General features: G+C 48.1%; 1 long non-coding RNA gene across 1 annotated transcript; it reads left to right on the top strand.

Annotated features, from left to right (window-relative positions):
- Window positions 1-89,105: 89,105 nt before the first annotated feature.
- On the top strand, window positions 89,106-122,280 carry LOC121598119. The gene is made up of 3 exons (XR_006005519.1): window positions 89,106-89,380; window positions 90,859-91,362; window positions 122,230-122,280. It is a non-coding gene; the product is annotated as an uncharacterized LOC121598119 (long non-coding RNA).
- Window positions 122,281-144,179: the final 21,899 nt, after the last annotated feature.

Genomic DNA, 144,179 nt, shown 5'->3' with positions numbered 1-144,179 from the left:
GTTGCCATGCCATGCCGTTAAAACAATGCGCCACCATCGCCGGTGAACGATGGCGAGAGTGTAATAAACTATACGTGAAGCACCTTCAAGTGTCTCGGCAATGGACGGGCATATGCAGAAGAAAGGGGAAGAAAAAAAAACAAAAGACACACACACGAAACAAAATGCCATTCTGTGGAGGGTTGAGACGAAGCAAAAGACAGAACAGCAACAAGAAGAAAAAAAACATGAAGGAAATTAAGCACATTGTGGGAGTTTGTCAGCGACGGTTTCGGTAACGTTGTGAGGGAAATAAAAGGGAATTAAAACAACAACAACTACAAAAAAAAAAACGGTCCGGCTACGAGACAACGATCGATCGCACCGAGTCACATACACACGCATACAGAGACGGAGAGATGCAAACGGGAAATGGATACTTTTATTTACAGCGAAACAATAAAAGGAGAAAATCGAGACCTGATGCAAAAAAAAGTCAGTCAATGCTTTGTGCGAGGTGTATCGCTCGAGAGGAGCCAAGACAACGGCAACAGTAATGCCGAAGAAAAAAAAAAAACGCCCTCCCTTCCTTGCTCTCAAACGAAACGAAAAACTTATACGTTAAGACACACATTGGCCACACAAAAACAAAAAAAACAAAAACGCCAAAACGGCAACACACTCAACCGAACCCGTCAGCGACCACGGAAAGGAAACGGAGCACACGCTGTCACGTGGGGTCGCATTTTATTGTCGCTCTAAAAATGAAATACGATCGATATTTTTCGGGGTGGAGTTGTTTGGGGAGGATAACATTTTGTTGTAATGCGTGGGTCTAATGTGTCCGGCGTATGTGTGTGTGTGTGTGTGTATTTGAATGTGCCAAAATCCCCCAATGCGACCCTTACGATTACGCATGGGGGGGGGGGGGGGGGGGCGCGGATGGCTCGGGAGACAGAACAAACCCCATTTGAGATGAAAGATCTTGTTTATGAAAAAATAAATAAAGCTTCCCCCGTACACTTTATGGTTCGGCGTGATTTAATGGGGCTTCCTGGGGGCTGAAGGTGGTGTAGGCTGGAAGGGGAAGAGGAGAAGGGAAAAGGAAGAGCAGAAAATCGAAAGCATGTAGGTGGCGGTGTAAGTGAAACAGGGACGTGGTCCGTTTTGTTGTTGCACTTTTTTTAAACTCCATTACGCCCAACTAACTGTAGTAAGGACTTGCGAAGTGGGAGGGGGTGCTGAATGATAATGGTAGGAGTGATAGTTCGGAAAATACCTTACAAACTGTAGTGAACTGAGTATTGAGTTGAGTTGAGAAGACATCTGATCACAGTCCGCAGTAGTTGGAATATTCAGCCGATTGTAAAATTACTTATTTACAAGAACTTATTGAGCTCTGTCAGTACCATTGGTTCATCCAGTACCTTAGATCATCTGTCAGGAGTCATCATTGACCATTTTAACCAAGAATGTCCGGGATAAGATAAATGCACAGAGGAAATGTTTTGCAAATAAGGAAAGGGATACGCCTAAAGCCAGGCACGCCGGGTAAGTACGAGTTTGGAGGGAAAAAAATAAGGTTAGCTAGACAGAAAAGCCGAGCTAGCAAACCTGGACATTGATTTTGACAATCTACTGAAATTCTATTTACAACGAAACAAGCAACAGCTTAATTCATTGATTGCCGTAATTATTTACAGTATCAGCTGTCAGAATTATGAAAATAATTCATGAATGTCAAAAACAGGCTGAATCGCATTCGTTGGATTTTAGATTGTTGTCAGAGACTATCGGATCCAGTACTCACATGAATCTTGCATACCTCATTCATCTTCTACCTTATCCAGTTGTGTCCCTGCTTGCAGGAGTATTTCTTATCCAGAATTCATTCTGTCATTCTTCAGAATCGGTCAATAGTTGACTCATCTTTCCTTTTGCAGTCTTATCTTCAACGATCAAGCCAACAATCGTGGAGAAGAATCGAGAGCTTCCCAAATTCCCAGTCGACCCCAACAAGACTTCATGCAGATTCTGATCGAACACCTTCCTCTTATGCACAGACACACACGCTCAGGGAACCCTTCTTGGGACATTAAGTCTTTAGGACGTAACCTCGGCGTAAATTCCAAAGTCTGCAAATAACGTCTGCAACCTTTGCGACATTGCGAGACACACCGTTTTCTGTGGGAGTCCACGGGGCAGAGCAGTGCTTGGGTTCTTATTTACAGCGTAATAAATCTCAATCACGCTCCGCCACGTTTCGGTACAAAACGTAGGGTCGTCCTCGGATTGTGTGTGTGTGTGTTTTTTTTTTTGTTGTTGTTAATTTTTACGCCACCTCAATGTACTTTATAGCCCCCAAACCCCTCACATTACCGTTGATGAGTTTCTTGTTTCAGCACACATTACGCTTCACTTTGACGGCCACAATTCGCCCCAAGTCCTTTCTCTTTGGGTGCCTTGGCACGATAGAGGCTTATTTATCCGCCGTTTTATTATCGCGTTGGATGAGTGGGATGGAGTAGAGTGCAGTTTAACGTTTTGGCTGGGCTTTGACCGATGACTTTTGGCACCTGATTGCTTGCGCCCATTCAGGCTGGGTGCATGTACAGCCCCCTGGATTGGATAGGATCCGGCTCAGGCTCGCAACGGCAATGAAGATTTCAGCTAGAAATCAAATGTCCCGAAGGCATTCACAGCGCAGCGCTTTGAAGTCTAAATCCGCTCGGTACAGAAGCGCCAGCCAGAAGGCTGCCCTTTGCTGGCTCGGGCTCCGGAGAGCCACGGGAAGAAGATAAATGCGCCCCAGATCGGGACTTCCGATTACGGCTGGGGACCGCTTGTTAGCCTGCACCGAGGCCCACGCCCTTATACCCTCCCAGCCGAAGCGCGTCTTGGGACACAGAAGGAAGGCTGTTAATTACGCGTGATTGGTGACGACAAAATCGCTCTAATCCAATAATCTTCCTTCTTCTCGCTCCTCCAACCACCCCCTTGCTCTGTGCAGGGCACTGTTTCTAATCATGAAATATGGCTTTCGCCGTCGGTCAGCATAAATCAGCTGGTCGCAGAGTCGCGCGAACACCGAGACCTTCGGACCGGGCATGCTTGGAAGCTGCCCGGCTGGCACATAATTTCCTTCTGGTTGGAGGTTCGGGGGCAACGCGCTCGAAATCTCAAGTGATGATTTATCGCTCATTAGTATGCGCATCGCAATGCCAAGACGCGAAATCGGGGACCCCTGCCAAGGTTGAGCTTTCTTTCCTTTTTTTTAACTCTCTATCTCTCTTTCGCCCGTTCTTTCTGTCGTTGGTTTGCTCACTCCTTCCCAATGCTCGATCCACATCCCGTTTCGCAGGAACTGGATCATTCTTGGGTGTTTTGTTGTTGTTGTTGTTGTTGCTCCAAGTCGCTCTCTTTCTCTGTTGCTCCTGAATTTCTGATTCTTTCCTGCAGCACTTTTCTGTCCTGGTTGTACAGCTTTCGTTGAAGGTGGATAGCTGTTACGGGGTTTTGTGATTCTTTTTTCGTCGTGTTTCTTGTTCAACAGGATGATAACATTAGAAAACAAAGCCAAAAAACAGTGTGAAAAAAGATGCTCTCCCCGGTTGGCACGGTGGACTCTGAAATTGGAGCAACAATGTCGTTGATAGCGTGCGTAGGCAGACCAAGAGGAGGAACTGTACAGGCGAGTCGACGGGATGTACAGCCATGCATAACTTAAACGCTAACGGGGCCGATGAAAATTACAACAAACAGCCAAACAAATGGAAAAACAAACCAACGCGCCAATAACGCAGCGGGTTTCCACACGGATCAAGCAGTTACCGAAACCGAATCATGGGACGCAGTTGACCATGATTTATCTGCCAGTGCGGAACGCACTAAACAACAGGAACAGCGGGGGAGAGCAAAACAGCAATAAAAAAAAACACACACACACACATTCATTCGCTTGCTTAGAAGCGACTTGCTTGCCTCACAGGTGTGCTTACGGTGAAATTTATGGATGCAGCCGCGGCGAAGGAAATTGGAGCTGTTTGCCGAAACGGTACGGAACGGTCGCGAGAGCAGATTGGTGCCGTGACCGGGAGCAGACCAGTGCGGACCGGTGACGCGCGGCGTTCGTGATCGTGCTTGCGCGGAATCTAAACCGGTAATGGCTGTCTGTAATAAAATGCTCGTTGAAGGATGTCCCTTTTTCTGCCTGGATGGTGACCATGGTACAAGGAGCTAGCGGGATGCCTTGCCGCGGCAAAACAAGTGCAAAGCTCTTACATCGCGCTGAAAACGTTCAACCCCGCGGGGATGGGAAACAGTGCAAACACAAAATAAAAAACAAACACAACAAAACTTTGGTTGCTGGATCATTTGGACAGGCTTGGTCAATCTGGGCCAGACCCGGGACGGCTCAAGAGAGTGATGATAAATAACACATCCATCCGTAGCGCTTCAGCGTTTGCAAACTGTCCGGACGTTTTGTTCCGGAACCGGCGGGCCGGCGAATGTCGTGCTTTCATTAATTAAGCGTCTGGGTAACATTTATCACAGAGCTGCTCCCCCTGGCCCGCTCCCAGGATGGTCCGATGCAACGCTGAGCTGGCTAATTATTCACAACAATTGAAACGAATGTCTGGACATCTCGCAAGGGCTCGTATTGCTCGTGAAATGTATACTTTTAAAATTATTCTACCAGAACCAAGCGGCGAACGTTGGGCGTCAGGTCAAGTAAAAGAGGTTTGTCTGGCTGTGTGTGTGTTTTGTTCTTCTACCTATCAGAAGTCGTGGTAATACGAGTCCGAATGGATGTCACAGTGCACAAGGTGTATTGTTGTTTTTTTTTTTGCTGATAAACCTTCCGAGTCGTAGAGTATTGTTTAGTATTTCTTCGAGCTGAAAGTAATGGTTTCATGGCCTTTGCATTCAATTGTGACAGGAAAAAAGTACAACATTTCCTGCAGTTCTTGAAGAGATTTATATATTCAATTGCATTCAGTGGGATGCCTGTCTGGCTCTGCCAGATGCATACAGGTCTTTTTAGATACTTTGAAGTCTCTGTTATCCTTAAAGAATATTTTTTTCATTAAAAGTAAGGTTGCTTAGAAACAAAGAACTTGAAGATTCAAATTACAAACACTATCTACAGTTCGTTTGCTATTTCTACCAAGGGGTGTAAACACTTTCAATCGTTAGCCATAAAAGGGCAGATCTTAATGTTTCTTCGTTGATTGGTGCTCCCACGCGACGAAACTCCACCGCCGCCGCTCTGCTTTCACACTAGCAGCGCACAGGGCCACAAGCCAGAAAATAGCAGAGTGCGAAATAAAACCGAATAACAACCGGCGATCATGTAAACGGAACCGCTTTCACCATCAAACACATACCTTGCCGGGCCGCCCTGCCTGCGCAGCTCCGGACGCGCGCGCCGAGCAATAAAGATAGCTCCAATCGGGAAAACGTTGACCGCATGCGGAAACAGTGATGTGCAAAATCGAAGCGTCGCCACTCTCCGCAGTCGCGCCGCTAGAACGAACACGCAGCACGCGAAAGAACAAAAACGGGGGCACACGGACACAGCCACAGACACACAATGAGTAGTCGCACACGGCACGAAACCATTAGGACCGGTAATTCCCGTGATAATTGAGGCGAACGGCAGGGCATACACGAGCGCCCGCAACGAGCGCGCGGGAAGGGGTACCCAACACGGGTACTAAGGGGCGGTGTACACTGTGTACAGGTCCGGCAGTAGTACTCGTAAATTCATTTATCGGCTGTACGTGAGCCGAATATGCGTATCGATTGCCTTTGGTATTGGTGGTTTGGGGAAGAAAATCTCGTTCCCGCTCATGGTAGCGGAATGGTGCGCGTGTGGCGAAGCGACATCATGTTTCGTGTTCTGTGTCACCCGCACCGATCCCTCACCGGCGATTGTGCTAGCAGTCGTTTGCGGAGATTCGGCGAGTGTAAGTGCTGGTACCAACAACACGGCACTACCTGTGGCAGCTGACAGTAATGGACGGAAGCTTCCATGCCGGTGCTAGTGCTAGTCCGGTGCAATTAGTTGAGGTTATTTCCTGGCATGGAAGGCGTGCGGGCGAGTTTCGGGGATCCTAACCTCTTAATGAATTGGAAGTTAAGGCGAGTCAGAACGATAAGTAGTTTATTGTAGCATTAGACCAGTCTGGACAGGCATTGAAGTTGATTTTTGTTTCATTCTGAAATTACGTTGGAATTTACAACTGTATCTGAGCTTAAGGATATCTGTAGAAAATGATAATCAGGCGGAATGTAATAATAGCCTAGACAGTATTTGTAGCTCTATAATGTCTGAGGCTATCAAAGTGTTGGCTGGCTCTAACAGCTCTGAGAAATGGTTGATGAGCTTTATTATACTTTTTGCTTGTTCTTGCGAGTCGTATGAAAGAACTATGTCCCTCCAGGAATGCTAATAGCTTCCTTCCGTCTTTCAGCTTAAGCCGCCATTTCTGGGAAGAACCCAACCTAGCGCTCTATAAAAGTATCATCTCCTAGAAAGGTGTGAATCCCTATTCACTGGTACGCCTGACCATCGTGTACGTAAAAAAATAAATATATTGACAAAAACGTTTAGTCTGCTCAATCGACCGATTACCTTCCCGAACGACGCGCGGAACAATACCGTACACTCGGCGGTCCGTCTCCGGCTACCTGGCTACCAAACTCGCTTGCCTCTCGCTGTAATCCCCACGACGTGACGAACCGTCGATAAAATCCGGAGACAAACTGTCTACGGGGTGCAAATCATTGCTGCGCACTGTCCCGCTGGGTGCCATTGTTTGGTGCGTCGGTCCCTCTGCACGATTTGTCACTCGGGGTTTTAGGTGCGTTGGTATTTCCTTGTAAGTGTGTATTTTTTTTGTTTCCTCTCATTCAACACACACACACACACACACACACAACCCGGAGTCATCCCATGGTGGTTGGAATTAGAAGCACAAGCACAAAACAAAGCAGCAGCAAACAGAGTCTTCCGTCCGCTACGTCACTGGACAATGGAGGTACTGTGCTAGGCGCTGGAATTGAAACTAGTTGCGCTGGTATGGTGCTTCATTCATTGCCGGGGCCAGAAGTACGCTTTGACCGGGTTGCCGAAACTGTCTCGATTAGATTCGTCTTTTGGTGCGTATTACGGACAGATTGATGCGGACATGGTGTGAGTGTCTAGGGTATTCCTGGGCGATTTGCACAAAGGATCGCTCACTCCATTGCCAGCTATTGGGATGTTTATGACAAAGCCGACGCAGAATGGGAATGTTTGATGTTGGAATGTTTTGTTGGATAGTGTGAGGGTCTTTCAAAGATGTTGGACGCAACAAAAAAGAATCTGAATGCAACCAGTACCCCACAGCCTGAATTATCTACGATCCTACAATAAGGCTTTGATAAATTGGTTATGTTATTGTAGCCTGTCTTAGGCGTACTGAATTTCTGAACACACAGCGGTTCAGAACGCAGGCTGCCCCCGTATGGGCTTAGATAGTGTCTAGATATTTTTTAATGTCAAGACCTACCGCAAACACGGTGACTTTCATCTGTTGGCGTTCCCAGAGTCACGCTGTACACGACGCGAGATCTTCTGGATAGGTTCCGTGCACGTGTCGTGTAGCAGAAATCCTCCTTTGTCTTAAGCTGGTTCACCATTACCGTTTCATCCAGTCATCCCGTTGCCGTCGAGTTACGCTGGCACCTGCCGGGTGAAAGAATCAGCTCCTATCAGCCACGGTTTCGGGCACTGAAGACGATATTTTGAACGGGTCACGGTCAGGGTCGTGCTAGATGAGGGCAGATTTTCCGCACCATTAGCGATCGTACCAGGGGCACGGTCGGGCAGCTCGGGCACGCTAAAACCCTTATTACATTCCGGGGAGAGGGGGGAGGATAACATAGGACGTTGGTTGTCGTTGTTAGTCGCTGCCGGATCGAAAAGCGGATCAAGCATTCCTTGCAACAAGGAGCGCTTGTCTGCGATGTCCTCGTGCAGCTGCACTGTTAGGGTGAGCTCTGTATTCTAGCTTTGCTACCTTTGTTGTTTACTGCGTTCTTTCAGGGACGCGTTCCGATGCTTTGTAAGCGCTTCGTTCAAATTGTCCGCACCCAGAGGATTTGCCACTACATAATAGTATTTTTTTTTATTACTTTCGGGATCGGGATCGTACACAATGCGCCGGCACAGACACTGTGACAAATGAGTTTGCCGACGAAAGCGGACGGACGGAAAACGAAACCGTGCTGTTTATCCGGGCGCGTTCGCTTTCTTCACGCACCGAAATGGTCACCAGGCACAGCAGCTACGCGCTCCTCGCTTGCAGCTTTGCTTGCAGCTCGTTTGACAAATCTGAAAGCCATCCGAAAGGCGCACAAAGCGTGATGAGGGCAATAATTGTGAGGTTCTTTTAGGGGCGATCTAGCAACCAGCACGCCAGCGTTGGAAACGGCTGCTTGCGGACCGGTGCGCTCAGCGGTAACGAGCCGGAAAAGCAAGGCCCAAAGCGGGAAGCCGAGGGAGCGCCCGCCGGTCGCGGTCGGCCAGGCCGACAATTTCCAAGCCAAGGGAGGTGTTGACTATTCGCGCAACATATCATTTTCACGCCTTGAAAAACGGGATAATCTCGGTATGCGTTTCAGCGCTGCGGTGGTATGCTCCGGCAAAGGGAGCGGGGACGCGAGAGGCTCCGCTAATGGATAGGAATCATATTTCCTCTCCGTCCCTGCGCGTCCTGCGTTGTGTTGTGTGCGTGTTTTCTCGCGTCTTTTCTCTCACAGTTACCATTTTGTTGCCATTTTCAAATGAAAGAATGAAAATAACAATAACAACCCCTACGTTTTCCCCCTTCTGTAACCTCATCACACTGCACTGACGGGCGCCGTGCAAGGGAGAATGAAAGAATGGCTCACACGCTAATAGCTCGGATCGGCACAGGGCGGCCCCGGTGGTGTGAAATGCCGACACAGGGCTGCACTGATGCGAGTTCGAAGGTCACGCGGCCCGTTTTCCCGATCGGCGAACGATTAATGCAACTTTCCAGAGACGAAAGGTAACGTTTTCACCAACTGGGTACACACCAGATTTGCGAAGGGTGCTAATGGGAAGGTGTTTGCCGAGGCGAGCTCTTCTGGGTTAAGCCGCTTAGAGCTAGATCAAGCGGGTACGATCGAGACGGGCCCGGGACCGGGGAAGCTAACCCGACGGGACGGGCAAATTTCTCGGATGACAAATATTCTAAGGCGACGATATTGCACTGCCATTGTGTGGAAGAAACGCACTCCGCTGGATAGAACGTGGGATAATGTGAGAAACGCTTAATCCGGGTGGATAAGACAAATTCTAGGATTTCTTTTTGCAGGGCTTCAAAGTGCATCGTCTGGTTTTTTTTGGGAGAATAATGCGACAATTACAGATGTTGGAAACAAAACTCTGCCATTTTAGGAATTTGTTCTCGGTATCTGCTTATAGGTTCTGGGAATGGATGACATTTTTGGTGATGATATTTTGGAGGGGCCAGTGCTCATTGCTGTCGTGTTTTGGTTTGATCTAGTGTAGTGCGTCATAAATTCTTTCACGTGATTGATTCTTATTGATGTCGAAAAAAGAATCAAGAACAGAATCTTAAATCTGAACCATACGACCATAAGATAAAAGATATCACAAAGCTGCTTAAATACGTAATGAATTAATAGAGATTTCTTTTTAAGGCGCACATTTCAGACTTATCATCAAAAATAGATGCTTTGGAGGCAAACATGAATGTACATTGCAAGAATTGTCAGAACCAAATATTCAAGGACAGTTGCAAACCTGTGCTTCAGAGCCCGAATTTAGCAGCCAACTTTACAACTGTAAAATGTAGAAATCTCGAACGAATCTTGAATTATCCAAGATTTTAGATACACTGAAAGAGGTGGGCGATTAATCCAGATTCTTGAGCCTTTATCAGATACACTCAACAACAATTTGGAAACTATTTGATCTCCAAACAGATATCCCCGATAAGATATTTCGCCTAGAAGATAACCCGATGGGTTGGGATCGTTCAAGTGCTCTACTACCCTCAGCAGCCCAGAGTTGGATTCTGTGATGTATTCTTCCAGAGCTTAGATTCTAAATTAATTTTCGGCAAGCGCACCGTCGACTTATCTCAGGCGTAGTCTATGGACTAGATAGATTTCGACCAATCGACCTTTAAATCTCCCTGCAATCTTAAAGCTCATCCAGCTCGTTAGATCTCCATCCCGTCTCCACAGTTGGCAAGAATGCTGTTGAAGCACTTTGTGATATTTACATAATCTACCAGGTGTCTGTCTCCTTGGGGACCGAGCTCATCATATTCGGCAACAGTTTTTCTTTTTGTTTCATTTCACTCTCGCAGACCAGAGCATCATCCTCAGCCACGTGCTTCTGCAGCTCGGCTTCGCCGAAAGACGTTTCGCAGCTATTTAGCTGAAAGCTTTCTTGCGTCAGACAGATCCTCCCCACCATGCCATCTGGTGTGGAGCGGGTGTAGAGTTTTTTTTAGCTGGTGGTCGTGGCGTACCTGTCGGTTGGAATTCCTTTGCCGAAAATTGTTCCCTCACCCCAGACGCGCGCTCAATCCCCGCGGCAAACTGTCGAAAAGCTGGCGCTCCGGTAGGGAAAATAATTTTCCCATCCTGCCCGGTTCCTCGGAGTTCGGAACCAATTTCCACGCCGGTAGCGATGGTGGCAGCAGACACACACACACGCGCGCGCAATCGTTTTAATGTTGGCGCTTTTACCGTGCGGAGGCTTCGTTTTCGGGGCGTTCTGTTTGATCTTCGGCATGCCCGCCAGGTAGCGGCCTGGCAGTCGCGTGCAGGAGCGTGTATTGTGCCGCGATTGAAGTCACACGTGCGTGCGTGCTTGCGTGTGTTTGTGTGTGTGTGTGGCTGCTCACGAATCAAATCGCGCCCCCGGGACGAGCTTTTCGGGGCTCCGGTGCGCGGTGCTCCGCTTACCATTTTAGCGGAGTCGATTAACGTTTGAACGGTGGGTCGGCGTGCTCGCCGGGGCAGGATTTGTGTAGACTTAATCTGGAACCACCTTTCCCACCAGCCTGCGACTGTCTGCCTGCGGGACGATTAAACTTTATTTGGCATCCGAACGGCTTCGGAAGGCTCCCGCGCGCATTCAATTTGCGACCAATCACGCGCACACATACACACACACACACACACACACGTGTGATGGCGAATCGATGCCGATGTATTTCTTGACTCCCCAGTAAAGCCAGTGGACCCATGCAGGCGTGGAGCGAGGGGCTGGGGCATTCAAAATTTCCCAGTCAGTGTGAAAATTAGTATCCTCCCCCGGCTGCGCTGCGGTCGTTCCATTAATCTAACGAACTTATTAGCTTGAGTGCATGTCCTGTGGGTCTCAGTCCCATCCCCCCCCACCCCCCCCTCTTCTCCCAAATCAAGCTCAGTCCGGTCGGTAACCCGTTGACTTCAAAGCTTAGTGCGCCCCGAAACAGTACGGCAGCACGGCCCAACCGAGCCCAGCAAACGGAAGGGGAAGCAAAACGGGGCTGTGCTACCGTGTTGTGTCGTCCATACCGACACCCCCCCCTCCCCCTCTCCATTAGCTATGTGCGAAGGGAAGGGAAGAGATTTAAATTAAACGCTCCAGGCGGTGGCGGTGGCCTTAGCATTCCCAGTTGCCTAATCAGCTGCTGCCATATGGTACGATACGGGGGCCGCGCGGCATCGATAGCGTAGCGTCGGACGAAATCGATTAGTGATTGAATGAGCTTTCCTTTTCAAGACAGCTGCCCCCGGGAGGGGCAGCGGGGGAGAGGAAATCTACCCCTAACAAACAGCCCGAACCTCACAAAACGCAGCCTTTTGTGCAGCGCGCTCCTGAGCACGTTGTGTGTGAGTGGGTCTCTATCTATAACGCGCCGGTTCACACGTACAGTCTGTTGGCTAGCCCAAAAAGAAGAAGAAGAAGAAAAAACGAACCCACGGCAATAGATTCGACGACCGTGACTTTGGGAAAAAAGCACAAGAAACAAGAACACGGTTCGAGCGAGTTTGTTCACTTCGATCGGGCGGCCAGCAGGAAGTAGCTAAAGTCAGAGGGACGCACACACACAGACACACACATACATGATACGGCTCGCTTGTCATGCTTTGCTAATCAGAATGTTTTAATTACTTTTTTAGACATCAAGTGACCAAACAGTTTGGTTAATCGCAAAAAAACAGGCCACACGAAGAAACTCATTTCATGTCCGCCGGCTGTCCGGTGCTGGGATGAGATTTGAGGGTCAGAGGAGGTTTTAATTTTGGCTCCGGTCAATGCAGCTGTCATGTGTTGTGCCTGCGTTGCGCTTTGGCGCTAATGTGTGTAGACGGGACCGAGCGGGTAGTTTAAAGTTGAAAGATGTCATATAATTTTGAATGATCTGGAATGTGGAACGAAATCAGAATTATGCTTGTTGACAGGTAGCAATATACGTGAAACTGACTATATTCACTTTCACATCCGATAAGATGTAAGGAGGTTCTTAGTATCGGGCAGTTGTATAGGCAAATCCTTACCACCTTCCATCGTTGTCCAGTCTTGGTAGAAGTCAACACATCATCGAGCTTGGTAAAACCAGCGACATTCCACGGCCTAAAGTATTTCCGGAGATGCATTTCTTGGCAGTGTACTATTATAATGATGAAGCCGGTGTAGTTGAAGTCTACCAAAAGATATCGAGAAGGTAGGACATTGATATAAGTCTCGAAAGTCTGGACATCGAGCAGTTATTGATGTTTTGCAAAAGATTATAGGCGCAAGTTATGCGGCGTTGAAGATGCCCTGGTGATTTCCCACGACTCAAGAATCAGTTGAAATGCCTTCAAAATTCAATCTTTATAAGCTGTTTCTAGACTAACATTGTTTTTGCATACCCCTCCACTACTGGCAGTAACAGTTCGTTATCTATTAACAGCATACCCAGAACCCAGCACACTAGTTGCATCATGTTCGGGCAAACTGTCACTGGCAAACTCCGCAGAAAGAACAAACAGTATCGCTCGTGCAACACGTACCCGCGGGCCACGCGGGCAGGCTCTAAATCGTAATGGATAAAGCTGTTGCTTGTGAAGCAACGAAACAGTCGGAAGGCAAGGTAGGATAGAAAAAAATAGCTACCAAAAACTCAGCATCATCGCTCGGAGCGTTCAAAGCTACCGGAAAAGAGGAATGTAATTGCTCAGCAGTACCCAGGCCAGGTGTGAATAGGTAGTGCAGGAATGAAAAAAGGTTTTTTTTTCCACCGTGAAACTAGGACAGGCATTTCGTAGCCGAAGGAATGCGCATTCCGGACAGAGGTACGACGAGCGAAGGTTAGGGCGAACAGGCGAATCGGATGTATCGGTAGCCGAAAGGGAAGATTTTCATTAGCCCGAGAGGACACACTGTTTCTGGCCTGTATTTGGCCTGCGGGCATGGAACGAGGAGAGGAGGATTATATTTGAGTTCATTTCCGTCATTTCCGGTGCGGGTTTTTACAGCCTGTTTTTTGTTACAAGATTACGAAAAAAAAAACTGCGTGTGTGTGACATTGAATTGAAATGCTGGAGATTTACCGAGAATGCCAGCGGAGCACACATTTGAAGGATTTTAGATGGTTTACGAGGAGGCGAGGGAAAATGGATAGTCAAAAATCATTAAATTGTCAAGCCTGACCCTTGACATCATCATCCGAACAGTTTATGAATGCTGAAGGCACCTAAGCTCTTCCTTTTTGTCCAGTATGTTTGAATTGCAGAGTTCCAGTACAGTTTATAGGCCGATAGTTGATGTTCACAGTAATTACAAACGCAATAAGTCTTTAATTAAACATCCCCCATAATGTGTGCATGTTTTCCCCATCATCTGCATCTCCAATACAGTCTCCCCGTCGCCTTCTTCAAAGGCAGGCTGGCTGGAAACCATTTTATGCCTGCGAACTCTACATGCACTCGATCGTTCGCTAGCGCTAGCCCGATCTCTTGGCGCGAAACTATTAAGAATCCAGAACGTGCGTAAACACGTCAGCACCAGACAACCCGCACTGGTCGGCTCTGGAGCGTACGGAGAGTGAACGCGTGCGACGCGGACCGCCGACTGGCGGGTGTTTTAACGTAAACTCAATAAAATGTTAATTACACTCGAGTGAGCGGGCGCGCGCGCGCTCGCTCTTGTACGCGATCTCGACCCCCGGATTAACGACCTGTACGGTAAATCTAGCGGGGAAAACGACATGGCGATGGCAGACGGTGGTAAAACGCGCCAAATTAAACTATAAACTACCCGAGAAATCAAAGGCAAACGATGCCGATGCTGATGCGCCACCATTACCGCGCGCGCGGCGGGACCTGCCGTCTTGTCGGTGGAGGATCTGTTGCGAGGATGAGCGAGTGCAGAAGGGCACTTAGAAAGCGGGTGGACAGATTTGGTGATTGTCGCCATGTCGCGTTGAAAGAAGTTCTTTTTTTTGCGTCATTTGCAGAGGTTAAAGGTGATTGTCTGTGGGGCGGCAAGATTTACAAGCCATGAAATGGATATTCAAGTTTGTGGGATAATTACGAGGGCCTGTTTTGGCCGGGATGGCTGGCCAAGTGGATGGACCTGACCGGAGACCCGTTTTTGGGAGGTATTTATTCGCGAGAGTTTATTGCGGTGGACAACTGTCACGTACCTTTTTGCCAGCGATTCGCGGGGAACGCATGTCGCAGTTAATGAGACGTCATTTAGTATTTTTATTTGCAAATCTGTCAAAAGTGTATAGGATCTGCGTTGGGTGTTCTGCGGTTTATTGTCCCGTTTCAATTGGCATCTCTTTCCCGTCGTGACTGTTTATGACCCCATTTTGGCCTGCGGATTTATGGCTCACTGGCGGGATAGCTGGTTGAGTGTTTTTAGGCTCTTGGTCGTCTTCAACTTCACTACAAATTATTGCTGACGTTCAATGCTACTCAAACACACTGCCACATGGAGGGGAATAAAATCGGAAGATGCACCAAACGCCGTTGAATTGGAACCCCCCACTCATTAACACCCTTTTTTCATTTGTGCTCTCGTGTCCACGAAAACAAAACCAAAACAAACAAACACTAACCTCATACGGTACGGGTTTCAATCACTCACCGGAAGGCCGGGCTGCTCCCGGGAAAAGAAGCGCCGATGAAAGACGCGAGCAATTAACGACAGACCAAGATGATTGGCTTTGCGGTAAGCCGATAATCAACTGTACGCCAGCAGAAAGCATGCAGGCTGGGCTGGGCCCGTGTTGAAAAGACGACGAGGCGTTTGAGATGCTCGGGAAGCCCGTGAGGGTGAGTCATTATCCGCGGATTAGGGTCTGCTCGATGGCACTCAGTAGCGCCGCCGCCGCCACCGGGGCGAGAGATGCTGTCCATGTGGCTGATGGCTAATCGATAATGGGACGCACGCCGCCGGTGGTCGGCGGAGACCGCGCGACAGCGACCGTGGTCATCGATATGCACCGCCCGGCATGCAAGTGGTGCAGCATGGCGCCACCATGTCTCGGTGGGAGGTGTCGGTGGTGCCGCTGCACACGCGCGCTCGCTCGTGTCATAAAGCGGGGAGGCTTAAAAATTGAATTAATTATTTGTCTCTTTTTCTGCACGCGCGCCCGGCTCGGCCCCTGGATGGTGGCGGCCTTCCTACACACCACGCTGAATGTGGAACGGTTTTCAAGCACCGTACGGTTTCCGTGCTGCTGCTGCTGTTTAGAGGCAGTAAAGCGCCGTGGTTGTGTTGCCGATCGGTTAATTAACGGCTGTTGAGCGAAGTGCAAGAAGCAATCCTTCGCAAAAGGGACTGATTGACCGTGCCTACAGACGGTGCTGGAAATGGTAAGGGTTTGATTGGCTGGCCGGGATTACGGGCACAGCTAGCCGCTCACGATCCGCTACTGTGTGCGAGAGGATGTACCAGCAGCATCATCATTTCCGCGTCCGGCACGATTGCCGAGGATGCAGCGGAGAACCAATCTACTGGGCTGAGGATAATCACCATTCCCCGGTTCTTGCTTTGCCCGCTGGGCGGGCGGAGGCAACCATTCCTTGGGGAGTGTTTGCCTTTTAAAAGAGTTTAGTGAAGCGATGATGTTAATCTTGACATTTACAATCTCTGCTGGGCGCCAGCACGACGCTACGGACTTTCTGTGGCGGTCGGTTTTGTTGCTAAACAACGCTATCTGCTTGCTGGCACTGCTGTAGCCGTGCGGTGTGATGGCCGTAACCGGTTCACCGAGTGTTGAGTTCGAATCTCCTTTACCACCGAGTGAGGTTGTGTCTGATTTTTCAATTTCCTCCACACAATGGAGAGACATGAAAATAAAAACCAAATCGGAGCCGGTTGCGTGTTGTTGTGCGTATGTTTTGGTATAAGGTTATGTTGTTGAGGGACAGCGCGTTTTTATTTCCATATCGATGACACCTTCTCACGGGGATATGGGGGTGCTTCGCGGGGCCGGTGATTTGATTTGACAAATATCTTTACCAACTGTCGTGCGAAAGAAGGGACAAGCAAGTTGGCGGCTGCAAGCTGGAACTCTTCTCTACTTAACACCCTTGCACCCCCCTACCTACCTACTGCTGCTTCCCTCGGTGTGACCTAAAGTGGGGTGATAAAAGTGTAGGCTGGGTGTGTTTTTTGCCTTTTTCCTCTTGGGAGGCATAAAACGCACGCTGTTCCTTCGCCCCGTCTGCCCCACCGTCGTTTGACATATTTATAGCTGACAATTCGTAACAGCTGCAAAATATGACTGCAGAGTCCCGGGTACACTTTTTGCTCATCGCTTTCATCAATTTTTATACCCAACCACGTTGCTGTGTGTGTGTGTGTGTGTGTGTGTGTGTGTGTGTGTGTGTGTGTGTTACATTGGTGTGTCGTTACCACGCCAGCCGCTTGATATTGTCGAATGCTTGGCGTTTGTTTTGTCGCGTGATTAAAACCACGTTACAAGCAGATTTGGCATGCGGTGCCGTGATGTTACTCTTATCATTCTTCTGTAGTTTGTAGCAGCTCTAGACGAAGTTAAAATGGATCCAGCAACGGTTAGCAAACAGCCAAATGCCATGTGAAAGAAAATAAAATCGTTTAAACTGACTTCAAATTGAAATACACTTTGCGATGAGCGCTTAAAGCTCATGGAGAACGGACCCAAGCTCAAGGGAAGAAGCGTTTTTATCCAATCAGATCCGTTATCTGCTCAATTGGAATCTGCTGAACAAACACCGATTCCAATGAAAGGACCTGAAGCAGGCTCATACGAACGGATCGAGTTTTTAGTGGCCAATCTTAAGAGCTATGGCATTCTTTCTCTCTCTCTCTTTCTCTTTCTCTCTCTTGTGAATATCCCCCCCCTCCTCTCCCCCTAACACACCGTTCCAGCCAGGGTTTTGTAAATTAATCTAACGGCTCTCAGGGCACCGGGATCGTCCCAGCGATGTCCTTGCGGCTTTTGCTGCCTAATCCTTCCCTTACCTACGCTCACCGCACGCCACTAATAGATTCGCTTTAATAATACATTTCGAAATGCGTACGGTAGCGGTGCCGGTGGAGCGAGCTGAATCCGCTTCTGGAAGCTACTGACCCCTCTCCTCCAGCGCTGCAACGAGCGGGTGGAAATGCATTGTTGCAGCTAGAGCCGGAGCGATGGCAGCGGAGCCTCTGGGTGTGCTTCTGGAAAATAATTTATTTCTAATCCCAAAGCAATCGAGCCCCGAGCCCGGCTTGCACCCGATCCCGGGGGGGGGGGGGGCGCACCCGGGAGTAGTGGCAAAAAGGGGGGAACAGGCACGGAAATTGCACCAGCTTACATTGGCCCAGCGATTCGATTCGATTTTATTTGCGCACTGATATTATTATCCGTTTTGCAGCAGGATTTTGATTGGTTGCCGGGAGCTGATTAGTCCCGGGGTTTCGGGATTGCATCAAGCAGGGCAGCGCTTTTAATGCTTTCGCTTTCGGTGGCACGGTACACGAAGCACTGACAGGCAGGCACTGTCCGGCTGAATCGAAAGTTTCATTTAATTAAGCCCCGGTATGGGTTAGCATGCTGTGTGTGATTCTTGCGTGGTGCACGCCACTGTATTGTTTTATAATTAAATCTATGCTTTCCGCTTTCCTTCGGCTGTGTTCGTTTGGCACTGTTCTATTGGCCTTATGGTGCAAGTTTTATCCATTTATTGTGGTACCATTTTATTTATTGTTATAGTTTTATTTCCCCATTTTCTTTTTCGGGGTAGGGCTAGCTTTAGAGAAGAACTGCAAGGACACGGCAAGACCATTTTATAGCAAAGAAAAATGTAGATCAGCACTCCCTTTCTCTCTCTCTCTCTCTCTCTCTCTCTCTCTCTCTCTCTCTCTCTCTCATACACTCTTTCTCAGCATCCTTTGCGATTCCCTTCTCGTCGATCGGACCCGAGCCGACAAAGGCATTTGAATTTAATTACTGGCAAACAAAATGAATTTTAATGAGTCTTCGGAGCAACGTTTTTTCCTTCTTCTCCTCTGCACTCACTTTCTTTGTTCTGTTGCTTTCTCCTTCTGTTGGTTGTTGTTTTTTCCTTTACTTCCTTTCTTATTTGTTCTTTTCTTTTGCTTTACTTTCGAGACTGAATGGAAAAGCTTCTTCAAGGACGGCAGAGGACAAGGTTTTCCTTTTTTTTATATTCCATTTGTTTTTCCGTTCCCTTCCGTTCGTTCGGCACTTTTCTTGAACAGGGGGGAAAAGTTCACCATATTCCATAAACACTTCATTTAAGAAGCCAAAAAAAAAACAAATAAGGTTCACTACATGAAAATGCATTGTTCTTTCACTACCTTTGTATAGCGCTTTTTTTGTGCTCTCCCGGCGAGCACTCAAGCTTCGACTTTTCGCCGTCGGGCGGTTGGGGCTTTCTTTTTCTGCAATCCCTTACCTTCTTATCGCTTAACTGCTGCCCCACCACATGCGTGATCCGGATCCGGAGATCCGGGGGAGGGGGGGGGGGGGAGTTTTTCCAAATTTTCGGTGCGTCTTTTGAGTCCGAAAAACCGGACACCGTCCGTACCGGTGATGGATTGCTGATGGATGTTTAATTAAACTTCAACCGACTGGATCCCTCCCCATGTGCTGTGGTGCCTTTTCGTTCGCGTTCCCTTGCCTTTCTTTTTGTTGTTTTTGCCCGCTGCTGGTTGGGGGGGGGGAAAGGATGGGAGCCTTTTTCCCCATTACCAGTGGGGAGTTTGGAGCCCAGTTTTCCGTTTCCATCTCTGGTTTGCATCTGGCTTAGGACAAGGGAAAGCATTTTTCCCATCCAAAGTGTTGAGTGTGGGGCAAGTTTCGGGCCGGCTCGTTCCAACTGCTTAATGACGGCCCAGTTCGATATTTGAACAGTTTGCAAATAAACAATCTCCTAGGAGACGAAGGAAAAAAAACAGGAAAATCGTTTGAGATCCGGTCGGAAATCGACCTTCAAGTTCAGCAAATGGTTTTACGCTGAGACGACGGGTTAAATGGAAGTTTATCAAACATTTACTAGCTGTGGAGTTTCTTACTTTGTATTATCGAAAACACACCTCGAAATTGTAGCCAAAAATGGAATGGATTCTTTGCTTTTGCTACATTCAACGCAAACAGTTTAATGACTATTTTTTAAGCAAAAATTCACACGCCCCGTTCTCACGACTCTGCTGCTCTAGTAATGTATGGGTTGACATAATAGGAGTCCTTTTCGGAACAAAGGATGCAAGTGATTGTCATCAATGAATTCTGTGGGCTTTATCCGGCATTTTTTTGTGTTTTCCTTTCCCAAACCGAACATGACCGGGTTCGCTGTCTGTTTGCGATTGCAAAATCTTAGAATCCAACCTAGCCTGGAGTGCAAAACGTAGGTCCTGCTTGGTCTACTCTGCTGCCTACCTGTCCGACTGCATAGGGTGTTGTCATTGTTCCTAAAACATTTTCCTTCCCGTTAAAAAAGAAACAAAACAAAAATACATCGAAACAAACGCATCACAAGGCAGCGAACGATTGCCGCCACCGGAGACACGCTGTCTGGTGCAGGACAGTCGCAACCAGATAATCGGCGACGTTGTGTTGGGCTGTGCATAACGAGCTGTGCATGTGTTCGTTCGGGACCGTCGCATTGTTTGGTGCGGGTTGGCACACCTTCCCGGGAATGTCCTTTTCTGTTGCTTCTTCTGCTGCTGCTCGCCGTGCCTTCCGCAAGGTGTGAAAGTTTGGGAAAGACTTCCTTGCCCAAAGAAACGCCGCTAGATGTGCATACACCCGCACTGTTTTCGGCGATAGATGAAGCATCGGTTCTCGATTCTTTCCGCCTCTCCCCGGTACTACCTGCACTCCGTTGGACGTTGTATTTGCTTGATTTTGCATCAGAATAACGGTGAGATAGCTTTTATTTTTTTGGTGCCCCGTTTGCGGCAGCCCATTGCTTCGATCTTCTGCCTGGACCGCCCTTGGTAACGGCCAGCTTCTTTGCGGGGTGTGCCAGTGTTTTTTTGTTCCGCCAAGAAAGACTTCAGAGCGAGCGCATGATTACGTGTGAAACTGGGCACTGGAGTCGGGGAGGGTTTTTTTTTGTTATTATTTGAGCGTGAGAAATTCACCTTTTTCAGCAGAGAAAGCATTGTCTTGCTGCAAGCGTATGATGGAATGGTTTTGCGATCCTTTTTTTTTGTCTGTGTACACAACTGTTATGATTGTTTGCGTTGTGGCCCCTGAGGGTTGAAATGCATTAATTTTCACTTTGGTAGTGACTTTTCTGGAATCAGTGTGGATAGACAGTCGCCCATCTTGCTGCATGTGCTGATCAGCATACGCAACTTCTGGCCAACAATAGTGACATGTAAGCAAATTCTTTGGAAGTTATCAGTAAACCATCTCCAATCGAACTATGTAGATCGAACTGTTTCATTTCCAAACTGTCAAAACGCACATGAAGACTTTATCCAATGAAATCCAAATCCAAAGCAATGATGCCGGATTGAAGATTCTATTATTTTTAAAGCTTGGAACGCTTAACATACGTCCATGAGTGAAATGACTCAGAAAATGACATGTTACGACCTACTTCAGGTTTCAAGAAGAGCTCTCCAACAATTCAGGTTCCAACGATGCACCGCCTACCGTATCTATATGGACAGTCGTTTTTCGAGATTTGCGGTGTATTAGCTACGTATCTTTTTCGTCTTAACATTGCGTTGCTTATGGGAGAGTTTCAAATTGGTATTTTCCCAGAATTCAAAAACTCGATAAAAGTCCTCTACAAACTCTCCTCAGTTTCTAGGAATGCCGTCGGAATTGACGTTTCACCAAGAGTTTGCTCTGGTTTTGAATGTTATAAAGCAGCGGTCGGCAAACTTTTTAGGCAAAGGGCCAACTTTAGTAAATAATCGAATGCCGCGGGCCAGGTGAATGTGGTTTTTGTTATTGTTATATTATTATATAACAATATAAAATTATTATATTTTAAACTTTTAGAAAAAGTTTAGGTATTATTGTTGTTTTTCCTGTAATTATATCATCCAAGTATGGTTCAAAATTGATGATACCTACTTTAAAAACTAATTATAATCTTTAACCATTTGAGAATCAGCAATAGATGGCTAAAAATGTGATCAGTCAAAGAATAACAAAATGGGATCAATATCGCTTCTTGAAGATCCCATCCTCTCACGCCGCAATACATATTGAATATATTCCGGAGATGATACAAAAGTCTGAAGGGTTGAAAAATTATCGAAACAAACATAGATTCAGTAATTATAAAAATGCTTTATGGACAAGTCAGATGTCATGCCATGTCAGATCAATTGATAAGTTACCTTACCTTGACACATCTGTCAGTCGAACTCTAAACATGATGACCAAAAAAGTGAACCAATCAACTTATAAGCGTGCGCGATCAACGAATGACACCCCGTAGCGTCTTAAATGGACTGCGTAGAGAAGTCTGACGTCGCATAAGAACATTTCTGCGTATTGATCACCAACATCTTGGCACTGTTAGGCAACAATCAAAGCATCGCTGGAGATCCCAGGTTCATTTTTGAGGTTCCTAAAAAGCTAAAAATGAAGACAGAGGCACAAGTGGCTACATTACTGGGTTATCTGGGCCGGATAAAAGGCTTTGCCGACCGCTGTTATAAAGTATTGTCGAACATTCAACAATTCGACGTATCATTTAACATTTCTTAATAGTATGTGTGCACTCTGATACAATTGGCTCTTGTCTGGAATGCTGGGACCTCAGCTAGAATCAAGAGTATACAATCAACCAGTAAAGAAAAGTTCTATAAAACTACTGAATTTGAGGAAACTGTCTGGAATCAATATCGAACAAAAAAGAAAATCAAACCGAGAAAATAATTCCCCTATTATTCTCCTATAAAACAACTTCACTAGGTGCTTGACATTTGGAGCCTTCGAGCGGTTTAGCTTAACAGGCCGTCTTGCCGGAGAGTGAGGGCTGTGGGAGGAGCACAAAGTATGCCAAAAAACCCGTCTCCCGTCAGCACATTCGCCGAGCAAGACTGCACGCTTCGCGAGTGAAAATTGTGTAATTCAATCTGTGCCCGGGAAGGACACAAATGGGAAAGCGAGCGTGGAGGGTCGCAAACACACTCGCCCCGACGGTCGCACTGCGGGTTGGAAAATTCTGCACGGCAAGCAACAAAACCTAAAACGCAAAACAACAAAAAAAAAACATCCACCCAACACAAGGATGTACGGGGCGGACGCGATGGCGGCCGATGCTAAGGTGCGACGAATGGGAAACACGCTCGAAAACGTCTATTTTCATGTCACAAAATCTGTTGCCAGTCGTCTTCCACCCCGGCTCCCACCGTCCCTCGGTCCACCCGTTTGGTCGCGAACATGAGGAGAAATATGAAAAGTGCACACAGCCCACAAGAAGATGGCCGAGCGATACACGGGGGGAGGGCGCGTTAAAAATGCTCGACGGTGAGCGGGGATGGCACACCGGATGGCACTTTGTGCGAGCTGCAGATCGCGGCTAGCGCCCGCCCGGCCTTTGTGCACCTTTTGCCCCGCCGTGCCAGCCGTGTGCGAGATTTTCCACGCAACACATTCACAATCGTCACTTTTTCGGAACGATTTTATTTCACTTTGTCGTTTCGCACCTCGTTACCGGCCGACGAGGGGAAGGGAAAGGGGTTGGGCGCAAGAACGCGCCCGCTTTGTCTAATATGTATCCCACCCGCACCATACTCCCTGCCGGCCCGGACGGTGAACGATTTTCCGTGGCGACGCACGCGGCAACATCTTGAAACATGGCACACCGGGGTGGGTGGAAAACTTTGCCCTGCACGTCTTGGTGTTTCCGTGAGTTTTTTTTTGTCATCTTGTTCGTTACACATCGGGCGCCTCTGTTTTAGAGAGATTACATCGGAAGTTTGCCACCTCTTGCTGGCAGATACTTTCACGCGAGGTGGTGAAAATAGGGTTCCGAGCTAAACAGCAGCGAACGCAAGCGACGGTGGACGCGGAATATGCTGCGACATGTGCGAAAGCAAAGATAAATTAAAAATAAGAAAACGCAACTTTGATTTATCAGCAACATAATTGGAAAAAAAACAACAACAACAACAGAGCGGAACGAGCAGCGCAGTAACAGCGCGGTGAATGTGTTGCATGTGTTGAATTAACTGCTTACAAGACGGATAGTATGTTTTTGCTTTTTCTTGTATATCATGTTGCACTAAGAAAAAGCATTTACCAACAATCAATTACGCATTATTGGTTTCATTTATTGAAAATGTTTGTACTACGGGTACGAAACTTGCATAAAACAAGACTTTAATAAACGAAACAATTGTCAATGTGTTAAATGGTATACAAAAATCGGGATCATCCATCTATAAAGTAACGCTTATAGGAGAACGATAGGGGTTGTCAAACGTTGCGAAATTAATAGAAATCTAAGCATGAATAAATTTATAATTTATTTGAAATCTGTGACATAAATAATTTCACTTTCAAAATTACTTTTTGGTAGGAATACGGCAAAGCCGTCCCTCCTGAATGAAAAAAAAAAAGTTTTGGTCCAATAGGGGAGAAGTTGGCTGGAAAATTGCAATGTTTGCGTTGCGTAACCGATGGATGAACCCTCGCACGATTCTGATCCCACCCCCAAAAGCCTGTATGACGCTGTGCTCTAACTTCATTTATGCTACAATTTTCCTCTTCCCAATTAGCTCCCGTTTCAAACCCTCCCAACGAGACGAGCCAAGTTCCAAACTATTTTCCTTCTATTGCATGACGCCCCTGCCGCGTGACAAGCTCAATTAATCAGCTCCACCGCTCCCGAGCGCCCTGGCCTGAAGATTTATGGCGACCAATTCATCGTGCAGAAACAAAGCCCGTCCCCGCGACCATATTGCAGCGCAGCACACCTTCCCTTTATCAATCTCGCCACCAGGCACCAGGCGGTTCATCGTTTCGATCACTCCGCTACGAGCTGCAGCAGTAAATCGATGTGGTGTGATTAAAGATGCCACCCAGCGCAGCGCCCGGATGTCACCGGGCAGTAAAAATGAGCTTACAAGAAAAAAGAAAAAACAATCCTAATCATCGTGCCACCCCGGGAAATGGGATGCGGCACCAAAATTGGACATCGCGCACATCCGAGACCACACCGAGATGAAAGATCCGATGAAGAATTGAGGGAAATATTTTAAGTTTTCCTCCCTCGCTTCACCAAGGCGGGAGGAAGAACATGGAAAGGCAGCGAGTAACAAGAAAAAAACTGCCCGCGCACGTTGGTGGTCGCTGGCACAGACCCCAGCATGTGGAAATGCAACTCCCGGCGTTGGAATTGGAATTTATTTTCGGTACGGGCTGCAGCAGCGAGCGGCGTGGATCATAAAACTGTCGAAACGTGAAACAAGTGAAACGATTCACATTTCCCACTGCGGCTGTGTTTTTGCTCCTCCGCCCCATTCTGAGGGGAGAAAAAATGCAAGGTGTGTGTGTGTGTGTGTGGGAGGTATTTTCCTTGCTTTTCCCAAGAAAAACTCACCGTCGTTTGATGCATCGTAACGTCCGGCGTAACGTTAAACGAAACATGAAAGTAAGATGAATTGTTGGTGTGGCGGGAGAGGTGGCGCGAGTACGGGAGGGTGCAAAATAAAGAACAGAAACAATAAAGTAAGAGCGGTGCAAACGCGCAGAGGGAAAACCCCGGCACCGAGAGCAATTCGATATCCGGGTGCCATAAATATGAAACGAGCGCAGGAGCCCATCATCACCAGGGGCCACCAAAAAAAAAAATTCGTAGAATATGAGGAGCGGAAGTGTGCGCGCGGGCCTAAACCGTGGGGGCCACACAGAAGCAGCGAAAGAAAGAAAGAAACCTCCGTGCGCCTGGTAGGCGTGCAATAAAACGGTGCAGAGCAGCCTGTGAAAACGGACGGGACGGGAGAGAGAAAGGAGCATTATTATTTTCATTTATATTCATGCAAGGAACGCGAGATTCGGGTTTTCGGAAGATATTTACGAACGATTGCTGGAACTGGAGAGAAAGAGGTGTTCTTGGGCAAGTGTTTTGCAAGGAAACGGTGCAAAGCGCAAGGGTGTACAACCTGGACTTTGAGTGATATGAGCCTAACGTTCACAAACTGATCCATCAGTACTTATTCATTGCTATGAGATAACTGGTGGGATCCTATGGACAGAAAAATCACATTATACATGCCGTGATCATGACCACAAACATAACCTGAACAGATGTCTAGATTCAGGACATGAATCTTGAACTCATGTGGTCATGTTATCATCTAGAATTTTGAGATATTGAGATACTGGAGAAGATCCACGAAGTATGACTCGTACAAGTAAATGTTCTAAAACTGTGAATGGATAGGAAACGTGGTCGAGATCGGTGTTATGTTTACATGAAATTTCCATAGGTTCCATAGGTCTATGTTCATTTGGGCTAGGCTTCTAGGTCGCCTCTGCGTCAAATGCCAGACTACATTTCCCTAACCAGTACCTGGATGAAGGTCCTCCATCCTCTGAACATCCAGTTCATCGGATATGGTAATCCTAAGCAATGTTCCTGAGGATTTTCGCAGCTGATGTTGTTGTATTAAGTTGCAACGGTTTCAAGATAGCCGAACTCGTCGCCCACTATGAGGGTGTCTCTCTACTTCCCAATCCGAGTCATCACTAACAGAACCTTTGTCAAGAAGGTACTTTGTTTTCGGCTTCTTGATCATCAAACCAATTCTTGCTGCATTTCGTCTTAATGGGGAGTAGATATTGGGAAGATGTTGAGACAGTTATTCAATGTATGTCTAGATATTGGCATAGATATGACAATAAAACAAGGAAAAGAGCTGCTAAAAAACACGAGTTTAGGTACAGTGATAACTTCATGAAGGATAACCATAAGTTGGATCATCTCTAACCCGGAAGTCCATTGAAGATTTTCATTTCCGTGTAGGTATCCTTGAAGATGTACTGGAAAACCAATTAAGCGACATAAAATCTCATCTCTGCAACAGAACATCTCTTAATGATAGGAGCAATCGTTGATAATTTAGACCATCAATGATTCCAGAACATCTGTAGGTTCTAGCGTATGTTATACCACCAGAGCGTATGTTATACCAGATGCTTATCTCTTATTGAGATATAAGATTTGTATGCCTCAGACCATAATTTGTCACATTTTGTATTTTTTTAAAACAACGTAATTATGTATGTAATTCCTTGCACGCATTTCAAACATAACCCGGGGTTCGACACGCTTGACACATCCTTATCGCATCATCCGACGGGAATTTCCTTTGTTTCATCACCTACCAAAAAGGTTAATAAATAAACACTTTCCCAACGGCCCGGCGAGGCGAGGTCAATAAAGCTCACGCCCGTTTGGCGGGGCAGGGTGTGAGCAGCATTCTTTCCAGCGAAAAGGCCGAGAAGCCTGATGCTTGTTTGATGTACGTCCCGGGAGTGGGCGATAAAAGCCAAAAACAGTGACGCAAGGCCCGCTAGCCAGCAGATCTCGCCGGACGGTTTCGGGCAAAGGTTTACGAGCCGGCATCTCGGGCACACTGGGATTCGGATGGACAGGTATCGTTAAAAGCTGGTTGCGAGAAAGGCTACTGCGGCTGCTGGCAAGAATAAACCCAGTTACACCCGCGTGTGATGGTCGCCCTGGGAACGGTCACACTGCGTGACGTCCGTTGCAGTCCCATGCCGTAGCATCCGGTAAGCGGGCTGCGATGATGCCGGGCTGGATGGTTTTATGGCGCGTGCATTTATCCGCCATAAACGAACGAGCCCGCCCGAGGACCAGGACTCATTCGGCAAATTTCGAAGTGCCTTGGTCATATACCTTGGTTCGGAGCTCTAAATGAATAATGAAGAGTCGTCCATTACGAGGCGGCACTAATTAGCGATGTTTTACGAGTGTTGCGATGTTGCGCTCTGAGTGAGTGGAGATTTTTGGAGCAATCGAACCAAGGTCATTGTAACGAACCAAGCATACACCGGTAGCACCTCCGGTACTCCTATCCGCATAGTCCGGGAACAATAACTTTGGTGTCGCAATGAATCACCAAATGACAAGAATGTAGGAGGCTTCGCCCGTTTTTTTTCCAGAATCGCTCGAAACATAATCAAACAGCTGTGTTTAATTACCGATAAAATCCTGCCAGTAGCGCCATTTGTTTTTTTTCTCTCTCGTCAGCATATTCTCTGTACAGTTTGTCTATGAGTGTGTGTACATGTGTGTGGTTTATTCTTTACCTCGCAAGGAAGGGGATAAAATCGGGTTTCACAATTAAGTCCTCTCGACTTACGCGGTTTACCAACGCGGACCCTGAGGAGGCTGCAAGTGATGTCCCTTTGGCCAGAGACAAATTTAATTTACATAAATACACACTCACACACACACGCGCTCGCATAGGCTCATACATAGACGCGTGTGAGTGAGACAATGTGTGCCTGCCTGCAGCAAATCGGCAGCACGGTGTCTTTCTTTCTGGCGTGTCCCTCCTCGAGCCCGACGGTGACAGATGACATGTTTTACCGAGCGTTCGATTGTTTCAAGGCTGTTCTGCCGACTAGATCCCTAGGGCAATTTAAGCTGGGAATCGGCGAACAACAATGGCGAACAACCGAGCGAAAGGGAAGCATAAATGATCCAGCTGGATCTAGCCGTTTCGGACGAGGAGAAATCGGTGCGAAGATATGGATGAGAGGCGGATGGGGGAATTAGATGTAAGAGTGGAAGGATTAGAATGAATCATCGAAATTAGCTTCGGGCCCTCTCTCGGAACATTGGTGCATAGTAACTTGAGCAAATTTGTCACTCAGAACAATAGTTTGTTTTGTTCTTTAAAAACGAGCTTCAGCAGTTTCTAGAAATAAAAAATCCGGTTCGAAGGACCAAATATGAGTTTCCGTGGCACTTGTTTATTTTCTGTCTCTATTTTCTCAATTTTGTTCATTCGAAGTCTTGCAGCATCCAATCAATGTCTTTACCCTCCGATCGCTCAACAAAGCATCGTTTAGCTCGGTTCCTTTGTAGTTTTGTGCATTCTTGCGCAAACGTGCACACACTACAACGAGCGGCGTACAGTTTTCCATCAACTCTGTTGAGCAGTTGTGTATGATCCCGTCTCCAGAAGATGTGCGGCTTATGCGTCCCGCAAACACGCGAGATTCGCGTTTGAAGCGTTTTGCAAAAAAAAAAACGCATATACACACACACAAATCCTACACGGAAAACTCAGACTCCAGGTTAACACTGGCTGCAATGGCACAAAGGCGGGCGGAGACACGGCGGAGACAAAGTATTAAACAACAACAACCAGCCATTCTCGTCCTCGCTCGTGATTCGTGCATCCTTTTTGCCAATAACAAATTTTGCTTCGAGCAATTTGCAAAACAATCTGTTGACGAGCCGGCGCACACCCCACCCACATCCTGTGCCTTGCCGAGCGCACGGGGCTTTCGTGTGCGTTAGTTTGGACCGAGTTTTTGTTGGTGGTTGTACTTTCCTCGTTTTTTTGTTTTGTTTGTGTACCTCCTGTACCTCATGCACTGGCGTTACGTTTTGGATTATCCTTCCAATTTTGCAGTTTCCCCTGTTCCATCTCGCAGAGGGATCAATGCTCGTACCACACGGCCAGTGCGCTACGTGAGCAGATTGCCATCGTCATCTCTCGTTACATGTGTGCGTATGTGTGTGTGTGTGTGTGTGCTTAGGGCATTACTTTCATGCATTCTATTGCGGAATCTTTCTCTTTTTACTCGCTCAGTCGACACACACACGCACGTACGCACAGGAAACTACATTGTCAACCCGTTGTGGCGGCAGTTCCTTTGAAGGATGCTGCAAGGGGATGAAGATTACCCGGAAGCGGCCCTGCACGGATCGAAGGTACGGCAAAGTGTTCCCCTTACAGAAAGGCGACACTGTGCAGCGTGTCCTTGAGGTTCTTGTGCGCTAAGGTGGTCGTGAATCGTGACCATACTTTTGATTATGCTTCACGCTAGCTGCGAAGAGCGCTGCTGCATGGTTTATTAGAAAGCAATTTCTAAACCTTTTTTCCGTATAGCAGAGCAAACAGGAGTTAATATTTAGGAATGTTATAGAAGGTTGGTTTAGAATTGTTTAGGAAAGGAACGAATTTACCCCATCATTGTGATATTTTATTGCATCTCATCTGTACCGCTGTATGATCTGCTAGAACGCGTTCGACCGTTACGTTAACTTGTAGGCTATTTTCAAACATTTATGAAAGCGATACGAACACGAGTTGATGCTTACAGATATCATCGAATGCTGGTTAGGAAATGTTTGAAAGAAATTCGCATCCTTCGCTGTGTAACTTTAGCGTAACTCAGGCGTACCGCTGTACGATCCGCTAGGATGGTTTCGCTGTTTCGAGAATTAACAACACATTTTTACAGCGTACAAACAGGAGTTGACGCTGTCTAACATTGTCCAAGGTTGCTAAGGATATTTTGGAGAAGAAAGCAGAATCCATTAGTGTGTTATTTTAATGCAGCTCATCCGTACCGCTGTATCGTCTGTCAGAATCCGCTGTTCGCCGTTACGACCAAACCAACACCGACAGCTATGCACAGGCAATCCCAGCTCCCGGGAGATGTTTCCCAGAATTCCAGCAATGAGGGTGCGAGATTATTCTAATTCCTTCCCTTCTCCCCCAATACGGGTCCACTGGGTTCGGTCCTCGGATTCCGTGCACCGAACCTGGATGCCTCTGTATCCTGCCAGAATGAGTTAGCATCCATGTTGGGCACCACCGGCCGGGTTTAACCGTTGCGGTGCATTTCACTCTGCGCCTCCGCTGTGTTGGCACGTTGGCAAACGTCAGTGCCCACACGTACACACACACACAGGACAGCTGCTGCCGAGACGGCGACGGTGGTTTGGTTCGCATCTCCCGCAACGCCCGGTCGCATCATCCAGCGTTGTTCGGGTTCGCTCGGGCAGATCGTTGGAATTTGTCCAAACGGTTGGGGTTGCCCGCGGGAACCCATTCGGTCTCGCGCGACACGCACTCCTGCACGCACCCATGGCCCATGGTCAGCCGGAGGGAATTTACCACCCAGTGCAAACCAACCCCCTTCCCCTTAGCCAACCGAAAATCTGGCCGTGACGGACGACGGTGGCTTTTTGTGGCACCGGTGCAAAACCCATTGCTACCGCCGGCTGTGACTGTCTGCGCGGCGTCCTGGCGGGCGCGTCAGGTTGGGTTGGTGTTCACGCACTGATAAGCATCCTGGCAGCAGGCAGCAGCAGCATCGGCCCTTTGCTGGCACAAAGCACTGCACCACGGGCTCTAATCGAGCGTGACAGCGGGCCCCGACTGCTGGACGCTTCCGATCGATCGCGCGCGCTGTTCTTTTTGCGCACGGGTCACACTGGTCACACCCGGGGCCCACCCGTTCTGGGGCCAGCCGATGGAGTTGAGCCACCAAAACGGAGCAGGAGCCGGCCGGTGGGTTAAAGAACATTACAAATGCAACGTTGGGAGAGGGGAGCCTACCTTTCCAGCGATTCCGGTTAGCAAAGATGGCCTTCGAAAGGATGTTTTGCACCACTCAAAATACACACAAAGACACACACATTCATACACACACACGGTTTCGTTGCGTTGCGGAGGACTTTCTTTTTGTTTTCGATTAATTTGGAATTTTTAATGGAAGAATAATAGCTGGCGCAGTGTCGCCGGGCGGCAGTGTTTACATTCCATTTCATCGGATCCTCAGACCCGCTGTTAGTCGCTATTTTTTTTTCTCTCTCTCTCTCTCGCTCTCTACTTCTACTTTCCTTCTTCTCAGTTTTCCCGCAAACGGAGTTGGATTAAGTTGGGATTGGTATTTGCTTCCGTTCCGATGGTTGCGTTTTCGGGTTGGGCAATTGTTTTGGTGTTTGGGTATGTAAATGGCAAGCGGGGGGATGGGCATCAAGACGTACGGCAGGCGCCGGCCGGTTTTGTTTCCGTGCAGTTTTGCAGTGTTTACCAAAAGCGAGCACAAAAACAAACAAACAACGCTCAGGCTGAATGCTGTCGTCTGCCAACGCCCTTTACTGGACGCTGTTGCAGAAGAGATGTCGATGACATTTAGGTTAATGACACTTTTTTTGTTGTTGCATTACTGTTGACAAGTGTGTCCGGTTCGAAGGACCAAAAGAAGATTTGCTGGTATTAAGCTTTCGATAAAAGGAACGTGCTGAGCAGTAAGAAAAACAAAGCTGAATAGGCAAGTAGGTGCCATCTCAACCACTGTAGTCAGCATGGCGATACTAAGTAGCTTAAATGTGTAACACTTACTGCAAAAGTATCGCATTTCAAAGGCCTCCCCGTGGAGAACAATTAGAAATGCTTTGTCTCGGCGCGTTCGAGCAGCAAGTAAATCGGCTTAAAAATTGCACGACTCCAATATTAGTCCCTCCAACACTCTCTCTTCCCTTCCCCCCCCCCCCCCCCGCTTCAAAAACAGTTTAGGGCCACGGTCAGTCACGGGCTGGCGGATTAGCCGCCGAGCCGAAAGATTGCAACTCTTTGCCACGTGCCGGTCATTATGTGCAGCAATCGCAAATTAACTTTTATTCACACTTTTAACGCACTCACACACACGCACGCACGCTCCTGTTTCCTTAAAACTACACTCTCACACCCACGTACCTTAGTTGCTGTTTAGAAGGCAAGCTTGGATCACAGGAATGGCCTTAAAACATTGGCAATGGACCGAACCCGCGCGCACAGACGCACGGGATGTGCAGCCGGAAGGCTGGTGCCCCGTACCGGGGCGCGAAGGAGGGCGAGAGAACCTCCAGGGCCCGGGGTAATGCGCATCCCTTGTTGTTTATTACATTTTATTGTAATTTGGTTCATAAATTACGTTCCCTTGGCCGGCCGGGAGGGGTCGAGAAAGCAAAGCGGGTTGCCTGATTTTATCACAAGAAGGGAGCCATCGTTTGTGTGAGTGTGTGTGTGTGTGTTGAGGAGTAGGAGGAAACGTGTGGAATGGTGCAGAGGAGGCATCCCGGCCTGTGTTTTCTCGCTCCCTATTCTGCACTCGTGGTTGCGTTCTGTGCATAAAGCGAAAGTGACATCAACCCAACTCACACAGCCACACATACACACACTGCAACATTGTCTCAGGGGGAATCGATCAGCTTGTTCGCTTGTTTCGCTCTCTTCCCCTGCTGCCTCTTTCTGTCACCCCACTAAAACGGATCTAAACGGTGAAGTGTGCGAAAATCATAAAAATAGCAATTATCCACCCTGAAAAGCCGGTTTTCCACGGGCGGTGAGTGATCCCGCAAGCCAGAAGGACACGGTGTGCCATTTGGCAGCGTGCGTGTGTGCATGTGTGTCGGTGTGTTATCCCTGTACTGTCACAAGTGCTGCCTAGTGTCAGCGATGGCACGCGGTGGCATTTATTTGATTTTCCAACGCCAAAATCGAACCTTCAATCGTGTGTGTGTGTGTGGTAAGTGAGGGAGGAAAGCAGGTAAGGTTGACGAGCGGGGGGATAGAATTTTTAATTTTAACGCAAAACACGAAAAACGTCGCTTCCTGTCGGCAACAAAAGACGAGGGAAAAGGGAAAATAAAAAGGCGCAGCGGTGAAAAAGTTTGTTGTGAGTAAATATGCCGCAAATAGGTTTAAGTATAAAATTTTTTAATATTGTAAAACTAGCTTCAGTTCATTACAAGGATGAATTTTGATATTGGTTGTAAGAAGGCGTTGAAATGCGTTAAAGAAGATGAAAAAAAAACAAACAAAATTTGAACAAAGCTCTGAAAATAGGACAGTGTGTATAGATATAGAAATCCTATCACAATCCTATTACAACAAGAAATCCTATTACAATCCTATTACAACTAAAAGAGAGCAAATAAAGCAATCTAAAAAAGGCAAATGTACAGAACAATAATATAAAAAAATAAAATATCAAACCGAACCTCAAATGAGTGAAAATGATTTAAGTTTTGCACCCTTTCATTATAACGATGTTGGTAGCATTTTATGCTGTGTTTGATGTTTTATTTGTTTACTTTTGCTGTTGGTTACTTTTTGCCATTTGGTTTTGCTGTTTCCTGTGTGTTTCTTGTTTCATAATTTTATGTTGCGAATGTTTGAATCTTTTTCTTTAAATGTCACTAGTTTTTACTTCCAATTTTTTTTATATCAAACTGTTTCAATTGTGTTCATATCAATTTTTGAAAGATTTATGGACTTTTCATCGCTTAATAGGATGTTCGTCACAATTGTTTTTTATTATATTCCTTTTGAAAATCGCTCTAGCTCGTTAGTACGTCTTAGAGTGGAAATAAAAAAAAAAAATCCATGCTTCAAATTGAATCTTCACCAAGCTGTCGCTAACCATCGAACCAACTAGCGGCCATTGTCTGCTCCGGATCCCGCTCGCTGCACGATGTCACTTGTATTGCCCTCCGTTTCGTTCGTCGCCTAGCTCGGCGGTTCAGCGCTGCAGTTCGAGGTTTACCCCGGTGTACGAATAATCATCGAAGAAAAATATCACTCAACCGTGCCCAGCAGAAGCACTTACACTGTTCTGGAAAGAAGAAGAGGTAAAAGCTTTTTGCATTCGGCATCAATATTGATTGGCTTCCGACTGCGCTTGACGTGGCGCGGGTTGGGTACAAAATAGTGCAAAAGTCGGCAAAGAAAAGGTCCTACTTTCACGGGCTGCACAGCTTTGCAGCCTTTGTAGAGTGTGTGTGTGTGTGTATGTGTGTGTGTTTTATAAGAAAGCAAGCAGATTCCATTGCATCATTACGCGAATCATTTGCCTTTGCGCGAGCGAATTGTATGGCAGGATTTAAAAAAAAAATAAGGAAAACGGTCGCCCCTATCATCAACGAGAGCTCAGAACACACACACACACACTTTAATGCATTCGAATCCATTTGAATATCTAATAGAACACCATAATTATGTTTTCAAAATTGCAAGTCATCTGTCGGCGCCGGTGCCGCGCATTACAATATCTCTTTCGGGCAGGAACGTCGGGCTAGGAAAAATCTCTCGCTCGCTTTTTCTTCCAGCGGGCGCGGGAGTTTGAGTGATGAAATGAGGTTATGGTTTGCAGTTTTTAGGCCTTTTCCGCCGCCGGGGGATTGAGCTACCCATTGCTCTCCCTCTCTTTCTGTCTCCCTCCCGGGGGAAATGTCGTAAATTTCGGGCATCGGAGTGTCCTCCCCCGGGGAGGAAGAGCGAAATCCGAAAACAGACGGAGAAGGTGTCGCCGGTAGAAGATAGAGTTCCAGCTTTTCCCTGCTTGCACAGCTCCCTCGGGAGAAGCGTTGAGGGTAGGGCCGAGCGACCAAAACCGATGCACGATGTAAGGTTCCGGCACGGTCAAGAACCCTTCGGCCAAATGGAGTGGCGCAAAACAGGGCAAAGCGAAGCCGGGGGAAAAAAGAAAGAAAGCAAAGGCCGGACGTTATTGTGAGAGTTTGTGATTGCTGATTTAATAAATGTCATGGTCGGCACAGCGAAAGTGTGCCCCTTCTCCCCCTTCCCCTCCCCCTCAGGCCGGAAGCTGTGCAATCGGGCACGGTTGAGTCGCATCGAAAATTGCCGATGACGAGGCTAATAATGTGAGATGCGTTTTGCTGCTGATGTTTTTTTTCTTCTTTTATTTTTTTTTCTTTACTGTGCCTTCTGTTTCACCCCAGGGGCTGCTTTCGTTTCATTTGTTCTGATGTTTTTCCACCGCTGTCCGTTTGTGCGCTGCCACCCGTTCGCTCGGAGAGGGGGTAATAAAAACGGGATGTCCAGCACGGGGCGGCCCTTTGTTCTGGGAAAACACACCGCACCATACAGGCTGTAATTGCCACACGTTGCCTGCCTGGAGAGAGAGAGAGCGCAGCCTATCCTTGGCTAAAAGTGGGCAAAAAGAACATCACTTTATGGCAAAACATCCTGTCACTGATTCCCCTTTTCTTTGTTGTTATTGGTACCATTTCCTCCTCCTGTGTGGAAAACTCGCCAACGCGAAGCAGAAGTAAATTACGAGGGAAAATGCCAAACCAAAGCGCAAGTGTGTGTGTCTGTGTGTGTGGGGATAGTTGTAGAAGAAAGTCGTCCCCTCAAAATCGGCGCAGATGAACATCGAAGTCCTGGCTTGGCCACGGACCTGGCTGGACCGGTCAGTGACCGCGGCACTAAGGAACGAGCCGACCGGGGCGATAGCCAAAGCGAAGGCAAGTCAAACCCATGCCAAGGCCGCACGCACGCTTCCGGATCCGCTCCTGGTGGAATTCGATTTACGTGCCTTTATTGGCCAACCTCTCGGGAGCGTGCGCTTCCCGTGCCCTGTTCCGGACATCAATCAAGAGCGGCTCGGTGCTGCACGCCCCAAAGACGCGCGCACAAGTGTAGCGCAAACTTTTGCGCGCCCGTGGTACCGCACCGGCAAGTCAAGAGGCGGAAAAGGATACCCGAGATCACGGTGATGTAAGGTAAGTGTTTTTTTTTTATTTGCTGCTGCTGTTGTTGTTGCCTGTGTGCGCCTCCCGCTTGCACAAGCTCATATCAGCCATCTCGAGCACGTGTTGGCAGCGGCAGTGGGACGCTTCGCGAAATCGAGATTGAAGGGTAAATATTCATGAGAGCAATATCTGGCCGGAGCTGGAGCAACGATTGCCGACGACTCCGCACGGAATCGAGAAACTATTGGATTTGATGATTGTGGGCTTTATTGGTTTTTTTACCCTCTACTTGTGTGTGTGTGTGTGTGTGTGTGTGTGTGTGTGAGAGGGAGAAAGGGGAAGCTTCAAGTGGACAGATTGGATGTGGTCGATGATGGTGGTGTTTTTTTTCTCATCTTTTATTTTCCACTGTACTTTCTCCCTTTGCTGTTTTGTGTCTAAGCAGCGGGGTGGAGAGGGTTCTAAAAGTTGGGAAATGTTTTGAGTGAAAGCATTACTCATCGATCGATGTCAAAACTGTTCTGCTTCTGTTTTCTTTTCTTCGGGGCTTGTTTTTGATACGGTGCCCGACAGCAAACGGGAGGATGGCACAGTTTTGTGTTGAAGTGTTGAAAATCTTTCGACAGGCTTTTGACGTTTTACGCTTTACCAGAGTGCTGTTTAAACAGTTTCCGGGCGTAATTGCGGTAAGATTTTTGCTGGCTTTGGGAGGCATTGTTCATCCAATGATTTTAATCAACAGCTGCTCAGCCCAAGTACACCGGGTACGAAGATATCAAAGTTCTTTTGATGTAGCGACATCATTCGTTCGGGACATGATTTTCTTACAACGCGAAGGTATGGCAGCAAGACAAGAAAGTGTAAAGCAAATGTGTCTACCGTTCTAAATTAGACAAATGGTTTTTGGTAAAGAGTTTTGCAACAATAGAAGCTGTCAAATCTCAAACTTCACACATACACAAAATAACTACTTGGAATTGAAAATCCCTTCCAGTAACTCCTTTTTGCTGAGAGCCTTCAGTTATTTGATATTTAAACGAAGAATTCACTCTTTCGCACTGTTTGTTAACGAAGTGCACGCTTGGAGACGTGCTGGCAGTGACGTCTGTGCACTCCAAAAGCGGAACTACACTCTGCAGGGTCTTCACTGTCCCCGTCAGTATCCATTCTTGCCCCTAGCTTCCTTGAAAGGCCTGGACGTAATCGAGCGTCGCTCAGTTCTGTTTTACACACACACACACACACACCGACACACCGTAGAGCACGTATTCCAGTACGATACCACATGAGGGATGCCACCGGCTCGCTTGCCTCCGGGACGCTGGACGTCATTTGAATGTCTTTGGGTAAAGGCTGCCTGCCGCTGCTCCTGCTGTCCGGCGAACCGGTTGGTGGCAAGCCGGCGTGGTGGATTGAATGCAAAAATTAGACCGTGCGCGCTCCAAAACCTCCCTCGCAGCACTGTGCGAGAATTGCAACAAATTGCAGCTTGGCTCTGGCTCTGATCCCGCCCGCCGGCCTTAATCCCCGCTTTGCCGGGCAGCAAGAATGCCGGACGGTTGCTGGACTTTATCCTCGGGTTTCGCAGAATTGCTGGCCTCCCCGGCACGGACGCTCGGGTCTGGCTGGTTGGCTGGACCGTATCGAATTGAAATTTATATACATGCTCCGGGGCGTTCTGTGGGGGATCCGGGAGCATAGATTCGTCGGAATCGGAAGCGAACCGCTGTGGAGAGGTGCAGCAGTGGCAGCAGTCTCGTCTATTACGTCTCGCGCTTACAGCGCTCATTTGCAAACCGAGCCGGCCCCACCGGGTGCCCGGCGCAGAGTAGCTTTTATTTGATTTGCGCTCTTTTTTCCACTGCGCTCGCCTGCTCTTTCCTGCTTTTCTATGTACATACATATTTGCTTCTTCACAGCTCGACAGTCCATTACATTCCAGTGCTTGCAGTGCCATCGGCGTGCTACGGGGGAGTGTGTGTGTGTGTGTGCGAGATGCGGGTGTCTTCGCCAGGGCCGCTCAGTGTCCAAGTGATTAGAGACCGGAACGAACGGTTACCGTACGGGTACGGGTTCGCTGTACCGGATAGAGAAAATAGACAACGGTGTAAAATATTTCAAACCATACCGCCCCACACCTTCCCACCTATTGTCCGTGCTGCAACTGTTGCAACAACGGGCACGGTGGCACAACTCTCCGAACCGATCGAAAGAGCATCGAGCACCGGACGGATTCGGTACGGTCGGCAACTAACCTTCGGCCCGCACGGTTTTCTGAAGCTGCTCCAGCCTCGATGTCTCGTTTGTCACTACCTCGGGCAGGATCTCCGGACAGAATGCCGGCATCGCCGGGTCCTCCCTGGCAGCCCGAACGCTGGGACAGTAATGCACGCGGATCAGAGTTGGTGAGTGTGTTTGTGTGTATGTGTGCGCGCGTGTGTGCACGTCATTAGATAGTTGCAATAAATCTAAATAAATGAAGTGAGTACTGGAACTAAATGATAAATAACACACCGGTCGTTAGATCCTGCTCCAAGTCGCGCGAGGCAAACCAGTGTGTCTGGCGGGATTTCAACGTATTAATGGGGTTGGTGTTATCTGCACAGGTGGCATCGTGGCTGGAGGACACCGAGCCGTGAAGACAAAACGTACGAAACGAAACGAAAAAAAAAAACGCAGAACTATTGGTCGATTGTGTGACTGTCGCGATGCCAAGGGGAGTAATGCGACGGTGTAAGCGATTCTGAACCGGAAACGAACTGAACGGGAGTGGCGAACGGAACTGGCTGGGGCAAGCTGTTGTGCTGAAAAATTGCACATTCATTAGAAGTCGCGTGGCATCGTCTCAGGGTGTCGTCAGTGCGGCCGACGTAAAAGGACTGTGTCGTTTACGCTGCAAGCATTGCAGGCACAGTGTGTCTCGGTCGGAAAATGAGATTGGAATGCGGTATGCTGGACCAACAATAGAGTTGGATCTGAATGAAAACGGAGTGACACTTGGAACTCTTTAGCTGACATTCTTAAAATAAAAATCAAGATTTGGGGAGACATTGCATAAAGGTTGGAAGAATTCTTGAGATCAGTCGAGATCTGCGAAATTATCCAAATGGCTCCAGAAGTTAGGAACAAAAACGTATCGATCTTCTTGGTAGAAACTTACACAGTGGTGACGTATCTGAAGACAACAGACAAGACAACAACAAGATTTGGGGAGACATTGCGTAAAGGTTGGAATAATTCTTGAGATCAGCCGAGATCTACGAAATTATCCAAATGGCTCCAGAAGTTAGGAACAAAAAAGTATCGATCAGCTTGATAGAAACTTACACAGTGGTGATGTATCTGAAGACAAACGCTATAACTCCTTCAAGGCTTAGGATCACATAGTTTTCAAAATTTTAATACTCCAGTTGAGCTCTTTGGATTTAAAGCCAACTCAATCCTAGCAATCATATTTCTGATATCCTTACTACAGCTTCTGAACATAATTACAGAAAATCTGGAGATCTACAATTACTTAAGCAAAAGCCAAAAGTTGTTTGATGTCTCAATGAAATCGCTGCCTTGCTAAGGACAGGTGCACTGTCGCACATCTTCTTGAAGTCAGCAAAGTCCTCGCGTTTAGGGATTTCTGAGGAACTCGTTGTGCGCATCATTGGACAAGCAAGACATCCCGTGACACACTGAAACTACAAGTTCCGTTTACCAAACCTTGCGGATTGATTTGAAGTTATCCTTTATCTTCCATGCTCGAACGCTCTTCAATCATTAAGCTGGTCCTGCCAAACTCTCCAAAACAGTCTATCAAACCGGATTCTCATTCAGCTCGGCAACATTTCAACCGAAAAGCACTTAATCTAGGTGAATCCGCATGATTTATAGCTTTCGCAGCAAGGCAAGCAGCCAGATGGCGTTGGGATTTTTGGTCCCTGCGCATTTATCGGCGGCAAGTTTGGAGGGTTCGATGAAGAGAGCGGCACTCCATTGAAGCCGATAATGGAAAGCAGTGAAAGTACGCGAAGGTGCCTGCACTGGTTCGTGGGGGTTGAAGTAGCTGGCGAAATCTAATTGAAGGATTCGAAGAAGTGTTGCTAAACATCTATAATAGTAAGAGTTTGCCTTTATCCACGGTCATTATCTCTGCACCGTGCATCTGGACACCCAGCCAGCATTGCCATTTCGCTGCTACCACAACCGAATGTACTAGCGGCAGCAAACGTTTGTCATATCAAGTCCGTAGGTTCGTTAAACTTTCCCGCACAACCCATGCCAGTATCAGATCCGATCGTCCAAGAAGCCCATTCATCTTCGCCAACGCATCATTATAGGTGTGACGGCGGACTCGTTTTATTTCGCAAGTGAGCCGCGACATCCAAAAGCGAAAATGTCTCACTTCCCGATAACGAGCGGTACGTGTCGGTTTTTATAGAAGCATAGAATGAAATATATACGAAGGGAAGGGGGGAAAAAGAAACCCCCTGGTCCGCTCCCGCAAGGACACCCAAAGGACACGCGGCGCTATCGCGCAAGGACATTCGCCGGCGTCCCCTGCTGCAAAGCGTGCGAACGCGTGGCACTGCAAGGAGCATGATTTATCGTACTGGCATTTGATTAGCTGGTGGTGGTTTTTCGGTGTGCAGGAGCTCGAGCCGGGACTCGATTTACTACTCCCGCAACCCTCTGGGAATTAGTTTCGGTTTCGGGAAGGGTCGCGTGAAGATGAAATGAGCTCACATTTGTCACGGGTTTGCACGTCGTGTCCGCGTCCCTATGTGTGTGTGTGTGTGTGTGCTGTCGAGAACGAATATCCGAGAGGCTGAGATTCCACCGAAGAACGGAAGGTGTTAATGGAGCTCGTGTTTTGACAAATTGAGTTCGGCTCCCTTTTCCACCGAGCGCGCTAAAAGTGACTTATGACGGGTTTTTTTGGGCAAAGGATTTTTTTTTGTGGCGTGTGTGTGTGGCTGCTGTTTGTATCACATAAAAAAGCATAACACCCGATCAAACCTTCCATATCAGAGCACACAGGCATTTATTTATGAAGCGTGCAGCCCTTCAGCTCTGAGCGTATATTCCCCTTTGCCGCGATTCCTTCCAAGCTGCAGTTGTTAATATTTCATTCCACATCCCATATCTAAACTTATTATTAGCTCACATGCCCTTCCCTACTACTCACACTCCCCTCGCATGTGTGCCTCACTTTAAATGAGCCTAGATTTATGTTATACCGCTCGCTTCCTCCCGGCACCAACTGTTCTAAGCAAAACCCAACCCATTACCGTTACGGCGCAACGCTGGCGCCGCAGCGAATAAATATCAAAGTGATATTATTGATAGGGGACCAAGTTACGATGCACGCGCGACACAAGTGCAATTCGGATGCAACTGCAGCCCGGCAACCATGGGAAGGAAATGGCGCTAATGGAGTGCGAGAGTGTTTTCGGGGCTGTCTATGTTATTGTCCTTTTTTTTTTGTTCTGGTACGTGATTTATGGCGTACATCTTTCAGTGTGGCAACAGTGGTTCCCCGCGGGAGTTTTGGTAGCGTTTTCTCTTACGCAATGCATGGATAACCCCTGATGAAATGGATGTTTCAAAATACGTTTCAAACGACACTTTTAAGAGCTTGAAAATTCTTGATTTTTTTTTTTAATTTAGGAGGAAACTTCTGACCTTAATTGGAATTACATTGATCAAGACGATATTGCTAATTTTTGAAAAGAACATTTTAAATATTTTTTGAAATAATGTAAGTAAGGAAAAAAGTTACAAAATCAACAGCATCACGACATCATACGTTCAGATAACGAGTCAAATCATCTCCAGCAGCCTCGAATCTGACTTGCCAAGTACTCCAGAGCCCGTTTTCCCTTTTGCCCGGAATTCATTAGTCTACCGTTGCTCAAAATCCCGGTAGCGTAGCTTGAGTCCTCACACACACACACACAACACACAGGAAGCCGCGTATATCCGAGCCTGGGTCGTTTCCGGGCAGTACAAGTTCCGCCGTTCCGCTTGCCCGTGGGATGGCGAAATTCCACTAGTGAAATCTGAAATTTTAATGATGCTACAAAATTACGAACAAGCAGAGGGGTTACTTACTGCCCCGGTTCCTTCCAACCGGACGGAATCTGACGCATGCGAGAGGGCCTCATCCCATCGGGGACGGAATGCGTTGCACCTTAAGTGCTTTCGAGCAAACGGAACATCGTTGCACGGACGATCGGACGTTTTGAGCCTTCCGCCCACTTGGGGGGTGCGGAAGTAAGCCCAGTCAGCATCGGTTGTGCCTGTGGGTACGGATGAACAGTGCTGCCTCACTGGATAGCTGCCCCAGAATTGTGTCGAACATGTGTGCCACTTCGCCAAGCGAGCCCGTACACGTCCATGGCGTCCTTGAGCCAGCGTGGTAGATTTTTTTGTTGTTCTCCACCAGGGCCTTGGGATTGGGAGATGCATGAGTTGAGAGATACTATGGGTAGTGAACGGGAGGGGTGGCAATGAGATGTGCATTGCCTTGTGGGTTGTGATTAGATGTAAGAAAGTTTTTGAGGAACATCGGGAATAATCTCTCGGGCAATAGCGCAACATCTTTCACCGAGAGTGTGACGAGTGCGGAGGTCCTCGTCAGAATACAAAGATGTCAATATCTTTGTCATTTCTTCAATAATGATTACCAAACGGTGCATTAAGCTCAAGATCTAATGATTCGGAGCTAAAAAAAGCACAAAAAATGACAGATATTCCTAGACGTAATATTGACATTGATTAACCTTTGTACAAGTTGAGTTCCAACTAGTGGTGGGAGCTTGGAATCGGACCTACCCGAGTCCGATTCTGCGTTCGGAATCCATTCCGGAGCCTATTCCGATGTTGGAATCGATTCCGATTCCGGAGTCGATTCCGGAGCCGATTCCGGAGTTGGTTTCGGAGCCGATTCCGGAGTTGAATCCGGAGCCGGTTCCGGAGCCGACACCGGAATCGATTCCAGAGTTGACTCCGAAACCGGCTCCGGATTCAACTCCGGAATCGATTCCAGGATCGGAATCGGCTCCGGAATCAGAACTTGACTCCAGAAATGGGATGGTTTGAATTGAAATAAGAAGTGTGGGAAGCAAAATAAGTCCACGAATCTCCATGTTAATAGATCATTCACAAGTAAATTTTGATTCTTTGTCGCTATCAACACATAGCATCATTGAACCCAAACGCCTATTCCTATGAAGATGCCCAAACGGACTCCGTTTCGAAGCCAATTCTGATTTCGGAGTCAATTCCGATGTCGGAACTGATTTTGATTCCGGAGCCAATTCCGGAACCGATTCCGATTCCGGAGCTGATTCTGATTCCGGAGCCAATTCCGATTCCAGAACCGATTCCGGAACCAATTCCGGTTCCAATTCCGATTCCAGAGCCGTTCCGGAACTAATTCCGAAGCCGATTTTGGAACCAATTCTGGAGCCGATTCCGGAGTTGGTTCTGGAGCCGATTCTGAAATTGGTTCCGGAATCGATTCTGGAAACTGATTCCGGACCTACTATCCGGAATCGATTCCAGAAAATTTCGGAGCTAACCGGAATCGATTCCGACGAAATCTTCATTTTCCCCATCACTAAGTTCCATCGAATGTAATCAGGGTTTCTTTGGACTATCTCAAACCCATAATATTCATTTCCATCATTTCAATCGTAGTTCGAAAGATATAAAAAAGGTCATTTCGATGACATGAAACGGATAATTAGTAAAGTTGAAATCAGATTACTTGGATTCAAGATGAGGTTTACGGAGTGTGGTAGGGAACCCCCTGTAGTACATTGAAATTTCTCTCTTCATAGCAATCACTTCAACCCATATTACAAAAAAAAACAATACAAATCAAAAATGCCTCAACTCCTTTACGGCATATTGTGAAAAGTGTTACTGAGAAAACTGCATTCTACATTTACACAAAACCTCAATTCTCCGTAAAAAAATACCAAATCTAGGCATTCGAAGCTTATCAAAAGTTGAGTGTCACTATTTAAGCATGCATAAATAAAAGAAGATGCTGCTTGTATCGAGTTACTCATCCGAACAGATAAATAACAGTGATCACCCAGGTGAGAGGGATGGAGGTCCTTTACAACGGCGCTGGAGTCATTTGCCAAACCCGGAAGACTTTGTTTAGAAGCAGCAGCAGTCTGTTGTTGAAATTAATTTACCGTACCGTATGTGTGTTTGCGCTTCGAGTTAGGTGGAAAGTTGTTGTTTTTCTATCCCTCTCTCTCTCTCTCCCTTCCTTTTTGTATACCAGAATCTGGCCGATGTGGACGCACCCAGTAACGGTGCGCTCGTAAACAAGTGTCCAGCAGGCGCACCGGAGCATAAATATTGATAAGCTGTAACGAGCCCGGGGGAAGCTGCCGCTCGGTACATTTACTAGTCTTTCTGTCTCTCTCTCTATTGCACTGTGTGTGTGTGTGTGTGCTTTAAATGGAGCCGTTTCATGGGCTGCACAGTAGGAACAATGCGTTTCGGGCGCCTCGGCACAAAGTCCGGGATGGATCTGGTTCGAAGGCGGCTCATTAGTGTTGAGTTAAAAACTGCTCACCTTCCCTTCCGTTGGTCCGAATTTCGGCTTCCGCCATCTGTCGGCTTCACATCAAACCCCCCTTCTGACACACACACACACACGCGCAGAACCCGTCGGGGCGATTTGAAGTTGAAGAAGTCTCGGACGTACGCGCGGACCGAATAAAGACCCGGTGGCAAAGAGACGCCCGCTCAATGCGGGAAGGAAACGGGCCCGGTGGCCTGCGCTGCCGAAAAGGATGTCGGTGCCAAACGGGTGCGGGATAGGAAAACGAGAACAACTGCATCGAAGCTGGAATGGAGGAGCGAGGATCCGTTCTCGCTGCCGCGGTGCAGCATTCTCGGTGCACCGCTGCGGGACGGGACGGGACGGGCGCGCCCGGCCAGCAAACGGCTGCCCGCAAAACGCAACGAGTCGTGGCCGCGGCAACCGCAACCGGCTGAATTATAATTATATGCATATTGAGAATGATTGACGCATGAATGGCTAGCATCTTGTGCAAACAAATAAATAAATCTCATATCAATTGAATAGTTTCGCCCACGGTCCGCATCGTGCGGTCGTCGTCGTCGTCTGCCCGCTCAGGCCGGCTTCGTTTTCACATCCTTACCGGAGGCCGGAGTTTCCTTTGACTTTCCGCTGCGATCCCATTCTTCGGGAGCAGGTTTCTTTTTGTTTTTGTTTGTTTTTTTTTTCTTCTGTGCGCGGCGGTAAGACATCGGCCCGCACCGGGGCCAATGTGCGTTTTCCGCCCTGCGCGCCGGTCACTTTCTGCGCTCGCGTACTTGATTAAGCGCAATAAGCGCAATGCGTATGCACGCGATGCAGGAAGCCGGGGGGGGGGGGGGCACGGCCCCGTGTGGAGCGGTGGGATTGACCGGTTTCGGCCCTGTCGGCTTCTAAGGGCAGTTTGCCGACTGACAGCCGACCCCGGGGCCGGTTAAAATAGATCCACAGCACAGGAGTGGGCGAAGGGATGACGCTGGGGCTCGGTGGAATGAACGGAGTTCTACGCACGCGGTACATCTTTGGAGTAGAGCATGGTCGTGAAGAGGTAGGGGGGAGGGGGCAATTACTTTACCAAGCGACTCATCGAGCGCAATCGATTGCAGTAGAGGGGAGAAGCCTGGGGGAATGAAGCTCAGGGAGGGTTTTGCTTTACAGGGGCATTGTTTTCTAAGCAAAAGAAAAGATTAAATGATCCAAAATAAATACAATAAAAATAATAAAAAAAAAAAACAAGAAAAAATTCAATGCATTTCACTGTAATCCAACCCAACTGTATTAGAAGAAAATTATATACAAGATGGAACAGTTTTAAACAAAATTCAAACAGAACAGAAACAGAACATATAAATCCAACGAAAAAAAGAAAATGATACTCCAAAGGAAATGGAAGATGAAAGAAAAACATGAAGAAACTGAAAGAATAAAGTAAAAGCAAGGAAAATATAAAAATGAGCAAAATTAACACTGAAACAATACTTATAAATATCAACTTTTTTGTAATCCTTCAAAAATGCAAAATGACCAATTATAATACCTTGATTCAGGTTGTAAAGGTGATTTAGTAAATCGAGCTTTAATTAAGCTTTAAATCAACTTGGGTGTTCAGTTTGATAATGATTTTATGATATTAATGCTTTTGAGGGATATTTGTTTTATTTATTTATTTTCAATTCAACCTTTGCTATTACTTCTTTTTTGTTTTGTATGTTTAATGTATGTGTTATCTTATCTGTAGGAACCGTTCTGTACTCTTACAACAAGAAGTATTTGATTGCTTTTCGTATCTTTTTCTCAATCATTTTTAGGTGTTTGAAATTGGACTTCGATGTTTACTCTTCGCAAAATAATATTTTGTATTTAAGAACTCTGTGAAAAGCATTTGAATTTCAAGTAAAAATAATGATGAGGCAAATTTTAATAATATTAAACTAAACAGCTCACCAAGCAAGAATAAAAAAAAATGTTTTTTTTAGTGCCGAGGCGTTGGAAAGATAACGAAGAACCCAACAAACCATCAAACACCGTACAATGCAACGGATGACATTCAGGAAGCAAAGAACGGGGGCAACGTTTTCCCGTCGATCCCTTTGCAATAGAAGAGACAGTTCTTTTTTTCAAACGTAACTCAACAAAAAAATCTATCATCGCAAGCAGCACAGACCGTACGGCAAAGGGTTAAACAGCTTTCGTTTACAGTTCCGGCAGTTCGGGATGGTTCAACTTTGCGGCTAATTAGCCCCTTTTTAACACGTTTCTCTAACCGCGCCGAGCAACAGCAGTAGAGAACGGAAGCGCTGGCGGAAGGCGGAAGTCGGATTTCGTTCGTCGCGGAACTGAGTTCCGTTTTTTTTTTTGCTTCGAGCTGCCCGTGCTCGACGCTTGCAGCATTTCGATCCGAGCATGTGTTTGCGGCACCTCGCCCCGTGAAATTAGATCACATACAATTGGGCAAAATTTCAGCTCAGATAAGCACTGTTCGTGTGTGGTGGTTTGTGGAAGCGAATAAGGAAACGTGAGAATTAATAAAAACGACTGAGCAAACATTCCGCAAAAATGTGTGTGAGAAATGGCGCGATGCAATGGCAAAGTTTTCGTATTTATTTGAAACAATTAGCCGAAGCCGTTGACAAAGCGCCTGGCAGTTCATTTATAATTAAAACCGAATCTTCTTTACTGCATTTTTACCTCATCCGCAGCGAAGCTGCAATTTGCTCTCGTCGGTGAGAACACGAAAAAAGGGAAGCAAGGGAGCGTAGATTGCCCCTGAAAAAAAAAAAAAACAGCCTCATCCATCGTCCGTGACGAAAGCAAATGACAACTCAAACCGTCGTTAAACAGAGGACATGCATTAAGCACAATTAAGCGTACATTATTTATCTGCTTCCCCGAGTACAAACAGTTCCATCTATTGTCCTTTTTTTTATTATTTCAAAATTTTCAAAACCCGGCGCCAATCGTTAGCGCCAAGACGCATATGATGATTGAATTTAATTTCCCAAGCGCAATCGTTAACGAACCGCAAGGTAGATGTGTACAGAAAAAGGAACCATCCTTACCGCTAATGGGCATTTGATCGAGCTTTTTTCTTTTTCCCCTCTTACGTGTGGCTCATTTCCGACCCTCCCGTGCAAAACTCATTTGCTTGCACAGCTGGCCCCCTTGCAGAGCGCAACTGGAAAAACACACATTTCCCTACAATAACATGCCGGGGTTGGATTAGGCGGGCAAAACTCGCTCCGTGTTCAATCACCTTACATCCGACGAGTTCCACCCACTGCTGCCACAGTGGGTTGCACTCCCGCTCCCGCTGGCTGCAGCAATCACCCATGAAATTGTGTCCTCAACCGCCCAGGCAGGTCGTCGGCCTTATTAGCGTTTAAATCCTAAGCAGCATTCCGGGACCTCTGCCAGCCTGTTTTTGGGGAAGTTGTGTTTCCCAACACACACCGGGACTCACGCAGGGCAAGGAAAAACTAAGAATGAACTGAACTCGCCCTCGCTCTCTCTCTCTCACTCGACCCTTTTTCGTGAATCGAGTACACCACCCGCAGGTTGAAAGGTCAGTGCCATGGTGCGTGAAATAGCTTAGCGATGATTCCATTTAAATCGTTGGGTGGTTTGATTGCAGCCATGTAAAAGGTTGGGAGGGGGGAGTGTTTCTTCTGCCACTGCAATCGCAGCGCACACTTCAAAAGGCAATATTGGGCTGCCGTCGCCCGAGCGTAGTTCCTGCGAAGGGCTCGGCTAAATGTTATTAACTCCCGCAAGGGGTGAAGGATTGAAACATAGCCAGAAATTGGTTTCAAGTGAGCAACCGAAGGAATAATAATTGCGCTCGCACAGATTTGCCAGGTTCGTCGCTTAGTGTTTTTTGTTTTTTTTTTTTTGTGTGTTTTTTCTTCCTCAATAATAACACTTTTATTTTTCAACAATAAGAAACTCTTGAAGCACATTAAGTATTTCACCGTTTTCACTCACACACGCACACTGAGCAAAAAGAGAGAATAAATCATTGACTTGCCTGCCGCATCCCTCGGAGCTTGGTGCTGGAGGGTGCCGTAAAGTGACACAACCCCGGTAATGATGGACGTTCCGAGTCCGAGCACAGCAAATTCGCCCGGCTTTGACAGCTGGTTCGGGGCGATTTGCATAAATTTGTCCCTCCCCGGGCGGGCCCCGGCGCTGGGGTGCAAGCAGGGCGCAGAACGACCGTCCAACAGGCACACCATTGAGACGTACTCTCCGCTCTGCAAGCGTTACTTCTTCCGCGCTGACTGGCCGTTCCCTTCCAGTCCGAACCGTCCGCTGCCGATGAACGATTGGAGCGGAGCAATCTGTCGAACAGAACAAATATGCCGTATGCGGTGAAGGATTTCATCCCCCTCCCCCCCCAACGAGAGCATATGCAAATTTTGAAGGATGCATCAAACCGGCTGAACGGTACTGCCGGGCGTGTGTGTGTGTGTGTGTGTGTGAGCTTCTTTTGGAGTGTTTTTTCGTTGTTTGGCTTTGTGCTGCGAAGCAATGCGATCGAAAGTGGCACTGGGGAAGAACACATATTCCCAAAAAGGTTAATGCAAGTCAAGCTTAAAGGCAGTGCGTTTAAAAACACAAAGCAAACGCTGCAGCAGTGCAGCAAACATTGGGTAATCAAACGGAGTCAACACAATTTATTAATCGCGGCCCGCTTCCCCCGGTCCCTTTTGGAACTATTTTTGCTCCACTGGGGGGAAAAAAAAGAATAAAGCTACAAAAGCGCCAACCCAGACACACACACCAAGCGACCAAGGTCCGGGGACCGAGGAACGCTACCAGAAATGTCGCTTGCGTGGCTGCGTACGAAAACACGGGCGGCATTCTTAATCAAGCCCTCCGTTTCCCGGGGTTCACTCCCCCGTTTTCCACCTGTGTACACTCCTGTCACAGCTCTGTGCATACGTACGCGCGCGTGTGTGTGTTTCTGTTCCGAGTGCCAAGAAGGGCAGCAGAGATAATGTATTGAGGCATAAATACTGCCTGCTATATTTTATATTAATGAATATTTAATCACATTTGCATGCATAATGGTGCATCGCGCGAAATGATAGCACTGCTGCTGCTGCACTCTTTCCGTGTGTTCGTCTTTGGAGTTTCCCGTACCGGGGCAAACCGGAGAAAGGGTGGATCCGGCGAGTCGCGTTTTTATTTTTGCTGCTTTTGTTCGCTTGCCGCGTGTACCGTGCCGAGGCCGCCGACGAGCGCCGGAATGAAGTACGCTACACACACGCAAAATACAAACACCCAAACAGACACACCCATACACACACATGCTTTTGTTGCTGCTGGTGCTGCTGCTGCTTTGCCCTTCATACGGGGTGGAAAAGTGTAGCAAATGGAAAACCCCTTTTATGGGGGTGAGGCAGCGGCGTGTGGGGGGGAGGGGGGGGAGTAAAATACAAATTGCGGGACACGCCGGGACGGGCGGCGCGGTTTCGCAATCAAACAACGGGAGGATGAAAAATAAAATACAGCTACAAAACTCATAAGCGGTTTTTGCTGCCTCCCTCGGCTCCCTTCAACCTCCGCCAAAACGGTTCCTTTCCCACCGGTGGCAGGGGCAGCCGCCCTGGGTGAAAAGGTGTCTGGCTGGAATGCATGGCGAACTGCCCATGGTGGGCGCGCGTTTGCCAGCGTGCCAGCGCGAACGCTGCGCGGCCACCGAGAGCGGCCCGATTTCGGCCTGCATTCCGGGCGCATTTTATGCTCCTTTTATGGACGTGTCGGTTGCTGCGGACGAAGCAGAGGAGAGCGGGAGAGGGAGAGAGAGAGAGTGTGTGGCAAGGTTGGTGCAGCAGGTGGATCTTTTATGTTTATTGTTATGCGCGTAATTGCAGGGAGCAGTGCTGCAGCGACCGGGTCCCGTGCGAAATGATGGATGGATGACTGCAGCAGCCCGGTCCGTGCACGGCCCGCGAAGGGGCAGGCTGATGCGGAAGGGCAAAAAATAAATGAGGCATGGGAAAGAAGGAGAGAAAGAGAGAGAGAGGTAGGAAAAAAAAAACGCAAGAAAATCAAAGCGGCAAAACAGTTCACAGTGTGGAAATTAAATGAAGAACGGGGCGGCAACTCAATGAGGCAGCGAGCAGATTGCGAAGCAAATAGGCATGCCAAAGGGGAGGGAATGTGGAGCAAGACACTCTCTCCTTACGCGGCGGTGCGATTAGATATTAGGTGCCGAGTAGAAAAGGGTGCTACCAAGGCGAAGAATTTGGTCGGCAGTGAGGTGTTGTTTTTGTGCAGTGCTGGAATGCATCGACCGAAGCGGTTGATCCGGATGAGCGACCAGCAAAATCAATTATTTGAATTGTGACGACAAGTGGTTCGGATTTTGGGTTCAAATTTGACCCTGCGAATCCGTAATGAACCATCGTTTATACTTGTGAATGTAACAATGAATAAACAATCTTTATTAAATTGTCTTATTTCCCCTAACTGATCTAATGAGCCATAATAGAATTTCAGATTAATTTGTTCCCATCTGTCATGTCCAGTAATTTTCTGTTCAACATACTTCAAGCAAACTAATCAGTATGCTGAACCAGTGCGGCAAAATGTCACTGTCAATGTCATAAAAAAATCTAAAACAAAATCCATATCAGCGTCACGTAATCAGAGGTGATACTCAGAACGGTTGGTGTGACTAATATATGCTCATGACATGTTTGCGACCATCGCTTGGTCAGTCACTATGTCACGACTTTTTTTTTGCTGTGATCAGTTTTGCAAAATGTCACTGACATAGTCATGACAAATTCTGGCTGAAACAAAATCATGTCAGCGTCACGACCTCTACTGTGATGATCAGAAGTGAGACTCAAACAGTTGTTGCACCCATAACATGCTTGGTGACATTGTGTGCAACCAACTCGTGTTCAATCACTTGGTCGCGACATTTTCTGTCGGTGATTATCACGATAGTCAGGGGAATTATGCGGTGCGTGCGAGTGGTTCCAATAAACAAAATGAGCATGGTTTCTCCAAGAATGTCGCGATTATCGCCGACAACAATGTCGTGCCCAAGTGAGTGACCAAAAGTTGGCTGCTAAACTAAATGTCACCAAGCATGTGATTGATTCTCCTACTGTTTGAGTATCGTCACTGATCATCTCAGTTGTGTACGTGATCTGATTTGAGCTTCGTTTCAGTCGTGAGTGTTGATGACTGAAACAGTTGTCAGAGTAACGCGTTCGACTCAAGTATTCACATGTCGTGTTCTGCATGTCATGACGCACTTTTATTGACTATCAGCAATGAGCATCAAGCTACCACGGATATGTTTATTGTTTTCGTTGGTGAAAATCTCGTGATATTCATGACATTTTGCAGCACTGTGCTGAACTACCTTCTACAGCAAATGGATCGAACGATAAACATGAGCTCAGCTTTTGTGTTAGATAATTCCTGTACTTTCTTCCAGAAGCAATGTTTTTTACGTTAATTCGACGACTTAGATCAGTGGTCTATCCTAAGTACCTAAGAAGGCTAAGTCTATCTGGTCTGTGAGATCATTTATCAAGATATAGTTATATAGTGCGACCTCACTGATTACTTGGTAACATGTGGATTTGCACGCTCCAAGTCAAAACATGTTTTTTTGGGGAAAAAAAATGATTTCTATGGAGATAACGTTTAGCAACCAAAATGATCGTATGTATGGAGCATGTCTTCGTGACATTGTCTAATGATATCTAAATGCATCATCTGAGTTCTTTTGGGAAGCTATATCCACACAGAGGGAAATTGCCATTGTTGTCCATTGACAGAGGCGTAAAACTAAACAAGGAATAGGCTTGCGCTAAACTACTTTTTGAAGAACATATTTTTTGCTGTCAGCTTAAGTCCTTAATGTTACAATCGTTCAGGAATGGCGTATCGAGGAATTGTCTTATTTCATTAGCTCATTGGAATGCGCCTGACACATCTCCAGATTGGAAGCCAATGGACTTCAGGATTTTGAGATTTTGTGCTAAAGCAGTACGAAGGCTTCAAGCAATTCAGTTAGGACGAATTCAAGAATCGTTTTGCGTAAATTTGGAACTGATTGACGAATCAAGTGTTAAATTGAATCGAATCTTTCGGTTCTGATGCCAACGCAAAACTCGCTCCATGTGCTGTAACCGTCAATCGATAGCAGATTGTTGAGGCTGCTCTGAATCTTGGACTCTCTGGATATCAGTAGAAAAAAAAAGCAAATTCGAACAGTATCCTCAAACACACAATCCGATTTGATCGCTGACAGTGCTCGCTGACCGTCGGCCCGTTCCGTCCAACTTTCAGAGTCACCATCCGGTCGATCTTTATCGTTGTGTGGATTTCTAGCCGCGAAACGCGCTCACTCAACCGTACTTCTTTCTGCCACTCCCCAAACCAAGCAGCAACTGGAAGAGGTTCAAACATCGTGCACTGATGCCGAAACAAGCCGGCAGCTAGAGAGCAAGCTCCTCCCCGCCATCAAAAGTTCAGATTGGTATAAGCTGCTTACCGAGGAAACCCCACAAACGGTTTTCGCATCAACCAGGGAGGGAGTAAAACAAAAAAAAAGCAGCTGACAATTGTTTCTCGAGCTAGCCCCAACGTCAACCCGCCACAACAGAGCCGATACTAGGACTGCGCGCGTCACCTTCGACCCTGCCGGAAGGGTGAGAAAAACATCATAAACGTACCAAAAAAAAAAAAACACACACACACAAAACAAAAAAACTGTCGAAACAAGGAACCCTCACGTACATTGGCATTGACCATTTTACGGGAACTCACCCGCCCGGGCAAACCCACCGTACACCGCTGCAGAAGTTTTCTCTCATTTTCATCTTCAATTTAATTTTATGACCAATTTAATAAGATTATCTTGCCGGGCGCTCTCGTTCGTCCGTTCGCTGCCCCTTTCTTTCGCTCCGGTTGTGATTTTTGTGCTGTGTGTGTGCTTCTGCTTCTCGTCCGGTCATCTCCCATGCCCGTCTGCGTATCTTATCTGCTAGCGCTCCGTAGCCTTTGCCCTTCCTTGCGCTTCTGCTACGCTTTGCGCTACTGGGAAGATTGTTGTCTTGTATGCTTGCTTTTTTTGTGTGTTTTTTGTTGTTGTTGTTTTCACACCATCTCTCCTCCAGTTGCAGGGTGGCGGGGGGGGCGAAAGAACGCAGCGCATTGCACGAGTGACCGTTTGGTGGGTTGTGGACGCTTGTGGACGTGCCTGACCCTTTTCGATGGTCTTGGCGCATGTCGAGGTCAGCTGAAATTGAAAGCAAAAAAAAAAGAATCGTTTGAAAGCACAAAACAATTATTCAGGATGCGGGAAAAGGATCGGAATAGGAGTCATGTGAACATATTTTACATTTTGAAATGAATAAATGAGGCGAAACGTATCGGACAGAACATGGGGGTTAGCTCAATAGAAGCTTTAAATGTTTCTTGACGTTCAAATTCAGTTGTAGTTTTAGATATATTTTTGATCCTTGTTTTTCACTGTTGTATGTAATTCATTGTTTTGATGAATTATTGTTTATTTTATAAATTTAAATATTACTTCATGTTCATTAGATACACACAGCTCAGTAAATATCGAATTTGTTCCTCAAAGGATCCGCAACGCAATGGTTAAATCCTTTCCTTACCTCACAATCACTCACCAACGGCACGACGGCTATTCCAGCGGCTGCCGCAGCTGACTCGGCACGGAAAATCGTTACCGTAAGCCCCGTCTTAGTAAAGCATTTTCCATCCGATTTCCCACAACTGAAGGCGCGGTGCTGCTGCACGACCGCAAACGACTCCGAGGGTCTATCGTCCGTGTTCGTTTCGATAAAATATTTGCAACACTCCGAAACACCGAGCAGTGGTGGCTCACAATTGACTGCCAGGGCCATCGCTTTTCCCCGCTCCACCACCCAGCCAGCCACCCTTGTGCGTTCTCATTGCCGGTTCGAAACGCATTTGTCAAATTATTGGCCGCTTCAACCCGCCATCCCCCACCCGGGGCCGGGGCGTTGGATGCGTGAGTTTTGCTGATAAAAATGTTCTCCCTCGAAATTGATTACTCGTCTCCAACCCGAGACGACCCACCGCACCCGCCCGGGGTGGGCAGAAATCGTGAAGCGTAAATAAGCGACACTCGGGCGACCGGGGACACCTCGGTACCATCTTTCCGGTGCGCCATTTGGTGCCAAGTCGAATGCTATCGGCAGCGAGTGAGCGAGCACAGTTGCACAGTCGTCCACAGTGACAAAAGTTTACAGTCAATTTGAGAACAATAATGCCGAACCGAAGTGCGGTCGATTGCCGCCCGGCAGGTTGGAAGTGCGGGAAGAGTGGGACGCTTCCGAGTGCGGTTGCGGACAGCAAGAACATCGGAAAATCAACTTCAACCAGTGTGAAGTGTCCTTGCCATTCGTGCCAACTCGAGGGAAAGGTGGGAGGACCGTTTACAATTCGAGAGGGTTTTGTAGTTGAGAATTAAGTTTTTACGGCGCTTTCTAGCTACAAAAATTGAGCAATCTACAGGGAAATATATTTTAATTTAATGTTTTTTCTATCGATTCCTTGTCTGTTCTTATTTTGCCAATTTAATGAATATGAAGAAATGAATGATGTTTCAGAACAATTAAGCATAATAAATCTTCTTCTTCTCTATATGTGTAAAAATCTCGTGTTTATTGCCAGCAACCTCCGACACGGCTGGATCATTTTCAACGAATCTTAGCACACACCTTATGATGGCATGGGAATAGGTTTTAAGACTTACTAAATGTTCAGATGCTACACTAAATTTAATTTGATTGCAATTGTCTAGCTTAGTGATGGGTAAAGTTGGCCAAAATCCGAAGTCGACTCCGATCCGACTCCGATGAATCCGGAATCGACTCCGAAAGGTAGGTCCGCGCTGCAATATCCGGAGTCGTTCGGAATCGTCCGGAGTCGTACGGAGTCACCCGGAGTCGCCCGGAGTCGCCCGGAGTCGCCAGGAGTTGGAGTCATCCGGAGTCGTTCGGAGTCGTCCGGAGTCGCCCGGAGTCGGAGTCGTCCGGAGTCGTTCAGAGTCGTTCGGAGTCGTTCGGTGTCGTCGGAGTCATTCGGAGTCGTGCGGAGTCGTCCGGAGTCGCCCGGAGTCGGAGTCGCCCGGAATCGGAGTCGTTCGGATTCGTTCGGTGTCGTCGGAGTCGTTCGGAGTCGTCCGGAGTCGACCGGAGTCGCCCGGAGTTGGAGTCGTCCGGAGTTGGAGTCGTCCGGAGTCGTCCGGAGTCGTTCGGAGTCGTTCGGAGTCGTCGACTCCTGATGACTCCAGTCGACTCCAGACGACTCCGAACGACTCCGACTCCGGGCGGATCTAGTGGTTCCATTTGGCTGGAGTCGGAATCGAACTAACAATAGTCGGAGTCGGATCGGAGTCGTGGGTGCGCTCCATACAGCACATCACTAGTCTAGCTCCTGTACAAAGAACAGAATTGTTGTTGTTGTATAGAGTGCTTTGACAATTGATGCCTGGCGGTTGACACTCGATGATCGGATACTGTGAGGCAGCAGGTAGTATTTTTTTTAAGATTGATGCTCTGTCTATGCAACATGTTTCTCTAGAGCCTAAAAATGTAGAGCAAAAATCGTGAAATAGCCTTCATTATTCTTCAAATGATATCCAGAGACAGATACCGATCTTGGAACTTGTATCTGAACCAATACCGATTATGGGACTGGCAGTGAACCTGTAACCAGAAATTAATTCTTAACCCATATAGAACCTGGAATTGCTCTTAGCCTCATGCCAGTCCTCGGAACGGCTCCAGGAACGGATATTGAACCCATAATGGACCTGGAACTGTTCCCGAATCCATACCAATTCTGGAACTGGTGTCGAACCCATGATGGTCTAGGAATATATCCTGAACCCATAACGGCCCCAGAACTGGTTCATAACCCAACTGGTTTTAAAGTTGGTTCCAAAGCTAAGCCGGTACAGAAGCTAACCAAGTACTCATACCGATCCTGGAACTGATTCCAAAATCGTATCGGAACTGCAACTTTTTCCTAACCTATACTTGTCCTTGAAATTATTCCGAACTCAAATCGGTTAATGGAACTGGTTGCGAATCTATATCGGTCCAGGAACCATATCGATCCTGGAACTGAATCCAACCCCATATTAGTTTTGTAACAGTTTCTGGTTCTATACCAGTTACGGAGCTGATCCAGAATCCAAACTACTCCTGGAATAGATCCTGAACCCATACCAACCCTGAAACTAATAAAGGATCCATACTGGTCCTGGAACTCATTCTGAATCTGTGACGGTTCAGAATTGAGTTCTGGAATTGATGCAGGATACATGCTAGTAATAGAAAAAATCCTGAACCCATATTGCCCTTGGAACTGATTTTAAAAACAATACCCATACCGATCCTGGAACTGATCCTTAACCCTTTACCAGCCCCTAGGAATTCATTCCATCTTCAGCCGAGTGCTGTAAATGGTCTCTTTTTGTTACATAGAAGTGTGTATACTATACCCCCAGCCTACACTTGCAATGCTGACCAAACGCCCATCACGAAGACCAAACGCCGTACGAACGGTGCCTTCACAAAATGGTTAATAGTTGGTTGGCGAGTCTGCTCAACGATGCTTATACAAGTACATTTTATCTAAACAAAATTCCTGCAAGGATAAAATCAAACAATGCACCAACGCTCCCTTTTCGCACTGTGCTGGTTCAACCTCAACCCGCGAGGCGCTTTAGTTCTGGCTTGATTGGTAGGCGCTGAACGTGCCGTCGGAATTTCGGCATTTTGCCATCAAGCACATCCACTGCTCATTGATCTATCCTTCATGCCGGCCCGTATGTACACAAATGCCTTCTTATGTGTGTTTGTGTGTGTGTGTGTGTGTGTGTGCGTATTTATGCTTCATTGAAGTTTCGCTGCTTTGATTAGCCCGTGCAGCGCTCATTGTTCGCACTCCGAGCCTGAAAGGCTTTCCGGCGTGGCCATCGTTTGATCTTACCGGGGCGCGCACAGGTTTTGCAACACCAGCTTCCACATCCGGTCTACGTGTGTGTGTGTGTGGGAATCGCAAATCACGGTGGCAAACTTTGGATGCCAAGGGTAGTTTCCGCCCACAGCCCTCTTGCCGTCTGTTCTGCTGTGTGTGTCTATTTTTCTACCGTTGTTATTTTTTATGCGCTGTTTCCTCCGGCTCCGGGCTCTCCTTTGTGACGGCTAATGCTTCCGATTCAGCCCCGTGAAATGGTGAAAGGTTTTGTATCCCACCTGAAAATGTGTGTGTGTGTAGTGCGTATTTTTTTGTTTGTTAAATGGATCAAGAGCAACATTCAGATCCTTCCGGCAAGCTTTATAAGCTTACCATCCTTTTCCAGGGCTAAAAAGGGAGGGCAGAGAGATACCGGGCACATCCCGTTGGCTGAATTGGTTCGAAGATTCTAGCAGCGAACAAAACTCTAACCCAAGTGAATGCCAGCAAACACGGCCAACAACAAAAACGATGAAGAAAATAGGAAAGCAAAAAACGTGAAGCGTCCGTTTTGCCATCACATCGATCACAATGCGCGTAGAAGAGCTGTGACAGCGGGATGAGCGGGACCAACGCAAAAGGTTGCCGGTACCTGGACATCTCGTTACCCGAGCGAGGTCGCGGAATAGGTAATGTGTAACCAGCCAACCCTGAAACAGCAAACAAAAAAACAAAAAACAGGGGAAAAAGGACCAAAAAAAGCTAATTTTGCTAATTGAATAGTGACGAAATACAAAAAAGAATCCAGTCTTTCTAGCACGAAGAATGGTTTCTGCAAGGGTCCGGGAACACACGCTGAGCCTACGGAATCAGCACACCACGCAGTGTACAGTATCCTCGGGACCGACCAAGCCGAAGGACTATCAGGCTCACAAAAAATCTAGATTGATTGGAGAAGGAAGCAACCAACGAAACGAAACCGAAGAAAAAGACTGATGTTAAGCCCTGCAAAATCCTTTGCCCGCTCGATGGATTTCATTCTTTTCCCGAGCTAAGAAATCGTTCGCTGTTCGTTGGCGTGCGTTGTTCGCGGAGACGCGGTAGTTTTGAGCGGCTAATCCCCTCTGGCCCGGTGGGCAGGTGGATCACGGCGATCGCCGGCTTCGAGAGTGTGTAATTGATTGTAATTTTAGCCGCGAGGAGCTGCTGGTTGTTCGAGCACCACATGGTTAAGCTCCGAGCGGGAGTCTTCCCGGGCCTTGAGCATTGAGCGTATGGCCATTGCACGGACACTAAGAAGCGACCAGTTGTTACTTTTCTAGCCAGATCAGCAACGTTTAACCGGTAAGAGGAAGCAGCAGTAGCGTCTTCATCACTGTCAAGTAACTTTTGCTTGCTAAAGGTCAAATATCAAGCAGCTTTGGAGGTTGTTTTTTAAGTTATTTTCAGGAGAATCTTCAAAGTAATGGAAATGTTAAGCACTATTGTGTTTACACAAAAAATGAAGCCCCAAAAAGGCGTTTCTTGAGACATTACCTCACCTTCAAAACAGAAAAAAAAACTCAATATTCCGATGGGCGTAGCTCGCAAACGACGAACCCACTGCGACGAAACTTTTTAATAAACTCCACTCATTTACATTTTAATAAGCAAAGTGTGAAAATGCTCATTAATGTCACCGTTTTTTTTTTTAAATAAACATGCTGTGGTGTACGAACGAAAGATGAAGCAAGATACACTGGCACACACACACACGCACGAACTGCAAAAAAGAAGACGATGAAAGGACCTTCCCGGAGGAACTTCACGTAGCAGAATGTGACAAAAAGGGTTGTACGCACGGTGACACACTTTTCTGCTGACGTTTTGATGTCCTTCCTTTTGGGCAGCTAGGTTGGGGGAAACTTCGCTCGGACTGTGTCCCCTTTGATCTCCCCAAAAAATGCCCAGTGCTGTCATCATCAAAATGACGCTCACGCCTCTGGCCGGCAGAACGAAAGCTATTGGCAGTGAAAGTGACCGGAGTTTGGCGCATAGCGACTCGAGAGATTTGCCAGGAGGCTTTTCGGTTGGGTGCGTGTACCGATGCTGTGTCCCAGAAGGTTGGCAGGAATTGTAATTGACCTGCGAAACGAATTATTATTGAATTCGGCGGAAAGTTTGATGTGCTGGTGAGTACGCTTTGAAGTTGCATTCAGAGCGTGTAACGAATGGGAAGTAAGCTTCGTTTCTCCAGGATACCAGGCGGATGTGACATTGGTAAAGCCTGATAGCTCAGTGCAGGAAACAGCGTCACAGAAATGTTCTTCGACTTGCTCCAATAATAATGGAACGATGTGTGAGTGGTTTCTTCCCCCGGCAGGCACCGCGGCTGTCGATCGGCGAGGAAACTTGAAGCATCCAGGGCACGGTTCGATTCCGGATTGCTCAAGAACTTGGTAAGACCCAAGGGGTAAGACAGGGCTCGGGGTCGATGTGGAATTGGGTCAAACCAAGCCCAGCTCCTTTCCAGGCCGCGGTCCAGCGAAGCGCAACGGAAGCGACCGGACTCCTTTCGACCGGATCATCCTCGGACAAGAGGCAACCGGCCGCCCGAGACCAGGCGAGGCCAATATCCAATTACTTCACGTTCCGCTGCGCCCGCGTGCACACCGGCGCACTCGAAACTGGACACCCTCGGTGTCAGACCAGAACCGGTGCGCTCCGTGCGCTCCCGTGTCGCATGCCTGCACGAACGTAACCTTTTTTTTTTTTTTTCTTTGGCCCGAGAACGTGACAGGCGGACGTGGATCGATTTCGCGGACGGCGGGGCAAGATGCAATCACACCGAGTACCCGGCCCAACATCGATCGATTTCTACAGGGGCGAAACCTGTTGACGGGTTTCTATCCTTTGCCTGCCTGCTACCCGGTACATGAGCAAGCGAGCCTGGAAGCAATATTTTGACAGGTGATAACAAGTGTCTAGGCAAGGCGAGCATTTGTTCGGGGCATCCCGGAACAGTAACACGAAACCTTGAACCTGGAATGTGATGTTCCGGGGGTAGAGTTTTGGTGGAAAAATAGGACCAATCAGAAGCTCCAGCGAGCTAGTGGGTAAAGTTCCCAGGAAACACTTCCCGATCAGGCTTCAACGGGCTCCCAAACGAAGCATTCCAAATGTTCGCAGTGGGTTTTAAATCAATTGGAATGTTTTCTTGCGTCCTCCAGCAACGCTAGATGACATCTCCAGCGGATACGCTACCATTCCGGTATCGATCGAGCATGTGGTCCATAGATTCCAGAGTTCAGCAATATGTCTTCCCAACGGTTGCGCCGGGGGCGCGCGCGCGCGAGCGCGTTTGCTGATCGGATCAGTTACCCCTTTACAAACAAAAAACCACGCATCCAAACCGGGCCCATTTATGCCATCATTTAGTCTAATTTCCTCCAATCTCGCTCCTGATGCCCGGGTGAGATACCCGCCGAGGTGAAATACCGAGCGCAGCTCTGAAGACACCGAAATCCCACCGCGTGCGTGCGCTCTGGCTCGCCCGTAACACTTTGCCTGCTGCGGAATTCATTGGGAGTGTTTTGTAAAATTTGATACTCTCCTCATTCCTCCCGATGCGACTCCCCGTCACGTCCCCGCCAAAAGCGGTGTGGAACGACGCAGATCGGCATTAAAAACTCGTCATCGACGTTTTTGGACAAGCTAGCCATATTTTACTCCCAGCCGGTGTTTGGTGCTGCTTTGGGTTTCTTCCTGTCCAGTGGGCCACAAAAAAAGGGGGTGAGAGGAGGGCATTCCATCACTCACGGTGCGATAAAGATCACGTAACCGGCCAGTCGCGGCCATGATTTAATCTGAAGAAACCTTTCGGTCGGCGCAACCAGCACCAGGAGCAGCAGGAGCAATGGCATCGCTGGCAGCTTCTTCCCGGTTTCCCGCGGGCTGCCCATTACCGCCGGATGGATGACGATTGTGACGATACACACACACACACACACACGCAGAGCCATACGAAGGTAATAAAATAAAAATAAATGCAATAAAACTGTCTCACTGTGGGGACCATTTCTCTCCGTTGCTCCGTGTGGTGTTTGGGGGTTTTTGTTTTGTTTCTTCTCGCTGCATTGTCTCTTGTTCGTATTACGTTTGCTTCGTTTCTAAAATTCAAAACTGTTCGCCCGCCGTTGCTGCAGCCTGGAAATCCATAGTGCACCATGCAACCCCCTTCCTTTTTTTTCGGGAGTTACTTGCACCACCCGCGCGCGCTCGCGCACTCTTCCCGATCGTGCAGAGACGGGGACCAGAATGGGTAGAAAAATGGCGTCATAAAAATCCAAATAAAACCGTACACCGGAGCAAAACAAAACCATTTCACCCGCTGCGCCGTCCCACCGCCCAGGGAAAAAGGGGATCGTCCATAACTCATGCATCGATTGCGGGCGGGGAGGGATGGAGCCACCACGGAGCGATGTCACCGATGGTCACCGAGAAAACAAAACCCCGGCAGAGGGAGCCGCATCGAAAAAAGTGATTGACTGGCGATTAAAATGCGCGCGCGCACGCCCCTCCCCTTGGCCGCCCGATCGTGGCGGCGGTGGTGTCTTGCTGGGTTTTATGTTCGTTTTATTTTATCGTAAGTATTCGCCTATCGTCTTTCCCAAGCTTCTCCGCTTTGGGCACCGGTGATAAAAATCTAGAAAATAACAGCACAACAGCATGTAGAAACAAACGCACATAAACCGCCCCAGATACAGCGGTGACAATGTCGGAGGAAAGTGAAACAAGAGGAGGGCCAAAAAGATTCACACACACACACAAACCGGGCTCGGTTTTAGTAACTGCAGATTGATGAACGTAAAGACGGCTGCGAGCGCCCACGAACCGGCCGCAGGCTGATTAGCTCAGAGCAATGAAAGAGAGAGAAAAGGAGAAAAAGAGAGACAGAGAGAGAGAGAGAGAGAGCACACACACTCGCGGTTTTATTCGATCCCGGTCCCGGACAAATTGACTCAGCGGGCGATCGGACGAAGGCCCGGGCTGCGCCAGCAAGTCTCACGGCCGGGGCCTTCAGCGCAGCGTCTCGTGGGAGGAAGCAGGAACTCATAAAACTACACCACCCTGGCACTAATATTCACTTGGTGTGGTATCTTTTTTTATGATTTGTTATAAATAATTTGGAGGTTTTTACGAAGGTTGTTCGGTAACATTTTCAACAAATGCTGCTCGAAATTAAACTTTACTTTCAATTTTTCATTCTCTTTTCGGTTCGCTTGTGGGTGTTTGTTTTTCTCTTGTTATTTCTTGTTTGCAGTTTTATCATCCTTACAACATACATTTTATGGGTTTGTATTTTTCTAACATCATTTTTCAGTAATTTCAGGCATGGGAAATTGTTTTGAGTAATTCTAATGACGCTTTTTAGGGTTTTGAATAATACTGAACATTAATTTTACTCTATTATGCCTTCTTTCTCATGTGGTGTGGTGTTCTATGGTTGTGCTTTGCCTGCTTACAAATGATGAATTTCATAATTGATCGTGTTTCTTTTGTTGTTAGGTGTGTATATTGTCAAAACAATTAAAACTTAATTTAATAAGTCTGCTGCTTTCATCTATCATGAGTTATATTTCACGAAGTATGTATTTTGTTGTATTATATTTTATTATATTTTGTTCTTGATATCTTCTATTTGTTTTTTTCATTTAACATTTGATTTATATAGTTCTTGTAATTTACTGTAATTGTGATTTCTTTGGCAATTTTTAGCAGTGTAAAGAGTTTATTTGCTATTTATTTATTTCGATGATATTTTTGGAACAATTTCATATCAGTTCAACTCAACTGAAAAAAACAACAACAACACATTCTTCAAGCATTCACCTACCTCACCCCATTCTAGCAGTTGCAACTGAACCAGCTCCTTCTCTGCCTCTTTTGGCCTGGGAAAACAGAGGCGGCAAGCAGATCGGGGCCGGGCAGGAACATCCGGTACCGGATGCAAGAACCACCACAATTTCCCTTCTCGCATGGCCCAGACGCAGCAAAGACGAGCACCCAATATCCGATTGATGAATTTGCAATGAGAAATACGGCCGGGCCGGTACACACCCACTCGGTCGGCCGCTCACTTGCCCGGTTAAGCCCGGCCGGACCCCGGGACGGTGGCTCGAGCCGGGACTAATTTATGCTAATTAATATTTCACCTGCACGAGCGAAGGAGCGGCGGCGGACGCAGGATACTGGGACCGAACCGGAAATTGTACACACACACCCACACACACACACCCATTCGCCCGTTACACCGGCAACCGTTTCTTCCATTCGCAAACGAGGAGCGAACTGCAGCACTCCCGGGAGAGAATGGGGAACCGGAATGGCTAGCATTATAATCCTTTTCGGCGTTACTGTTCGGTAACGTATTTTCCTTCCGACAGAAACTTATCTTCCAACGATGCCAAACCGAACGAAGGTACGTGCGAAAACTGAAGCACAGCCTCTTTTTTTTTGATAAGCAGAAAAAGTCGCTTTCCCATCATCCACGCTAACGCAATCGATCCGTGGCGTGGCGTCCCGGTACCTTAGCGCTGCTCGCCCCGAAATGTTCGTCACAGGACGCACTCAATGTTGGACGCCCCTCGCGGCTCACTGCCTACTTACAGCGTCTAGCAACCGTGACGACCCCCGGGCGTACGGGGCAGCACAGGAAGTGAAATCCGAACATATTGAACCTCTTTGCCACAATCTCTGCTCTGCGCCGGGCAGAAAGACAAATCTATGAAATCGAAGTAGCTCCAGCAGGTCGGTTTGAGGTTGTCTAGAAGGTTCTGTTCTGGATGAACGAGTCGTAGTTAGTTGGATTGAAACAATAACTTGGATGAAAACCGTACGCATTGTGCTTATTAGTCGATTTTTGGTGTGTTTTTGTAAATTACTTTCAAAGCCACATTTCAACAAAGTCTTCGAGGAAATCGCCTCAATTTTTCTACCAACCTACTAAAATGTTCTCGCAAAGCTGGTGTCACAACACGATCGGCCCGGAAGAAAGTGAGTCAGACTGTGCGCAATTGAAAATTTAATTTATTTCCCCAGCGCATCCAGCCCGTGATGGCCGGTGACGGGCCGGTACGGTTGACAAGGAGGTTCTATCCCAACCGCGCCATCGGAAGGGAAAACCGATCAAAATGACAAAAAAACTATTTCCCCCAGTGTGTAACGAACAAAGGAAAGCGAGAAGAAGAAGAAATAACCTCCGCACTGAAACCGATAACAGTCAAGATGCGGCGTGGTTCTGCAGTGCTCTGTTCCAGTTTTTTTGTTATTTTTATTAATTTTCATTTCACAGATGCCTCCCCCGGTGTGGATATCTATTACAGACAGCTTGTCAAATGGAGGGAAAAGGTCCGCCGCGCTAGCCTCCCGTCTGATGCGGTGCAGGAGCCAGAAGTACCTAGCTGTAACAGCGAGAGCGTTGTATAGATCAACTTTGGTTGGGTTTGTCGGAGAAGATTTTGTGGTAGATAATTATAATTCTGAAATCTTTATTATTTTTAACTTTGTTTTGATGAACAAAACTACTAAGACATAGCAGATGAACACAACGCTGGCCTGCATCACCAAACTCCCTGGCAAGACGGCCCCGAAAAGCCCTGCCGCAGTTGCTTCACTGCACGATGCAGCATCGTCGCTGCCCGACGCGTAATCGCATTTGCTACGCGGTTCTGGTGAGACCTCCGCCGAGGCTGCATTATGGATTGGAGATTCGCAGACGATGACGACGAACGCCGACGGTGCCCCGTGGGACTAAACGTGCACACTCCGTCGGGTGCAAACCGATCCTTGCGCAAAACCTCGCGCCAAACCTCGCGCAGTAGTGAAATCGGACCGACTTCGTTGGTGGGCATTCATCCCACCCACTCCCAGCGGACAATTATCTAAGTGGACGTCGGCGGGGTGGCAAGACGTTCTCGCCGGCACTTAAGCCGAATTCGCAAAGCGGCAACCATCAGCCTGCACCGAGCGCGTTGGTAAATGATTATTAATGCATTCCAAACCCTGGGGACAGCCTCGCAGTGTTGTGCGAGTGCGTAGTAGTGTGCGGCGAGATGAGTTTTATAATAAATGCCATCCCTTTCATGGACATCATTGTTAGATCAAGGGGTCCCTGCTACCTGCTTGCTACTTGGGTGCCTGCACGTTGTGCAACGCTTGATTCCGATACGCACCGTAGCTGAATTATTCAAATGATGTCCGGCTGCAAGCGAGCATGGGCAGGAATTATCTTTGGGGAGTAGCATTTGCACGGCATGCCCGATGACTTGGCTGCGAGATGAATCAGAAAGTCTGGCTTTGAAAGATCAAATATAATTTTGATTTTGGAGCAATAATGTCAATGCTCTTCGCAGTGACGTCATCAGAGTACATCAATATCTTATCTTCTCAGAATTGGATCAAACGTAAGAATAACGTTAATACTCTGCTTAGAGCCATGTGTATGTAATATTGATGTCTCAAGGTTTTGATGAGACCTTTCCAGTTAGAACTCAAACTCTGTGGAAGTTCATTTGTTAATTGTGAAATGATCTTTGAGGTGAGATGAGATTCCCAAGATCTTTGGGATGTAAATAGTCTATAAGAAGAATTCAATTCCAGCTATACTTTCATGCTCGGCCTACAGAGGCACTCTGTCTTGAAAAGTTAGTGTAGGTCCAGTTTGTGTAAGTTGAGTTGTACACTCAATCTTTTCACGACTCTGCATACCTCATCATATCATACATGATTATCATTAATTTGAAAGCCTTTGAGAGCTTTAATCACCATGAGCCTTGAATGAAGGGAATATAACGCGTCACACCGTACCCATTACGAACGTCGATATTCATCTGCAAACCGTCAGATTCAAGCCGTTTCCGATAAGTCCGCAACCGACGCTATTAATATCCTGTTGCAACAAACCAACACATTCTCTTCCCCAGGCGCACCAAAACCCGTCCCAACTAATCCCCCGGTCTCGCGATGTTGCCCACAGCGGAAAACGAATGGAAGCGTGTGGGAGCGATTGAAACCGCAAATTACCTACCCTCCGATCGATCCATCCGTCCGACCGATGTGTCACTCGGTCACTGCTCGCGTCGCGCCGTAATTGGATAAATGGCGCATCATGCCGAACATGGCGGCCGCTGACCACCGATCGGCGTACAAACAAATAGATGTAAATTAATTACAAGCTTAAGTTCAAATTATTTCAACTATCAAATCAATCACGGTGCGATGTTAATCAATTATGTAGCGGGACGGGGCGGCGTTCGCCTCACCGCGCCCCAAGCGTCAAGGGGGGGTGGAGTGGGCTTTCACCTTAGTGACATCCCGCGCCAAACGGAAGGGAAACAGCGAACTGACAGTTCATAATTTCAAATCTTCGGGTTGAGAAAGTCGGCGGACTTGTTTCCATGCGCCATGCTGGGACCGGCCGAGACTCGTACCTCGGGAGGATCCCGCGAGCTGGAATGTTGGGAGGAGGGGGCGTCTCACCGTTTTCTGTGCGAAGGTTTTCGAGGGCACATTGCGATACGGAGCAAAACGGAATCGGATCGAGTTTGCGCCAGCTCTGGAACTCCCGCAGTTTCCGTGTCCCTGGTTTGTTTGGATTTCTGGACTGCTTTGCCGGAGCAGAGAGCACTCCATCGGGGAAAAATATAAGTTGTGATGCCCAGGGTTTGCCGCTGCGCCTGGGGGTACTGCTTCGGGAGTGGCGGTTTCCCATGATCGGGAGATAAGATGAAATCATCATTATCAAGCTTCACAATCTAGTCCAGGTTGGGGACCTAGTGCGTGTGTTTAGAATGATTTATCGATTTAAGGTAGTGGAGGGAAACCAGACGAGTCTTAGATAGAACTGGACAGTGACGGTCTTTTAATGCCTATCAGTTTCAGGAAAATTGGAACATTTAAAGCGCTCAGGTTTTAATATTTTGATTCTGACATTCAATTTTGGGATTTTTTCAGGAGATCTTCAGCAGACAACTTCAACCAATGAAGATTGTAAAAATAAGTTCAGGAATTCAATTTTCTTCAAAATTCTGAAGAGCTCACAAAATCCTGCAACAGTCTTTAGACATTTCCAAAAGTAATAGCTTCGAACTCTCATATCAATCGTTCATTTCAATTAGAATTGAACAAAGATATTCCAATAGAACTTGCCTCTACAAATAATGTTTGACTTTAACATCTTCTTTCAAACCGATTCACGAAGCACTAAGAAAGGAACTTAACCATACCACCCGCATCTGACTCACGTAGAGCCTGACCGGCCAGCCAGGACAACGACTGTGTGGTCTGCTAATTGCCTCAATTACTTCGCTCGCTCACACTTTCGCCCGAACCCTCGCCATTATCGGGCTCGATTGCAACTTTTGCAAACTCCTGCGGTCCAGCTCGACCAGCCCACAGCATCGTCCCGGCTGCAGCTGAATGTGACTTTTAACCTACTTAGCGCGCTCGGGTTCTTAGCGCATCCACATGCTCTAAATCAGTAGTGCAGGGCGCTCCCACCGGCCGCCCCCCCCCCCCCCCAAAAAAAGCTGCCCAAGAAAAGGTCGAACCGAGGCCTCGATTATCGTTCGCACATCCTTCATTTTTATTGCCTGACCGCGGGCCTCGTACGCCACGCCAAGTGCTAACCGGTCGGGGCACATAACTCATGCCAAAACCGGAGTGCCCCCATTTATATTCTCCATTATGTGTGTGCGTGCGTGTGTGCAAGCGAGAGGACAGCTCGGTGTGTCAAAGCAGCCAAGTCCCCAGTGTCGCCGAACGTAGCGAGGATGCTCGATTGGCTGCCGTGATCGAATTTATTGTACTCCAAAAAGTGTGTGTTCCCCCAAAATGTCATCCCGGTTTTTTTTTTTTTTTGGGGAGCCGGTGGATTTGATGACAGGCGTGCGGTGGTGAAACATGGTGACTCTCCCTTCTCTCTTGCACAGGAACATGAAACCAATCAAAAAGGACAAAGCGCACCGGAAGAAGACGCTCCCCGGAAATGTGTACATCCGGAACGGCGCAGTGCTTCGCCATCTCCCGGTGGCAAAAAAATAGAGGTTAGTCGCTTCTGTCATTTATTACCCAACCAGCGGCAGCGGCCAGATTTATGCGTCCGATCTTAGCTGCGGAGGGGCCGCTGGACATGGAAAGGGTTGCAGTTTGGGGGCGTGAAAAACAAATTTTCATATGAGCTCTGCACTTGCCCCTTTTCTCCACTCGGGGACATATATTTGCGGCGAGAAACCGACCGGCGGTGATTTATTGCGTGAGTAATTGTAAGCGTCTTCTGCTTGCTCCTGCAGGGCGTACTTCAGCGCACTCCAGCAGCAGCAGCAAAGAGGCAAAAGCCCCTTTAACCGTCTATTAAGCGCTAATCGGTACTCGAGCGGTACTGCGCTCAGTGAAGTGCGTCCATCAAAGCCTACGCGCGAGCCTGCAAGCGCTGCTCCAAGCTGTTGACTTAAGCCGGCCCATTTGGAAATGGAACGACGCGGCCGAAGAAGGGAGCAACACAAACGACCCACTCCAGTAGTCTGTGTGCTTCCAGCGCCGTTTTGCGGTAAATCGACTTTCTTCGGCCTTTACGTTTCTCTTCAACCTGAAGTGGGTGCGGAGAGGGGGGTAGGCAATTCCTGTCCCGGACTAGCGACGTGAAGCACCCTCGACAGCCGAACGGTCGATTGCCAGCGGCCGATAAAAAAAAAACGGTCGGCACCACTACTTCATCCCACTTCGGCTAGTTCTAGCTGATCGCTATCTGGCCGCGCGCCCTCGGTACGCTTGGAATTAAGATTACAAACTACAACGGTGCGAGCAGCCTAGAAACACCCATTCCGATCTCACCCAGGGGAAAAAAGCTTTTTCCCGGCCTGGCAGCTGCCAACGATTTGACGGCCCGTAAGCCCGCCCGGAGACGTCAGCCGTTTTGGACAGCGGGCATTTACTAGTTTGTTTCCTGAGGAAACCGCGAAATGAAACTGGAACACCGCCCGTGTTCTTCGATGTCGGCTGTGCAGCAGGGGATAGACAGTGTGTGTGTGTGTGTGTGTGAGAGAGAGATAGAGAGAGAGAGAGAGAGAGAGAGAGAGAGAGAGAGAAAGGGAGAGACACTCACTAACACAGAAGGCTGGAGGCTCACTCTGCTTACTGCAGAAGGACTGCCGGCCCCCAAAGAACCATATTGTGTCCAGCGATCCAACAAGATGCTTGACGGTTGCTCTTATAGACAAACACACTCGAGCACCGCTGAGCATCTTCAGCTCGCGTCTTCGTCAACGCGGCCCTCAGAACTACCGGACGCCAAGCACGCCGAAATCCACAACCTCAAGTACACAACGTAGCAATGCTAAACACACGCGCGTTGGGCAAGATTGATTTTTATCTCCGAGCGCGCAGCGCCCATCACACTTCACAGCACGCCCTCGGTTCTGGCGGGACCTTACGGCGCGCAGTTCGCGCGCTTGCGATAAGATAATCTCCCGCAAATGGGCACCCCATCCCACCCTAGCGCGTGCTGGTGTGTCTCCCGGTGGCAGCGCGGGTTCGTGACTGGTAACTTTAAACATTTATCACTCCCCTCGCATCGCGCCCAGCAAGTTCAGCTTCCTGGGGGCCAGTGCTTCTTGCCGGGCAGCCATGATTTCCACTCATAATCGGAATAATCGGGCTGTAGGTTTTACTTTCTTCGTCATGTTCTTCGCTTCGCGGCTCCTGTTTCTCCTTTCTTCTTCCTATTGCTGTTTGCGTCGATGGCGACGGCGCTGTGGTTGATGTACGACTTTAGGAAGCAAACGAAGCGGGGGCTTAATGTTGAGACTTTAATTCTTTGTGTTTGTTCGAAATGGGAAAGATTAAGTGCGTAACAGATGATCTTCGGGAGATCTGGGTCCGTTGGCAAACAACAGCGGTCGCTGGACTAGACAATCGATTCTTGGAGCTTCATACAACAACACTGACTGTTGTATGAAGGGATTTGGCAAAAGCAGGGTAGAAGCATACAAGACATCAGCTAAACAAGAGGAAGAATGTTGTTTTAAGAATTACTTAAGTAGATAATCGCTCTATCTGGAATCTGGAAAAAAACAAACAATAACAAAGTATATAATTTAACACTGGGGCCCTTCACGGCTCTAGACTGCTTTTTGTATGGAGTTTGACAGTTGGAGGCTGAAATCCTGTAAACACTCCATACAAAACCACATGTAAAACTAGCCTGCAATTTTCATTCTAGATTATTCTAGCCTCAAAGCTAGAATTAGATTCGAGTACCTGCTCGAAAAATGGCAAAACAAGGTGGTGTTTACATTTATCCCAAGGTGCATTAAAGAGATCAGGTGATGGAATCTAGAATCAAAGTTTATGTAGTCCAGGTGGTCTCATGTTTTAATAACCAAATTTGAATATCACTTTTTGACAGGAAGGGTGTAAAAATTTTGCTCAAACAAGCTTTCTGGAGGCTTGACGAATACACAAAACACTCTTAAAATCTTCATTCAGAAACAGAAGCGATACAAATCAGTCTTCTAAATTCATACACCTTGGGATAAGCCTACCTGTATATTATACTCAATTAAATAGCTGCTCGAAAACTGCTGTACAATGCAAACAGCTGACTGGCTGAAACTTCAGCCTACAAACTTAAAACGGAAAGGGCCCCACTTATCGATGAAATCAGTCAACAAAACAACGAAAACAAACATCAACATAATGGAAAGCAACGAAACAACCAGGAATAATGGTCGAAATAAGTGTGCAGGAGGCAAAATAAATGTAAAAAAAGAATCTGAAATTACATCACCTAAGCGTGTGAGAAAGCGAAAAGAGACATGTGGCTTTTGAAACTAATCCGCGAAAAACACACACACACACACAACCAAAACAAAGCGTAACAGCGACGGGCTGTTTTAAGACATTTCGCCAACAAAGTTTGGATCTTGTAAGCCGTGTAGTTTACTTTTTGTTTATACATCATTCCCGTTCCGTTGCGCTCCCCCCCCCCCCGTGCTGGCATTGTTTTGGTGAGGGTAATTTGCCGCTCGTTTCTCCCCCCTCTTGCCAGGCGCTGGGGGATTACGTCTTTTACGCGTAAGTCTGGTGAGGATGACCCCCGAAAACCACAGCAAAACATGCTTCACTCAACGCGGCCCAGCCAAACACAGTGATGACGAGATATTTTTGTCAGGATTACCCGACTTCCGGCTTTTGCTTTTTTCGGGGCGGAGTTGTCTGGGGGGGGGGGGTAGTGGACCACTGGCTAAAGCCGTTGATAATGATGCAGATTACCGCAAGGCGAAGACGTCTTTCTTATCCGAAGCGAAGCGGCCCCTAGCCCAAAGCTGATTAGCGAAGGACAGATCCAGAGAAACACATCTCCACACACACACACACACACACACACACACACACACACACACACACACACACTTTCAATCTTGATCTCGGAACTCCAGTGACAGCCAGCCGCTGCTGCTGGATTTAATTAAAGGCCCATCCGTGACAGGTCCTCGTCATCGGCGGGATTACCGGAGCGCTTGCGATGGGTTGTTGCCTCGCTGCCTGACACGTGTTGCACGTCGTCAAGTGGCACCACTCGTCCACCACGGTTGGTGAAGTGTGTCGGAAAAGGAAGCTTGAGCCACTGCAGCAGAGCTTACACATTTCTTAAACAAAAAACAACAGCCTGAACACACTTGCGAGTGTGTATTTTTCTTGCTTTCCATCCGGTAAAGCTCCAAGTGTCATCGTGTGTTTAGAGGTTTGTCGTTATTTCTCGTCAGATTTAATCTCGTCACTTTTGTGTTTTTTTTATGTTGAGCTAAAACAAAGCCTTGGCTTGATGTGTGATTTGGGGTTTGTATAAAGGGTATCCACAGTGTTTTAAGCAAGAAGAACCATATTCGTATACTTGTTCGAGAATATGGAGTTTTTTTTTGAGCTTTGTAAAATATATTGACTATCGATAACAACTTTCTCCACATTCAATGCAAAAGAAAAACATAAAAAAACGAACAACATAGTAAGCAAAAATAAAGAACTTATATTTATTTACTATTAATATTCAGTAGGGACTCTAAACTTAAAAATTAAAAATATCTTCAAATCCTTCTACACAAAAAAAGAAATCATTAAATTTATTCATCCGTTCGATTAAAGCTTAAAAACCGACGCGAACAAACCCCGCCAGCGCCTCAGCAAACACGAACAATGCCCGCCCGGTGCAAAGGATCCGTCCTCCCGCTCGCAAGCAAGCTTCCAGCACCTGATCCTGTACGGTAAACAAGACGCCGAACGAAGGCGCACCGTTAGCGTTGGTGAAATTTAAAACCCTCCAGGCGTTACGATCCGCCCAACGGTGCGGGGGAGTGCACTTGGGCGAGCCTGGCACTGGAACGTACTCCTGCCAGTGGCAGGTCCTTCTCGGCGAGAGCGAGAGAGACCTTTCCCATTTCCCAGCAATGCACGCGTTACTTATCTGTTGGCCACGCCACGCTTTGCCCAATTTCCCCCGTCTTCGGCTGCTGCGACTGCAAAGAATGTACTTGATATTCAATTATTTTCATTTCAATCAATCGCCCCAGCGAAGGCTGCTAGATAAAGAGCCTGAGTGGGTGCTTCTGGTAGGTGTACGCGCGTGTGTGTGTGTGTGTGTAAGTCCTAAGCTTCCTTCGTCCTTTTGGTTAGGCAAGTCACTGAAAATTGAAAATGGAAACCTCCGAATCGGATTCGTGCGGTGTTGCTGCTCGCGTATCACTTTCACGCGAGGATTACGAAGTTGGAAAGGCAGCGTTTTTGGGTGTGCGAGGGATGGGGGATGTGATCTTTCGATTGTTGAAAAATCAAACGCCACGGTCAAGGGTGAGGTTTCCTCGTTCGTGCGAGGGCAAAAAGAAAAACAGGCGCGAAGTAAGCAGCGGGGTAGCGGTGGAATAAAAATACTGTCGAGTGTTTGAGTATCGTGATTTTATCTTCTGCTCGAACCGAACGCCCTTTGGGCCCGACAGAAAGCACACACACACGGATGCATCATTCGGACGAGTAAATTGAAGATTCGGTCGGAAGACGTGAACATACAGCCGGCGAGATGTCGTTTCGCGGGGGCGTTGGGTTGAGCAAAGCAAAGGGACATCCGCCGACCAACTTCGATAACGAAATTATCTCGACCCCGTAACGAAAGGAGGCGCTCCAGCGAGACTCCAGCGGGGAAATAAAATAGGATCGAAATTCGGCGTACTGTAGCCGGTTGTGAGATGGTTTGCCTGGAGTTGATTGAACTATTAGAGTGTAAAGAGAGAGAGGAGAGATTGGGTGTGGGCGCGATTCGTTTGTTGGAATTGATAGATACTGGCCCGGCAGTAAGAGGATTGCAGTCGTTTGATGCCTTCAATGTTTCGGAATAATTCACTGTGCGCACAGAACTGGCGAACAAGTCACATGAGATTGTTGGGAATACGAATGTTGATAGTTTGGAATAATCGAATGACGCAAAGATCCTGAAAAATATAAAATACTGTGATGTCTGTAGTGCTTAAAGCATTTCTGATGTATCATCTTCAGAATTATGTTTTTTTAATTTATCAGTATAAAAACAGCTTTTTAACTTTTAGTGTCCGGTATTTGATTTGAGAAATGAATTTCTGTAATTAGATGATAGATGATTATGGATTTTCCCAAATTCTTCTTTTGGCTCAACAACCGTTGCCGGTCAAGGCCTGCCTGTACCACACTACTTGTGGGTTTGGCTTTCAGTGACTTATTGATCCCCCCCATAGCAGGATAGTCAGTCCTACGTATGGCGACACGGTCCATTTGGGGCTTGAACCCATAACGGGCATGTTGTTAAGTCGTACGAGTTGACGACTGTACTACGAGACCGGCTAAAATAAACTTTTTTCCCAAATTTTTTCCCAAATAAACACTGGAATTTAGGATCCGCAGTCTGCTCTTAAAGCAACTGTCTCCAGCAAAACCAAAACCCAAACCCTTTCTCCAGCATAAAGTTACGTTTCAGTTCATCGGCTCATCACACTCAACCGAACGGTCACACGTCTCGGCAAGCGCCCCGGCAGTAACGCAATCCGGCGGTAGAAAGGTTCCCCATTTCCAGTCCGGGAGTGGTGTGGACAACTTTTACGCTCGTAAAAAACGGAAACGTAAAAACTCCGTAAAACGCATCCGAGAACGCATCGCCCGGGAGAGGTCACCCGGGATATCCCCCCCTCCCCTGTTTACCCTCCCACCAACAGTCACACCGAAAGGCGATTCCGTTTTCGGACGGTGCAAACGGTGCATGGAACTCATAAAGCGACTCATAAAACAAGTGACGCATAACGAGCGTATGACGCTGTTTCGGAGTTGTTTTCGGCCGTTTTGGGGGCTGAATGTGTTGGCGCGGGTGGCAAACCATGAAAGTGGAAACTGTGGCTGTGTATATGGAGTCATCGACAATCGTAAAAACACACACACACGCACACCAGGCCACAAAACGACGGATAGATGAACAATCGCAGCGGTGCTGGCCGGCGACACTGCGCGTCGCTTTCTTTCCGAAGCTCGATGTGCGGCATCGAACCATCCTAGAATATTGAGGGCACACACAGAAGGAAGGCCATTAAAAAGTTGGTCTGCTTTCCTAGGTTTGGTTTGGTTCAATTAAAGTCCACATTTGATGGTGAAAGATGCTGCAAGGCCAAAGAAATAAGCGTAACACTGCACATTACAGCAAGCAAGTAAAAACAAGCTCAGCTCATGCCATTGCCATTGCATGCATAAATCAGTATTTAGATATTGTTGAATAAAATAAAGCCATCGGAATCCCGCACACCTCATCAGCCGTCAGTCTTCGCGTGCTCCCTGCTGCCGTACAGTGTGCTTACAGGAGGACTTCATTATTGATGTCTTTATCGTTTTGTTTTCATCGACGTTCATAAGGCCGGGGCAATCTCACGCGAAAGGCGATTAGCATCGCTTCATGTGCTCGTTTCCATTTTTTCCCCGGGGGAGTGAGAGGGAATCCGAGTCGAGGGTTTATGGCTTTCTAACAGCGTAGAAATCAGTCCCCTTTCGGGACCGCATTCGGCAAGAACCACAAAGCAGCGCAATCGCGGCGCAAAGAGCATAACAAACTCATAAATCCAGTATCCTTTCATGCGGCTGCCTCGTTCCCCGGCAGGCGGGCGGATTAGAGACGGCAAACTCCCGCAACATCGGAGGAAGCGGGTACTAATTAAAAAATAACAATCCCCTGTTCCCCAAAACTGCTCACCGAGCCAAGATAGAGCTATAGTACGAACGACGGCGAACAGATCATAATCGGGCGCTAACTTGGTACTTCTCGGAGTGGCATTCCTGTTCCCTTTTCCCCCGTCTTAGTCTTGTTTATTGCACCCCAATTCCAGGGAGACGTTCGAATTGTGGCCATAAAACTGAAGGGTGACAATTTCGAACGCGATGGCAGTAGAGCGAACGATGAGCGGCTAGACGGTACTGGACCAGTTGCGGACCCGAGGTCCGAATCGGATGGATCTTTTAGATCTCATTATTAGCTATTCTATATGCGCTCCCCGCTGCAATGATCTATTATAGCTCCCACTGACAGACGGATGAAGTCATCCGGCTAAGAAGTTTTCGCTTTTTTATAGATTCATTAAGCGGAGGCATCACAGCTTCAAGAGCGTTCGGCTGCGGTCGGCGAGTTTTCGATTGATGCATCCGGTGCATCCAATTTTTCGGCTGCCCGCATTCCAATAAAATCTTCCCAAAACTTAACCCCATCAAACCAGTAAACGTCAAACTGCATCACAAACATTAGCCCCTGTTTTATGATGCTGAGCGCGATCGTAAAAATCCCCGAACGGGTGAAGCGATACTTCTTTTTTGTGGATTATTTCAAACACACGTGCTGGTGCATCTCGAACTTCGCGCGAATCGGAACGTACGAGATGCAGCATTTTAATTTATTCCATTTGGCGCAAAGTCCCATAAATCAATGGCCGGCCGCGGTCGTCAGTAATCCGGATCGGGGGGGCCTCTTTTTTCGAGGGAGCTGCAGGCGGAATCCCAGACGGTGACTCAGATTCTTTATTTTGCGATTTAAGATTTCAGATTTTAAATGTTACCTTCCGCAACTGGGGCTTTGCATCCGATACGGTGGGCTGGAACTAGCTCAAACAGTTCCTTCGAAGCTTGGGAAAAACTTCCCAAAGCTTTGGTGAGGATCAAATCTTTGAGGTACTTTACCCTTCGTAAGTCATTAATACTTCGTAAACATCTCCTAAAAACCATCTGCAATGAAGAAAACATATCCTCAAAAAACCTCAACAAAACCTCAAAAACTGAAGCAGCAGCTGCCACGAAAACTTATTGGACTTGTTTTTAAAAAGTAAGTCTTTCAAAAGCAACCGAAAACAAAATTGATTGCACTCAAGCTGTTGTCAATTATGTAGAATAAGCGAACTCCATAGAGTACCTCCGTGGACCTAAAACTCAACTCACCACAAACGAACTCCCAATACGGTTGAACAAACGCTTCAATTCGTACACCATGATTCGCACCCTCCTTTCGCTGCACCTTTCTTGTCTTCGTGTTCCTTTTTCGAAACCTCGGAAAGACAATGTATGACCTCGTCACCGTCAGGGCGAGGTTAGACTTTTGTCTTTCGAAAACCACAATCACCCCCGCCAAGAACATCTTGCCGATTGGAGCACGGGGAGAGCAGCAAGATAGAAGCATAAGTCAGGCACCAGCAAACACTATTGGACCAGGAATGCGAGGGAATCGGCGGACCGTGCCCTCGCACTCTCTCTCTCTCTCTCTCTCTCTCTCTCTCTCTCTCTCTCTCATACACACACACTCTCTCGCACTCTCGCTGTGTGTTCCACAGGGAAGGTAAGGGCAAAACCCACGCGCCACCACACCCACACGATGGCCCACAATCGCGCTACACGCATCGAATGCTTCATATCCGCGGGTCCGATGTTGCACCGCCCGCTGGGTTGTATCAAACACACCCTTCCCATACTATCTCCCTTCGCTTTCCCCGCTTCTTCCCGCAACCCCAGCGTCAGCGTCATGCCCTGGAGCGTTTCCGGCAAAAGTTTCTTGGAGCAAAAGTGAGTGCGAGCGCGCGCGCGACCGGCTTGAATATTGTTTACACGATGTTTCTGCGAGGTCCTAGAGCGCTTATTTGGATGCTCAGCGTCTCACACCGGAGCGGGCGCAAAACTCCAATGACCCGATCCAGTTTGGTTCTATCGCGCCGACCGCAGGGCTACCATTCCCCGTGCCGCAAGCTTGAGCCCGTCTGGGGTGAGAGTGTCCTAGTTCGGGTGAGTTCGGGCGAGCCCCACCCCAAGCGCGGAGAGCTTTTGGACCCCTCTGTGAGCGGAACACTCAACAATCAAAATCAAATAATAATTTATAGTACATTGTTACGTACGCCGGGGCAGAAGCGCGGAGTGGCGGCAGCGGCGGCGGCCGCACACAGCAAAACATGTGCCCGACCTCTCACTGGCACTGGCTTTTAACCGGATACAATGCCAGCCGTTTGGGAAGGCCGGGGAAGGGCTCGAGGGGGGTGGAGGGAGGGCTGGTGGACGGAACAACCCCAACCCAGCCGGTGCGCGGGTTTTCCGCGTACTGTCAGCGTGGGGTCGGCCACCTCCGGGCCGGGAAGCGGGAAATAATGTATCCGTAAGGTCGCGCGGGCAAGATGCTGTGATATGAGACAAGGAGAAGTAGGGGGGGGGGAGCGGGAGAGGGGGTTAGAGGTTGGTTTTATGGGGAGGGAAAAAAAAACAACAGAGCGCAACAAGTCGGAAGAAAACAAGCAAATGTGCTCATTGAATTGTGTTGCGCTGAACGGAACGGGCTGAAGGGGCTGAGGGAGAGGCATTAAAAAGAAAGGTTGTTTCGGCGCTGTTGTTTTCTCGCGCTGAGGATACAGCACTACAGCCCCAGGTGGGAAAGCAGGGACCGACAATTCCGAAGAACTTCACCAAAATCGAACTCGCCGCAACGGACACAGAACAGGGCGATCAAGGGCACACCAATTGTTAGGTTAGGTTCTTTGGCGCAATTACGGGAGGGCGTGTCGCCGCCGGCAGATAAACGCTTGCTAATACGCTGGCGACGACTTGGCATCTTTGTATCGTCTTGCTGGTCGGAGCCTGCAAATGTCAAGGAGTGTCTTCATACTCGGATGTCTGTTTCATGATGGTAACTTCAGCCAGGCTCTATTGGATATTGGAGTTGAAAAAAAAAATGTAAAAAGCATGAGTAATAAAGCGGAATCAGTGGAGTCATCCTAACAGTTGAATTCTCGTGTTCAAATTAGTGGTGGGAGCTCGGAATCGGACCTACCCGATTCCGATTCCGTGTTCGGAATCAATTCCGGAGCCGATTTCGATGCTGGAATCGATTCCGATTCCAGAGTCGATTCCGGAGCCAATTCCGGAGTTGGTTTCGGAGTCGATTCCGGAGTTGAATCCGGAGCCGATTCCGGAGCCGACATCGGAATCGATTCCGAAGTCGACTCCAGAATCGAATCCGGAGTTAACTCCGGAATCGATTCCAGGATCGGAATCGGCTCCGGAATTGACTTCGGGATCGATTCTAGGATCGGAATCGGCTTCGGAATCAGAACTTGACTCCAGAAATGGGATGGTTTGAATTGAAATAAGAAGTGTGGGAAGCGAAATAAGTCCGCGAATCTCCATGTGAATAGATCATTTACAAGTAAATTTTGATTCTTTGTCGCTATCAACACATAGCATCATTGAACCCAAACGCCTATTCCTATGAAGATACCCAAACCGACTCCGTTTCCAAGCCGATTCTGATTTCGGAGTCAATTCCGATTCCGGAACGGATTTTGATTCCGGAGCCATTTCCGGAACCTATTCCGATTCCGGAGCCGATTCCGATTCCGGAGCCGATTCCGATTCCGGAGCCGATTCTGGAACTGATTCCGAAGCCGATTCCGGAACCAATTCTGGAGCCGATTCCGGAGTTGGTTCCGGAGCCGATTCCGAAATTGGCTCCGGAATCGATTCTGGAAACTGATTCCGGACCTACTATCCGGAATCGATTGCAGAAAATTTCGGAGCTAGCCGGAATCGATTCCGACGAAATCTTCATTTTCCCCATCACTAGTTCGAATGTTACCTCCTCGTCTCGTGTCCACAGAGAGTTCCCGAAATATCTTCAACAGCATAGTGCTCTCGGATCTCGGATTAGGACCTTCAGAATTCCTAAGGTCACTGCTCCAACCTTCCAGCAAATCTTATTTCTCGAAATTCGCTCACTCAAACTTTTACTGCACACTTTAAGATAGCTCATTAGGCTTATGTCATAAATGGCATTTGGAAAGGTCGCGGACAGCTCAGCACCTGAACCGCTTCGGAAGCTTCAGAGTCTCCTCCCAAGAGAGCCTCGCCAGCCAGAGATTCCTGAATTAAGCTCCTTCAAGCATGTTTTATGACTGTGCGCGCGCACACACTGCTTCGACTGCTCCAGTCCGCCAAAATCGTGCTGCTAGAGGGCTTCCAACACATGGAGGAGGAGATGGGGGGGTGGTGTGTAGTCATCAGCCCTCATAAAACACGCTTAGAATTGGATCCCGCCTTCCCCGTGCGCGTGCAGTGTTTTTTTCCCCCTTATTGACAGGTTAGCGTTTAGCGGAGTTGATGGAATTGACTCGCTTCACGGACTTCACGCTTCGTTCGCTTATCATTCGTCCGAACTGTGTGCCGCTCCGATCACCTGGGATCCAGTGTGGTCACCAACCTCTCCGCCATTGGTTCTCCGCGCGGCTTCAGCTTTGATAATTGCGTTTTTTTTTTCTTCTTCTCTACACCTCGCTATTCGTGGGCGGTTGCTATCGAAATTTATGAAACACTAAAAAAGCACGGTGCAGTATGCGGCTAGTCCCGCTCAGCCCTCCCCTTCCCCTTCTTTCGCACCGATAGATGGGAATTGGAAATGGGCAAACCGGGCAATAGTCGCCACAGCGCCCAAGAAGCTGTTTGTTGCCGCAGCGCTGTCGTCATTGCGGGACGGGCTCTTTATGTCACGTTTTTTTTTCGCTACGCTACGGTGCTTCATTTTCACCCCCCGTCCCGCACCCCTCGCTATTTCACGACAATTAACACCTCGCAGCCGTTATAAAAGCGCAGCCCCGAAAGCGCAGCGACAGCGATCTTCTGCCTTGGAATGTCTGCCTAAATGGGATGAAATTAAATAGCTCGCGAAGCGACTGCGCGATTTCCCTACCCCCTTTTGTCATGGCCTGCTCCCCTACCCCACGGTCCAGTTGTGCATTTGTGCCGTTTAAAGGAAGGTGCGCAAAACGACCAACCCGACCGACCGAAGTCTCCCAGGACTCCCCATCGTTCCCTTGAACGCGAGCGTGCAAGTCTCCGTTTTCCCATAACGTTGTTTTATTTTAATGCTTTTTTCCCCCCACTCGTTTCTCCTCAACTCAGCCCTGCCTCAACACACATACACACACACACACATAGGCACTGATTTTGCATTAATGCATCAAGTGGTGGAGCCCCCACTGCCCCTCCTGCTTCGCTCAAACGAAGCGCTGGGGCCGGGCCGCCGGGTGTGTACGAATCTTTAGCAGGCACAATTAAATTAACACTCAAACGATTTGTTGCGCACGGCAAAGGGCAACAGAATTGAAGAGTGGGAGGGGGGGGGGGTATTGCATGACGGGAATCGGGATGCATTGATGCATCAATTTTTGCCGGGGCTTTTTGTGCCGCGTTCGTGCATCGTGTTGCCTTCGCACGCCCTTCTGCGCCGCGAATAACAAAGCACCGCACAAAGCCTTGAAAGGTAATTTGGTGTTTTTAATTGAAACTCCTACACCAACAGCAACGGCATCAACACGTTCCCACTGCATTCTGCACCCAGCTGCTTCCGCCCGGCAGTGCAGTGCGCTGCAGGGAAATGCAGCAGTTTCGAAAGCAGTTAAACTGTCCCATTCCCATCCCAAGTCCCTTTTGGGTAGCAGCATCAAGCTGAAGAAATAATACAACACCACAACAACAGCAAAAAACTACACACACACACAGCCCACAACCACCCTTAGCTCTGCCGGCGTGCAGGCAAATCGAGCGCCCAGGCAACAATGGCGGCAGCAAACCGTGCCCGAGCGATAATGAGGAAAGCGAGTGGGCGAACGAGCGCGCGCGCGCCCTCGCCCTCGTGTGCTGTGTGGCGTTGGAGGCTGTTGGCGGGGGCCAGCAGAAGTGTTGAGAAAAATTTAAATCTCGATAACTACGATGCAATTCATTTGCAACAACGCGCCCGGCCCAGCTCCCTTCTCGCTGCACGAGCAGGACGATCCCTGGCAAGCGAGCACGGAGCGATTCCTTCCCGTGTACTTGGTGCCGTCTCTCGTGCCTTTCACTGCGTTTTAAGCTAGAAATAATGAGTTCAATTTATGCGAGAGGGTTTTAGTTTTGTTTTGTTTTATTTTGTTTTATTTTTTTGCGAGGAATGCCGCGGAAGAGCTTTTCATAATTGAACACTTTTGGTTTTAAAAAGCGTGCTTTGCTTACAGCCTCAAAAGCAAAAACGAAACAAAGCATCAGGTTAAAGGTAAAGCACATTAAACGATGTGCCATTGATTCCCTTATTCGGCGACTACCGCGTTCCAGGCCGCATGTGTAATCCAAAAAAACAAACAAAAAAAAAAAAACAAACCGCACCACACGCTCACGAATGCACAGCAGCTTAAATGTGCAACAGCGACGAACGTGCGGGTGATGATCAAGATCATGGTGAACAAACACACGATTGTGAGCAGTGGAAAGGATTAGAGGGGCACGGGAGGAATGGAGCGAAAAACAAAAAAAAACACTCAAATTTGTACATAATTAAAGTAAACACTTAGCCTCCGTCCCGACGGGTGCGGGAGCGCAACGGGAGTGAGATTTACATTTCGCAGTGGTTGTGCATTAAAATACACACACACATGCAAACACAAAGCAAACAAACGTAATGCAGCGGTGAAGCTGGGAAGGAAAATGAACGCTGGGAAGGAAAATGGGAAACCCCGCGATTCCTCGCCTCGCCGTGAGCGCTTTTGTTTCCCTCTCCTTTCTTACAATTGACCACGGAGAAGGGGGGTGGGGGGGGGGGTTAAAAGTGGAGAGGGCAAGGTAAAGAACAAAAGCTGCTTCCTTTTCCCAGTGGCCGGGGTGTGGGAGGTGAAGTTATTTTGCCCATTTCGGACACGCGACTCCCGGGTGACTTCTTCCCATTAAATCGATCGAGTCGATACTGCCTGGCATGGTGCAGTCACATGGCTGGGCACGAGAGGGGCAGGACAGGGGAGATTACCCTTGTACCGTGGCACTTAATACCGACCGTTGCACATCCCTTGCGGCCGTGCGGTTACTTAAATGCACATTAAAATAAATATTCCTTCCCGGGGCGTGTTTGGTTTGGGGTAGAGCCTCGCATGCGCTACCAACATTAGCACAGCCAACAGCGGGGCGAGGGAGATAGAGCGGTGGAAGGATGCAGATGATGCGGCACTGCACTGCACACGCGACTACATGATCACACGAATTAGTAGGCTTTCGGTTGAGCGGTTCGCGCTGCCCTCTCTATCCGAGGGCAGGATCAATCGGGTTTCGGTTGGGCTGGGTTCGTCGCTCGGTGCGCTTTGGGAGCCTGTTTTGCGAACGAAATTCTTCGCGCCGTGGCTTGGTAATGAAGCCCTCCCCAGCAAAGGGTGGGCTGGAGGTCGGGCTGCTCGGGAGCATGTAAATTAATTCCAAGGAAGCGGCAGAACTTTGGCACGATCAGTGACCCTTTGGTTTCTGCGTGGAATGCCACTGGCGGGTGCACGGCATGGTGGAATGCTATGGGAAGTGCGTTGTTGGAGTTTAAGGTGATCAATATGAGGATTTTGTGCACAACTGGTAATGTTCAAACGGCTCAACGTGGTTGGAAATAAACCCGATCAGATGGTTTGAGAACGTGAAAGCAATTGAACAACATCTTAGGTCTTCTCCCTAGCAAACTGCTAAGATATCCTCCAAAGATGTAAAAGTCTGTATTGAACATCGGATGTTAAGACCAGAATTATGGATAGATGCTCATGAATGATATCTAAACTTGTGTAACCTTCAGTTTCAGAATAACAGCTTCAGAGCGCAAGATCAACATCCAGAATAGTAACCTTCTAATGGCTATTGCGGCTATTGTTAGTGCCTTGAAAAGGCATCCTTTAACATCTACAAAAACTCACTGAAAGGTGTAGTATTAGTAGATCAAAGATATGGGAAGTGGATGCATGGTAGCAGTTTAAAGTCATCAATAACAGGACTTTCGAGACAACTTGTGATCTTCAAAAGGCTCATCGCAAGACTGGAATGATCCAACTCAGATGTTTTTGAAATCGTCAAACTAAAAGAATCAAAACTTTGGATTCAATACAAATCTACCAACAACGGGCTTGAAACAAAGGTAGATATTAGGATTTAGTCCTAAGATGTAGCTATAATATTCGAGAATATAAAAAGGATATGTTTGGAGTATTGGATATTGTTACCAGAGTTATGGATAGATGTCTGAGGATGACATCTAGACAAAGGCAAATGTTGGAGCTTGTGCGGGACGAGTTCAGATTTTAAAGCTACCTCTACGACCGACATCAATTTCTAACGTAACATTAGGAAAAAGTTCAGGTTTCAGAACAGTGAGAAAACAAAAACTCTTTTTAGCATGCACACCTCATCCTCGCAGTGTCGTTGTGTAACCATTCTATGGATCTTTTTTGTTGCTCTTGTTTGTGCAAGTCCTTCAAAAAGGCATCCTTTAAAATCTCAAAGCTCCCAATCCTGTCAGCATGTTGGCTCCAATGCCTGAGCGATGGCAGTTACAGTAACCCTTTGCGGAAAGAAAACAGCGACGCTTACTTAATCATTCCGTTCCCACGATCCTTTTTCTTGGGACGCAACTTTTCACCCTAAAAACACACACACACTCACAAAATCTGCATAGCAAACAAAGCCAAGAATCGAGCACAGATACGCACGCACGCACAAAAAAAAAAAAAACTTCATCGCAACTGTCAGCACCGTGACACAGTGTCCCGCACCGGTTCCGGGCCTAATTAAGCGGAAGTTGGCTGCCTTCTTCCCGTCTGCATTGCGCTCCGAAGCGGCCTTCCGGCGCATTCGATTTGCTTCCCAAATGGGACCAAAGCCCGCCCGGCGCGAACAAGCTTCGACAGCTCTTGGCTGCGTGCAAAAAAACAAAAGAAGGAAAATAAATCCCCAACGCGCGGGAAGGTGATATGATGAAGGATACCGGAGAAGCAAACTCGGGGAAAAAACGCCCTCCCTTAACCCTTATCATAAACTAGTCACGGGAAGGCCCCCACAGCCACAGTCACTCCGAGCCGAGGAAGGTCAAGTTGGGTTGCATCCTTTTTTTTTTCGTCTGAGCTCCTTGTGTGAGTGCGTGATTCATCCGTCCTAAAGCTGAAGGACAGGTTGGGCTTCTTTTTTGGTTGTTGTGCGAACCGTTTGTCTGGGTTCCATTTTTTTGTAGGGCAAATGGAACGATTTGCTGATTCTTGCTTCCGAAGGACCTGGGATGAAAGCGGCGTGACACTGTGCAGCAGATTCTGGGAAGGAGTAGAGGACAAATGTTTGCAAAGCTGCAGCAGGAAAAAAAAAAACCCGCTCCCGCTCAGAATGGTAACGCTCCGAGCGACGGAAGGGCCAAAAACGAAGGAAAGTTAAGGCGGTGAGCATGAACATACAATCCGATCCTGAAGGACGCCGGCCGCGTCAGTGAGCGGAGGTCCTTTTTGAATAAATAATCCAATCCATTGGGGAGCAGGGAGCGGATCGTTCGAAGCAGCTCGCAACGCAGACACCAAACGGTTTCGTGACCCTCCTGGACCCGCACTAATGATGGCACTCCAACACTCAACACCCGACCGCCCGATCGATCCATCATCGGGGAAACGTGGAGAGTCCGGGCCGCGAATGAACCGGTCACGGAACATCACTTACAGGGCGGGCGGAAAATAGCTCGCGGACGGGCGTACTTCCCTCCGTGCCACAACATTGAGAACCGGGGCAAGGACTGGTGGCAGGGGTTTTGAGCGAAACAATCGCCCCGATCGCTAATGAATCACGACCGGAGGAAGCACGCAAATTGAACCTACATGCCTGGTCGGTCGGTTGGCTCTACGCATCTGCCAGCCGCAAGCACTGAAGAGCTTCATTAGAATTTAAATGATTGTTGCATGTGGAGCAGAAGGGAGGGGAGAGAGGACGAGGGAAAGGTTAGTCTTCCGTGTGGTCAAACATATTTTCGGCAGGAATCAATCATCTCTGTCTTCGGAGTGGTTGAGACGATCAGCTTTAGTACACGATCTAGCCGTTAGCTGGCGTTCAATGTTTTTAAGCGTTTTTAATATTTTGTATTATCAACGCTTTATATATTCGCTTGGACTATTCTATTTTATTTTATCTATTGCTTCTTTTATTTCTTGCTGAATCCATTTAATCGTTTGCTGATTTGTTTCTCACTTTTCTACGTTTTAGTTGCCTTTCTCACAATTTGTTCAGCTTATGCTTTGTTAATAAAATATGTTGAATATTCATTCTTTTACTCATTATCTTTATGTTCCTTGATATTTGTTTGTTATCACTGTCACTGTTTCATGTTTTCTTGTAGCTTTCATAGCTAGATGCTATCCGAGTAATTGTTACTTCCTCCAAAACTCAGTCTGTAATATTTAAATCTTTCAACGTAGAATTTCCTCATTAAAGGAACTAATAAGTAAATAACACATTTTTAGGCGATGATAATAATTCCTAAGTGGCTCTTCATTTGGTACTTGTACTGTTTTATTAAAAACGTAGGTAAATGTACCTTACATCTAGGAGTAGATAGTCCTCTCTTTCTGTAAACTATACACCTCAAGCCGCATTCCAGTTGCCCAATAGCTCGGTTCAAACAGGCTCCCACACCGGCTCACCCTTAACTAGACTCCGCTCATCAGCTGCCACGATGCACAGGTTGCTCGGCCAGCCTTGGTGGTGGTGTCAAATCGATACCGAGTACCGAGCACACCGTCCTGCACCGGCAACCGGCAGAGCACCGTCCCGAACGGTTTGCTGTCTCCTGTCCAGTCCTGCTGGGAGCTGGGGTAAAAATCGGTAATGCTCACCCGAAAACCTTCGCTAGTCATTGGAACCGGCTCAGCAAAGCGGCAGACTGGTCGTCCGGGCATTAGCTATGCTAATGTGCAGCCATCCTCCCCCCCCCTCCCCTTCCCCCGGACCCCGAAAAGGGATAAAGTTTGCTCCGAGCCGGGCTCGTCCGTACACGCTGGCCTGGCGTGGCAACAAGATTAGGTTTTAGGTGTGATGAAAGAGAATATTTGATCACAAACGAACCCCCAAATGTGTGTGTGTGTGTGTGTGTGTGTGTGTGTGTGTGTGTGTGTGTATATATGCGCATGTTGAGTTGAGGAGTACACTCCCGGACATTCGATATGAGTCACGCCGGACATGGCGGTCGCCCATTTCGATTGCAGCTCGGGCTGCACCAGTCCACAGACCGATTCGATGTTGGAAGTTTGCCGTACTGCAGGGACCTGTCCCGACGCTCTATGAGATGGCAATCAGCCGGCAGGAGTTGTTCTTGAAGCGAAATCTTGATGCCCTCCGGAGTGGCGCAGGGTGGAGGCAACGCAACTCCTCCCATTCGGTGCGAACCGGGGCATGCGGGACATTTCGGGACGGTAGCTTCACGACCGCAAAAAGAAAGCGCGCGCTGATCCTGTCGACTCCAGTTGATAGGCAGTGTGTGCAATCGCTCATAAACTATCTATTGCACGGTCGTACCGGGGAGCTTGCTGCAGATGATGGTGCTGCCCCAGCAACCTTGTTTCTCCGTGGCGTGCCTCCTGCAAAGCCCGCCGGTTCCGCACCATTTTTGACGACAACCCGGCACCGAAATCATACAGGCCCTAGTGCTCGCGGTGCTGGCGGAACGATTTATATGCACCGTGGTCTGCTGCAATGCTCGCTCCCGAGCACGGTGGGCTGGCTTAAAAGACTCGGATCGACGTGCGCTCGTAAGTGGAAGCGTCTGCTAGGCAACAAGCTCCGCATTCCTTCCGAGAACGCGTCCGCTGCGACCCATTACTGCCTACCGAAGCAAAGCCATCGGTGGAACCCCTTTCGGTGGAAGGTAATTCTCACCAAACAGCTTCCGAAGGAGCGAGGGGGGGGGAGGGAGGGCGGTCGCGGAAGAAAAACATGATTTCCGTCGCCTTCTCAATTCTTCGCGCGCAGCGAACGAAACCGCCCTTGTGCCGTGCCAAGAACGTTGGAGAGAAATTCCAGCAAACGAATATCTTCTAATGCAAAGCACCAAGATGGGGTGGTTCTAAGATGTTTTTGGGGTGGTCTGTGACGTGAAGCACAGAAACGTGCGAGTGCTAAGCACAAACTAGAACAATGAAATCTACTTATTGTTAATTTATTTTTTCTGTCCATGCAGGAGAGTTTCATTCACGGTTCATTGGCACGTTGCAACTTTGAACCAGCTTCTTTGGTTATGTTTGGGGGAGAAAGACGTTCCGAGTCAAGTTTCTAAGGATTTTTCCATTTCAAAACATTATTTTTGAGCATAACACTAATTATATTTATGATAAAATAATATTCAAACCTTCAACATTGCAAAAATCTCACTGAAGTCCCTTCTTGCCATAATGCCTTTAGGAACCACAGCATTGCATTCGAGCAGCAACAGCTCGAATATTTCTGAGTGAGTTCCTCCCTTCCGTATCTTGCTCACTCCACAACAAAGAACACAAAACAGTGCGAGAGCGAGCGTGAGTGCCCTCAAAAAGAGCGTGAGTTCCAAGCACGTGCGAGAAAAGTGCAGCGCTCACTCGCGTTCCCGTCGAACGTCTGCCACAAGCGAGCTCACGTGGAAAGCGAGAGAGAGAGAGAGAAAGCGCGCCCGAACGAGCTCCCAACGAAAGAGCGAGCGTGAGCGCCCGTTTGCGATAAAAAAAAAGCAAAGTCGCCCAGCATCCGCCGATGCCCCGTCTCGCTCGTACTGACACAGTACGCGACCCGAGCGACGGATTTGCTCTTCCCGTACCCCTGTGGGAGCGGTCGTGAGTGAAGCGGTTTTGAGCCTGATTTTTGTTTGCGGCACTCCGGTTGTTGCTTTTCTGTGTCCTTCCCTTCCCGCACTGCGCTTTTGCGCGACAATTTCGCCCGCAGCATGCAAGCTGCGTGCCGATAACATGCTCCACCAGCGGGATGGGCTGGAACGAGAACACGCAGGCAAGAGGGACCGGAGAGAGGGGACGGAGGGTGGGGGTTTGGGGCAACGGTGGGTGGCCGAAAAACTTCGGGAGCACGGCTCGCGTACCCGCCGAAACCGAACGCGCCGGAAGGTGTGCGCTCAGTTCCGACCGAAAGGTTTGTTGCTCCGGACGCGTTTTCGTACGGCCCGGTTCGTGCCCGCTGGTTGTTGCCGAGGAGCGTGGGGTGCGGGTGCTCGGGAAGGGTCAAAAGGCGACTTTTCTTTTGCTGCCGCGACCGAGCGGCCTACGACGCCAGCACGTGCGTGTGCGCTGCAGCGTGCATTTGATGGGTGTTTTGTTGCTTTGTTTTCTTAGTGTGCGACCATATTGGCCAGTGAGTAGTGTGCATGTGTGATTGCTCGTCAGAGTGAAATTTTAACTGCAGGTAAATAATTAAATAATATAATCACAATAACCAGTTGTCACATCTCATTGAACATTATTCCATTAAGTACTCACGCCCAAACTATTCCACTCCGAGATAGTTTCCCATGGATAGTTTCGCTCGCGATGTTTGTTTGAAGAAGCGTTGTTTTTTTTTTGTTGCTTATGGTAAAGTTTGGTTTTGTTTTGGTTGGACCATCTCGTGGCTTTCCACGCGGAGAGCGGGAGAGAGAGAGAGAGAGCGTTAGAAAAGGCTAAAAAAAGTACGCGACGTAAACTTTACGGCCGTGCGATAGAGAGATCCGAGCGAGCTTCATTACGGCCCTCTCATCGCAGGCTGCTCACTCACCACTCCGCCACCACTCGTCACTCAGGCACGGGGAATTGTTTCGCTCGCGTCCGCCCTCACAATCAGCCCGCGTCACTCACTCGCTCGCTCGTTCGGAACGTTTGGTTTTGCGAGCGCCCAAACAGGGCAACGGGGATTGGAAATCCGAGCCCGCACCCGGGCGCCCGGGTGCGGTTCAGGACTTTTTCGCTGGCAGAAATGAACCTGCGCGCGTGTGCTTGTGTGCGAGTTGCTTGATGAGTGGCTGTAGCGATTTGGGAAGCGTCCGACAAACACAACTAACGCAAAAAAAAACGCAATTTTCGGCAACTTTGAGGAATGGACAGTTGCAATAAGGCACTCGGAAGGAATAATAATGCAACGCCAAAGGATTCGTCCACTATTTGCCACACTTTTCACGCACCAAACATCCTGTCTCCGAGTGTGTGTGTGTGTTGTGCCCCCCCAAACTAAAGCTCCACACCTTTTTGGGGGGGAGTTTTGCAGTTGTTTTTGTTTTGGCTAAAAGCCTTCACAATCAACACTTGCCATGCTTCGCTTCTCTGTCTCTTTCATTTCATCTCTTCCCCTTCACTCGCGCACACACCCAGGCTTCACTGCATTGCAATGCAGGCCCCGGGGACGAACTCCGATGAAAAATGATGCAATTAAATAATTAAGCAGCCTTTCAAAATACGTCCATTCCTTCTTCGTTCCGTCTCTCTCTTTTTCGCTCTCGCTCTCTCTCTCTCTCTCTCTCTCTTCATCCACCCTTTCAGGGTTTTGCGCGAATCTGTTTGTTTGTTGCCATGTGCTTTTGTGGTTTGTTTTTGTCGCATTACGGACATTCCGAAACCTTGCTGGTGACGGGGGGACCGCCCTCGACCTTCACCCACCAACCCAGCCCCACGTGCTGACCGAGGTCACGCTGCTCCCAGTTTTAAGGATGTTTTATTTTTATCTCCTGACATTGATGACACTGTCGCCGGAGTGGTCTCGTTTTGGTGTTGCGTTTGGCTGTTCATTTCCTTGTTTGTTTTTTTTTGTGTGCGCTTCATCGCGATGCGCAGTCAATTAAAATTTGCACATCACCCTGCTCACTTCCTCCGTTTTTTTTTCTCTCTCTCTCTCCCCGTTATCTTCCATTCCAGTGGAAAGAGGGCCGAATTTTCCCGACGTTTAGCGAAAAAAAAGGGGGGGAACAACCAACGGACCCCAGTGCAACTAATCGACAGCTGTCGAACGAGGCGAGGAACTCGGTGGAAATGCACGGCCACAGTGCGATGTGAGCCCCTCCAGCAAGCGGGCAAGAAGACGCACGGAACAGTAGAGCAAGGAGGGGAAGGCTAGAAAAGTTCAAGCATACCCAACACACCAACACACACACAGGCATACACGTTCCAGCGAAAGATATGGCGCCAGTCCGGGACACACGGTGGGCTGGGCGGCAGCTCGCGCTGACACTGCTCGCGGTGACGCTGGCCGCGGTCGGGGGGCGGTCGGTGGCGGCATCAGCACTACCGACTGACAGCTACCGATTGACAGGGAGCAGCGCAGCGACAGCGCCCACAAAGGAGACGGTGTCAGCCTCAACTTCATCAACCTCAACCGACGACGCTACTATCAACCGCTGTCGCGCGGCCTGCCTGGCGAAGGTAATTATAATCTCATTAAATAATAGGGCCTGGCTGTATAGGGCCTGGGCCCGCGCGTCACCACCATAAAACAAGAGGGGGAGGGGGGAGGGTCCGATCGGTAGCGGGAGCCTGCTAGAACACGTACACGTCCGCGTTTGGCCGTCCGGGAGGCTGGGACCGTCCGGGCTTTTGCGCTGTCAGCTTCCCCTCGATCGCTCGCCCGATGCCTGCTCTCCCGCGGGAGCTCCGGCTGGACCCGGTGGTACCCGAATTGGCTATCATTAGGCTGGGGCGGCAGGCATCCATCAAGCGGCAGGCGAGCGTCGGCAGTTGATGTCCAGTCCTCCCGCTCAGCTGACACAGCCGACCGTCCTTGTCGGGGACTTACTCGAAACTTCCCCGCAAGTTCGCCTGACACAAGCCGTCGCTTGCTGCTTCGCCGTTCGGTCCTCCGCTTCCCTTTCGCCGTGCCTCTCGATGGGCGGGAGAGGAATGAAGCAAAGAAGTAGAAAAAAAGGCAAACCCAAAACCGCAAACCCAATTGGCAGCGCTGCTGCTGCCTGTTTAAGGGCGATCTTGGCCGATCGGTCGCGATGCTCCGGTCCGCGATGCGTCAGCGCATCGTCCACCCTTGCGGCGATCCCCGACGAACCATTGCCTCCGCGCGCCACCGGCCATGGTTCGCCCCGTGATTAACTAGTTTTCTGATTCAATCAAGATGCTGTCTATCATTGCGATTGTTGTTTTATCTCGTGTCGTCGTGCAGTCTCCTCCCTGCCCGCTGCGGGGGCCCCCTGTCGTCCCTTCGCCCTGCATTAGGGCGCGTTTTTGCTCCCGCAGCGGCTGGACACTGGTTGGCGCGGCCGCCTTTCCACATTCTTTCCGGTTCTGTCCCGCGGCCCCCACGGCACACCCGGTCACAGCCGGTACGCCTCAAGCATTGTTTTGATGAGTTTTCTCTGCTTTGTTGAGCCGCGGGAGGGAGTGAATAAAAACACACACACTCACACACAACCACAGTAAACTTCGAAGCAAACCGTCCTTCGGCAGCCGCGGGAAACGCCAAACCAAATCTCTGGAGAGTTGCACTTACTGGCTCGCGAAAGAAAAGAAAAAAAAAAGCCATGCGAGAGGAGCTGCCGAAAGCCCTCACTAAACAAAGCAAAAACAACAACAAGAACGAAAGAGTGAGAAAAAAAGGGAACAAAACAAAAACCCCGCCAAGGCAAAACGGCTGCGCAGCACAGACGACGAACGGGCAACCGCAAACCGAAGACCTCGAGAAAGCCACTCGTGCCAGACGCATGTAGTGTTGCGGGGAGAGGGGGGAAGTGGGGGGAGTGAGGACATGCGGCATATCTCGAGCCAAAAGGAGAAGGGGGACAAAACAAAAAATGGAAAGAAAAAAGAGGCTCCTTCTGAGTTCCATTATTAAATTTTTCCTTCCCAACCGCCGGTACATCATTACGATCAGATAATCAATTAAATCGCGACACTAGAAGCAATTAAGAACGCAGAAGGAGATTGACAAAGCGCGCCGTCGTTGCCCCCCCACCCCACCCCTCGGTTTGCCTGTCGGTTTGGTTTCTGGAAAACGTAAGACGCAGCAAAACGGCACAATGACGGGAGTCCATCACGTTGCTTCACCGGGAGGACGGTTGGAATGACTTTACTTCCGTTTTGATCGCTCCAATTGGGTGGAAGGGGATTCGCCCTCTTGCAAGTCATTCGTGGCTCTAGCACACGGTTGGAGGTTTTCCGTTTTCAAGGTGGACGGGACGGCAATTATGGCGAGAGCGCCACTGTCCCACGCGATGAAACGAAAGGTGGAAGCGGATCAATCGCTCTGATCTTGCTTGCTATTATCTGCACAGCTTGAGCGGACTGTGCTGCTGGAGGGTACTTCCGATCGTTGGAGCCGTTAGATGGTTCACTGCAGCGCACGCAAGGTTTGGGAAATAGGGCTTGCCGCCCGTACTTGGAGCTGTTGGCCGTGCGTCCAAGTCCCGCAAGTGCGTCCAATTACTGCGGCAGTTACACAAAGCAATGCCCGTTGGACGGATGATGACATTAAACAATGGAGAGAGAAAAAAAGAAAAAAACAAAACAGAACGCTCTGGAAGACTGTTGACGACTCCGTACTGCGCCTGCTACACGTTGATGCAATTAGCAGTAAATTTTAAGCCTCATATCCGTCAAAGATCTTCATTGTTAGAAATGCTCTGCCTTTTTGCTCGAGAAGCAACGCATTGACTCAGCAGTTCGGCACAGCTCTGTTCTGCGTTTGCCCCGGAACGGTAACAGACTTCGATTTACATCCCACCAGTCCCGCTTGCCCTGCTCAACGAACTTTATTGCCACCCTGTGTCAACGTTTTTCGGCCCTCGGGGCGCGTGCAATGGGACCATATTTTATCACCTCACCAGACCGACACCGAACGGCTCCATATTGTCGTCATCGCCGCCGTCGCTCGCTCGCTCGCTCGCTGACGCGAGTTTTATGCTGTCCGGCCAGACCTGCAGTAAACAATCGCGTCCACTGTTTCGGCTAGGGCGACGGGGCGAGTTCATCGGACCCTGCGCCGCTCCGAACCATCGGTGCGACGACTCATCTCGGACGGATCGGGTGAACCGGATCACCAGAACGAGTCAGGAAAAATAAAACTCCGATGGATTGGGAAATAATTCATCGTAAGCTCCAGTTACAGCCGTGGCAGACGTTCGCCGATGCGTAATTGCCGGCTAGATGTTCGGGGGCCATGTTTGGTCGCGGTCAACCACACACACGCCTGGGTACGGAAGGTGCGAATTAGATATTGTTGCAGTAATTACAATGATTAGACCCGTGTGCGACGCGTGCGGAATGTGGTTTGGACCGGCCTGGACGAGCCCGGAATGACGTCATGGTAGCGGTCAAGAGGAGCCGTTTTCCCAGACCACAGTGGAACTATCTGCTGGAATCTGTTTGTCATAAAAAAGGGTAGAATACGTCATCGGTTTAGGCGGCGCTCTAGCAGCAATCGAACACGACACCCGACACGAACAAACAAACAAGACAAACTTCAAGTCGAACATGTCAGTTGATTCTGTCTGTGATGTTCGATACCCACCTGTGCTGTAAGCACCTTGGCTGTCAAACGCTTCACAGCTACAGTCGATAGAATTCAATGCGGGACTTTTTGAAGTTTGTCTCTTTTTCTTCTTAAAATTGCGAGCAAAATATTAAAAATAGCTATCAAAAATGCTTCACAATCAATTATAACATCAAATATACAGGTTTGAAACGTATATAGCACTGTATCTGCTTTGGCATGGACGTTTGGTTACATTTTGAATATTAAACTTGAATGATTTTTATGTTATTGTTTATGTGAATAACTAGTAAATTATTTGTTGAATCTTCCCCCTGCAGATGGATATTCATTTAAACTATGAAAATGCTTCATTTTCATCATGACATCGAACAGCTGACAGAGCACCTATCGAACAGAGTCGTTTGTGTTTGTCTCGTTCGATTGGTTCCAGCGCGCCGCTTTAGTCGTTACATTATTTTGTTTTGTAGATTCTTTTGCACATTTACGTTCTTTTTCATTTTATATTACGTTTTCTTATTGACTACTCCTTTACAATACTTTTATTCTCATGCAGTATTGTTTTTTTTTGTGGACTTCATCAATTTACTTAATTTGTGGTTTGAAGTGTTATCTTTTGTTCGTCAAACTCTTCTCTTTTCTGTTTCTATTTGACTCTTCTCTTTATTTTTTATTCTTTATTGTTTTTTACATCTTTACTTCTGTTTTTGTTTCTATTTGACTCTTCTCTTTATTTTTTATTCTTTATTGTTTTTTACATCTTTTCTTCTGTTTCTGTTTCTATTTGACTCTTCTCTTTATTTTTTATTTTTTATTGTTTTTTACATCTTTTCTTCTGTTTTTGTTTCTATTTGACTCTTCTCTTCATTTTTTATTCTTTATTGATTTTTACATCTTTTCTTCCATTTCTGTTTCTATTTGACTCTTCTCTTCATTTTTTATTCTTTATTGTTTTTTACATCTTTTCTTCTGTTTTTGTTTCTATTTGACTCATCTCTTTATTTTTTATTCTTTATTGTTTTTTACATCTTTTCTTCTGTTTTTGTTTCTATTTGACTCTTCTCTTTATTTTTTATTCTTTATTGTTTTTTACATCTTTTCTTCTGTTTTTGTTTCTATTTGACTCTTCTCTTTATTTTTTATTCTTTATTGTTTTTTACATCTTTTCTTCTGTTTCTGTTTCTATTTGACTCTTCTCTTCATTTTTTATTCTTTATTGTTTTTTACATCTTTTCTTCTGTTTCAGCCTCAGTTTATCTAGTTTTTGAATCTATTTTCACCTTTTTTCTTCTAAATGCCCCCTTTTTTCCTATTCCTGTTGTTATACTGCAAGTTAACTTCTCCCAGCAACTGCATTCTCACTTCACCAAGCCCAATGTCCACTGTTTCCTTCGCCCTGTCGCTTGTGGTCGGGCACGTTGAGCCTAATGGCAGACGACAGTACGATGCGCATCCTTGACTTAACGCCCGCCCGGTAAAAAAAAACAAGGGTACGTCCACCGGGCGGCGGCGTCGCCTGGTGGCTGGATTAATGTTACCGTCGCCTGATGGATGGACGGATGGATGGGCCGCGCTAATGTTTCGCGTACGGAATGCGCCCTGGACAATTCGCGGCTCGCGCGCCTCTCACCCACCGCGCAGTCTATAATTCGTCACCCTCCCTTGGCCCCTTGCCGCAAAGGTCCGCGCTGCACCCGGGGGCTCACGTTTCGCTCTTCAACTTTACCGACGCGCTGGTAGCTTGACATCTTTCCGGCTGCGCGTCGTTAACGTTTTGCTGCGCTGAGAACCACAACGGTGTGCTGAGGGGAGCGGGGATTAGGGTGGTGTAGAAAAAAAGCGGAGAAAAAAAAATCTTCCACACTTCCACATCTTCGGTGGAAGCAGCGAGCGGTACATACAGAGCGGAGCACGCGAAGAAAAGCAAAGGGCAAAATCTCGAATGTTTTTTTTTTTGCTGCGTTCTTTCGCTCCCAGAAAAGGGTCCGCGGGGGAGAGGGGGCAAGTTGCAACCGACCAGAAACAAACACACAAAACGCGATATATATTAATAACCGGCCCGGGCGGGAGCTCATAAATCACTGCCGGCCGGGCACTGGTCCCTGTCCGCCGGTTCCAAGAGTACGGGGCGACATCTTGCACACGCCGCCCGTTAGGGGGAGGAGGTGGGTGTGTGCACTTGCGACCGAAACAGTAGTAATCCGAACGGACACGCCTAGGGCACACGGTGTGTGTGTGTGTGTAGGTACGCCGCCAGTCGGGCATTGCCGGTAGGAATTGTGCATCAAAAGAGATTATGCTCCTTTTGGAGAGACGGAGCATAAGACGGATCGGGGCCGGGACCGGTGAGGGTAGTTCCGGGAGGGGAAAAGAACGTTTAGTACTAGCGGTAAAGATGCGCAATCGAAGTCAGTTATGGAGTGTGGGGAAAACCTGATGTATTTTATTGTTTTAGTTATTTACTTTGATGCTAATAAGCTCTTTTGTTCAACAACATTCTTTTTCAACTCTGATACGACTGACATATTTTTTTTATTAGAACTCTATTAAGGCGTCTAATTAAAACCATTTCAAGACCTTTAAAACGCGAGGCGCAAATAAACTATCAAAATAACAATATATTGCTATGGATATGTTCTTGAGATGGCAATGAAGCATTGAATATGAAGTCATAATAATGGTTGAGCGTTATTTGCGAATTTTTGTGTTGTATTGATATTTTTTTTTTGATGATCTCGCTCGCGTACGAGCAGAAATCCATGCCAAGAAAATTTCACTGTTGAAATACATTATAATAATTTGAAAAATATCAAAGCGCTTCAATAATATGCAGCTTTTTAGTTTGAAAATAGATTATTAAAAAATACAGATTCGTTTTAAACGACCTCCAATTTGCACCAAAAGGAGTGTCGTAATAAACATAAGGTGAAGGTCGTTTTGGAAATTGCCATTTTTTTTCCATTTGTCATGTAAACTATGAATTTGTTTATCAACATATCGACATAGCTGACACATATTGCACACACAAATGAACAATCATATTAATAAAAAATGGATTCCATTGGCTTAAGATCAGCAGGACTTTCCGGATCACAAGTTCAGTCGATTTGTAGTGCTGTATGTGTGGCTAAGACCTTTTTAAACACCACATAGCTATAGGAACCGCTTGTGCAGACTAATAAGTTGTAAGAATCTCCTCGTACAGGCAGTGTCAGAATCTCAGGAATCTGGTATACACATATTTACATAATTGTGATTTTCTCAGTTTTATCCATTTTTATTTATTAATAAAATTAGAAATACATCGAATAATCTTTGCAGGGGATAAAACCACCCACTACAAGCAAAACGGAAAATAAAATTGAATATTGCTTGGCTGAAAATCCCAGAATACAATTTACGAAGAAGTTAGAAATACTCGGCTTATCAACGTTTTTCGTTAATAGCGTATTTCAGGTACAATCTGTATAGCCTGTTTCAAGTTCCAAGACTTAATATGCATTTAATAAGATCAATTGGTATTGATGCCATAGTCTCAATTAACAAGTTTTGAAACGTGCTTAAGAATACATTTACAGGTCGATCAAAGCCAGCCATCAAAACTCCAATTTTAGTTTGAACAGACAGTCTTATAAGCGACTTCAGAACGATTTAAAGGTTTAAAAACTTTAAAGATTGTTAAGCATGTTCAAAAGACATGTTAAAACTATGTGGCTCAGTATACTCATAGTAAAGAATGCCTTAAAACTTGTTTAAGTGTAAAAGGTATGGGAAATGTTTCTTGGGAATTGCGTCGAGTGAAACTACAGTGCGTGCCGTGTGTGCGCACCCGTGCAACCGTGACTAAGCCGGATCACTTGCGCTGTTCTGCCGCTCCCCGGCCAGTATCGGATGAGGTGTCGCACGCCGCCGCACGCATCGAGCGACAGATAAAGTTGCTGCGCGCGTGTCTGTAACCTGAAGCCAGTGCAACGGGCTCTAGCTTACGGAGAATCGTTCCGGCCGGCTAGATGCGCCTGGCCACACGCACCAAGTCCGGAAACTAGCGGAGACAACGAACCTAACCTCTGTCACACACACATACACACATCAGTACAATGACCCTCTCCCTGGTCGGTAAAGTTGGAGTAGATCCTTCCGCGGGCAGGGGTGCAAAAACGGTGCAAAAGATGCGTCGACGTGACGCGATGACACTGATTAGATTATGCGAGAAAATATTGCAGTACGGTCCCGCTGTTGCCTCCCGCTTATCTTCTCTCTCACTCTTTTTCTCTATCTCTCTCTACTCTCTCTTTTGCTCTTCAAATGTCCCAAAACGCCGCAGCACAAACGCTTACATGAAAGAGCCCGACCCGACCCCGGGCTGCGGGCAGAAGTCGCCCGGTTTTGGTGATGCTGCCTGCTCCATTCACTGTGCTACTCCCCATCCGTGCACACAATTTCATGCTTCGGTACGGTTCAATGGTGCGGCTTAAGTCAAAGAAACGCTCACCCATCATGGGTCGGGAGCGGAAAAGGGACACACAAAACACGGGGGCGTTTCAAAAATCAAAGCGAACGAAATCGAACAAAGCGCTTCCGGAAGAGGTGATTGAAATTGGTTTGTTTGAAGCAGCGCAGCGGGTAGCGTGGGGTAGCGGAATGGAAGCGCAGCTTAGCAGCCCCGAAACCGTGAAGAGGAGGACGCAAACGCGAAAAGAATCCGGGAAAGGATTTTCCCACCACTCTCCGTTGCACCAGGGGAGTGAAGGTACGCGAGCGAAGCAATACAATTATTATTTCAAATGAAATTAATTTTGAACTCGTTCCGCTTCCGCCCGCCGGCCGCTCTTCCTCTCATCCACTTTTCCACAACTCAAAGCACAACCTGGTGTGTGTGTGTGTGTGCGTTTACTGTACAGGAAGGGCCAGCCGCATGCCGTGCGGGAAATTCCGATACACGCGCAGCGTACCTTCGAAACCGTAACTTTAAACAGCAAAACAACGAAAAAAAAAACGCACGCGATCGAACGGCTTCATTTGCCACGAAAATCGTTTTCCCGCCCCCTCCAAGATGTTGTTTGTTTCGTTTGTTTGTTTGTTTGTTTGGTTAGGATGCCCCTTGCTTTGCCCCAGCATTTCATTTTCCTTCCTGCCTGCCGCACGGGGAAGCTAGAACAAATCACCCCGAACGGGTTGGAAAAGCCGCTTTCCTTCTAGCAGTTGCAGGAATTAAAAAAAAAAGAAGAAAACCATCAACACAGATGCTAAATTGTTATCGCCAAAATTTGATGCATGAAAATTCGGTTGGTTGCCTTTTCAAACGAAAAGAGAGAGAGAGAGAGAAGAGAGAGCGAAAACAAAACAAACACAGCAGGCCAAAATGGACGAACGTAGCAGCGGGAAAGTATGAAAAACTTTTACCACCGCGTGCGCAAACCAGCGGTTTTGGGTTCGGAATTGCTCTGTCAAAAGTTGGCGGATTAAAAGGGGAGATTTTGTTAAAAGTAAGGAGCGGTGGGGAAAAAACACTTTACGCTTCAAAAACGTTTAAAATCAGTTTTCATTCGCTTTTGGGTGATGGAAAATCCCACCAAACGAAATGAAATAAATATCGATATTCATCCATGGCAGGTGAATGTTTTGCATCACATATAATTTTCAAAATTCGCTCCGAACTTGATACACTAATAAAGACTCTTTCACACGCACTAGCTCATTAATAGAAATAATTTTCCTTTGCAAGGCTTTATTTTTGTTCGATGCCTTTCATGCCCGCATTCATCAAACGAGGCAGTGAAAATTATGTTCAATTTTCCCACCACTCATCATTGCCATTTTTACACGCCCTGCTCGACACTCATAAACACTCGTGGAGGTGGAAAAAAGTGATTTTAATGATCAAGCTTCCCCATGAAAGCATCCCGTTTGCAATGATATCTTTCGGGGGCGATTGATGCATCATTTCGTGGTAGAGTTGCTGCTTTGTTGTGTTGTTTTGTGCAGCGCGTATCGTACAAGTTGTGAATGATTGTAATTAAACATTGTGCTTTCATGTGGGTTGTTCTCGTGTGCACATGGAAGTGGGAGTTTTATTTTAAAATAATTATTATTGTATCGAAATTATCAATCATTCCATCGAGCTCCATTTGCCGGCAGTAATGCGATATTTGAATAACATTATTACGGCAATGCTTGTAAGGATTACAAGTGAAAAACAGTGTCAGAATTATTGCGAAATTACTAGCACCGTGTTCAGCCCATTTATTGCTTGGGAAACAAACGCCCGGGAAAATGGATCGTAAAAAGCGAGAAGCACGTCAAACCACGCTTGGCGGAACAAATCACCAGCGTAAGGATGCTCGATGGATCGAGCTGAGGCTTGTGCAGCAGCAGGTGGCCAGTATTAAGATCTCAGGCCCTGGGCGAAGGAAACACACGACGCGGTGGCTCCATTTCCTGCGCCCGTCATGCATGCCGATTTCTCACGCGATTAGCAGGGACCGATACATTCATTAACACTCCGCCGCATCGGTTCCGGTGGCTGCAGCGCGTTGCGTCGATCGTTTCGTAAGGCCATTGTTTTTTTGTTTTGTTTTTTTTTGCTTTCCGCTCTTCCGCTTTTCACTGTCACCGTAACGATTGAAAAGGGGGTATGGCTTACATGGAGAAAAAAAAGCCAACCATCATGGCACATAATTGGAGCAAAAGGCTTAATAGTAATAAGAAACGAACTATATAAAAAAGACTCCACAGCAGCGAACGAAATAGAACACGTCACGTGGTAAAAGTGGTGAAGAAATAGAGGGGGAAAAAATAATGGGAGCACAAACCGGGTCGCGAGACACGTTTAGCATTTGAAGCTCCAAAGGAGAGGAAGAAGAAGCGACAAGGGCGCAACGCCCGGACGTCCCCGGGTGGCCCCGCGTTGGCTCTACCGCGATCACGGGATCCCGGCCGCGCAAAAGGGGAGCGAGTTTTATGATCAATTATAATTATCTGATTAAGCCTACTTACGCCCAGGGGCGTGATCTACGTGCCTTCGTGCCTTGGGCGGATTGGGCCCGCAAGATATCAGGGTTCGACAATCGGAGGGTAACGTTAGACGGAGCCAAGCGCGTTGGCGTGAGGAAGTTGTCAGTGAGCTGTAATCGGAACTGGAGCTCTCAGAAGTAAAAACTTTGCAAAACTGTGTTGTGTGATATTGAGGAAAAGCGAAAATCCAAGGTCCAAGAATTTCTTCTCCACAATCGATTTTAGTGTGGAATTGGAATGGAGTTTAATGAAGATAGAAGTGTCTGGGCATTCTTTATAGAGGATGCACAGTGAATAACAATTCTGGGACGTATTCATCCGCTAGGCATTGCGAGACTCTAGAGTAGTATCTCCTGCAACGAAGCTGTCGGGATTGCGAGGTCTCCAGCGAGCTCTCCAACTGCTCTAATCAGTTTTGCAAGCATTCAGCATTTCGATAGTCTTTCTCCTGCAAAAGTGAATGCTCCCAAAGCTTGAAAACCCCTGGATCAACCGGCAAACGATCCCGCCCCCCGGAAGGGGAAGAGGCCCCAGACGTACACGACGATGACAATGGCGGGGATTCGAATTTGTTACGCTGTCGCGGCACGACGTGACCGACGGGCTTCGGTGCGCTTTCACTCGTACTCGCGCACACGATAATCCCCGCGGTCCCGGGAGCCGACTTCTTCATTACTCAAACAGCGTGAAGTTGTTAAGCCCGGCCGTCCCGTACCTCCACCGTCAGCTGCCGGGCTTATCTAGCGGCCCTACCACCTACCTCGGCCCAACTTGACGGAATTCTTCTTCCACCCACGGGGGTTTTCCTGCTTTTCTCCAGTGTTCCCGTTTGAACCGATTCCCCGTTTGTGGCGGCCGTTTCGAAGGGCTTAGAACACACACGGGGGCTGCTCGTCCAGTCCGTTTCGGTATGTTTATTTTACTTGTTTCCGATTAAGTGTGAAAGCATGCTCACGAACATCGCCGGAATAGCTTCAGATTGTGGCGGGGCAGGAGGTTGAACAAAAATCGATATCGCTTTCCCACCTACTGCAACATAACTCTCACGAAAGTAGCAAAAATGTTTCATTATTTAATAGTTGTTTTGGAAATTAAATGTTGAAACTCTAACAAATGCATCTCCAATGTCCTTAACGTTATACTCTGGAGAGGTTCTGCAAAATGATAGAGTCTTTAAAGGCTTCTAGATCCTAAACACTGACATTCGGCCGTACGAAATGTACATCCAACAATCTGCTGCAAATGACTGTACCTCAACAGCCATAAAAGATGTGGAGAAGGAGCGAAGGATTGAAGCAAGAAAGCAGTTCCAAACACCAACACCGGCAGAGCGCCCAAAGTCCAAATCCACTCGAGCCGAGCCAGCGAACCGGAAGCAGGCTGGAAGTTTTGCACCAACTGTCAGCTGCCTGTCTGTCGGTCGTTGTTGGAACTGTGGACGTGTTGGGAAATTGATTTCGAAAACGCTTGTCCGACTCGAGGTGCGGCTGATGAGTGCCAAAACATGACCTATCAAGTGTGCTTGCATACGTGTGTGTGTGTGTGTTGGTGCGTGGATGGACACCTCAGCGGGCATTTTGCCGTGCCCCCCTTCAGCTACGCGACTGGGAGTTTCAGCACGTTGGGACGTCTACTGGTTTGAAGTTTGTTTGTTTTTAGAGCCTTGCGATGTGCATTCTGGGATACAGTCTCGAGGATAATTTCAAGAACTTTCCGGTGCTAGGTACACTTGTTACGCATTTTAGCTAAAGAGTTTCTCTAACTGAACAGTTTTTCGATCAAAGATTGCAGCCTAGAAGTTCGAAAGAAGCATCGAAGTCAAAATATATATTTATATATATTTCCACATGCTCTCTTCTGGGAATGCGAATTCTTCAACATGTAGCAATCGTTCACCGAAATGTCATCATCAGTTAAATTTTTAAATTCGGCTCGCATGAGCGATTGCATTAAACTAATAAAAAAAGGGCAGAACCTTCCTTCTCAACGTTTCTCGTACCGAACACAGGCAAGTGTTATTTTTAAGCACACATTTGCTCATACCATCGACGCAAATAAAACGCCACTCACGCGGGTATTTCGAAAGTGTTTGAGTCATGCGCAGCTGATACGAGAGCACGGGCGCGTTAGAACGCAACCTGCCTTGGAGGGTGCCGCTCGACGCAACCGGGACGGGTGTGCGAATGTGAACTCGCTGTACCCACCTACTTGAGCACGCACCTAAGCGACCAACCACGCCCTCGGTTGGAAGGAACGCGCAAAACAAACACCACCCCGGGTGCGGGCCGTGCAAACCAATAGGAGAATAGAAGTGCCAAGTGCACTTTAGCATGGACGCAACGCTAATTACGCAACGAAGCGCGCGATGAAGATGGACGATCTAAAAAAAAAGGTTGAAAGCGTTCGCAAGAGATCCGGCTCGAAGGACCATAATGGCGGTTGAGGAGATCCGGCCCGGTTCTGGCAGGTAAAGGCGGATCGGTGGAGCGATGTGGTAGTTGGTCCGGATCAGGTAATATCAGCTTCCAGACTGTCTGGAAGTGGTCGCCTTGATGATCGCCTGCGCCGTACAATTAATATAATCTCTAACAAAAACACACCTCCGGCACATGTGAAGAGACCACCATCAGCGCTTGACTAGCGACAGCGTTCAGGCGATAGATCATCTCCTCACCTTCGTCCGTTTGCTTCTCCAATTAGCAACCCCGGAGCCCAGGCTTTATGTGCACAGCTCCAAACACAAACCTGCTGCACTGTTGACTCTTCTCACCTTGGGCAACCCGTCCGGCTGGTCCGGCATTATACCGACGGGGTCTTACGCACCAGCTGCATCCAGCAGGGCGGTTGCGTAGGCCACCCCTGCGCTGAAAACCAAACAGCCTATTTTCTAATTTCGCTGTCACCGATCGCCGAACGGCCGGAAACACACTGTCGTCCCTTCCCCGGGGGCTGATTGTTGCTGGAATATGTCAATTGGAAGAACAGCGCGGCCCACTCGAAAACAACAACTCCAAGCACGGTCAGCTTCGGCCCCAAGTACGTGATAGTATGTCGTCTCGCTGCACCGGGGCGAGGGTGGTTGGAACGCAACTTTGGAGTCGTACAAATTGTGGGTGCAGATGTCAGACCGCGTTTCGGTGGCCGATTAGAGATGCGCGCGTTCGCAACCAGATCGGACAGCATGCCGCTGAACATGATCGCGCATTTCGTCGGAAAGACGCGTAGCGGAAATGTAACAGACGACGAACGCGCACAATGCCCCGAGGTCCCGAAAGTGCCTATTCACGACGTGACGATGACGATGATGACTTTCACTTGACTGTCATTAATCTTTATTTCTGTTCGGTTCTGACCCAGCAGGCAGAAGAGGAGGAGGAAGCATTCTCAGGACACAACCTTACATCGTTTCACGCTCTGGCGTGTCGTGAGTAATTGCTGGCGGATCAGAGAATGCGTAGGGGTTTTTATTTTGGGGGGAGGACGTAGAAAAAGACTTATTTGACAGTTGCCTATCGGGGGCTATTCGGCAGGGCTGGTGACATATTGTGATCGCTTCAACACATGGCCTGCGCCAAACACTTCCAGAGACACACTGCTGTTGAGATATGTTCAGTATGTGTGTGTGTGTTCGGGAGTCGTCGTTTCAATGCATTGGAACATAATTCTTACCTCGGAATGCTTCCTCACTTTCGTGCCCTGCACTCCTTCAAACGCAGTGAGAAGGGAGGATCTTTGGCTCAACGAAGTCACCATCATCGCACAACAGCATCAGCTCAGGTGTGAGAGGAGCGCAGAGGCCGGGGAATGTGTTGGATCGGGGCCGTTAATATGCTCCCCGGTGCCTATGGAAGCCAACATTCCAGAATTGCATAATTATACAGCGATGAATGTTTATGGATATGTTTATGGATTGATTTAACGACATCTTTTAACGACTCACGGTTTGGGCGCGGGCTTGAGGGAGCCGTGAATTTGTTCAGTCAATCGTTGCTTACTACCGCGTCCACCAAGATGGCGAGCGCGTCGGACGTAGACACCAAGCATCGGTCCTATGGGAAAAGATGTCTGAAAGAGAGAGGGAGAGAAAGAGAGAGAGAGAGAGAGAAGAAGCATCATTTTGATGGAACAAATTCGCATTGTAGGAGCTCGCGGCGGAGTTGCTATGAATTCGGAATTTGGTACTTCTTTCCTCTGCGCCTACCGACGCTCGGCGCATCATTCAACTTCGCCGCCCCGAAACGCTGGGCGTCCGATTTCGGGACGAAATAGTAGCAGAATTTATTACGTATTCAATTGAGCTAATGCGAAGCGATAGCTTCATTATAGAAATGAGCGTAATAATTTAGCGGCTAAACTGCCGCCGCGCTGCCGCTGTTGGTCGCAGCAAAAGCAAAAAAACAAAAAGTGGAAGAAATCTATACACACCGAGTGGGAACGGGGGAGCGTGGAACAGTGCTGCGGGGTGCACGGGTGGAGGCGTAAAAACGTTCAATCGCTACACGCTGCCAGCGCAACGAATTCAGTGTAGGGCATCAGACTGGCAGCAGCAGTAGCAGCAGTAGGAAGACAAGAGAGAGAGCGCAATAAAAAAAAGAAACACACAGAGATACGTCTCATTCGAGCCGAACACTAGACATTTCGAACAGGCGCTTCAGTTTTCGGTTTCATTATTAGTCTCCGCTTACTGGCCGCCGAGCTGTGCAGTAACAATCAGTGCGACGCGGCAGATGGAACGAAGGCAGATATTCGGTGCTGGTGGCACTGGGGAGAGAGAGAGAGCAACGCCAGCACAACGCAACCGTGGAATAATACATTTTCTGGTCGCTTCGTATATCTTTTCGGCTTTGTTTTTTTTAATTTTATTTTTATTTCCTCGCTTAGAGCTGTCAAACTGCCGACGCCATTTTTCTTTCCCAGCGAGACAGCCCGTCACAGGGCTTAAGTTACTGGCTGGCGAAGCGCTTCTATCATCTTGGGGCGGGTGTGACAGATTTGAAGAGCGCCCAGGGTGTAGGGCGGGTTGCTGGTTCCGTTTAGATGTTGCCCCATGCAACACCGGCAAACGTCAGATATGTGTGGAGGAGTCAGATATCGTAGAGCAGCGCAATTGAAAGGGCAACGAGGGTGTTGGTTGCGACACTGCGCACAGACAAATTGGTACAGTATGTTTTCCTGTTTGTTTTCCTTTTTTTTTTGGAGTGCTCTTTTCCATTGAACTTAGACATAACGAATGACGTACAACTTCCCACGAGGAGATTTTTTGGCGACTTCACACCTACAGTCCGCACGGAAGATATCATGCAAAGAGGCATTGGTCGCGACGACTCCACACATATTTCAGAGTCGTCTGCGCTTTTTCGGGCAACATATTAATCCTCTCCCGAACACACAGATATGTCCACACTGTCAAATAGGGTCCTCACGTCTAAGCTCGCAACAATATCTTCACCGTGTGCATCTCGGAAGGTTAAAAGGTGCCTCTTTGGCAGCTCCACAAAGTGAAAGTACATCTGAACCTTCCACCCTTCCCCAAAGGGCAAGTCTTCGCCGGGGGATACAAAGGAGCACACACTCACACGAACTGGAACCCCTCAGCCCCAGCGCCAATCCGATCGGAGGTGATAATTGGTCTCGCGGCTTCCGGCCACGCTTCCGATCGATCGATTGCCCGCGTGCGGGTCTCGGTTCTGCTTTTCGGCAGCTAATACGCTGCAACGTCACGATTCTGACCGTGCACTCCCGGGTGGCCTTTTCTTAAGCGGCACAAGCGGCAGAGAAAGTTTGCTGATGCTAGATAGCGTCTTCGTGAGCGTTCTACTTACTGCCCTGGATGGGGCCGTAGCGAGCGTCACTCATGCAAATATTGTGCTGCAAAAGGATCGCACCCGAGATGGTTGAAATATTTTTATACATTAGTTGGAGTTGAGCAGTGTCAAGCACTTCTAGTGCACAGTATCTAACCTACACACTCTAACAAAAACGTCGCTTTTGTCATATGAGTTTCTAGGTCCCAACATATCCCAAGCTATTCCAAGGTTATTCCAGAGGGAAACGGTGCCTTGCGTCTTGCAACATCTTGAAGTCTGTTTAAATTTATTGCTCCGCAAGCGTTTCAAACGAAATATCTAGCTTGTGTGTATGTGTTCACAAGCCCCAATTGCGTATCAATTAGTCCGTTATATGAGTGGAATTCGGCATTGCCTACCACCCCCAGCTAAAGGCAAATTCCTTACCGGTTCAGGTTCGGAGCGAGTTGCACATTCTCTGCTCGGCCTGGCTCGCCAGCCGGTGCTGGGAAGCTGTGGGTACCGTCGCAGGTGGTCTGCCTCTCGGCTGGAATGTATCTGTATGGCAAGGTAGATGCTATCCTCCATCCAAAGGTGATGACTAACTGGTAGCAGTGCGGTTAAGAACCGATCAGGGCGGCCTTCGACTCGGCAGGTGCGATAAGCTCGCTCGTTTTATCGAGATTTTGACTCACACCGCAGCATAGCTTGAGAGGGCTGAGGAAGAATCGTATGGGAGCAGTTTGGGATGCCATCGCACCGTGCCCTGCGCTCCAGTAATAATGCCTGACCGCCATAAATAACCCGAAGCTGCAATGCTGCGCGCCACAAAAGGATCGGCTGGATAATGGGATACAGTAACGATGGCTTCCCCTTCTGCTTACCACGCTTCTCCTGGAAATAGGATAAAGGTTTGAAACGTGCACAATGGGTAACATAATTAAATTACACCTTCCACTGTTTCGCGACGCCTTACGCTCGCAACCCAGGACGCGAAGCAGGACATGAACTCGGCGATGTTGCTGCAAAACCCTATTATTGATGGCGTAACACTGTGCACTGCTACTTCTTCTACATTCTATATCCCTTTCTCTGTCTCTCTCTCTATCTCTCTCACATACACACACACACAAACGCGCACAAACAAACTCAGACACTTACCGGTCGATGGTTCGGTGTGGCGTAAATCGAACAAAGTTTACACCGATTTCATGGGTGTTGTGTTTACAGAAGTGAATAATTAATCTAATTAATTAGCAAAACCCCTGCACACGAACACTCCTCTCTTTACATGTGTGTGATTGTATGCCTCACTCTGTTTCTGCACGTGTCTGTGCGTGTGTGTGTGTGTGTGTTTAAGCATTTGTAAACTGAAAAGGATGGCAGGATAAAGGCAAATCATGGAACGTGGAACGTGCAAGGGGCAGCACCAAACAATCGGATAGGAGATATCATTGCCGCATTTTTGGAATAGCCGTCCCCTGGTAGCCTTGTCTAGGAATCTGACCGTGCGTTGGAGATTTAGTGTCGAGAGGGCTACTGGGCTGCAAGGATGCCCCTCGGTTTTGGGTGTTTGTCAACCATGGAGGGTGTGCTTGCCGCAGGTCAAATTTATGATTGGAGCCACCGCATTTTTCCAAAGCCCCGAAGCGGATGTACCCTTTGGAGAGAGAGAGACAAAGAGATAGAGGGAATGAGGGTAAGAAAGTTTCATGGAGAGAGGCATACCATTTGGACATCTGCTCACGAGTTTTGCATACGAGCTCGCATTTTATAAACATCATCCCTTGCTGTTGTGGCTGGTGCTCGATGTCGCCCGGCCGGTTTGATAGATGTGCCGAATCAAAATTCGCTTCCTTTTGCCTTCCAGGCTTTGCTCTCGTGTTCCTGTTTTGCTTCCTGCCAAAAATAACTTCCCCTTTGCGATTTCGGGGGATCCTTGGCAAGGGATTTCCGGCACGACATCGCTCCCTGGTGCTACTTTCACTCGAATCCTGGTCACGGCACCAGCGCTGTTACGGAGTATTTCCGATCCGGAATCCATAATCTAATTTATATGCATATTAAGCCCATGCTGCCCTGATCCCGCAAGCCATGTGTGTGTGCGTGTGTGCGTGGGTTGAATATTTCATCGGAGAATGTGATTACGAGCGGATCTTTAGCACTAATCATCTCCATCTTTGCAGCACCGCCCGGAAGTCTTCCGGGATGCGAGGGGGCCTGCCGGATTTACACCGTTTCGGCTGCGTCAGCCTCGTTCACTCTATAGTGACATTACTTAAGACTTCTATTTTTGTTTTTTTTACTCTGGCTTGATAAACATCATGTTTTGTTGGTGGCTTTCTGGGCCCAAAACCAACAGATTTGTGCATATTTGTTATTGTTGCCATTTTTCACTACTCATAAACGGTGTTATTAAGCGAAGCAATACAATACCTTCTTACATGGAACGTTTTGCTACCATCGGTGCTACCCCAAAAGACACCCAACAAAAGAGGGAAAAGAAGAAAAGAAAATAGCAAGGAAAAAGGTTTTGCTCATCGTTTCGTCAGCCAGCCAGTTTCCAGTCTGACTTCTTCTGATTTTCGGCAGTCGGCTGATTGCGTATTCCGTTTGAGTCCGGTCCGGCACGGCTTGATTGACATGCCGCCCCACCCCCATCCCGGCAAAGAAAGCTAATTTCACCACATTTCGCCATTGTTTCTACCGTGCGCCACACACACACAGTGGCAAGGATAAAAGTTGGATCCCCTTTCAACCGCTCGGTCGGTACGCAACCGTGCACGTACGGATGTACTTTCGATTATTCATCCGTTTGCTGATTTCTTCGCCGAATCCTGCCAGACTTTACGCTTTCGGAAGGAAGCACACGAGCACACGTGCACACACAAACAGAGCGCACCCACAGGGAAGTTTGGCCATTCGATGCTGGAAAGGAAGCAGAAGAAGGGCAGGAGCAAAACAGCTCGCAAGAGAGCAAGAGCTCGAGTTTGCTGAACCCGAAAGTGCGAGAAAGGTAGGGGGAGCGTTCCTTTTACCTTTCACACACACACACACACACACACACACACACACACACACACACACACAAGCGCGGGTTCGTCGTCCTGCTGGCTGGTGCTGGTCCTTGTGCAAGAATTTTGGCACGTTTTACCATCGGAAAATAATGCTTTTACTGGCGAAAAGAAAAAGAAAAACTCTCCCCGAAAAAGAATCCCGACAACTTGGCCAACAAAGCGAAAGTAGTATTTGTACGGCAGTGTACGGTTTGTGTGTGTGTGTGTGGGTAGCTGTGCGTTAAGGATGATAAAAAGGGAAGCAAACAAGAGCGAAACTTTTTCGGGCATGGAGCGGAGCTCACTCATTTCCATCCGATGCGCTCCAATACGCATCGCACGCCCGGTACGGCCGAGCGGGAGACCGGGCCCGTGCTGCGGAACTTCTTATCAGACGCCGCTTTTCGTGGCGGCTTGCTGTCCTTCTTTGGGCGTAATTTTTCCTTTCCGTCTTTGTTCTGGCCAACGGCGGGAGGGTTTTTTTTTTCGCGTGATAGTATAGGCCGCCCGCCAATGATTTCGGGCGCGTAGTAGCGTTGCGCCGTGCATGATAAGTTGGATGGGACGGCCGCACACAAAGCGAAAGCAAGAAAGTTGCACACGCGGGCAGTACGTGCGCTGGGAGCAGGCAGTTGCCTGCGGGATTAGCTCCGAGGACGAATGGAAGAACTCCGTTTACAGCTAACGACTTCATTATATTCCAAATCGAAACATTAGTAGCGAATAAATGACTTGGCCACGGGACTTCAGTAGCGACCTGTAAGGAACTGTCTGCTTAGAATCATGCTGAAGCTGTATGCTCCCGAAGACGTGGTCGTAGTTGGCATGTGTTAAAAATAATTCGCCAACACCTTAACACAACCATTCCGCGTGGGCGCAGTGGTTGGCGTGTGGAGAGCCGTTCACTTGATCGTTACTATCTTGCGCGGTACGGCGTGCAGTTTGCTGCCAAAAATTACCGCCAAACGACGCCGTTTCCTTCATTCGCTTCCCGTCGCTTTGATGTGCACCTTCCCTCATCCGCGCGCAACTCTAGCCGGACACTTTTCCGAGCCCAGCGAAAAGCACGAACTCCCGCCACCCGAGCTCACCTGGCCAGACGCCATCATCCGCCCAAACCCCCGGCATACGAAATGAAACTGTTTTTCAGCAGCACATCAACATGAATAAAATATAAGCCGCTTTTCTTCTCGCTTCGGGTTTCGTTTGGCTCCCTTTTTTTGTTTCTGTTTTTCCCACCCTTACTCCGGGCATCCTTTCCCTTTGTTTTTCCGTTGCCCCAAGCCTGTGTGTGTGTGTGTGCGGTTTTGGGGGCGTTTTTATTTATTTATGGCACCGGAACTCCTCGCACAAACGCCCTGCCCGGGATCTTTTGTGCAACAGCTCGTACCGGGCCGGCAGGCAGGCCCGCCAGGGAGCAAGGTGCAAATCAAAAGCGTGGACAGCGTGGCGTTGAAAGTAGCGCGGCAAAGTCTTGCCCAGCTTTCCTTGGCCGGAACGCAACGGCTTTGGCGGCCCAGCGTCCCTGGCAGCTTTCCCCCACTTTGCTGCTGCACGGTCAGCGCGCAAACAGGCAAACTTGCTGACGCAAAGGATGTACTTTTTTTACTTCATTTTCGGGTGTGATGTAGCTGTCCCAGCCGCCCGTGCTTGGTGGGGAATGGAAGGGACGATGGAAAATGTTGCGCACGAAACAAAACGATGCGAACATTCAATTCGGAGATTCATAACCTTCGCTTTTCGTGCTTTGCATCTCTTCGAAGGCACTTCATTAGGTATGCAGCGGGAGATGAGAGCCCCTTCAGTGCACGGTGTATAAGCTAAGGTCATTTTAATTCTCTTTTGCTGTGGCCCATTCCATGGTTATGGAGATGCTTCTCGTCGCATTATTGTCATAGGATGTGACACTATTTAATCTCTACTTTTTGTGGCATTTTGGTTCAAAAAGCTAGTAGAGTAAATGTATCAATCAAGTGGTGCAATTGGCAGTGGTACGGTTGTGTTAAAATGGGTCTCAACACAGTATGACTGCCAGACCCCAGGTAGGACCCGAACCGCCAAAGGGAGTACTTAATTTGAAGTAGATTTTTCGCTCTATATATAGGCCTTTGTTTGGTATATTTTTTGATATTATGAGTATAACCACTATACGAACATGGCACCATTTGACTTTTAAACGCTTCGTAAAAGACCAACGAATGTTTCACACATAACATAATTAACTGAGTTACCCCTAAATCATCGTATGAAACGCATACTACGTGCAAAACCACTACTGGGGTCCTTTCCGTTTAAAGTTGGTAGGCTGAAATTTCAGCCTGTCAGCTGTTTGCATTGTATAGCAGTTTTCGAGCAGCTATTTAATTGAGTATAATATACAGGTGGGCTTATCCCCAGGTGTATGTATTTAGGAGGCTGATTTTTATTGCTTCTGCTTCTGATCTAAGATTTTAAGAGCGTTATGTGTATTCGTCAAACCTCCAGAAAGCTTGTTGGAACAAAAGTTTTCACCCATCCTGCCAAAAAGTGATATTACACATTTGGTTATTAAAACATGTTATGAGACCACCTGGACTACATACACTTTGATTCTGGATTCCATCACCAGATCTATTTAATGCACCTTGGGATAAATGTAAACATCACCTTGATTTGCCATTTTTCGAGCAGGTACTCGAATCTAATTCTAGCTTTGAGGCTAGAATAATCTAGACTGAAAATTGCAGGCTAGTTTTGTGTGTGGTTTTGTATGGAGTGTTTTCATGATTACAGGCTCCAGCTGTCAAACTCCATACAAAAAGCTGACTAGAATCGTGAAGGGCCCCACTATTGGTATGTTTACGTTGTCTTATATTGCCCATTTTCTTGCATCTCAACGAATGCAACTCCGGCGCTACAACCGCTTTGCGGTCTTGGCCTGCCTCAGGAGTGTCCGAAACCGCTCACGGTCTCGCGCCTTCGTCTTCCAGTCCGTTATCCCGGCCTTAATGGCGGACGCCTCTACGCGATCTTGCCACCTCAATTTGGGCCTGCCACGCCTCCTCTGTCCTTGTGGACGGCCTAAAAAGACTTTAGCGGCTGTGAGGTCGCCGTACATCTCGTATAGCACGTCATTATAGCGGCTCCTCCATTATCCTTTCACACATACGGGGCCAAGTATCCTTCTGAGCATCTTCTTCTCAAACGCGGCTAAGAGGGTTTCGTCAGATTTGGAAAGTGTCCATGTCTCAGAGGCGTATGTGAGTACCGGAACTATATAGGTCTTATGTAGTCCCAGCTTCGTCCGTCGCGATAGGTTCTTTGAGGTGAACTGCTTTTTCAGGCTGTAGAATGACCGGTTGGCAGCCAGCATCCTTGCGCGCAACTCAGCTTCCATACTGTTGTCGTTGCTGACCTTTGACCCCAGATAGGTGAATTGTGGGACGACTTCAAAAGTGCGTTCACCTATCTGTACATCACGCCTACGTAGATTCTGATTATTTATTGGTAGGCCCGCTGATGTTGTCACCATCAGTTTGGTCTTTGCCTCGTTTATCTGCAATCCGAGGTTCTCTGCCACCTGCTCGATGCCTTGGAAGGCTTCTGCTACATAGGAGAGCCGCAGACCAATGATGTATATATCATCAGCGTATGCGTATGCTATCCACCCTCACCTGGCAAGTGACGTTGGTCATAGACATTCTAACTAGCTTTATCAGTTTGGCCGGGATTCTAAAAGAGCTCATAGCGTCATACAGTTTTATCCTGGCTATGCTATCATATGCGGCTTTGAAGTCTATGAAGAGATGGTATGTGTCGTGTCTGTATTCAGCCATCTTCTCCAAGATCTGCCGCATGGTGAAGATCTGATCAGTGGTTGATCTTCCGTTTCGGAATCCTATTTGACAGTTTCCGACTATCTCCTCGACGTGCGGGACAAGGCGATCCTGGCAGTAGCATGACACTATCTGCTAGTGGTGCTTCTAGCTGTTCGCTAAACTGGTCATTGAGTAGTTCATCAAAGTACTGAGCCCACCGCGAGAGGACCTCTGGCTGGTTACTGACCAGATCTCCATCCTTGTTGCGACAGCAGGTTACCTTAGGTACAACGTTGTTTCGGTGACCTGCTATCGCTTGATAAAACTTTCGTGTCGGTCCGTACGCCTCTCTGGTTTGCTCGAGTTCCCGCATGTTTTGCTCCTCCAAAGCATGCTCCTTGGAGCGGTGAACTCGTTTCTCTTCGCGTCTGAGCCTTGAATATTCCTCTGCGCATGCCCGCGTTCTATGCCGTTGCTGCATTGCTCGGTATGCGGTATTCTTACGTTCGGTCACTTGTCTGCATTCATCGTCGAACCAGCCAGATTTGGTGTTGCCACGACGTGATGGGAGTATATTTCATACGTTTTCATATTAACTATAAATCCCCAAGTGAGATAAAAATATAGGGTAGAAAAGCATTTAAACCACACAGTAAGCACAAAAGCTCCTGGAAAAGGTGAAACACTTCTTTCTTTAAAAAAAGAACCTTTTTTGCATTCGCTGCCGCAGCCTGGCCGAAAAAAAGAAAGAAAGTGAAGTAATTTATTATGCTTTATGGTTCAAACATATAAATGAATAAATTTATAATCCAGCCTGTTCCAGCTTTTCGGCGGTGTATGCTACACACACACTTTAAAACCCACACACGCTTTCGCGGAACAATGGACACAAAAGAGCGCGGGGACAAAACCTCACTACTGGCCCACTAACAATTGATCCCGTTGCATACATTCCTGTGCACGATTTGCATACAGCCTGCAATAAAAAAGAAAAGAAAAGAAATGCATTGAAATGGCAACAAACCACACACACACACACACGTACACAGCCGTGGCATGGAAAATCATCATCGTTTTTCACGCGCTTGGGCGCAGTGACCTGCCTCCGCCTGCTGTCGCCCTTAGCACGGCGGTAGCATTGGATCATTCGCTCTCTTACACCGCGCGCCACATGCTGATAAGAGAGGTAACTTTTCTTCGGCCAGGATTTACGGGCCAACAATGGTGGAAAAGCTAGAAACCGTTTACACCGGGTTTGGCGCGGTTTGGCTTTTTTTTTGTCATTCTTTTCGTTTTTGCTCGGGTTTTTGTTCATCAGCATTCGTTTCTGTATCGTACCGGCATGCGTTTATGCGTTTTTGGGGATCCATTTTTTGCTGCTCCTGCTGCTGTTGCGTTCTTTTTAGTCCGTAGCCGTGCGGAAGGATCGCTTTGGTACCTCGCTCGCTCCCGATCCACCGCAATGGTTGTAAATTTGTGCAAGCTCCCGCCCCAAAACAGAGAACGGAGAACGGTTCGTTACACCAGTGTGGTCTTGCCTTTTGCACTTGCTCTTTTGGCCGTTTTGTTGCGTTTTTATTTATTTTTTGTCGGAGTTCATACCCGTTCGTTGCAGTTGGTTTTTTGCCATTGCCCTGCCAAGCACGTGTTACGTGGTCGTTTAGTGAGAAGCCAAAAGGAGCATGTGGAAAAAACCAGCAACCTCCAACTTGCCTCAGCTCGCAGAAAGATGGACGATGCTTTTGTCAGTGCTTTTGTCCTTTTTGTCGTTTTTTTTTTTTGCTGTTGTTGTTTGCCCTCCAAACGCATTTGTGGTTTCCATGCCCTTCCAGAAGTGTTTGTGTGTGTGTGTGCATGTGCGCCTGTGTGCCAATGCGTGCACATGAGTAGAGGAAAAAGTTTCGAAAATTCATACACCACTTTTCCGGCACGGCACCACCCTGCACTGACGCAGCTCTCAGCAGGATGGAGTGTTTCGGTTTTCGCTTTTCTCCATTTCACTAAACGTTTTTAACGCTGCAGCATTTAACCATCCGCATCCGGCAGCAGCGGGTGCGGCTGTGGGAGATTGCCTGCAAAGTTTAGCCGCCCACGTTGTTGACCGGTTGCACCATGGAGAGGTAGAGGTTTTGAGTGTGTGGCGTGTGTAACGATGAGTTTGTTCTCGTTGTTTGCCTAATCCTTTAGTGCAACAGTTGAACATGTGGAAAGCTTGCTATGTATCCATGACGATCTTATCCATGATAATCGCTGGAAGGTTTCAATATAAAAGTGCCCCATTTTTACGTTTCATGCGTCATAATTAATTTAAATCTATTTTACTTCTCGCTTAACATATTGTGTTTTTCAACTGATTTTTGCCTATGCCAATGGTGAAATACTCTTTATGAATAATCATTAAATAATTGGTAAACAATGACATTATTTTAGCTCTATTTTCTTTGCTCATATTATTCATACCTGGTTTGTTGAGTTCATAAAAATTTTGGTGTAATATGCAATTCGTCCTTGACTATTTGTGTAAACAATATTCATATGTTTTTAATAATTTTACATTCATCAAATTTATACTCGAGATCTTCGATAATTCCACATTTCTCACAGTTCGTTTGTTTTCATTCCGAATTTAAATATAATTTCTTCCGTCACTAGTCTTTCATTGACCAAAAGATAAAAATAGCTTCGTTGCTTGGATTCATTTTGGTATTATTATGGAGCAGCTTTCTCAGTCGGGGGGCACCCGCTTGTTCTACAGGAGATTGAAGGAGGCCCGGGAGCGGGTTTGCTCCTATAACCGCAATGTGCCGGGAAGCGGAAGGAAATCTCCTGACGGACGAGCGGGAGGTGATCGAAAGGTGGAAGTGCTACTACGAAGGACATCTGAATGGAGCAGAGGCAGAAGAGGCTGGCGCAAGTGGCAGAACAAGGCAACCACCACAGCAGCAGCACAGCAGTAACGACGAGGTGCCCCCGCCATCTCTGGATAAGATTGCCAGCGCCATCAAGCAGCTTAAGAGCAATAAGTCTGCCGGCAGCGATGGTCTGGCGGCCGAGCTCTTCAAGATGAGGCCGAAGAGGCTTACCGTCGAAATGCATCGGCTGATCGTGAAAGTCTGAGAACAGGAGTAACCACCGGAGGAGTGGAAGCTGGATGTTATTCACCCAGTCTATAAAAAGGGCGACAGGCTGGATTGTGCGAATGTCCGAGCCATCACAGTCCTGAATGCCTTGGTAGCTGCCTACAAGATCCTGTCCCAGATCCTGTTCTGCAGACTTGCGCCCCTTGCTACAAATTTTGTCGGCAGCTACCAAGCTGGGTTTGTTGGAGGCAAATCCACCACCTACGGCAGATCCTGCTGAAGTGCCGAGAGCACCAGATCCCAACGCACCACCTGTTCTTCGACTTCAAGGCGGCCTACGACACCATAGACCGGAAGGAGCTATGGAGCATCATGTAGTGGTACCACTTCCCTGGGAAGTTGATCCGGCTGTTAAAGGCCACCATGAACGGGGTGCAGTGCAAGGTGAGAGTACCGAACTTGACGTCGGAATCGTTCGAATCTCACCGAAGTCTGAGGCAAGGTGACGGACTCTCTTAGGCAACGACATCCGTGGCACGACATCCTCTACCAGCCTCTCCAATTTCTTGGCTTCGCGGATGACATCGACATCATCGGCAGGACAACAGCGAAGGTGTGTGATTCGTACACCTGACTCAAGCGCGAATCAGCAAGAATTGGATTGAGATTCACTGCGATGAAAACGAAGTACCTGCTTGCCGGTGACTCAGACCACCTGGGAAGCAGTGTATTAGTTGACGGCGACAGTCTCGAGGTGGTAAAGCAGTTTTGCTATCTCGGGACGGTCGTTACTTCGGACATCGACATCAGCAGCGAAATCCGGAGACGCATTGTGCAGGGGAATTGTACATACTATGGGCTTCACAGTTTGTCGAGATCCAGAAGACTTCGAGCCTGCATGAAGTGTGAGATATACCGCACATTGATTCGCCCGGTGGTCCTCTACGGACATGAATCATGGACCATTTCGAGCGGAGGATGCAAACGCTCTGGGCGTGTTTGAGCGACGAATCCTCCGGATCTTTGGCGGTGCTTGCTGAGCTTGCTGAGCTGTACGGCGAACCGAGCAGCCTAACTTTGGCGAAGGCTGGCGAAGGTTACGATGGCTGGGCATGTTATGAGGATGCCAGACTCATGTCCCACCAAGAAGGTGTTCGACAGCGATCCCCAGTTCGGCATAAGGCGCAGGAGAGCCCAGTGAACTCGATGAATGGATCCGGTGAAGCGAGACCTGACGGAGATCGGGTGTCTGCATGGATGGGAGGCTCCAGCCAGGGACCGAGCATCCTGGAGAAATATTGTTGACCAGGCCATGTCACATCGACGTGCTCTATCATGAGCAAGCCAACAAGAGAGAGAGAGAGAGAGAGAGAGAGAGCTCTTGTTCCATTCCAGTGATGGTGTTTTAGATTGAATATGTGGTAGAGGAAATGAATCTGTTACTTTCTTTATAAATGTCTTTTGCAGAAGGATTATTTGTATATCTATCATTTAAATAAGCTAGTTCAGTTCTCATTTGCACTAAACAGGGATAGAATGATGGAAGATCTTCTATTTGGTTCAAGAAGCTTCTTGTAAATGGCATCTGCTGACAACCCACAGTCTGATGACAGCTCCCCAGTATGCTAGCCAAATTCTCCTAGTTGATTGCAAAACTCCCCTATATGATTGCAAACTTCCACAGCTTGCATGCAATATTCCCCTACCGATCTGCAACATTCCCCTAAGTGATTGAACTATTCCCTCATATGATTCGACACCCTGTAATGTTCTAAGTTTGAGCTCAGCTATTAGCAAGTTAAGACCTTCCCTGGCTTTGTTTAAAGTAATTTGTTGCATTTTTGCTCTGGGCCCTCCCTTTGACCGTATGAATATTCCCAGATAGAATGTCAACCTCCCAAGATGGTTTTTGCTTATTTTCATAACTGATCCAATGTACCACAATTTCGATGTTAGGAATGTGTTGGCTAGTATGACCCGTTGCAGAATGTTGAGCTCCCTCATTTTGTGCTGTCTTACTAATTGACGTATGTGTTGTTGCTTTCCGATTCAATTTCATCGTCAAATGAAGTGAGTTTGTGAATAGAATCCCTAGGATTTTGACATTTTCTCTGTTTTCAAGCCATTCTGTGTTGATGCTATTGTGATTGTTAAATGCTATTAAATGCTAAAAAAATCCCCCAATTAATAGCTAAATAAGAATAAAAAAAGACGGCGGGTGAAAGTGAAAGTCAACTACTAAGAAATAAACATAATAAATTATTCTAGAGCGATAGTACATATTTCTAAATTATTGTTTCTGTCACACTTATTAGTGTGTTAAACTTAATCGATCGTCTTCGCATCAATCTTCCCTCATCGCTGGATGTTAACAGTATAGAATTAAACTACAATCACGAGCCGTGTTGCCGGTAACGAGTCTGCAAACACAGCGTGCAATGGATGCGCCTTGCCGTCCGTACCTTACACCGTGCTGGGCGCCTCCATCCGATCGCACGTGGCGCTCGCGTGTGATGTTATGCATCTTTAGCACCGCATGCACGATGCTTTACCATCTTCTGTTTTGTAGGTGCAAGATATTTGGCTTTCCCGCTGACTGGGGGTTTGCCTGCTCGAACTGGTGATCGATAGTCATTCATGTGTGTGATGCAAAAGCAAAACGGAAAAACAATAAAAAAAGGCTACTAAAAAACTGAGACTTGTCTGCGCGCTCTAACCCATGCAGCCCGATGGAAGGATGCTTGCCGCTTTTGGGTTTGCGGGAAATTTGTTTTCCACCCGCCTGCACGGATGGGTGGTTGTATGTGTGAGTGTGTGTGTGGAATACTGTTCGCCCACCTGGTGCGCACCTCGAACGGATTGTCATTGCTCCCTGGAATGGAAATGAACCGACGAGCGAAACGAGCGAATGGCACACAAAGCGACCTGGCTCAGGTGCGGCAAGGGGGAAAGAAAGTTTCGAAATTCTTCTCCGGGAGTTTGCAGCTTGTCTTACTTTTGCACCGGCCACCTTGGCCCGCTCCCTTCCCCCCGCCCTGGCATGCTTTCTCCCGGTCAGTCAACTTTGCCATCGGCTAAACGAGTTTTCTCGACTGATTTTTTACCAGCTCCTTGCCAGGCATTCCCGTACGCCCAAAGGCGCCTCGCACCACACACACACACACACACACACACACACACACACATACACGAACTTCAGTTAAACTGTTCCAGCACCGGTGTTCTGTTCGGCGTTCCCTTTTTGGAAGCACAAGATGTTGCCAGCGCCATCATCATCGCCCATCATCAGCGCGCTCCCTCTCCGGAGAATTGCCCTCGTTAGCCACGAACCCTGAAAGGCCAAGGACCTGGGTGGCCGGGGTGTACCCAAAGCTTGCCACCTGCCGCCTCCAGCCGGAGCTTATCGATTGCGAGTGTAAGGCAACGGTCGTTGTATTTCGGCACAGCTTCCACAGCCGCCGCCGCCCAACGGTGCGATGGAGATCGATTAAAATAAAGTGCCGTCGCATCCGCTCGCCACCCGAATGCCGCCCCTTCGCCGTGAACGTGATTTTAAATCTCGACCGAAATCAGCCTGGGAAGAGAGTGTTGAATTGTTAAAAAAAAACTAAATAATACCAATCGTGTTTGTCCCTTTTTTGCGTTTTCATGACTTCAGCGATACTTTTCCACTATTGATTGCATAAAAGCGTTATGAAGTGAAAGTTTTCACTAGCAAACTAAGATTGATAATCGAACGGAGTTGTTCATCCTTACACCTTACAGCGTGCGGCATGTGTGCGTTACCATAGCACGGTCTGAAGTTTTCAGCTTCAAACAAATGGCAACGAACGAAACGAACTGCGCCCGAGCTTTCCGAGCGCTTCGAGCATCGTAGGGAAAGTTTGTCGCTACTTCAATTAATGACCAAATTGATAGAGGGACACCCCTTCCCAAAGCGTCGTCAAGTCACTTAATGTTAGCAAACAAAACAGTAATTTGAACCGAGCAAAAAGTGGTTTGAAATGGAAGCCTTATTTATTTAAAGTGCTGTCATAGTTTAATGCAATTTCTAGTCACAGATGATGATAAGCCCATAAGAGGCTTGAGCAATGCTTGGCTGGCTGCCGATGCGAACGGAAGCTCAAAGTGCTGATGGAGCATTTTAAACTCGCTGTCAAATAGCGAACCACTTCACAAGTGCTCTGTCCATCGAACGAAACTTGTCACTGAAGGCGAAGCAAAAAAAGAAGAAAATTAAAAAAAATCTCAATTCAGAATAACTTCTCCACGGAACAACCTAAGCATACAATGTTTAATCAACACTGGTGGTTCGATTTTTGTGTAGCACTCAGCACACTCCCCCCCCCCCCCCCTCTCTGCGTCGTCGCGGCAAACGTGCAACCGATGGGGGAAGATCGATTTCAGCACAGAGAAATAATTTTGCCTGAAGTGTAAATTAGTTTTCTCCAGCTCCGCCCGCCAGCAGCACCCGGGGACAAACCGCAAGATAAACATCATCAGCGGCAGCCGCACCCGGGACGCACGTTTGCACATTTTTCGGCAAATTGAAATCGCCCCCGCCAGCTCAGCAGCGGCCCGGCGGGACGAGTGATTTTATTTGCATTAAGCGGCGGGCAGGCGACGAACGCCGCGCAGCCCTGTGCGTCCCGGTGCCAACCCACCGTTGCCGAAAGCAGAATCACTTCCGGCCAGTGGAAGGGAGAGGTAGAATTTGGCTGTGCTGAGATAAGTTTTCTTTGCCTTTCCGAGCGTGAGGGGAACTCGTTGTGGCAGAATGTTTAAAGCTTCTTTTTGCTTTGCTTTTGATGGAAAATTGAACAAAGCTGAGGGTTCGACAGCTTCAGCATCCCTGCTTCCGGTGTGTCATGCCGATCGTTCGTTCTTGTTGTTGGTGTTGCTGCTTTTTTGCCTTCTCCATTGGCACATTAATAGATATTAACATTTCGCGCCTCACGCGAAACGCAGCTACCACGCTTCATTACACGTTTCGTGTTTGTTTTTTACACCTTTTTTACCGTCCTTCTCACTGACTCTTTCTCTCTCTCTGTTTGTTTGCAGCATTCTGTGCCCGATATGGCGTGCAGCCAAACGCGAGCCTGCTCAACGGTAAGTCCCCCCCCCCCTCCCCCCATAGCAAGCCCGGGCTCCGCCCGCCAAATTCAAACTAGCGACTAGTGGGAAACAAAACGACTCAGCAAACGCAATCAACGATTGCTAACGCGTTGATGATGAACCAAACGGACACGCAGCCATAAACCGGCCAAACATTGGCGGCCATCGGCGAAGGTGTGATGGTGCGAACGAGCGGCGCAAACATTCGCGCCCCGATCGCCGCGGTTAAAAGCATTCCCGCATTCCGCGCCGGCTCGCGGTAGTGAGAATGGTATCGTACAGCAGGGGGACATGAGGAGCATGTGTGTGTATGTGATTGGGTTGGTTTCTTTGCATTAGTGATGGGGAAAATGAAGATTTCGCGGGAATCGATTCTGGCTAGCTCCGTATTTTTCTGGAATCGATTCCGGATAGTAGGTCCGGAATCAGTTTCCAGAATCGATTCCGGAACCAATTGCGGAATCGGCTCCGGAACTAGTTCCGGAATCGGCTCCGGAACTGGTTCCGGAATCGGCTCCGAAATTTGTTCCGGAATCGGCTCCGGAATTAGTTCCGGAATTGGAATTGGATACGGAATAGGTTCCGGAATCGGAATTGGCTCCGGAATCAGAATCAGCTCCGGAATCAGCTCCGAAATCGGAATCGGTTCCGGAATTGGCTCTGTAATCAAAATCGGTTCCGGAATCGACTCCGGGATCGGAAACGATTCCAGCATCGGAATCGGCTCCGGAATTGATTCCGAACACAGAATCGGAATCAGATAGGTCCGATTCCGAGCTCCCACCACTACTTTGCATATTTAAATCGAAAAAAAAAACAAATAGCTTTCGTTTATATGAATTTTGTGCATTGTGATGGTTTTCTGGAGGAAAAACTAAAAATAGAAAAATTAAAAAATGTTTTTGCTGCACCTTTTTCAATGCACCCTAGTAATGGGAAGCTTTGAAGAACTTCCTAAAAGATCTTTCAATCATTGATGTATATTTCTATGTCTTTGAAGTAACCAAAACAGTAGCTTATATTTAGTAAAAAAATATTGCCCCACACCTTGCCAGTAATTTAAAGATTGTTTTCTCAACATTCTATCGCTACCGTCGCACACAAATCGATGCCCTAAAAGCACACCTTGATTGCACAGCCTGATTTGCAAGCATATATAAATGGCAACACTTAAGCTGTAAATTAACACCAGCGCCTGCTACTGTTTGATTGGCAGTCGCATAACGCAAACTCCTCGCCCCGTCTCGGCAGTAAAACGATGCGAAATCTCTTCACCCAACCATCCGACCGTCGTGGCACTCTGGCAAACCACCCGGCCCAGCCGTCCGTTGGCCGGCGAGGTGGCAGAAGGCAAAGATATCAATTACTAGCGCAAACAGTATTTACGGGGCTTTCATTATTTAATTTGTGTCCTCGGCGACGCGGCCCAGAGCGGTCACAGCTTGAGAGCGAACCGTTCCGCACGCACGGTGTAATATCTTAATGGAAACGGATCCGTGGAACGCTTGGAAGGAAGATGGCACACACAACGGCAGCGCATTTGTTTGCTTTTCTAAACACACACAGACACGCACAAACAAATGCATCGGAAAGGGTGAAAAAAGGGGTTTTAAGAAGGGCCGTACGTTTCTCAACAGCGCGCACTTTCGCTGGATGACAATCAACCCGAATGCGATCGTTTGTTTGCTGCACGTTTCTTGCTGGTCTTGCTTTCACCTTGCGCTCAAATTGGTCTTCGCTAGAACTGTACTTTGTACCGATTATAATAACAATTTTGGCCATTCTTTCACGTTTTACATGCTACAAGTACAACCAGCCTTCCATTTACACAATTGTACGTGCCTAGACGCAGCTTTTCTCAACTCTTTCCTTCCCTCTCAACACCATTCTCTTCGTGTTCTTTTTGGTGTTTTTTTGTGCTGCTCTGATCTCCTCCCGTTGATTGTTTTTCTCAGCTTTGTTGCTAATATTTGTCCGACCAGCTTGTTTTCTATTTACCCACAGTCTTTTTCTTCTCTCTCTCTCTCTCTCTCTCTCTCTCTCTCTCTCTCTCTCTCTCTCTCTCTCTCTCTCTCTCTCTCTCTCTCTCTCTCTCTCTCTCTCCCTCCCTGTGTTAAGTTCTCCATCTGCACATGAGCATGTTTGTACATACCTTTACCATCGAGACGCGGTAAAGCACACGATTTGTCCCCGGTACCCTTGCTTTTGGTTTGCATTCTGGCGTTTCGAATGCATACACATGATCAAACTGTTTTAGAAAAAGAGGAGATGTACAGGTGGGATCGAAAAACAACAACAAAAACGTACCAAGAGCAAACAGAGATGGTAAGTGCGGCCGATTGCTCAGCCAATGGTAGCAGGGGCCCGGGGCTTGAAGTTGTTTCCAGCGGACTGTTTCGGTAATTATTGAAACTGATCGTTATGCACGTACACGGGCACGGTGTGTTGATGTTGACTTGTTTGGCAGGTACAATGGCAGACGTCTTGACATTTCCAAACAGGTTTCGGGTTTTTTTTCATTACTCTGCACGGTTGTTATTCCATCGCCATGTGGAGTTAGATCTAATGCTTACTTCAAGTATTCCCTCATGCAGTATCAGTCATGAGGGAAGATATTTCTGTAGAAATGTTTTCTCAATTCTTTCAATGTACTGAACACTTTAAGATACGATCCATTCCCAACGTTCAACATCAAGTAGTTGCTTACTGAACGATGAAGCTTATTTGTCGCCATCATTCTGCCAATTCTTTGACACATTAAATGACCAAGTCAGTGTGCATGACCGCTGCTCGTACAGCTATCGTCTTTAATCGAGTTTTGGGCTTCCAAATCCATGCTTTCCTGCTGCCCGAGTGCGTGTACTCCCTGGCACGTAAAATTACAGTTCGCACCACTTGAAGCTTCAAGCTTTCGGACGCGGTGAACAAGTGGCCCCAGAAGCCGACCGTGGCTCGTGAGTTTCGGAATCATGTTTCGTCTTTCTGTGGGCCTTTTTTTCCCCATTGCCTGTTGCAGCAATCACTCTGAGGTTCTCTGCCGAAACCACTTGACTTCTTGAGTGCGCTCGTCACTCGGTACGGTATCGAACGGTGTGGGTTTTTTTCTTCTTCTCTTGGTTCTCCTCCTCCGAGCGGTTTTTGGCGAAACTGCTCGTGTTGAGCGGGAGTTCAACGTCTTTGGAAAGGATATTTTCCACCATCTCCCGCGTTGAACCGCACCAGTAATGGCGTGGCAGAGCGCGTGGAGAGCGTAAGTGCAATCGTTGTCGCCGTCTAGTGGCAGTGGTGTAGTTAGTGTGTTTTTGTTGCTCTCTTACATTGGTAGCACTCTTCCTGCCGGTTTTTTTTTACAAGCACCAGCATCAACGAAAACCGATACACAACAGGGCTAAGAATCGAAACACTCACACACGATCCGTAAGCGAAGGAAAAACAAACAACTTCATCCATGAAATGAGCATTCACGTCTGCACACCGTTCAAGTACCAGCAGCAAGCGGCAAGGTACGGTACTCCCGCCTGACCTCCAATCGCTCGAAACGCTCTGCTCTGCGATAGCTGCCGGACGATGGACGACGACCCGGACCCGGAATCCGGGATCGTTACCGATGTAACAACGCTAGGAGCGGCGACAGTGCCCTTGGTACGCCCGTGGTCCGTGTCTGTGTGCAGACCTGGACGACCCCGGACGAGCCCTTGCCTACAATACGACCTCGGTGTACTTCGACTGCTGCATCTGCACCGTTTGGTTTGCTTTACAGACCGACCGCCATGCCGGTCGTTGGTGATGTTTTCCGAGGATGTCCTCCGATTCGATGCCTCGTGAAGGGGCGCGCGAGCAAACAAAAACACGCAGCAAAACAACAACGCCAGTGCCAGTGCAGCTGGCGGTCGGACGGTTCTATCCCGCACAGCCCAAACACGCAGCAGGACCACCCTTGTGCCGTACGGGGGCTCTTGGAATGGAGCGTTCCGATACCACGGCTGGCGGCGATGGCACAGTCGTCGCTGTTTATGGATTGTAATATATCTTATTTGTTTACATCCTAAAGCTTCTGGATGGGGGAGGATTGGTGGGAGAGGTGGCACTCGCAACGCCCGGTGCCACTCGGAAGGAGCCGTCCGATGTTCGTCTGACTCCAGTGTGACAGCCGTGCACTGGTCGTCTGTCTTTCTAGTTTGTCTGATGCTGTATATGTGTGACGGTGTGGCTACTATTTCGCTGGGGTCATGCCGGGGATTGGGAGCACCATTTGACCGACCTGGGTATTGGATGGCTTTGAAGGACATCATCTCCGGAGCAGAATTAGAACCATACCGACCACAAAGACTTGCTCAACAGCTCCAATAGCATTCATATCCAACAATTTCCGCACACAAAAACACTGTCATACAAGTACATCTTTGCAGGTTACAGCACATGTTGGAACACCAAAACCAATGCACCTGTCCGCTGGAGCACAAAAAGCGGCGACCAGTGCCAAACGGCATCGCTAGAAGTTCAACTCCCCGGAGATGCACAACTTCTTGGTGGTAAAATGCTTTCATTGTAGCTCGGTGCAGAGATTGGGTCCGGAAGTACCGGTCCGACAATGCGACAGTCCTCGGCGAGGCTCGGTCCTTGCAACTAAAGACCCTAACGGCGTAGGTCACACAAAAACTTAGGCAGCGACCGGGAATTCCAAGAACCCTAGCAGGGTCGGAAGGAACCGCTCAGGAATGCAATGGCCTGGTCGGTGTGCGGAGCGAAAACCGTTTGCCACCATCCGGTCACAATAAATCACGTGCAATTGGGAAGTGAAAAACACATCCTGCCCGGCCGGTGAAGTCAACGATCATCGGGGAAAAAAAGGTGTCCCCGAGCACCGAGGGAAAGCTACCTCTCCGCAACGCAGGATAGGGTCGAGCGAGGGGACAAAATAGGTGAGGAAATCAAACATTTGCCTTTGACGCTTCTGCTCCGGCTGGTTGTACCCGCCTGTCGGTCCCGGCTGTCGGTGTCTTTGTCTATTCCTCCCCCCGGCTTTAACCTCTACCCAGCAACGGAAGGACCAGCGCAAAAGGGAAAGTGGCGATAATTTACGATCTTTTATTGGTTTTTCCTAGCCGGAGTCGCCTGTCGGCTGTCCGGGTCCCGCAGAAGGCCGGATCTTTATTTTTATAAAACACACATACACATACACACACACCTACACACAGACACAGTGTTCCGACTCTATTGTCCGGATCTTGCCGGCACTCTTGGCGGGCAGCACACGATTGCCATTTATGCTAAATGGTTGTTAAATGGCATAAAACCGTCACTTCCGTCTCCCGGCTCGTGCACATTTGTGAGCGGTGACCCCGTGCAGGGAAGTGGCCGAGCGACCTTTTTCGGCGATGCACCCAGCTGCTTGGTGTGTGACCTCAGAAAAGGGAGAGAGAGAGAAGAGACAAGATCCCATGCGGCTGTGTCTTTTCCAGCAGCGAGACCGACAGCGTCACCAAGAACCGGAAGAAAGCTGTAAATATTTACGAGTCCTATTTCCCGACACTGCCGGATGTGCCCGGGCCAGTTGTGTCGAGATATCTCTTTGGCCGTTCTGCTGATGATGTTTTCCTGTATTGCCCTGTTGGCTTTCGGGTGTCCCAGTCCCTGCGGATGTCGCTGTCCCTCCCGCAAGGGATATCGCTTAATGTACGCTCCGGAGATCCTTCAATAACATCGTATTCTCGCCCGGGGAATGGAACGATCTAATGAACAATTTTGATCTTAATGAGGTTGCTACCTTTTCTTGTTGGAGTGGAGGGGGATGTCGTACACTCGAGGCTTTTGCTAGAACATGTGACAGCAATATGCAGCAGCGAAGAAGCAGCCCAAAGTACCTTTTGACGTCCTTTAACGAGTGTCGCGTCTTGAAAGCACTTAGGCAGCTCGATGTTCCGCTGCGGAAACAAATCCTCACCAGAATCGCGCGCATGTAAACAGTGTCCTATTACCCCGGCAGCACACACATGGGTGTGTCCTCTTGAGACTATCCAGAGCTCGTCACTTAAGACCTGCAGCCTCACTAAGTGGCTAATGACAGGGCTAAGGAAGAGAGCTGCAAGGCAGAAAAAAGATGAAATAACAAGCCCGGGTGTCATCTTACCCAGCAAACGTCAATTTGTAGTCGAAACAAGGGCGCTATCACTTCGTACTAGACCTGGGATTGATTTCAGAAGCCTACGCGCCCCAACGGATCTCCAGAAGTTCTCGCGCGTTCTGCGTTTTCATCGTCCGGCAGAGTGTTTTTTGCGCACGAAACCTCGGGCGACCTCCAGGCCAATACCGGGGGACCTTTTAATTCAATGCGGAGCGGTTTGGATTTGCAAGCAGCCGCCTGGCTTTGGCCCGGTCGATTATGAATGCTAATTTTAACCGTCTGTGTGGTGTGCTGTGCACTGCGGTGCGAGGTACGGGCTGGTGATGGTACCGATGACATCGCTTCACGGTTCAAGGAGGGCGAGCAAAGCAGGCGGGGTCGCGTTTTTGCAACAGCAAACCGGCATGATTTATTGCTGGTGCGGAAAAGAGCAAAAATTTCGCATGCCTTGAGTGCGCGATCGACAGTAGAGAAAGAGCACGTGAGAAAGAGAGAGAGAGAACGTTGTGCCGTCGCGCTACCGCAGTCATAATTTAGCGAAACTAAAAATGACGAGAACCATGAGAGTTGGTGGACTCGAAATGTTAGCACGGGAAGGAGACGGAGGAGAGACCAGCAGAAATACGCTCCCGTGGTACCCGTGTTTTTCGGTCGGTTGTAAACTAAAAGCGATATTATTAGCCCCGAGCAAACTAGCCGCAACTGAAGCGACGGGGTGCAAATGACAGACACTGCCGGGCAGCGCTGTCGAACCGGATCGCTAGCAGCAACTACACAGACAAGTGCGCAACTTGTACGGGTTTGGGGTTCACTAGCCAGTTCAATCCAACCGGCGTTTCATTTCGTTTTGCTTACTGCTAGAGCACATCAGTAGCTTCGATGTAGAGTCTTCTCGTTTCTCAGAACAACAAACTTACGATAAAGGATTTCATTTAACCTTGTCCACGCAATAGACATTTCAACTCAATTTTGTAACGACATGGCTATTTCCGAGATGGTTCTACTATCTGTCTACAGTTTGGGAAGTTTGCTGGAGTTGTTTGTTGGAGCAATCGTTTCTTGGAATTGGACTGCCAACTTTTGATCCTCATCGACAGCTAACTTCGAGCGGCAAATACGAACGAACACTCTCGGAAGAGTTGAAGTTACTACTGAGTTCTGTTATTGCAATCTATTCTCTGCGTCCCAAAGCCTCATCTCCATCAGGTTTGTTCGATCGAAGGTAGTCCTCCTAAGGTGAATCTCTTGATGCTTCGTATGGTATCGAACTTCTCAAAATAATATCACTCACAAACTTTCCACACGATTTGAATGTCTGGAATACGCTAGGCTAGGATTTTGACCTGAAATTCGATTGCCTCTGGAGGACTCTTATGGTAATGGTTGTAAATCGTTATTATGTTGAGAAGTAAGATGTTGTTGTTTTTGTTGTATCATAATAGAGGTTTTTAGTTTCATGGGTCTCTTTCGACTCTAATAAGTAAGATGCTGAAGATTGATGTTGTTCGGGATAAGATACAAATCGATTTTCTGGAAATTGATTTTTCCTTCGACGTATAGAAACAAAATGCTCCTCATTTGAATTCAAACATCCGCGAAATACGATAAAAAACAAAAGCCCACTAAGCTTCGGAACGCAGAGTCTAATTTCGCAATATTAGAATGATTTTGAATATTTTATACAACCAAGTGCTTAAGATTTCAAAGCCATAACAACCAATCGAAGCTAATTATAGCCCAAAAATTAAGTTCGTCCTCAAACCGTTTGAGCTGGGTCGAACCTAAGCTGCTGCTAATCCGGACCCATCGACACGCGATTGACATTTGATTTGTACTTATGCTGTGTCAGTTACACAAGATCACAGCCCAGGCCCGCGTCTTGCCACCATAGCACCCCCTGCTGCTTCCATTTCACCCAAAACACCCATCGCGCACCTGCTGCAATGCCCCGAATGCCCCCTGCTATGTGACTGTACGGCAGGATGTCGGGCCAGAAAGATTAGCCTAGCGTTACCAATTTGTGGAAAGCCGCTCGCTCACACACACACACATAATGGAAAGAAGAGAAATGAGCGTGTCAACAAAAGGATAATCTTTTCCCCGCTTCCGGATGCCCTTCTCTTCCCAGCTTTTTTCGCATTTTAGCCCCGCTCAAGTGGGGCAGAATAGATTTTATTGCCATGGTTAAGGAGGGTAAGGCCGAATGGCGGCTTTATTTATTTATTTTGGCTTCTTGCTTTAAGCTGGGCGAAGGAGGAACAACGCAAAACAAAAACCCGAGTAACCACCAAAGCGGATCTCTTTATGGTAATAATATTTTGCCCCCCTCCGACTAATCCTCCATCATACTTCCTGGGCGAAATTGCCCTCCCTCCTCAGCCCAGTGTTAGCAAGGAAAATGAATGAGCGTGGATCATGGCAGGATGTCCTTGGACAGAAAGCGAAAAAAAAAATATAAAAAAACAAACACACACACACACGAAAGGATGCTTTTCCTGGTGACGATAGCAGCATTGCCGGTCGGGGTATCGAAGACAAACGCCGCAGCCCAATAACACATGGGCATCCCCAGCACATACACGCAGCACGTGTACGCAGCACGGCACACACAAAGCACAACGGGGCTCGGGAAAATCCGAAACGTGAAGAAAAACCATCCCAAACCGTTGAATCCTTAAGCAATTGTCTTCCATAAATCGTCTTCCATTATCGTAAAACCGTCCGCACCTGGGCACCGATGTGTGCCTGTGCGCTCTTTGGGCGGCCAGCGCAAGCGGATCCACCAAGCGGCCTTTGTCTTGCCTGGGCGAGGCTCCTTTACCTTTTCTGCCGGAGAGTGTGCGTTTTTGCTCGGGTTCAGTTTTCGGTGGATTCGTGGTTTTGCGGTTGCGTGCGCTCCGTTCGCTATTTGTTGTGGCGTTTTGCGTACCTTGGGCCTCGAGGTTGTTTTTTGTAAATCTCGTTACCGTGCTACCCTTTGCCGCTGCTACTTCTACACTTCCAGCCCACGTACACTTTAATAGATTGGGTTGTTGAATTTCTTTTGGCCCCGTTGTTCCACCGCCAGCAATACACCTTAACATACTCTTTCCGCATTTCACGCGAGTTATATGGACCTTCTTTCCCGATTCGGGACCATTTCCGTGGCCGTGGGCCAATTTCCAAAAGCGAGCACACACACAGACACAGAAAAACGTGTGGAAAGCCCCAGCATATCCCGATTATTTTTTTTGTTTTTTGTTTTCTTCTGGGCCAGCCAGCGGAATCTCTGGAGTGTGGCCGGCATTGCACATAGAAACGAAAACAAAACCCCTTCATGCTTCGCTTTTATTGCTTCGACGGTGGGTTGCGGGTACGGGGACAGAAGCACTGCCATCACCACCAAACTAACCTCAAATAACGGCAAACAATCTCCGTGTCCTTGTTTTTCTGTCGCTCGGATCGGAGACGGATGATAAGGATGAGCTCGAGGCAGGCGTACAAAAAAAGGGGGTAGGAAGGCAGAGAGCTGATAGCTGGTAGGTACGGTTCCTCGCTTTATCTTTACCTCCTCACCCCTCTGTGTGGAGTCCCGTTTGAGCCTGGGCGAAAGGAATTTTCGAGTTTATTTATTTATGTTTATGCTCTAGCGGTTGTTTCTGCGCAATTTTTGGCATCCCCGCTCGGGTGTTCCAACGCTTTATTGTGTGTATGAGTGTGTGTTTGTGTTGGCCGTCGTTAATACTTGCTTGTCCTTTCTACGAACACGTGCACCTAGCCTACATATACACACAGAGAAACACATGCAAGCAAAGGAAAATAGGAATAAAACCCAATCGCAAAGCATTTCCCATCCACGAAGCACATTTCATCTGTCGGCTTAATATTGTTTCATGTATTATTCTGCCACCGCACCCAACCATATCTCCCGCTCATCTCATCACCTTCCTACACACACACACACACATGCGCGTACATTGCGATACATTCCGTTTGTTTTCCCCACCGTTCAGATTCCAAACCAAACTTCAACCCGCACCGGCCAAGTGTTTTACCGAAATGAAGGCACCGGGAAAAGCGTACCTTTTCCTATGCAAAGAAGGGTGGGCCGTGGGGCATGCGGACCGCGTTGGTGGGCAGGAAGAGCGTGCGGGCATGTCAAATCCCCACGAACATCCGCAAACATTCGGTCGGTTCTCCGCCGCCCCCTGCTGCACGGTTGTCAACGGCGAGGCGTTCGCCGCACTGCACGCACAATTTTCCACCGAAACGAGACAGACAATGGCTGTAAGCCGCTCGGCACGCGCACCGTGGTTGGTGCGATTCTCACGCTACCTGATAATCGCGGTGCGGGCCTCTGCTTTCGAGAATCTGTTTTTCGCGTTTTCACTGACGCCCTGAGTGGGGGGACGGACGGACGGAATTTTGGGCAGATTTTTCATCTCATTTTACTGTATTTTTTTCTTCTTCTTTTTACGCGTGAATCCTTTTTCGCTTTCTCCACGGCTGCAGCATTGAATCAAGGGTGTGTGTGTGTGCGCACACTTTTTTATTCCATCTTTAAAGTAGCGAAACAACTGTAACGCAAAACGCTGGAGCAGCTGATAAACTGAGGCAATGTTGCTTGAGACAATATTTGTTTTAAATTCTCCCTTCTTGTTTAGTGCAATACAAAATTGCTCTGAAAATAAACAAAATTTTACAGGAAGAAAGAATTGTAAATACGTTTCATGATATTTCAAACTTTCCGTTAAAGAACTGTGAAAAATCCTTTTACAGGGGTTTTCATTCCAACTCACAACCGTGCGGCAATCTATGTCTTTAATCACCTTCGCTTTAACCGATGTCACGGTTGCGGCACTGTTTGTCTTATCGATGACGTCATTTCTTCGGTAAATGTCAAACTCCATAGAAAAGAGATTCCTTTAACATCACAATACAGGTGTCCCCCGAGATACAACTGTATTTGGGACCGAAAAAATGTCCAAAAACAAGGCGTAAGTCGAAATAGTCGAATGTCGAACACATAGTTTCTAATAGGCTTGGACAGTTCGATTCTTTTCAGTGAACACGTGCGATTTAGTTCGTTCAGTATGATGAACTGAACGCGTGCAGTAGGTCAGTCGCTCAATTGGAGCTAACTACCATTTTTTTAAATATAATGTTCAATTTTATCGAAATTTTAATGCACGAACAGAAAGTTACTGCTTTTAAGGCTGCATTTTTAATTATAAATACAGTCAGTCCGAGATACGCGTCGTATGCATAACTAGTCAACTAGGTTTTTACATTAAACCATTTATGTATCACAATTTATACAGATTTTTTTTAAATTTCTGGGATATAAGAGGTTTTCAAATTTTGGCAAAACAATAATTATTCTTGCATTTGAGAATCTCTTGAGCCAATTGTACTGATTGCACACAATAACTTAGAAAACGTAGCTCGAGAGGTGTAAGCTGATCTAAACGAGTAAAATCTACATGCTTTCTCTTTTATGTTGCTGTGCGCTTAACAAGATCTTTTTGTGCGACTGAACTAACCGAACGCGCGTGCGGCAGTGTGCGACAAGAGCTCTTTTTGTGCGGTAGTGTGCGACCGGCCCTACTGAATACGCGTGCAGCAGTGTGCGACTGAACTAACTGAACGAGCGTGCGGCAGTGTGCGACAATAGTTCTTTTTGTGCGGCAGTGTGCGACTGACCCAACTGAACATGCGTGCAGCTGTGTGCGAATGACCCAACGGCTATGAGTGTTCTTTTTCACTCAGTGTGGAATCAGCGTGCGGCAGGAGCTCTTTTTGTGCGGCTGTGTGCGATTGATCAATCTGACCACGCTAGCAGTATGTGCATTCTTTCTCACTCAAAGTGCACATACTGCTCATCGATCTTCTTGTGTCATTGTGAGTGACAAATTCTGCAGACCCAAAACTAATGTTTTTTTTATTTAGTTCTGTATATGACACCGATGGTTATCTTGCATCTTGTTTGGAGTACATTTCAGCTAGATTTGTATGCGTGCGGAAGACCTACCCGTTCACTGTACGAGTGCGGCAATCAACCGCACACTATAATGAACTGCGTGTGCGGCATAGGTCTCGCACAATTGTCCCATGCCTAGTTTATAACCGCGAATATAAGTGTTTATAACCGAAATTGAGAGTCGGAATCTATGAAATCGTGTATTTTATTTAAAATAATGTACGATAATGTATTGATTTTCCTCCAAAAGCGATATAGAATAGTCAATAGTAACATATAGACAATTGATTAGCTTTTTGTTGGAAAAAAAATGAAGAACACATGCTAATTGATTACTTTCACGACGTGCTAAGAGTCCATTAAACAAGGAATTCATTACAGATTTGACTTAACTGTTTATGTAAACCCGTCAATAGACTTCTCTAGCAACTCTCTAATCAGCTTTCGTAGATAAATGCCTGGATTTCGGCAATACTTCAACACTAAAGCTCTTATCAAGGTTTAAGTTTTATTTGGTTGCACCCACTACTCGGATCTTTTTGTCGTTTAAGGCTACTAGCACTGCTCTCATGTTGTTGCTTGATGCTTTTCATCCTTAGCAGCTCGTCCCTTTTTATCAGCAAGCTCCTCATCTGCTTGATTTATCATCCGCCGTGTGTAAATTCCTCTCGTCATGCGGTGCCGTCCACCGTTTTGCAGCCATCTTTAGCTCCGATGGCGGTTTGTGGCAGCGTCTACGGAAAACTAAAAACCCACCCAAGTTCAAGAAAGGAAAGGTACATTTTCAACATCTTTCTTGCTGCTGCTGTTGCCGTAGCTGTTGCGGCACCCCCCCAAAACTCTACCCATTCGGCGGGGCGCAGCAAAGAATGAAGTGTACCGTTGGGACTTAATCTTATCGTAGCATCGGAAAGAGTTTTTCCGTTTTGCGGGACGGTTTATTTACCACCACCGCTCGCTGCTCCGCGCCTTGCGCGACTCGGGCTCGAAGATTTTCCGCGACCCGCACTGCAAACACACCCCGGTACGGTGGAAAATTATGTATTCATGACCGAGTCGGGTGGGGGGATGGTTTTGTGGCAAACCCGCTCCTCCTGGGAGCGAAACAAACGCGGCCAAACTCATGCAGGAAGGAAGCGCCGTTGTGCCACTTTCGCAGAAATAAAAGCGGAACAGAAATGAATGGATGCTGAAATGCATGAATAAGTCGCCACGGCGCAGCGGAGAATGGCAACAGTTATGAAATCATTTAGCTGGGCGGTCGGTGGCGCCCTCTGGTGAGGATCTAACCCACTGTGGCGGTGGGGTGGGCACGGGTTCGTTTGAATGCATTAACGAGACAAAGCGAGAGATGGAGAGACTTTCGCAAGCCAAAAATATGATCCCAGCAAAGAGCAGCCAACCCGGAGGGAAGGTCTCAATCGGTCCATTTGCATAGACTTCAAATTCAAAGCATCGTCTTGATTGTTTCTAAATGCAATACTCTGCCCCTTTGTGTGGATCTGGATGGATGCGGCCAACCGGCTGCTCCTTGAACCAGCCCACGCGTTCGACGTTCGACTTCGCTAAGCAGCAATCCTAGGTTTCTTGTCAGTGTTGCATACCGACACGCAACCCAATCTCGTGTTCACCTGCGTTCCAGGAGTTGCTCCATTAGTGTAGGATTTCGCTTCCAGGCACCTGCCAGGTGATTCGCCTGGAACGCGCCGTTTTGGCGACTTTCGGCCGGAACTCCCGCGGCGTCCCCTGGACGCTAAACAAGTTGTTTCTCTCGCTGCTCGATTAATGGCCGCTGCCGAGCGGCGCTTTCGGGCGCGAATTTCTGGAGCACGATCACGTGCTACACCCTCGGCCCTGGCGGGTGTCTTACAATGTTTCACTGGAGCGCAACCCACCCCGCGGATGCATGTAGGTGTCCGAGCGAAAACAAAAAGGGCATGTTTTACAAAACGGGTAAACAACCGCACTACCGCGTTGCAGCCCGCTGCGAGCAGTCCGAAAGCGCGATATAATGACCGAGCGGTGGACACCGTCGGTCAGCGGGTGGCACCGCAAGCGCTTGCTGCTGGGGATGCGCCGCACCGCTCCGGATGACGAATCAATTACCCCTACGCGGGATGGGATTTTTGTCGTGTGCAAGGGATGTTTCGCCTGAGGGCTTGGAGAGCGTAGCTCATAAATCATCTGTCAATGCGGTACCGGCCAACAAACTCACACCACCAGCTTGGGAGAGGGCTAGACAGTCGTGTGCAACTCCCAACTCCCAAACAAAGCACAATCCAAACTTTTCGCAATTCGGGGTACGCCAATCGGGATCCTATTAAAAATGATTGATTGCTCGATGGTCGTCCGTCCGGCCGGCCGGAAGTGGCTCGGGTCCTTGCTGGTGGTGGTGCTTCCGCTCCCGACCGGTGTATGTGTGGCATATGATTGCGCCGAACAGATCAAGATGCCACCTGGACGCCCCCCCCCCCGGGCCGGCGAGAAGTTCGTCAACTGCGAAAGCTCGGACGAACTCCGGCTAGCGAAGTTGATTGATAGCGATATTTCGCTGCGTGGCTACTGCGAGACGATTTGGACGTCCAGGGACAATCCACGGAGCACACAAGTGACGGGGCGTCTGTTGTCAACAGCACCACACAAAACCTGCCCGGCGGTCCCAAACCCGGCCGGACACGCGATAGCAATTTATCAGTCACTCCATTAATCACGTGCGTCAGGTCTCTCTCTCTCTCTCTTTCACGCACTGTCTCCGCAGCAACAATTGCCATCATCGTTCGATGGGCCTGGGCCCCAGGACGCCTCGCCGGTTCATTATCAGCTCGCGCGGTCGCGGTACATTCGCGGGATGTTACTGTCGCTGCAGCAACTTTATCGGCCCGCTGCACACACACTGGCGAGCTTCAAGTTCAAGGTTGGTTGGCCAGCCCGTGCGCTCATCTGTCATAGGCTATCGCGCGATGCATAGTGTGACAAATTGTCTACCGATAGTGATCGGCTAGAATGGAGACCGAAAAAAAAGCCAGTCTTTCGGGACATCGGCGACCAGAGATCACGTTCCAGTCCAAAATTCCCGAAAGTGGCCGCGTGTTTACCCGCGGGAATTCCTGTCCTGTACGCTCGATAATGGGTGGGTTAATTTATGGAACGTGGGATAAGATTTTCACGCACCGAGTCTAATCTTTGTCGCTGCACTCTTGGGCGCGTATGTTTTGGAGTTTGTGGGCAGTGGGCCTGAAATTCCCATGGCATGGTAATTGCACAAAACCGATGCACCAAAGATCAAAAACAAAAAAAAGCACAATCCAATGCACACAGAACACACCGCATCTGGACACATTGTTCCAGTGCTTACTGGAGTTCGCGATTCCTGCCAGCAGGAATCATTGGACAGCATCAGACATCTATGACAAAACTGAGAACCAAAGCACGGTGCGCAAAAAACCGCACATCCGTGACGGATTCGCAGGGCAGGCAACAGGACCATCAACGCGGGGGAAAGCCCCTCGAGATCCTGGACCAATTTCATGCATCAAGACCTTTGGCAATTTGTCATCGTCCGCCCGTCAGCTTCGGTCCGTCCGTGGTCCCGTCGAGGAGAGTTTGGGATTCTCCAGCATCTTTTTTTTTCTTTCTCTTTGCCGCTGCTGCTCCTGCTGCTCTATTCCAACGACTCTTTATCGCCACAAGACCGCCGTTGCTCCGAGCTCCGGGCATTATTAAACCGGCAACCTCTTCGCCGCCGCTCATTATCCAGACCGTGCCCCGAAAACCCGACATGTGTCGCACAAAAGAAACGCAAAATCCCATCAGGCATCTTGGTTCCCTTTCGTCTCCTTTTTTTATGCTGCTTGGGAAATGGATTGGCTGGTACGAAGCGCTACAGATGGCCTTCGGATGGTTTACCTTCGGGCTGATGGGCCCGTTTCGCTGCACACACGTTCAAAAATATTCCAATTCATCGCTCGCCGTCCCTCTCGTTCGTTCGTTTGTGCCCGTGTCCCGCACCCATTGCTCGACGGGGGAAGGGGGGGGGGAGTTCCAAATCCATTTTGCAAAGCATAAATTTGTCAAACTGACTTTATCGTTCACCGTGGCCGTGCGTTTTTTTCCTCTTCTTCCTTCAGGTTTGTTCACCAATGCCGTACTGCTTTTTGTCCTCTCTCCCGATCAGTTTAAATCCTGCAGAAACGTTCCCCGCTCATCATACCACACGCGGACAATCGGAACGCGTATCGGATGAAAAGAACATAGCGCACACGCACACACACACACACATTGAGGAACAAAAAATCGGTCATACATATCTATAGAAGCGTATTCTTGGGAGATTGTTTTCGCTTTTGTTCCGCCCGGTTCGCTCTATCGACCCCGAAACCGCGCTCCTGCGTGCTTGCAGGATTGCTGGATCACATCTTGTGCGATCTTGTACCTTCCGGGGGCCGCCACTTGATGTCTCTCTTGTCTCGCTCCTGGGACCGACGGGTTCCGGCTGGGGCGGTTTCGGAGGAACTTTTTCGTTTTGTTCCCGTGGCTGTGTGTGTATGTCGTACCCTGGGATCGCGTGCCTTGTCCTTCGGCCGGGTCCTTCATTTCCCTGTCACTGCATTTATGCTTTTTTTCGTCTTTCTTTTCGCTTTTCGCAACTCTCAGTACAGTTCTCTTGCTCCCTCGCTGGTTCTTGCTTCCTAACCGTACGTCACGGGAAGGAGTTTGCGGCCGCTAGGAGCTGCGCTCGGTGGTTCAACAAAGCATCCGGGAACTTCAGACAGAGCGAGAAGATGTTCCTATACACATGTGTGTCTATGTGTTAGTGATGGGTAAAGTTGGCAAAAACCCAGAGTCGACTTCGATCCGACTCCGAATAATTCGGAATCGACTCCGGAAGGTAGGTCCGTGCTGCAATATTCGGAGTCGTTCGGAGTCGTCCGGAGTCACCCGGAGTCGGAGTCGTCCGGAGTCGTCCGGAGTCGTTCGGAGTCGTTCGGAGTTGTTTGGAGTCGTCCGGAATTGTCCGGAGTCGCCCGGAGTCGGAGTCGTTCGGAGTCATTCGGAGTCGTTCGGAGTCGTCGGAGTCGTTCGGAGTCACCCGGAGTCGGAGTCGTCTGGAGTCGTTCGGAGTTGTTGGAGTCGTTCGGAGTCGTTCGGAGTCGCCCAGAGTCGGATTCGTCCGGAGTCGTTTGGAGTCGTTCGGAGTCGTTTGGAGTCGTTCGGAGTCGCCCGGAGTCGGAGCCGTTCGGAGTCATTCGGAGTCGTTCGGAGTCGTCGGAGTCGTCCGGAGTCGCCCGGAGTCGGAGTCGTCCGGAGTCGTCCGGAGTTCGGAGTCGTCCGGAGTTCGGAGTCGTCGGAGTCGTTCGGAGTTGCCCGGAGTCGGAGTCATCTGGAGTCGTTCGGAGTTGTCGGAGTCGTTCGGAGTCGTTCGGAGTCGTTCGGAGTCGTTCGGAGTTGCTCGGAGTCGGATAAGTCCGGAGTCGGATTCGTCTGGAGTCGTCCGAAGTCGTCCGGAGTCGTTCGGAGTCGTTCGGAGTTGTTTGGAGTCGTCCGGAGTTGTCTGGAGTCGTTCGGAGTTGTCGGAGTCGTTCGGAGTCGTTCGGAGTCGCCCAGAGTTGGATTCGTCCGGAGTCGTCCGGAGTCGTTCGGAGTCGTTCAGAGTCGTTCGAAGTCGTTCGGAGTCGTTCGGAGTTGTCCGGTGTCGCCCGGAGTCGGAGTCATTCGGAATCATTCGGAGTCATTCGGAGTTGTTCGGAGTCGTCGGAGTCGTTCGGAGTCGCCCGGAGTCGGAGTCGTCTGGAGTCGTTCGGAGTTGTCGGAGTCGTTCGGAGTCGTTCGGAGTTGCTCGGAGTCGGATTCGTCCGGAGTCGGATTCGTCTCGAGTCGTCCGAAGTCGTTCGGAGTCGTTCGGAGTCGTTCGGAGTCGTTCCACTCCAGACGACTCCGGACGACTCCGGACGACTCCGGACGACTCCGAACGACTCAGACTCCGGGTGGATCTAGTGGTTCCATTTTGCCGGGGTCGGAATCGAACTAACAATAGTCGGAGTCGGATCGGTGTCGTGGGTGCGCTCCATACAGCACATCACTACTATATGCATGTGCGTGACTATGTATGAGCAAGAAGGAACGCACGCAAGAGCACCTCAGAAACTCAGCAAACAGTCCCGCGACGGTAATAGAAGCAATGCCCGAGAGTGCAAACCAAAAAACAAAAAAAGGCCAGAAAGCAGCAAAGTAATACCCAACCATCGCTGCACCTACTGCACCTACCCGCATGCAATTCCAAGCGGGAGCTCCGAACAATGGAGCGACCCAGACAGCGGCCAGCGGCCATTCCAGTCCCCCGATCGCACCAGCCGTGGCGCGTTTTGTAGCAGGCCCGTTCCTCTCGGGTTGGGCTTCTTTCGCGTGCTTCGTTTGATTTGCAACAACGTGTGTTCGCTTCTTCATTGCTTTTTGTTTTCAATTTTCGGCTTTTTGGGGGGAATTTTCGATGCACTGCGAATGAAGATGCGAAGGTGCCTCCCCGAAGGACGTTGGGCTGCGTGGTTATTGCGTCGACCGGTATCGCATTGTCGCCTGGTGTCCGCTGTTTCGCTCTCTGCCTCGCCACGGTGTGTGTGTGTGTGTGTGTGTGTGTGGTCCCGATACGGTCATCGCGTGTGGCTTTGGGCCAATGGGATGTGGAATATGTATGTCTAAAGATCTGAAAAATCTTCTCGAGAAGGTGGTATTAAAGATTTGGCCGTCCGAGATAAGCGTATCTTCCTTTTTGTTGGCGCTGAAGGTTTCACACGGAGTTTTCTGTACTGCACGTCGTGAAACTGAAAGTATTGCAGCCGCTGCTCCAATGGAATTTATTGCCGCATTATCCGAATGGCTTATCCATTCCAGGCGAAGATCTAACATGTAGATCATTCCTGTGTTTGGTTCGTCCCAAACAGTCGGTGAACTGCAAAACTGCGCATCTCCAATATCTTCAAACTCCAGCTCACTATTGCAGCTCTTTTGGAGAAGCCTCCACCAGACCATAGCCATCCAGGCAGCTAAAACTTTCAGCTCCAAATTCTACACGCAGAGATATATGGCACGATGCTGTCACCGCTTACGTAACCTCACAGATACGGAACAGGAAAAAGTCCCACAACACAAGTTAATAAATCAATTATACCGCCGCTAATGTGCCCGACGAAGCTGTGTAATCCGATTGTGGGTTTGCGGGTTGGGTTCCGTTGAGGAGATGCCACCCCAAACGTATCGGACCACAGCATGCCGCTAATGACATTTATCGATACGGCTGCCCGAAAAAATCGATGTTCGGTGGTTCGGCCTTCGGCGGGACCGGTTCTTTCCGGTTGGACAAAGGCTCAATGTTACAGCACCATCGACTTAGCGGCACGTTCTGGCTTCCTGTGGCAGCGTCTTGTCTTAAAGCCAAGATCTGATTAGAAGTGACAGGAGCGCTGTAAGGACGGAGCAGACATTCTTTATGCTTTATTTGCTCATCGGAGTGACACGGTACAAGACAGGTCGAGGAGCTGGACATTTGGGTGATTCTAGTTGGAGTTTATTTCTCCCTTTCGAGCTTGTCACCAACTGTTGGATGGTGAGGATCTAGCTCTTTCTCATACTGTGTACTCAAATCGACACCCTCAATAGAACTCAATAGAGATCGATTCACGTGTTAAAGTAACAAAAATCAACCATAAATAGCGTAGAATTTGCGCCTTGCAGATTTCTCTGGCTGTATGTCTTGTCTCAGCTATTTTTAGACTCTATGAAAACCAACCCAAGGATCTCCAAAGCGCAAAAGAATGCTCTGCCCAACTGCTCCCCGTGTACAAACGCTCATTAAAATTGGCCTTCCCGCACTGGCCGTTTCACGATGGGACCGCGCGAAGCGCTACAATAATTAGCTGGGTCACGTGAAAAGCCGAACCACGGTCCGTACGACTCCCCACACACACACACACACACACACAATGTAGCCACACAATCGCGATCCAAAATGGCTCCTATTCCGCCCGGAAGGCTACAACAGCAGCACAACACAAAATCAATCCATTTTTTCCGGCGAACTGCAATCAGGGCGCGCTAATCAGCAGGAATTTGCTAATTTTCGCTAGTTCCCTTATGTTGCCCGGGAGTTAGCCGGCGGACCCAAACCCACGGTGTCTTTGCTCGCGTGCGATTTTATGAAGATTATTACCGAAACCGTACCGAAGCAACCGATCGAGCGGTGCGTGGCGTCGGCTTGAGATGGGCTCGGTCGCTCTGCTTCACTGACAGTTGCACACGGGGAAGGTAAACCGTAACAGAAAACCAAAACAAAACAGTGCCAATGGCTGCAGCAAACGGTTTTGTCTGCGCAGAGAGAGGGTATTATTTTATTTTTTGTACGGAAAATTAAAAGCCATTTAACGCATCTGCGTCGAGCGTGTGTGTGTGCGTGTATTTGTCCATGTTGCTTTCAGCCATCCGGTGAAACGGAGTTGCGCTTGCGGACCGATCTCCGTCTCTCTCCATCCCGGAGGGCATAAGCAGCGGGGAAGCGCTCCGAAAATTATGCGTTTGCTCGCTGACATTGCGTCGCCGTTGCTGGCATTAGGGCGACATGCAACGATTTTGTCAAAACAGCCAAAAGCAAAAGGCAGAAAGTGAAGCCAAGTAAAACTAAAAACACCACAACGTCTCCAGCGTCGGGTTTGTCCTTCGTGGACCAGTTGTAACCTTCCAGCTAGCTGCCCACCGTTACGCGTGTTCAGCGCATGTTTCGATTGCGCTCTCGAGCTCCCGAGGGGGGGGGGGGAGGGGGTACAGAACGGGCAGGAAAGAATCATTATCGACTGCTGCCCGAAAGTTCGACTGCACAGTCGACGTACACGCTTCTTGCCGAGCTCCGTTGCAGCAGACAACCCGGCTAATGAATTCACGATTACATACTCATGCGATCGTTTATTAGCCTAAAATGTATGCTTAAATTTAAATAATTAATTAAATTGCTTTCCCGCACTGCTCGGAGCGGGGTTCGGTCTTGCTGCAGGCTGCAACCGCGCTCGGTACGTGCGCTCTGTGGAATTCCGTGCAATTGAGCACGGTGGGTCAGGCAGAGGTCTTTGCAGCCATAAAATCATGCTGCAGGTTTGCGTCTGGCGTGAGAGATGTTGCAGGAATAGCGGGGAATATAAGTGGTTGTTCATATCTGTTGAAAGGTCCGTCAAGCATTGAACTTCGATCGTTGCATTAGTCAGAACATCAGCTTTAGATAAGCCTGGATATAAGAACCTAGAAGCTGGATGATAACGCAAATATTTAAGTTGGACCTCAGTACATCAAAGATGCCTCGGACACTCAAGTTCTCAATGTCACGGGAAGAGTTTGGCTTTTCTGGAGCAAACACTGAGAATTCAAATCTGATACATCGAAGAATTCAAATGTCTTATCGACTTTACACCATCCTTGCGTGAACTTCAATGTATAACACAAGATTCGTTGAAGAATCTTCAAGAAATCTTCATCTCGCAAGCTCCTTAAACAAACGTCCACCATGCGCACCACTGTGTCCATTTTCATTCCTGGCAGGCACCACACACCAACACAAACTGTAATTTCGCAGCTTGCCGTACGTGTGTGTGTGTGTTTGTAAGCACTTTGGAAGGGAAGCATGTTGCGATTGCTACCGAAAAATCAGTGGAGCAACCGAAAGGCGTAACATCAGCTCCACGAGCTCCAACATGGCTTTGCGAGCAGCTCCTTCGATCTCCTCTTACAAGTATGTTCGGTGTTTAGGGTTATGTTGTTGTAGTTGTTTTTCTCCGT

The sequence above is a fragment of the Anopheles merus genome, chromosome X, assembly GCF_017562075.2.
Source record: "Anopheles merus strain MAF chromosome X, AmerM5.1, whole genome shotgun sequence".
NCBI lineage: Eukaryota > Metazoa > Arthropoda > Insecta > Diptera > Culicidae > Anopheles > Anopheles merus.
Note: the sequence above shows the minus strand (reverse complement) of the source record. Positions and strands in the feature narration are given on the sequence as shown.